This window comes from Argiope bruennichi, chromosome 2 (genome assembly GCF_947563725.1).
Source record: "Argiope bruennichi chromosome 2, qqArgBrue1.1, whole genome shotgun sequence".
Classification (NCBI taxonomy): domain Eukaryota; kingdom Metazoa; phylum Arthropoda; class Arachnida; order Araneae; family Araneidae; genus Argiope; species Argiope bruennichi.
In genome coordinates, this window is record NC_079152.1 from 81,021,015 (window position 1) to 81,165,193 (window position 144,179).

General features: G+C 27.9%; 1 protein-coding gene and 1 long non-coding RNA gene across 2 annotated transcripts; one reads left to right on the forward strand and one right to left on the reverse strand.

Moving 5' to 3' along the window:
- Nucleotides 1–17,421: 17,421 nt before the first annotated feature.
- On the reverse strand, nucleotides 17,422–116,864 carry LOC129962232 (galanin receptor type 1-like). Its single transcript, XM_056075972.1, has 6 exons — nucleotides 116,653–116,864; nucleotides 85,220–85,417; nucleotides 72,064–72,187; nucleotides 48,930–49,144; nucleotides 28,215–28,356; nucleotides 17,422–17,853 (listed from the first exon to the last, which is right to left on the reverse strand). Exons 1-6 carry the CDS (start codon nucleotides 116,862–116,864, stop codon nucleotides 17,422–17,424), a joined length of 1,323 nt encoding a protein of 440 aa, XP_055931947.1.
- Nucleotides 91,362–97,521, forward strand: LOC129961606 (uncharacterized). The gene is made up of 4 exons (XR_008783804.1): nucleotides 91,362–91,417; nucleotides 93,129–93,300; nucleotides 94,165–94,278; nucleotides 96,894–97,521. It is a non-coding gene; the product is annotated as an uncharacterized LOC129961606 (long non-coding RNA).
- Nucleotides 116,865–144,179: the final 27,315 nt, after the last annotated feature.

Here is a 144,179-nt window from a genome sequence, read left to right on the forward strand (position 1 = left end):
AAATATTTCTTTCCTGAAAAGCTTTTTCTGTTTCAAAAATATTAAATACTTAAATAATATGATTTTATTTAAAATACATATAATATTATTTGAAATTGTTCAAATTAGAATTTATTGAACATCCTTTATAGCTCAAATAAATGTTCATATATAGTTATTTATGAGGTAAACATTAAAAAAAAAATTTTTTTGTGACTCTGTTACTGTAGTTCGATATCTATCCTTCAATTCTTAAAATTATCAACATAAATTTTATTCTTTCTTTGCAGTTATTAAGTTAAAGGCCATAGAAACTCTCGTCTGATTTTAAATTTATTCCAATCATATATCATTCAAATATACTGATAACTATTTCAAAATCTATTCGCTTGGATATACAGTACTGTGCGAATTAATTGGGACAAACAGATTTTTTAAGAAAACTGTTCCTTTCTCGGGGATTTTCTGCCTCAAACCGTTTCCAACTGCATTTTGTTAAAACGCGCAACTGCCCTTGACTAGTCTAAACCGGTTTGACCACGTGATCATGACATGTCGAAAATTTTTCTATTCAGTTGCTATAAGAAGTGGTCGCTTGTGTGAATTGTCTTCTTCTGACGTGTATTAAAAAAAGGGATATCACTTCCAGGGAAAGGACTAGGATTGTTACCCTTAGTCAGCATACTTCTACGACTGTGAGGGATATTGTTGCAGCATTTGGAGTTGGAAAATCCAGCGTTTCTAGGATTATTAATCTGCAAAAGAATTTTGGGACAGTGTCTCGAAAATGAAAGAGTAAATGAGGACGCAAACGCAAGACCAAACTTCGAACTTACAAATTTCTTGTACGAAATAGTACAATGCATCCTTGAAAACAAGTAGAGATCTTCAGAGAGAATTATTAGCTACCGGTGTGGGCGTTGATTCATCAACAGTTCGACGAAGGATTATTGAAGCTGGGAGATTTGCAAGAAAACGAATCGAAAAACAGTTATTAACACCTGCAATGAAGAAAAAACATTTGCACTGGGCCAAGAAATATAAATCCTGGACTGCACAAGACTGGGAGAAGATTGTATTCAGCGACGAAATGCATTTTCTTGTGCAAGGGTTTCGACCAAGATTTGTCAGACGAAGTGGTGGAGAACTCATCAGGGAACAACATCTTATTCAAACAGTTAAGCACCCTCAAAAACATATGTTTTGGGGTTATTTTATTTCTGGAGAACCTGGCAGCTTAGTGCCAGTTGAAGGGATGATGAACTCTAAACAATACATTTCTATAATAGAAAGTAAAATTGTGCCTATGATGCAAACGTTCGCTGGTGGTGTTGGTATCTTTCAACACAATCTTGCTCCATGCCATACTTCTAAGCTACTACCGAATTTTTTCCAAAAACAGAAAATAACGGTTTTGAATTTGCCTGGTAATTCTTCTAATGTAAATCCCATCGAAAATTTGTAGACCATTGTAAAGAGACTTGTGAGTAAAATGGACTGCTCAACAAAGAAAACAATGATTGAGAATGCTATAAAAGTTTGGTTTCGTGATGACGAGATCAAAAATTTATGTTATAATTTAGTGAAATCCCTGCCAAACCGTGTACAAGATCTAATTCAAGCTAGAGGAGGACATATTTTGCATTAGATTGCTATACCGTGCATGTAAGTTAACCTATATTAATTAAACAACATTTGTGAAAATTTTTGTGTTTGTACCAATTAATTCGCACAGTACTGTATATACGCATTATCCAATTTCGGATTTAATTGCTTTCGATTTAAATTTATCATTTCATATTTAGATCCTTTGCTTCGGATTTGATTAGCTTCAGTTTCTATATTTTTTGGGAAGTCACAGGTGTATATCTAATGGTTTCGGCAGTGCAATGATGTATTAATAAAATAAAAATAAATTGATTTTATAGATTGATTTTTTAAATATAAATGTATCATAAACAAAAACTTGGAATTTTTTCATAAAAAAGAGAACATATTTCAAATCCTCTTATCTCTGAAATGACTAATAAAAGTAATTTTTATTATATTGCAATACATCATATAAGAAAATAACTCTTTTTAATATTTAGATTCTGAACAAAAATCGGCAATTTTATATTCTATTTTTGAAGAAGATTATTCATTTAAATCTTTTCTTTTTCCAAGAGTAACATTAAAGTTAGTTATAGTTTTTAAGCTCAACGGCAAGCCAATATATTTCAAAGAACAATTCCATTGACAAAAAGTTCTAATGTTCGGATAAAAGCTTACTCTAAAGATCACTGAAAATTTTAGGAAATATGCCTGTGTTCTCTCATATTTTTTAAAAAAAATATTAAATCCTTCAAGCGAAACAAAATTTTCAGAAAAGTAGAAAGAATAACTTTTGAAATTATTGATGTGAAAATACCAGGGAGAGGATATTTTGGTTATGTAATAAATATGAAAAGAAAAAAAAAATTGAAACTACGTATAAATCTCCTAATGATTTTTCAGTTAGTCTCTCGATCATGCTTCCTTCATGAATAATTTTTTTGGAAGCAAGCCGTAATAATAACTGGACAAGTATAAAGCAAAATAAGGTATTTTTATAATAATTCATGAAGTAAGATAATTAAAGTTATGTATGGTGTCTGTTTTTAATACGGATAGCTAGTAGCACTAAAAGATCTTTTGAAAACAACAATATGTTAGATACGCCAAAACATTAAAATAAATTTTTTGAATAAATAATTAAGATTGATGGAATTCATGGCGATTCTGGCTCTCTTCTTATATATAAGAAGGAATTTCCTTGTATAAATTTGTCTTACTAAAGGCCTCCTTTATAGTAATTGTTGAGATATGCTAGTCTCAGTCTTAATTAAGTCGTTTACCTAGAATTATCAAATCCACTTTATTACACTGCTTGGCAATTCAATTACTAAGGAACCAGTGACTTATGCAAAATTGCGTCTCAGACAGCTGACCAATAAAAGCAAATTCAAATTGAGAGGTCGTGGTAGACCAGTACTCGTTATCTGTATAAAAGACATTGTAAACAAGCTCATGATTCATACGAAAATTCATGCTGTTTGAGGTTTCACCTAAAATAGTGCAGGAAGTTATAAATTTTTTTCTCTGAAATTCTGTTTGGTTCTTGCAATAATTAAGAGCAAAATGTCAGAAAGACATCATTTAAGTGCCTACGATCGTGGACGAACAGTTGAACGACTGGAAGCAGGTCAAAGTGTCACCATTGTAGCTGCTGCAATGGATGTATTAAGGAGTGTCATCTCGCGATTAAAGAAGGCTGCTGAAGGTAGAAATGCTTTGCCAAACCATGCCGGGGGTCGTGGTAGGAACACCACAACTTTAGAGGATCGCTATGTAGCCCTCGTGTCAAAAATGAACAGAAATTTAACTCCTGGATAGATAGCTAAACCTTGCAACCGCTACCGGTACGCATGTTTCTACAAGAACTCACGGCGATTAAATCAAGTTGATTTGTATGCACTGAAACCTGTTCGTTGCATCCCGCTTCAACCATGCCATCGTCGTGAGAGATTACGCTGGTGTAAGGAACATGTTGGTTGGGATATACGAAATTGGTGTAGAGTGATGCTCTCAGACGAATCTCGTTTCAGTGTGACAAGCGATTCTGGCCACCAATTACTGTGGAGAGAGCGTGGAATACGTTTTGCACAACCTTTTGTTAGTGAACTTGCTAGGTACAGCATAGGCATGATTGTATGGGCAGGCATCATGCACAATAGCAGAAAACTGCTTAACATCTTTGAGTTAGGAAGTGTTACATCGCAACGGAATTGCACAGAGGTTATTCTGGATAATGTTCGTCTTTTTAGGGGTGCTGTAGGTCCAGACGTTTTGTTTATGGACGATAATGCGCTGCCACACAGAAGCGTTGAGGTATCGGACACACTGCAAAGTGAAAATATTGTCCGTATGCAATGGCCTGCTTACTCTCCTGACCTAAATCCCATTGAACATCTCTGGGATGCTCTTGGCAGTCGGGTTTCATAAAGAACCATCCCTCCCTGAACAGTGCAAGAACTCAAAATCGCCTTGAAAGAGGAGTGAGACAATATCCCCCAAGAACTTCTCGATAGTTTAGTGGAGAGCATGGAGAACAGATGCAAAATGTGCATTTGTGTCCGTGATGATCACATATCTTACTAAGGTACATCATTCTGAGCTGAAGATCAATTTTTGTGGGACTGTTTGGAAATCATCTAAGAAGCATCTTTTTTGTTTTTAAGTTTTTAATTCTTCGATGTGTCGATATCTGCAAAACGTTCTGAAAAACGTAACTGCTCCTTAGCAATTGTCAAGCAATGTATATTAATATAACAAAAGGAATCTCAAAAGGATTGTTTTAAATTTTTAATAAGATTTAAAAATTGGATCAAACTAGGTATATTTTGCGTCCAGCTGTTCGCTCACCATATTTTGTTATTTCAGCCAACATTAACTAGCTACATTGTACCAAAATAAAAAAAAAAGTATTGCCTTATAATTGCACAGTAAACAAATAATACTCTGAATGGGTTATCATAATTGCAAAATGAATGAAGAAATGAGTCTACTTTTTTCCCCCTCTTTATTTACTTGTTCAATCCTATGTTACTTTACTTTATTTTATTTATGTGCTATTGCTTTATTTATTTTCTTATTCACTTTATTCCTAAATTCATACTGATTGTCTTATTTCTTAAAATTTTAAATTTGCATGCTTGTGTGAACAACTTTCATTACCAGCCTCCCGGAGGAAAAGATTATCATCGGCGCTGATCTCAATGGACACACCACCCTTTGGGGGTACAGATCCAATGACAACAGAGGTAATGAAGTCTTGGATTTTATCTTAGCAAATAATTTATACATCTTAAATAAATCAGATGCCCCACCAACTTTCCAAAGAAATAACAGCATTGGCTGGCCAGATCTGACCTTATGTTCCCAATCAATTATAGACTCTTCCATTAACTGGGAGGCTCTGGAGGATATTTCCTTAAGTGACCACAGATATATACAAACAACAATAGCATCCACTATAGCTAACAAATTCTACAAAAGATACAAGACACGCCATGGGAATCAGCCTAGATTTCTCAATATACTTGGTAAAGATATTTATTATCTAGAAAATAAAATAGCAACAGCAAGAAATTCCAGAGAGCTAAATGACGCTATAATAGTTCTTCAAAACTCTATTATTAATGCCTGCAACAAAACCTTTAAGATCAAAAAACAGCTTTTGTTAACGAAACCAAACTGGTGGAGCGAAAAATTAGAAATTCATAAAAAAGAAAGTAAGAGCACTAAGAAAGAGAGCGCAGAGGGCACCAGAAATTGAAAAGCAGTGGAGATACCAGATCTTCAAGAAAGAGAAAACAGAGTACAAAAAATATGTTAAACAAGCAAACACTAAGGGCTGGAGAAATTTCTGCAGTTCAGCCTCCAACCCATATGGAAAGCATTACAAAGCCGCTTTCCAGAAATCTGTTTTCCCATCACAAATCCCATACGTGATGAATAGTGACCCAAAAGGAAGTCTGATAGAAGCAGCGCAAACCATCTTGGACCAGATTTTCCCATCTCCTGCTATTTCAACTAACTATAATTTAAACACTTCAACGCAGCCACTTGACCCTCCATTTTCCCTCCAAGAAATTTCAATGATTATAGACAACCTTCCGTCAGGTAAAGCTCCCGGTATTGATGGAATTGACAACCTCATTCTTAAAATTATACACAAGCGCTTTCATAATATCTTCCCAGCTCTCTTTAATAAGTGCCTAGAATTAAGTTGCTTCCCAGATTCCTTGAAAATAGGAAATATTATTTTATTCCAGAAACAAGGAAAAGATCAGAGACTAGCATCTTCATATCGACCCATTTCTCTCCTGCCAACAATCGAGAAGGTGCTAGAGAAACTGATGACTCAAAGGTTATGGTGAGAGGCCCCAGAGTCATATGGAATAGAGACATCATTAACAGAAAAAAATCTATTAAATATCAGGGAGTCCACATTGATGATCAATTAAACTGGCTAGAACACATAGAAAAACAAAGAGAAAAGGCCATTAAAATGCACAAAAACCTCAAAAGAATCGCTGGCAGCACATGGGGAGTCTCTCAGAAACACAAAAGAGTTCTTTACAAGACAGTAGTTGAGAGAATGCTCGTCCATGGTTCGTCAGCATGGTGTCTAAACCCAACATATAGAATGAAGAGGAAACTCTCTACCATTCAGAGACCATTTCTTCTCTATATTTCAGGTGCTTACCTCACAACTCCAACAGCAACGCTACAAAAAATTCAAACCATGAAATTACGGTTTGAAGCCAGACTAACGACAATATATCGACTAAGAATCAATCTTCTGCATAATATAACAGAGATACAACCAGAAGAGCTTGAGAAGAAAGCAACTGGTTGGTCTACTCACCCTTCACAGTATCTCAATCCCAACCAAATCTCACTAGAAGATGAAGGAAGTAATTTATCTCAAATAAACAATATCAATATCTTCATAGATGGCTGAAAAACAGAACATGGAGTTGGAGCTGCGTTTTTGTGTTCTGTTTAATGATTCCTGGTCCTACCACTGGTCTGCCAAATTGAATGACAACAATACGGTTTTCCAAGCTGGACTCACCTCACTTCATGAAGCAGTCAAATATACATCTCAGTTTTCAAACAACAATATTTTTAAAATACACGTTGACAATAGAGCTAGTATCAAGGCATCTTCAAATCCAAAGAGCACAAACCAAACAGCAAGAGAAATTTTTGGTGTCCTGGTTTCAAATCCAACAATAAAAATTTCATGGGTTAAAGCACATTCGGGCAATATAGGCAACGAAAAAGCAGATCAACTGGCAAAGGACGCAACGCAAAATGGGCAATTTTATATGCAAACAAAGCTTCCTAAACCACACATAAAAGCCCTCCTCCGGAAAGGCATGCTTGAGGAATGGCAAGGATATTGGAGCAATGGTGTCAGAGGCAGAATTTTTTTTAATATCCTGCCTTCAGTCAACCTTAATCCCATTAACTAGAACAGAGAGGATATTATTTTCTTCTCAGAACACGGCCCTTTTCCTGCCTACCTCAAAAGGTTCAATCTGCCTGAGAGTGACCAGTGCAGTTATGGTGGGATAGGCACCGCACTTCATTATGCTACGGAATGCATCCTTACAATCTCCTGGAATATGAAAAAACCATCACCAAGCCATGATCAGGAATGGCTGAAAAGAGTCACCAGCAACTTCCTTTCCAGGCAAAAAATCAACAGTATAATCAAATTTATAAATGAAAATAGAGACCTATTCCTGCCTCCATAGCTCTCAACATCAAGTATCATACCAAAAAAGACTAAGGGAAAAAACAAGCACAGCAGTCTCCTGTCACACATTTCAATCAATCAGAGATTGTCTTCATATCCATTTCTCAAATTATTTTCCATCTGATTTTTTTAACTGCATCCTGATCTACTATATCATAAAAAATAAGAGAACACAGATTATATGTATATTTTTACACATTTTATCTCTCAGCACTATATTTTTAAGTTTATTACTACAAATTATATTTCTAAGTTGAAAAATTATGTAAACGGTCTCATCATAATATAATTTCTTATATAATTGTAAATTCTGTATATAATAATTTTTGTTTCCTTTTCCTTCTGTAAATATTTTGATAATTAAATAAAATTCCGGTAACATGCCCACCAAACCATGCAGTGACCAGAATGGTCACGGATACGGAGGTATGAGACGGCGTTCTGTTCTGTTCTGTGTGAACAACTTTCAATTTAAGAAAATACCTGCAAAGTGGTGAAATTGGTGAAATCGGCCCAATTGTTGAGAATGAAGGCTATGACAAGGTTTTATTTTTCTATACATCTCGAGATAAGCAGTGGAGGACCCTCGATACGCATCTAAACGCCACAACCTTCCATTGGGGGGAAGACATACACACAAACAACAACAACAAAATCATAAACATCGCAATCGATAAGGCAGCTGTGGCTAGAGGTTTATGTCAAGATATTTCTTGAAAGTAAATGTGCTGTATTGTTTTTGATGTCTTTCTCAAAAATATGATGATAAGTGGAGAATAAATGATCCTTGGTGATTTTGAAAAACATCTTTGATCATAAATTTTTATATGAAGTAAAAAAACGGTGGACTTTTTACTGTACTTGTGATTGAATTAATATGTTAATAGAAATATTTAATAGAAAATATTTGGAATTGGTTTTGTAGTGCTTTTGAGATTTCTCTCGGAAATGAACGGTAATTGGAACAGGCAACCATAAATGACATATCAAGTCATCATAAACCTCCATATAAAATAAAAATCGATGAAATCTAACCATCGAATGTGGATGAGGGTTAGTTCTTAGCTCAGAAATGTCCAAATTACCAATAAAGCTCTTCATTGGCGCCATCTATTGGTAGCAAATTAATTCAAAACAAATCTTTGTATCCGATTTTTCTAAGGTTTTAATTATTACTTTTAAAATTATTCTGAAATGCAGTCATACACAGAAATTTTATTCTTAATGCAATTACTAATCATTTTACTATTTCCTGTTATAAATATTTCGAAAAAGCATTGAACTGACTTGTGATTAATTGCATATTAAGAATATCTCTAGACAAAAGAGGATTTGTAAATTAAGTTTAAAAAAAAAATAGGTTAGATATTCTTCGATATTGGCTTAGATGTATTCGACATTTTAAATATTATGCTATTTAAATTAAACATAACTTGTCTTAGATGTGAACAACTCTGTTATGTGAACAACTCTGTTTTGATTTTACATTATTTGTTTAAAGAATAAAATCATTGATGATCAAAAGTAAAAGTGGCAGGTTTTTTGTAAACAGGATTAGTTTTACTGAACTGTTTTTTTTTATCATTAAATGTAACAGCAGATGTTTTTCATTCATTCCAAAGAATGCATATTTTTTAATTTATAAATTAGTTTATAAAGTAATAAGTTGTTGGTTATTAATTTCTTTTGATGAAAATAAAAGTCCAGAGGAAACTTAGATTTATTTATTCATGCTTGAAATAAAAAAAATGAAATACACGTATTAATATTTTTCACAAAACAAGATATATAGCATGCTGTAAAAACACCAATTACAGAAAATGAAAACATTCATATTAATAAATCTTAATCCATTAGAAACATCATATCAGAAATGCATAACAGCAAAGGGTTTGTGTAATATTTAAAAAATAATGTGCTTATCACTACAATAACAAACACTTCTTAAGCAACTTATAAATATCAGCATTAATATGAAAGTGAATGAAGTAACTATAAAAATTTCTTAATTAACTCAGTTAAACAATTTGGTCTATATTATATTTTACTTATAAAATTATAATTCTCAAAAGGAGATAAACAATTTTTAATGCCATATGCATTTTTATATATCTTGAAACATAGGTAGTTCAAAAAGATTTATAACATTCTGAAAATAGTTCATATTGTGTAGTTAAACCAAAAGTTCAGAGTAATAGTAAGCTTTCCATTTGCTCTACAATGATACAGGAAATATAGCTGCTTAATTTAAAAAAGAAAACATCATTTATATTTGATTTGCATAGATATTTGATATGTATATAAATTGGACATTTTAAAAATAAAGAAATGCAGAGAAAATTTATTGCATTAAATAAACGTAACAATACAATCATTTTTAAATGAGTTAAAAATTTTTGACTACTGAATCTTTACTAAATGTTCTCACCCTTACAGCCCTTCATTTATCTTTTAAATTAAAAAAAAAGGGATGATATGGAATTCATTTTCAGAATTTTGAAGAAATGTTTTAAATTTAAGTAATGTCCTTACAAAAAGCAGTTATATAAACAAGTTAAAAATATAAATTTAAAAATAATAAAAAAATTCAATACTATTTCAATTGAGTTTGATAATGATATTTAATATAAAATTCCATTTTTTAAGCATTTTTATATTTAGAACTTTTTGAACTACCTTGTTTCTGAATATCTCACCAGTAATGACAATCTAGTAAATAACACTAACACAACGTGAGTGAAATTTCGTTCTTTTCAACATAAAACACTTCCGAAAAATGGTATAGAACATAGACGAATGACCAAAACTGTGATATTAATAATAAAATTAATTTTCCAAAAAAAAAAAAAAAAAAATCTGCTATCGAAAATTTCAAGATATCATGTGAGAACATTATTTTTTTAAGTCATGTGCTATCAATCCGATAGAAAAACATCCTGTTCTCCCATGATTTATATTTTGCAATAACCAAAATTTAGAAAAGCGACGGTTTTTGACCTTCTCAAAAACAATCGAGTTCTAAAATTTTTTTCACGTGACCAGAATTTTTTTTCGTGAAAAACAAATTTAAACCGGTTTTAAACAATCACGTGACTATCAAAAACGAAGGACTTTTTTTCATCTCAAAATCATTCGAGCTCCAAAACTTTTTTTTTTTTTTTTTTGCCAGCTAGAAAAATGGAAAATTAATATATATATATATATATATATATATATATATATATATATATATATATATATATATATATATATATATATATATATATATATATATATATATGTGTGTGTGTGTGTGTGTGTGTGTGTGTGTGTGTAATGATATTTTAAACTCTTAAATTAATTAAAATTAATTTTTAAAACTTTATCTTAATTTAGTATATAGTAAAACATTTTTTTATTTCCTGATCTTATTCCACTTAATAATTCAACTGAAGCTGTGTAAAAATTACTGCTCAATCAATCTACGTATCAAGAGAAAATGATCCCTTCGGTGCCCTTGCCAAGGTGTCAAAGAGCAAAACATGTATTCAATTGACACGTGGCCGGAAATCCCATGTTATATAAGACTAGTGATCATTTGTTTCGCTCTGCCCTTCCTTTTTACTTCTGCTTTTGTGGCGCACGTGCCTTGTCCGCGTCTCTGCTTTTATATAATTATGCTTTCCCGGAATGGATATTAAAGATAATTAAAAAAATCCAAAGCTTTGGCATGAAAGTGCCATTTTTACTGAATTTATCGTTTAATCATGTGATAGTAGATAGTGATCGTGATAGTACTACATGAAAAGTAAATCTGCCTTTTAGACGCCTTTTCCCATCCGGTTGAAACCAAAATTTGACACAGGATTACAATGATAGTTGCAAAAATAATAACGAATTTCATATATTTAAGTCATTGAATTTTTGAATTATAGCATTTACATTTCTGCGAAAGTCCACAGAAGAGCGTAATTCCATATAAATTGATGAAAAAAAAATTAAGAATTATTTCAATGATGATGTAAATTATTAATGACAAAATAAACAAGTGACAATTATTGATAATTATTAATGACGAAGAAATTAATCAATAACGAAATAAACAAGTATATTATACTTGTTTAACGACTCAATAATTCGCATTTTTTTCTCACAATTTTTTTTGTACCAAACTGATTAATTTTTATTTCATGCTGTACAGCTAAAATGATTATTATTTCTTATTGGAGACAGTCATATGCAAAATTTGCAAAGTTTTATTCTATTCAAACCTTTTTTCAATCTTAAAATTTGCATTTTCTTTCCTGGTGAATCCATATTTGAAATGTTAATTTCAGTTGTAGCTGTTAACTGGCACATCACGAAGAATTTTTTCGATTGTGACATTTTCTCTATATGAATCCGAGAACTTACTGATATTTTTATTTATTTATTAATGTAATTCGGAAAATTTACTTGTTTACTTAAATTTACTTTCGGAAAAGTTACTTGTTTTTTTCTTCTTAATCATAATTAAATCTTATATTTTTCCCATCGCTTTTATTTCTGAATATTTTATTCACATATTAAAATGGGAAATATTCGAAATGGGAGGGGAGAAAAATCAAGGATTATATGAATTCAAGCTTCAAAGAAAGAAAAAAAAAATAAATACGAAGTTTTCAGGAAGGATGAGATTAATATTTTAGATTTGTTTTATGACTTTTTATATTACAAAAAGAGTAGTTTTATTTTAAATTTTTGAGTTTTCATGCGTTAGATGTATGTTTGTCATTTTCCAGTGGTTAATGCTTGAAGGAACGAATTTTCTATCACTGTGTGTTCTACATTTGTTTCTATTCAATAAACTCAAAATGATTTAATTAATTCCTGAAAAAATAAAATAAATAATACAGCGATTGATAAAAACGAAATTCTTCTTTGTCACAAAAAAGCACATATTTCTGTACTACTGGAGGTGCTCAGTTTTCAGTCCAGGATCTGAAAACATTCTGTGGCACAGTACATAGAATGAATATGTATTATAAATATGTAAGTAGACATTTAGAGAATTATATAACTATAACTACATGTCACTGTTAAAGTAAAAAAAAAAAAAAATATGATGAGCACCTTTTCTTTCCAATAACATTAATGTAGATGTAGATACTTATGCGATAAGACATTAAAGCAAAATACAAAGCACAGATCTATATTTAAAGGAAAGGTCATTCACAATTTAAATGCATTCATTACTTTTATCTTCAATATGCCTTTCAATTTTATGTATCAGTTTTGCCAATAGACATATATTGCTTAGTCAAAAGAAAACAGTTGTCATATTAATTTTCAAATTAAAAGTATGGATTGACTTCCATACTATCAGTTGTGCAAAATATGAGCATGCAAACAATGGATAAATACCTGAGAATGCGCAGGTTTGTAAATGTAAGCAACAAATAAAAATCTGTGAAGATAAAAGATTGTGGGGAAAAATTTTATAATGATTCAAATAAAATATCTGAGAATGGCCCAAAACATTCAAGAACTGCTACGGTTAATTGTTGGTTAATTCTCTGATATTGAAGAAAGAATCAATTACTACATAAAGCGATAATCAAACAAAGTTAATCAGTAATTATTACAAACCAGTTCTAATTTCGGTTCTTTATTTAAAGCAAATACTTTAAAAATTTTGAAACAAATATTTCTCAGTTAATTATACTAACATTGCGTATGTTAGTGCACATTTTATGTATGAACTATTGTAACTAACATATCGTATGTTAATGTTTGTAAACTATATTTTAAGTCACAGCAATAAATGTCATTTGGTAAATGTTAAAATAAAACAAAAAAAAATTATGTTGAAAAACATAAAAAATTATAGGCACAATGTAGATATTTTGCATAAAAGTTGTCAGGCCAGTTTAATTTATCATGCTATAACTCACACGAAATTAAGGGAAATACATTATATTTACAAACACTTATATAAATAAATACATATACACATTCATGTTCACATCAAGATTCAGCATGAAAAGTTTTCATCATAACTGTAGAAGACATTAATTTATAATTAAACATGCGTGAAAGGTACCTTCTTTGAAAAAGTAATACATTTTCCTAAAATAAAATGGATGAAAATGAAGAAATGGAAATAATATTTATGGTCCTTGAAAAGTAACAATATGCCTTTTCAGGGCCATTTCATTAATTTTTTTTTGAAATATTAATCATGAATATATTTTAATTCAGCATTAAACTTCATCATACAACATTATTTTCCGCAAAATGAGAATGGGTCATTGAAGGAAATATTACCATATATTTAACCACAACGCAATTTACTCATAAAAATTATTATAACATTAAGGAGTCAACGCAGACATTACAAAGATGTCTACAAAGGGTCTAAAAATCCACGAGCCACAAAAAGTTGCTGCAAATGTTAAAAAAAATCACTACTCTTTGAGCACACAAAACTGCTACGAAGGACATTAAATTGTGCTATTAGCCAGAGAATATTTTACTTTACATATAATGCACATGCACAGAGAACATAGTGATTAATTCCTGCGGTAGGTTCATTCGTTCCCAAAAGCACTTTGTTAATTTTAAACTGCAAATTTTCAATAAGAATTCGTTAAAATTGATTTAAATAAAAATGTGATCCGGAAAACGCGGTATAGATATATTTGGAAGACTTACAAGTCTTCTCTATGATTTTTTTTTCAGAAAGAATAAAATAATTTGATTGATCGCGCGTGCTATACTGGACTAACTATGACAATTATTAAGTTTAATTTTGCTTTATCTTGGATTTTTTATACGAAAAATATAAATTTATGTTGAAAAAAAAACGTTAAAAGATTAAAATGGCATTGATGTTGTGTAAAATTATGTGAAATAAAATAAATATATAAATTATAAATCAACTCCTGTATATATAATTAAAACATTATTTAAATGAATATAAATAAATAAAAATTATATAAAATACACTGTATAATCTAATATCAGATTGTACCAATCGATATTAAAAATAATACAATGAAGACTAGAATTATCACAGATTATACTGTAAATGCAGTTTGTTCGGTAGAAATGAAACTTCAGCAGGTTTTAATTACTTTATGATAACAACAAAGCACCATATTGTGTTAGCACACAAAAAAAATGTATTTCTCATGCTTTATCAGGATTTTAACATCAAATATAGAGATGAGTGCTGTTATGTACACATGGTAGATGTGGCTTTTACTTATTCTTTATTATAAATCTGAGATTTTTTTTCAGATTTATAATAAATGAAAGCTCTTTACATATAACATTTAGTAGCAGAGGTATGGTGTGGTGTTATATACATATAACAGGATATTTGGCTGGAAAAGTTTGTGAAACTCCGCTACAGTTCATAAACTTGAAATCTCTTATTTTTATAGGATGCCTTAAAATTCAGGCATTTTTTAAGCAATTAATCATGAATTGTAGATTGAAAAATTTTTGTGACCAATAATTAAATCTCATTGTTAATTTAATGTAAATATTTGTTAAAGTAATGGTAATTGCATTGTTTTAAAATTGTTCCTAATATAATTTAGAAAGAATTTAAAAATAGCTTTGAAAATTTTATTTGTTGCTTGACGATAATCTTTAAAGCTAATTATAAGCGGAGTATTGCTGAGTTTAAAAAATATGAGACATATTTTATAATGCTTCATTTTTTTGCTTTGAAATCCTTTCTTCATTTTGAAATCATTTCTTCATTTTGAAATCATTTTAATTTGGCCTCAAATTCATTGGATTTATAAGATTTAAACTTCAGCATTTTCGGTAATTGGAGATGAGATGTTGGCATTAGAATACTGGAGAAGTTGCTGTTGAAACTTGTTCCAGTATAATTTTTAAGCAATGTTGCTATGTAAAATATTAAAATTTACTTCATTAGAAACATCTACTTCTCAAAAATGGTTTGATCTATTCTTTATAACTATTCATATTATTAAAAATTTGAAAATGTCTCTTTTATAAAAATAAAGATAATTTTTTTAAATCGATCGAATTTCAATTTGGATAAAATGGGTAAACTCTATGCATATATGCTGATACTCTATGCATCAAAAACTTAAATTATACAGTCTGGTCATTAATTATTGATCTTATTTTAAGATTGAATAAAAGAGCAGAGAGAGCATACTGAAATAAAATAATTTCAGTATGAGCTCACTTTCACTTAAAAATTGTCTGTATTAAATAGCAAGAAAATGATTTAACTGCTATTCTTGCAACGATCTTATCTTATTCTATTAACGGGTGTTTTGCATTTACGAGGGTGGGATCAAAACTTTCAGGCCTGACGTAGAGATGGCGTTTCCGTAATCACTTTGAATAAAGCACTTCAAAGTACTATATTTGTTTAATGTTTCTTGCGTATTTTAAAAGATTTGTATTTGGTTGTTTTTATACTTTGCTGTTTTAAAATGTTTTTCGTTTGCTTTTAGCCAAGTTTTGAGAAAACTGAAGTGCAAGCTGTGATAAAATATTTTTTTTTTAAAGCTTATCTGTAACGGATATTAAAACTGAGCTATATACCACACTGGGAGAATCTGTTTCTTCATTTACAATGGTGAAAACACGGGTTTCAGACTTTAAACTTGGTCGTACAAGCATTTTGGATAGAGAGCGTTCTGAAAGACCAAAATCAGCCACTTCAGATGAAATCGTTAGAAACGTTTACACAAATATTACGAATGATCGCTGACTGAAATTAACAGAGGTTGCTGAGTATGTCAGCATATCCAAGGAATGAGCACATCATATTTTAATTGATATTTTGGGTATGGGAAAGTTGTCAACAAGATGGGTGCCGTATTTGCTGATTTTGGATCAAAAACTGTAGCGTATGACGATATCAGAAGAATTTTAGGAGCTGTACAATTCAAACCCTACTGATTTCTCGCGGGGTTTCGTCACTGTGGATGAGACATGGATCCATCACTATATTCCAGAGACCAAACAGCTATCAAAACAGTGGGAAGTGAGCCTTTTTTTTTAACAAAGGTAATGACAACAGTTTTTCTTGGAATGCTAAGGAAATTTCATTGTTGCATTATCTAGAAAAAAGAAGGACCATAAATGCTGAACATTATGCTAATCTTTTGGATAAATTGCATTCCAAAATTAAAGAAAAAAAAGACCAGCTTCGATCATTTCATCAAGTACTGTTTCACAGGATAATGCTCCTATCCACAAGCCTGTCATTCTGATGGCAAAACTTCATGAACTGAAGTTTGAGATCTTCTTCATTCCTCCAATTCCCCAGATATGGCCCCGAAGGATTACAGCCTCCTTCCCAATCTGAAAAAAATCTATCTGGAAGGAAATTCTGTTGGGACACCGAAGTCATCTCAGCGACAAATACCTACTTTGAGGCAATAGACGAAAGAGCTTGTAAAGAGGGAATCCAAGCATTGCCGCACCGTTAGAGCAAGTGTATATCTTTGGAAGGAGACTACCTTAAAAAATAAAGCAATCATTAAACAAATTTATTTTATTTTTCTTGTTAATCTGCAAATATTTCTTCCCACCCTCGTATGTAAAAAAGTTTCTTAGTAATTACCGCCTCTTCTTTTACATAAGCACCTTTCTCCTCCTCCAAAAAAGAAAGAAATACTTATATACTTAATATCAAGAATTCTGCAGACGAAAGAACATGTCTACTTTGAAAATATCATTCTGAAAATGTTTTCACCTTGAAGCCTCAAACAACCACATGCCACATCAAAAATTGTTAAAACGGCTTTTTTCAAACAAAAAAAATATTGTTATATTAATATATTGTTAATTAATTAAGTTTTGAAATGAACACAATAATTTATGTCTATCATATTCCTTATTTAATTTTTTGAAAATAAATTTTAAATATTTAATTTTGTGAAAATAAATTTTAAATATTTAATTTTGTGAAAATAAATTTTAAATATTTAATTTTGTGAAAATAAATTTTAAATATTTAATTTTGTGAGTATCAAAATAATACAATTACATAAAGTTTAATCGTCATCAACATAATCAAATTTTTAAGAACATTATTGAATTTCAATGTTCATACTTTGAAAATAACTGATTTAGACGGCTGTCCACTGCTCCTCATTTCTTCTTAATCTGGCATCTTCCACATTAATGGAATTGACTTGTCGAGACCTTCTGGTGCTTGTGGTAAGGGTGCTGAATTCATACGAATCGGACATCGTACGGCGCTGAGGCTGCTCTTCTATGATGGTGTGATTCGTCTTGCCGCAGGTGGCGCAGGATTCTTTGCAGCACACGCTATCTTTGCAGCATTGTAGCATCATTTTTCTGAAGTTGGTAGACATGAATCCGTAGATGATGGGATTTATCGCCGAATGTGTAAAGGACAGCAAGTAGGCTGCCACACGCATGTTGTAAACGTGAACGGTGAAGTTGCTGAGGCCATGCTTGATCATAGCGTGCATGATTAGACGAGGGCCCCAGCATAGAAGGAAAAGGATAATTACCAGTATGAGCATCTTGATAACCTATGAAAAGAAATGTAAATTTATTTGATTATTGCTTATATGAATGCAAAATATATAATTAAATCAATACGAGTGGTCTCCCTGAAACTTTCGCGCACATTTCATAATAAATGTTAACTGCATTATTAACCTTATTCTATATGCTAACAATAGTTACAAAAAACTTGAGAGAATACAGCCTTTGATGATTTGTTTTGGCAATTAAGCACTGAATGCGGTTAATACACACTCACCAGAAAACTGATTTTTAATTTTTGACGCCATTTTTACAAACGATTAAAACTAAAATTCGACAGAATTAATATTGTAATAGACAGATTAACTACTAAATTTCATATATTTGAATCATTCGTGTTTTAATTATCATGTTTACGTCTTATGAAAATGAGACTAAACACCATAAGGGACATGGTTCCATATTTCACACTTATCTACAAATATTAAATCTTTGTACCAAATTTTATCCAACTAATTTTCTTCATTCTGTAGAGTGAATATGTCAATTTATATTTGGAAGGCCTGTATGGTTATTATTCAAAATTTGACAGAAATCTATAAATTTGCGGTGGAGATTATACATCAAAATTTATATGTCTTGCTCAAAACCTTTTTTTAGTTATCATATTGATATACAGACATAATTAAAAAATGTGTTTTTCTGATTGAGGGACGTTTGAAATGTGGAGATTCGTCAGAATTTCAAATTCGAATTTTATGACGATCATAATACTTTTTCTTTGCATGCTCGAATTCAACAAAGTAGAAATTTATTCTTCTATGAAATATTCTTATAACGACATAAACCATATGATGGTGCGAAATAAATGTATATTTCGTAGACATTTGCTAGCTCATATTTAGAGGATATTTGCTTTAATGTCATTTTTTATATTAATAGAAATCTGAAATATTTCTTACAAAGAGAATTGAATTTTAATGCGGTAAATGCTAAATTCTTTTTTCTCCTTTGAATTTTTTTCAAAAATTTAGTTGACTTTCATATTCTCATAAAGTTATTGCGAATAACACTATAAATGTACTTATATAAAGGCTAAAACCGTCAAAGGAAAACTTCGGTTTTGTTACTAGGTTTCATTTCTTCTGAACATTTCTGCGTTACTTATAAATTTAATGTATGAGTGTAATTTGTTAAATCCAGAAATGCATTTTGATGAATATCTGTGTTACAATTTTATCTGTCTGTATTGCAAATAAAATTGTAACATAATAAGATATCTATATACCATGTAGGTGAATACTTTATTGTTATTTTCCGATACTAAGTATATTTAAGCATAACGAATCAATGTTTCTAAAATTTATATGAAAATCATTACTGCGTACATAATAGTTTAATTGCGAACATAATAGTTAATAAAATTGTAACATGATACGATATATCTGAATACATTATTGTGATTTTCCGATACTATGTATATTTAGGCATAACGAATCAATGTTACTAAAATTTATATGGAAATCATTATTGCGAACTTAATAGTTTACAACATAATGGTGAAACCTAAACTACTGCCATCTTCTTATCGCTTCCATTCAGATCTTTTTTTATTCTCCCTTTGATTTTTATAAATAGAAAATAATTAATTTAACACTCTTTCTTAATGAAACATTTCATTATATTTTATTTCTCTCAAAATTTATATTTTTGTTAAACATTGATTTGACATCATTTGTGCTTAAAGAACGATGATAGAGATTTGAATAAGTCCATTCTTTAGAACGTGTTACCGGATCATATTATTCACGCTCCAAATTTGGGTTTGGGAGTTTTACTATGCAGGTATTTGTCATTAAATCTAAATTACGTAAAAATTGGTTCCATATCTTCTATAGCAATAACATTACGTCTACCCAAGTAATCCTTCCTCTTTAAACTTGTGCAAAATATTTATATTTGATGATATTCAAATTTTTGTCCTCCGATAATTTAAAACAAGATTTTAACACACGTATATTTATATCAATGACTCAAAGAACAATAAAGAAAATTAATTGTAAGAAAAAAAATGAAGAAAATTAGAAATCAAGAAAATTACCCTTTTTTGGAAACTATTGACTTCACTACAATTTAATAATATATTTCTAGAATTTTATTCACTACACATAACTTAGCAACACAAAAAGAAAATCTTTGCCCATAATTTTAAAACAAACTTAACCAAATTATCTATAGAATGAAATTCTTAATATAGGTAAAATTCTTAATATAATAAAAACATATATAGCCTTTGAATTGATTATGTGTTAGAAAACAATTTACTTTGATGCTAATGATGAGAAATAATGCTATAATAATCATTTCCAACTTTTTTTTCAATAAAATTTTTATTTAGAGTAAAGGGACTTGTTACAGTAGATAAAAATAAGCATAATCTGTTTTCAGAACTATTAATTCGAAGCCAAAAAATGCCAAATTATTGTTTTCAAATGAATGTTAGATAATAAGCAAATGCATTCTAAGGTATAAAAAGTTAAATGATAAAAACATTAATTAAAATTTCTGAACACGTTGTTAAAATTTATTAAATTAATTATAAATCATATTAAAATCTATAAAAGCATTTCTGAAAAAATAAAGGAATTTAATTCAAAAAGGGATGATAATATATAATCATAAGAGTATAAATGCTTAAAAGTATAAGTAAGAATATAAATGCTTAATGCTTTAAAAGCTTACACAATATATTTTGGGTGCCTCAAAAATTACATTTTGTTCTTTCTTCTATGTAAGTTTTAATTAAGATCAATAAAGCTTATCTAGTAAAGGACTTTTCTTTGATTATTTAAACCTTTCCTTTGATACATATTAAACATAAAAATTCTTTTACAAAAGGCCAATTGTCTGAGACTCCCTTCTTTTGAATAACTCGTAACCATGTGACAATTTTTTCCTCCATCCATTTGAAATACAATTAATTAGTGTTAATCTTGTCAACGTTAAAGTATTTACTAAAGGGTTTCAAAGGATAAAATGTAATTAAAATGCACTTAATTTCACAGATGCACGTTCCAGTTTGTGTCAATTTTTTATATTCTGGATAAAATAAAATCTTTTTAGATGATTTTCTTTAAGGAAGTGCTCTGAACTTAATTCTCTGAAAACATTTTGAAGCAAATAAATTATTTCGGAAACGTTCTAAAAAATAAGGACTTAGTTCATTAATTAGTAAAATGAGAATTAAATATGCAGAGTAATTTGAAATAACAATGTCAACCAAATTGATCTCCTTATTAGGAATATTTGCATCATACCGCTTTTAGTTTTTTATTATATCGTAAGCTGCATATTATTGTAAGTAACCTGTAAATTTATTGTGTGTTATTAAAAATTTAAATTAGCGAAGAGAAATTATGCTATAAGTAAAAATTATTGCTTAATTTTTATGAAATTATTATTTGATGTAAAGAAGATTGTACTAGAATAACAAAAAAAATAATAGGAAGAAATTTCCAAAATAATTAAATAAGAATTAAAGATAAATATTAGTATCCCAAGAAAATTTTTTTTTTTTTTGTATTTAGATCATCATCGAGATTGGTCCGTTATTGTAAATACAAGTTTATTAAATATTTGGGATGTAAAATAGACAACTTATGTTGCATCGTCGTAAATGTAGTTTGTGGAATCATTCTTTTTGAAGGATCACAAAGAAAAAAAAGTCCAGATAAAGTGGTATATGGTGTATTTAGAGAATAAATATGGAAAATTTGACAACATTTTATTTTAACAAATGACAAATAACACTTACGCTATTTTATTATAAATATAAAATATAATGTGCGATAAAAAGTTTATTTGCTATCATTTATTCAAATAATTTTATTTAAATAGTTTAAAATGTAGTTCGGTGAGACTTTCTGTTGTTGAAAAATTTTTTATACTTTATACTTTTTAGGCTGTCATAACCACAAATTTTCCCCTGAATCTGATTATTCAAATCAAGAAGGCTGTTATCTCGGAATAAGTGAAGGAATGTTAGGATGAATTACACAGAGAGAAGTTAAAATAACTACTAGTTGTCTTAAAATGGAAGTGGAATATAATAATAAAAGGCAAAAGTAAAAATAAATAAAGAAATAAATATTAAAGTATTGTCTCAAAAAAGTAAAAAAAACCAAGACTTTGTGATTTTGTATCATATGCATGGTACCTTTTGCTTTAATTGTATTTCAAGAAATTGGCTGTTCAGTTCCGAAAACTAAGGGCCCAGTTTGAGAAGACTGCTTGTCCAATTGTAATTATGACAAACTTTTAATAAAGTATTTTTATTCTAATTTAAAATGTTTCTAAGAATGCTAACAACATTTTTTGAAGATGATACATCACAATGGAATACTATTTTTTAAGTTAACTTCTCGACCACAGCACATTTTTTAAAATGATTAGGTGATCCAAATTAGACAATTTTTTCCTGATTTATAAAAGTGAAATAAAAATAATAAGCCAAGTTGCTGTACTTATCAAGGGGAAAGGTGATTTGACACGTTATTAGAAGGTATTCTGTGACTTTGTCACTTCAATGCATAACATTATATAAAAATACTTATTATTTCCCTTAGATGTAATTGCCATTATAAGTAATAGATAGTCCCAAAAATTCTGCATTTTGGAAAATTAATACTGAACTTTTGCTAATTTGCTGCTGAAATTCTTTAGAGACCTTTGTTTTTGGTGTGGGAATAATATTTTAAATTTTATCTAGGTAATTTCCTGAAATTTTTATCTATAGTGTTTCAACACAGATCGGCAGTAAGACATAATTAAAGAAACTTCATTCATGTAGAAATCAAACATCAAAATTACTACTTTTTTATGTTCTTAATATCCTCTCCATAAAAGTTTCGTTTACAAAACAGAAAAAAATATCAAATTTTCCCAAATTACTATTTTTAAAAAATATATTAGAAAATAAGAAAAAAGTTCTTAAAAAAAGTGAATACAAGTGATCATGAGAGTGGGATGTAATGAAGTGAAAAGCAACCAAAGCTCCAAATATTTCTCCAATACCATAGAAATGCATTCGCTTTAGAAACCTCCCAAATAATTAAAAACTTATGACAAAAGCGTAGCTAAATTTGTATGAGAAATAGTACTCTTGTATTTTATTTAATGGAGATAATACTGAATTAATTTGTGACATTTTCTAGAAAGTTTAAATTAGTTGTTTTTAAATTTTAATCCCTCAAGAATTTTTATTGATATGTTCCTTTAAAATAATTTCGTTGAAGTGGGTGTGATACCGACAAAATAGAAGATAAGTAAGAATGAATTTTCTATCAACTGCTTTTAATTTTAAAATTTTAAATAAAGGAATTTATAAATATCAACAATTTATTTCATTTAACTTTTTCAATTTCGTACAAATTTAATCAGATTTAATACATTAAATTCATATTAAACAAATGAACAATTATTACAGATTTACTTTAATAAAAATATTTTAATACAATAAAAAGCACATCGAAAAGAGGATGAAACGTGTAATTTAAGTCAAAATGTTTTTCGCTGTAATAATGTTATTACAAAATTAGAAATGAAATATAAAATTATAAGTTTTAAGAAATGCAAAGCATTGAATGAGTTATTAAAGAATATGGAAGATTAGTTTTAATTTATTTAATTGTACGATTCAGAATGCTTACATAATAAATGTTTCAATAATAAGCATGGATATTTTCCTTCACATTATAACGAAATATTATTGGTGCATGAGAAGATTTAGATTGTGGTTTACTTCAAAGCAAAACGGTATAAGCATACCAGAAAAGAAAGACGCTGCAATATCCTTATTTATAAAATACCAATTATCAGTGCTATAAAGACTCTGTTAAATTAGATATACATATAATTTAAATGAATTTACAGAAATTCATCTTAATACCTTGGAAATATTAAGCAAAATTTATTTATGATTTACAATTAAAGCGTTTATTTCATTTCAGCTGCAAATACTTATTTCAATATGTAGATAATATTGGTCCATTAAAGTGTATTTTAAATAATACACTTCAATGATTCAATTTATTCAGAGTGAAATATTGAGAATACATTATTAGGAAACATATGCTAATTCTTCAAACTTAATAGACATCAATGCTTGATTTGTTTTCATATTTAATGTCGAAAGAGCATAGACAGGATAAATTGCCTATTATTGAGAATGACTTTTTATATTTAACATTAATTTAAGTTGCTCTTTAAAAACTTTTTCAAAATTGTACAGCATTTGAAAACAGAAATCCAGTTTCATAGCAAAATATACAGCTGTATTTGAATTCATCCATAAAAAAATACATTTCTTCGGAGTACAAAAATTTAATAAAAAAAGTATTATTCTAATATGAATGGGAAACTTAATGGCAAGATATTCTTGATTAGTATTTCCAACACTGATACTTTAAATTATATACATACATCAGTAGTAATTAGGAAAAATAAAGATATCAGAAGTGTTACTGGAATGAAGAAAAGTACCCACAGAAAATAAATAATTCTATTCGCAGCGCATTATTCCCGTGGCCATATTTTTAGATAAAAAAGGAGTGATGATGAGAAACACTCTAGAAAATTACCCAATTACAGATAAGTTGGAATTATCGTCCTCTGGAGTATGACCGGAATTGTAAGCGGATGTTCTATAGAGGCAATCAATACTAATAACAGAATAGAAATAAAGCTGGATGAAGCATTTGGATGCTGAAACCTAGAATCTATTTTCATACTGTGCAGAATATATACACAATAGAAAAATCTTCTTTGGAATATTGAAACATGTTTAAACCAGATAAAAAACAACAGTAGAACTTTTGAAAAGTGTAAGGTAATAATTTGATGAGCAGAGAAAAAAATAAAATAATTAATTAACTTCAAAGTATTATATTAAATAAATAAGAATTTTTGTCCTTTCGAAATATTACAGAATCATTATATGTAAGAAAGCTTTATTTTTACTTTCTAAATAATAACTATTTAAGACATTGAATATGAAAACGAAATCCTGAAGCATTTAAGAGTTTCAGGACTTGACACGAGAAAAAAAATCTAAATCTAAGTGTTTCTCTTTATTTGGGCTTAGTGTGAATGTGCCCTCCAGTATTGTCCGAGAGTGAAAAAATAGTCCTAAGGTAGCTCATGTATGCCATTCAGAGGCGACTAAAATGGGTACATACTGTCTAGAGGTATTGTTGGAAACTCTCGGGATTAATTCTCTGGGTTGAGGCTTGGAGTAGTGTTAATAAACCATCTCATTATGAAATACAAAGAAAGAAATCCCCAGCTGACGAATGTAAAACGGTTAGGGAAAGGACTTGATGAATCTGCACTTCGGGACATGAAATGTGAGTGCATTGCATTTGAGTAGGGGGTTTACATTTCTTAAATTTGTAACAATGCATAGGTTTAAATGGGCAGGATATTTTATAATATTGAATAACAAAAGAACTATCAAAAAAGATATTTTTAACTAAACCATTTAGTACCCGAAAATGAGGAAAAGAGGGCCAAAACTTAAGCCTGTAAAGCCTGTAAAAAAGACTGGAAAATTATTAAGGTGAAAAATTGAAAAACTTTAGCCAAGATCAAGACTGCAGGAAATAGAACTATGAGAATGACTAGGCTTCATTCAGGGACATCGTGCCACAAATAACTTATAAAATGTTTCGCTGTTGCACGTGATTAAAATTGTGAATTTGTATCAAATCGTTTTAAATCAGCTAAAAAGAAATGTTTTATGTTAGCTCCTACTCCACATATAAATTGTGAATATACTTCTAATGCTATAGATGGAGAGTGAGATACATAAATATATTTCTCCTTTTTAATAAAAACAACTGTAAAAAATATTTAATATTTGTGCATTATTTCTTATACATTGTCTCTTTTATTTATTTAATATATGAAACTCATTTTTGAATAGTATTTTCTTTTAACGTGCGCTATTATTAATGTAATAATGTAGACAGATTTAGTTATTTTGTTTCAATGTTTCCTCTTAGTTATTGCATTTATTAAAAATATCCAAAGCAATTTTTTTGTGCGCGACTTTATACTATTATTAAAGATAAGAAGGCAAACAAACCTGTAAACCTCAGAGTTAAAAAATATTATTTTGAAATTTACTTAATTATGTAATAAATTTATTTACCTAATTATTACCTGTTTTTAGAAAAGGTAAGTTTGAGCGGTTTCGGAGAAATTTTTATTCACATAAATAAATAACATTTATTTTCATCAATCTTCAGATCTTCATTAATCTTAGTTTCATCAATATTAAATTAATCAATCTTTACAAATTTGACTCTTTTTTTGATCATATATTTTAAATAATACTCTTATTTTGTATTAAATATGATAGACGAAGATGAATCATGTAGCTAATTTGTTCAAATACTTTCTCTAAATTATAATACATTGAAATTAGTACAATGATTCAACTGAAAAATTTTGTATATAAAATGAAAGATTAAAAAATAATTAGAATTCAAGAATGTTGATCTGTAAACTCCACCGGGAAAGATTTATACAAATGTATTATCATATTACTAGATAATTAATTTATAGAAGTATTTCGGTAGTATTTAGATTATGCAAATTGACTGAAGGAAGAAACACTTCATTCTTATTTAACTAATTACTTTCAGGTAAAAAAAATACTGATAGAAATAAAAATGGTGGCATAAAGAATCATTTAAATTATTACTCAAACTCTTTTTTTTTCTTCTTATGAAGGAAAGCAGACTCTTCTGCTTAAAATAGTTATAATTAAGTTGATTTTATTCTTTCAGCATATGCATTTTATTTACTAACAAGTAGTAAACTATTATTTTGTAATTTTAAATATTTCCCTGACTTTTGTACTGTAGTTTAATGAGAATAAACGTTGAAAAGTTTGTATTGTCATATTTTCACAAAATCAAAACTCCTGACAGATTCATAGGTATATTATATTAATTATCTTTATTATTTTGTAGAAATTTAGTATTTCTGATATGTTTCATAGTATTTACTGGTTCAAATTTTCAACTTATTAATTATTTAATAACTTTTGGAATTAATAGACGATTTTTCAATTAGATCTGTTTAGTTGTTAAACATCTGTTCATTATTAAAAAAAATATCTTTGTCTCTTTCTCTCTCTCAATATATATATATAAAGAAATACTTTTGAATATTATACAGCTTCGATAAGTCATAATGTAGTGTTCGATAGCAGTATGCATGCAAATTAACTACCGGGCGGAAAAACTGAGGTTAGTTCATTCTTTCAATATTCATCTTGAATTATTAAAATATGGGGTATTAAATAAAAATTTCATTTGCCAAATATTAACATTAAATGATTTTTTTAAAATTAGCAAAATCTTTTGAAGTTTTGTTTTTAAAAGTTAAAAGTGATTGCATCTGATTTTTTTTCATTGGAATAATATGTATACTGTAATTTTGCGATCCAATTGTTTTAATATAAATTGATTTTATTTGGATATTTCATTTAGTTATTACGGTAGCATTTAACAACAAAGCAATTCAAGTAAAAAATGATTGAAATAAGTTTCGGAAATTTTTTGAATAAAAAATATTTTTTACTTCTCTAACATAAAATAAAAGTAAGAAACGAAACTATTTCATTTTTTTATATACCAGATTATTAAGAATAATTTGTGATGAAATTCCAAGACTGCAACATTTGCTATGGAACACTCAATTTAACTAAGATGATGCGCAGTTTATATGCTGTTTTCTGAAGCGAAAAGATGGAAAAGTGATGATGCACTATACAAGAAATCTGCATTAGAAACTTTTTTCATATATATTATTGAATTGAGCGGAGTTATTATAATGTTTAATAGGCTTTATGCTAGGACATTGAAAATTTTTGCCTAAAACTTTCTTCTAAAATCAATCAGCATATTTAATTTTTCATGGTTTTTTCTTATTTATATTGATGCGCAGTTTCGAATTAGCACAATATTGATTTGCTATGGTTCTTACCTCATGTGGCCTTTCGTTTCGAAAAAAAATATATAAAATTAATAGAATTCTTGTATAATTTTAGAAGTATCAAGATACCCTTATAAATTCAATAATGTCGTTTAGTATTTGCAATTTTCAGCAATAAGGTAGCAATATTTTAAATATCTTTCCTAGTTGGAAACTCGTTGTAATAAGGAAAGATATCTAATTTTTGAAAAGAAGCAATTGCATCATAAAATTAATCAATTTATACATGGTTTGGAAAAGTAAAATTTGCAACAATAATTGCTACGCAAAAAATACTTATTTTTTTTAACATATAAAAAAGAACTATTGGCAATGGAATGAAAGATATTTATTTGTTTGTCACCTGCTTCCGAGCATTTTGAATCTCTATTCCTTGGCGATGTATGCTCAAGACATGCTCTGGTGGTGCCCTCTGTTGTCGGGTGCAAGAAAATCGGATTAAGCAGTGACGAGAATTTCTCAATTCATCTCTATCGGAGTCACTCCTAGATGGCAGCAGGAACAGAACAAAAATAAGAATCATGAAATATGATCTGTTTTAAAGTGCGAGATAAAAAAATACAACAAATGTAATAATTTTGAAGTATTAAACTTTGGTTTGAATATTATCAAATCAAATCAATTTCTTTTTTGAAAAGTAGATTTTTTTTTTAATCTGAAGGAAATAGAAAATATACTGAAAAAGTAATAGTAAAGATCCTTCTGAGTTAGGATCTTTGAATTACCACAACTGAGAGTAGAATTTATAGAAGTAGTCTGATTTTCGTAAGAAACAAAGCTGTTATAATTATTTTATATACTGATTCTTTTTTCATTGCTACTTTCAAATGTTTAAGAATATGCATAAGATAACGGTGACGAAACAGGGCAATCATCTTCGAAATATAAATGTGAAATTGAAAGTATTTTCACAAAATAATCATCATCATCATAATAATTACAGAAAAGGTCAATTCTACAATTTTTTTGAAATTAAATTATTGCATTACAAATACTTTTTCTTTCATAGATTTGAGGTCAATTCAAATTTGCTTAGCGAGCTTAATGAAATCGAATTTAACTTTGTTTAACTGTTTTGTTTTTTAAGATGTGGAACACGAAATCCAAAAAGGGATATACAATCGTTGAATTAAAAATATTATGAAAAATTGACTCATATTCTCTCGTTGGCTAATGATGCATTTGTATTTTGTGATAAATTAAACACACACACATGCTAAATTCTTGAATTTATATATAATAAACATATGTATGAAAATTATGAATTTAATGTTATAAAAATATAAAAAAAATTATACAGCGAAAATTTTACTTATTAAGGTATTTATATTTATTTTATTTTTATTAATTTGATTCTAAAAATATTTTAGTGTAGTTATGATTGAAGAAGTACAAATTATTTTATTTTATAACATTTCCTTTAAATAAAAAATATTAAAAAATTGATATATTTTTTAATAAAATATCGAGCATTTCTGATAAAAGCATTTCTGATTATTTTATTTATTCCCTTTTACCTCCAAAAAGAAAAACTCTATCCTAAAAAGCAGAAGGAAAATAATCCTATTTTTTTTTAACCAAAAAGAAAGAAGATATAGAAACTTTATACGCCAATAAACTTTATTTTTAACAAATTTTTTTAATAAATCTTTTTAATCTTCTATTTAGGAATCATTTTTTTAAATTTTAATTTTTAAATAATTGGAAAGAATAATTGAAGTACATCAAATTTTTAATCACACGGTTTTTTTTTAACAAAAGATATTTTAATTTCATCTGAATATTTACTTAAATGCATTTACAACTTTTAATGCTTCGGCCTAATTTGAATTTCGGCTCAATAGATTATGGCCAATACTTTTCCATCATGTCATTTTTATATAATTTCGAGTTGAAATTAAACACATTTCGTCTATGTTAAAGGATTAATCTAGAATATCGTATTAATCTAAACGAAGTTTCTATAAGAAATCCTAATAACCCAAAATCCATCTTCTTATATGATTTTTATGACACAGTGTTCTGTTTAGATTAAAGTGCTAGAGTAGGTAGCTTAGATATAATATAAATGAAATAATTTATTCTAAGCTTGTGAAATAAAATTGATTTTCCTTTAGTTTTAAGAAAATTTTCTATCTCCTATTATGAAACCGCAGTATCAAAGTATTCCAATTTTGAAACTGGATTCTAAAGGCAAACTACACCGGTGTGATTCGAAGCGGAATGCTCCCCTCCTTACCCCTTCTTATTTGCCATAGAATAATGGAAGGGAATAGTGTTTACTGAGGTTCTGTTCTGGTTCAAAGTTAAGAGTACCATCCTAAAAGATCTAGTGCTGCTTCAGAATAGGTCGTTAATATAACTAAATAAAAGCCAAAAATGGAATAGAATTTTGCTTCACTTTATGTGGAAATTGGTGCAATGTCCAATGCTTGAATAACCGAGTACTGCCCAAATATCAGGAAAACTTCACAATCGTAGATTCTTTGTAATTGTCGAGTTTACTAAATAAAATTTCAATAAGTATGTAATTTAAAGATTCTTCAATTAGAATTTATCACAGTTTTCATTCCGCAAATACCAATATTTTGAGTATTTGTAACAAAAATATTTTTTAAAATCTGTTTGATTTTATTTCAATATAAGCATATAAAAATCAAACATAAACAATAATAGCTTCCTTTGATTGAAACTTGCATACATATTGAAAGTTTTATTAAAATTAATTTTTTTACAATCTGAAATAAATTATCATTTCGGCGATGTAGAACATCATTTCAACGAAAAATAAATGAAAAGTAACAAAAATATTTGATAAAAATGGCAATCTTTGCTACTTAGAGCTTTTTTTTGTATTGAATATATTAATAAAATTAACATTTGAATTATGATAATTGCTGATATCTAATGCATTCTTATTTCTCTATGATAAATAATTGAAGTATATCATGATAGAAATTATATTAATATTTGTGATTAAATGAATTGCCTTTATACTATAGACTGCTTTTCTAAATTTTTTTACTAGGAAATTTTGGCAAATGTTTTTGTATCCCAATGTCTTGAAATGCATTCCAGCAATCTGTGTCTTATTGTGGCCATGTCTTTTTATTTAAAAGTCTTTTGAACAAGGACGGTTAAATTATTTTTACTTTCTACTGACTTTTTATTGATCAAAGTCGACTTAACAGCTTCAGTTAGATATTGTCCTATACTATTCCTAAATACGAGAGGAAAGTAAGAAAAAGATTCGGTTGGAAGTGAGATTAGCATTTTAATCAATTTTGGGACATTTCTTGATTCGTTCATTTCCCAATGCTCTAAAAAATATTCCGGAGAGATTTCTTTTGTAGTTGACTACCAGTCGTTTTTTCATGCTCCTCTATACCAAACTAGTTCATTTCCACCAACCTAATACTTATTATTTTCCACCCCAACGAGATTGTCAGCTGCAGTCAGATATTATATATGTAGATTTATAGTTTCTCAGATTGTTTATCTTGGAGAAAAGAGCTTATTGAGGCAGAATTGCCAATTTAAGCAAATATGGAGGCATACATTTTAAAAGAAAATTAATTTTATCTGAATTTTGAACTTTATATATTTAATTAAAACGAAAACACAAGCTAAAAATTCTTAATCATTGTCTAATATACTGTTTCCTACCACGAGAGTGATACATGTAAGACCTCATGTACATGAATGCACTTATTGAAGGGAGAATCTTTGAAGTGGAAGAAGTGAGAAGTTGCGGAAAATTAAATGGATTCCAATAAATACGTTTGTATTGACTTCTTACTAACTTATTAAAATGCACTTTCTATAAATTAAATTTTTATGAATGTAGTTATATGAATCATAACTTTAAATATTTCAAATCATAATGTAGATTTCTAGTAATTATCATTCTTGTTAAAATAAATGAAATGAGAATTAGTTGTTGAATATTTCTTTTTTGGTCAGTAGATTCAAGTTATTTTATATAATCGGGAATAACGAAAATAGTTCTTATAAAACTATTTTATAGAACATAATAATAAACTGCAAATAGCATAATGTTTGGAACTAGAGTGACAGAAGCGTTAAAGAAAAGAGTGGAAAGGTATTTAGAATAAATTACAATTTCTGTAGAAATAAATTAGTAAATGAAATGAAGTTATAGATTAGTTATTTAGAAATTATTTATTTATTCTGAGACATAAAAAAATCGACATACCATCGAAAGCCGAAACTGCATTAAATGTATAGATATTGAAACCTAAAAACTGTCAGATTAGTCTAAATTGTAATGGAATGAAATTACAAAAATTACTTGGAATATCATTGAATCTTAAGAAACTAAGCTACTCTGAATAAATTAGTCAATAAATTTAGAAAACGCAGAAATATAGAAAAACAATCTCCAAACATTTAGTAGTAATTTAACTTTCATACGACAAATTCATTTATTAGTGTTTTTTAATTGTATTTTTGTTTCAATAGATAAGTTTAAACATCAGGAAAACGAGGGAAATATATTTTTAAATTAGTTAAAGCAATGTAATAAGTTCAATGACTAATTTTTTTTCTACATTCAGTTGCCATCATGTAACAGAATGTCACTCTTCGCGTCCTTTGTACCATTAAGGAAGTAGATCCTATTTTCTAAATGAAAGCATGATAAAAGCGGTTGAATTCAGGAACCATCTTAATATAGAAGGATTTGGAAGATCCTGCTATCCTGCAGGATGAAATCATAAGAAATCTTATGTTAATTAAAACGCTTGATCGACTTTGAAAAACATATGTCACGTTGAAAATACATATTTTGAATAAAAAAATACTCGAATATACTATTCATTAACGTTTAATCACTATTAATGAAAATAAGGATAACAAAGGAAAATATTAATCAAATTTAAGCAAAAATGTTTTAATCAATCTAATATTGAATCCAATTTCATATTTGAAAACGTGCTTAAGAAGTGAGTGGAGATATAATCACATACAAGAATTTTGATTTTTGAAAAGAATAATTTATGATATAGACCAAACGACTGATTGTTTGAGAGACAGTACATTAATTTTAGTTTATATAATTAATCTATTGCATCTATTAATCTATATTATATAATTATCTATACACTAAAATTGTTTAAAACAAGCAATATGGAATCGTCTGCTACCTTTAGAATTGCTTGCTTCATAAGTTTCTGTTCGATTGTTATTAACTAAATAAAAAAATGCTAGTAATTATTCATTAAACTGCTAATAAAATTATTTCATTGAATGATTCATATGATCACATAGAATATATGCTATATATATAAAAATTGCATAAAGTGAAACATTTGTGAATTTACTTACGTTATAACTAAATTACTTAAAAAAATAATATAAGAAAAAAATTAATGTGAAATTGTTAAGGAAGATGATTCTGATGATGATGTCGTGCCCGCGGTACCACGGAAAGAGGGTGTAATAGCTTCTGAGGGTAAACACCCTGAGCACCCGAGAGCAGAAGTCTGACTTCCACGTCATATAAAGACGAAACACGCACAATCGCTTGCACAACCCCTTTTTACAGGGGGGCACATTCACACACCTTACATATAGAACACAGATGAAGAACAACCATGCTCGAACCGGGACTCGAACCCAGGACGCCCAGGTTACAGGGAAGATGCTCTACCCCTATGCCAGTACGCCGGCAGAGAATTCTGATTATTCATTAGATTAATTTTGAAGAGCAAAAACAGCAGACGTTTTAGCAATTAACAATAGAAATCATTTTTCGCAAAGGAAACACTAAATATCATTGAACAATAATTTATAATCACACACACATACACACACACACTATACACAATTTACACTTGGAGATGGAATATAAGAAAAAATTAAATAGCGTTTCAAACATATAAAAATCAGTATCTTTCCGATGATTAGGAAAATTTCATAAATTAGAAATTATGTAGAAAGTATATGCTTGTTAGAAAATTTAATTGCTATAAATAGACAACCAAATTCCCTCCCCATTCAAAAATTTATAGTTCACATTTTTTAACTAAGCAATCTTTAATGTAAAAATGAATGAATCATTTGCCGAAGATCATTAAAATGCGAAGGTTGGCATATTTTTGATAAGCTTCATAGAGGCTTAAATATACTATATAATGCTTGGACGAATTACAAATTAGGCTACCAAGAATTATTAGAAGAAAATCACCCTTAATAATACTCATGTCCAAAAGTATTGTCTTACTGAGCTTCGAAACCCACTTTTATTAATTACGTCCCTTTGGATCTCTCTCACATCAGTATAAGTAGCAGTATAGACTCAGCGGCATCGAATTTGTGTTAAGAGTACGGAACACTTACACAAGGAGGAGAATCTCATTTCAATACTTGTATCTTTTGATTGTTTTCTTTTGTTTGATGATAAAAAAAATACACTTGTAGTTTTTAAAATTACTAGAAGTATAAAGGAAAAAAATGTATATGCATTTTCCTTTGGGAATGAATTTTTAAGAAGTAATGTGGATATAAAGTGATTTAGAGAAGAACAATTTATACACAGGTAAAAAGATTAATGGGAAACTAAATAAATGCTGTCTTTCTTAAGAAATTGCACGTTGATTAAGAATAACTTTTCTCTAATGAGAATCCTTTGGCATATTTGGCATGCAAAAAAAGTTCCCTCATCAGTTTGTGTATTAGAATAAAAATAATAAGTTGTCTGTATCATAGAATAGTTAATCTTAAGCCTTACTATTCTCTAAGCAACTGAATTAAATTTTTACATTCATTAAAATCAGAGTATTATTTGTTCTTCTTTATGTAATACTTTTAAGGGGTATGAATATTCATGCAATTGTATATCATTTTAAAAACTGCTTATAACTATATCATTAAATTCAGGGGTTGAAAGAAACTGAAAACACAGAATCTCGAAGTATCTACTTTCATTTTTTAAATTTTTTCTTATATGATGAAAATTTTCCTTTTAGTAAGAAGTATTTTCTACGAAAAGTTTGAAGATGTACTAGAAAAAGATATAAAAACTTTAAGGAATTTACACGCATGCCTGACTTTTCAGTAATATTTACTTTTTTTCGATTGTTATATGGAAACTATTTTCAGAAAAGTTAAGAGATTTCAACCGATTTCCCATACAGCTTTAAAAAAATAAATAAAGAGAAGACAATGTTTGTTCAGTTTTTCGATTTTTCCTTTCACAAGTTATAAAAAAGTAAATTTGTCGAATTTAATTCAAATATAATTTTTTTTCGTTTAACTTATTTATAATTTTATCGGTAAAGAGAAGTAATTCAAAATAAAAGTAATGAAATATCTGATAAGATGTGATTTTTAAAAATCTTTCAATTACATCAAACACTTACGAAGTTGTTTATATATATATATATATATTTATATATATATAATTTTGAATAAATTAGTGTCATATTTCACAGAAATGCTATTTTAGTTTCGCATAAGCAACTTTTCATTTAAGGACAACATAGATAAACAAGAGAAAAGAGAAAACATTTTCTTCATTGAAAAATTTAAAAAAAAGGGAAAAATTATTTATTATTGAACTATTTAGTTACTGGGTGTTTTATTGTTCAAGTAATAAGATTCTGTTTAAACACCTTTTCCCATAAGAAAAGCAGAATTCTTATTAGTAATCCCATGAAAAAAATAAATGAATCTTTTAGCGCTTAATTTCTTTTACCAATGTAATCGTCTTTCTCTTCTTGTCTGCAACATTAGTAACATCGTATGAATGTTTGGCAAATGTTTGTTATCGTATATGTACTTCAAGTTTATGAATGTTTCACGTTTATTTTTTCATTAATTTTAGTCTGTATTGCCAATATCTATTGTATCAACCTTATTTTTTGTGGGTTCTATTTTTAAGCATAATGTAACGTTTTAAAAATGCAATCCACAAAATAGTGCTGAGTGTACTATTGTTTTATGACAAAATAAAAATTTTATACTTTCGAACCAACTGTGACATTTCATGAAGAACTCACAGTCTATGAAACAGAATTGTTGGCCTTAAGATCTAGGAAACAATCTCTATCTATTGCAATCTGTGTTTAAAATCTTTTCTACTTGAATTTCATGAAAGAAACACAGTAATCGTTATAAAATTGCCAGAAATATTCAGCCAGTACTTTTCAACAACAAAATATTTCGGATGAGCTTGATATTTGATATTTATTGGAATTCAGAGAGTAAATAGACTCTCTGAAAAGACTCTCTGAAACCTGTTGGTAAGGCTTAGATTGAAAGAAATAGACCCAAGAAAAGATTCGCGCTTTTTATATAAGAATTCGATGATTTTTCACAAAAAAAATGGAATAGAATAATTTATAGATTAGCAAAGAAAGCGATTTAAAAAAATAAGTCGTCCGATGAACTATAGAATTAGTAGTAACAAAATGGATATCAGATCATACCATTCTGTAAAATAAAAAATGATACCTTATTTCATTATTACTTTAATTGATTTAATTAAATATGTTTCCACTGATCACATTTGATTGCATCAGAAATCCTTTTCAGCTCACAATTTCATGCTTATTCTCAACTTCGAGGCATTTAATTAAGAATTCATCCTCCAATGAAGACTTTCGTTATTCATTTTGTCATGAAAAAGAAGATTAATATATAGATATAGTGATAACTCTGTATGCATTTATGAAAACCGGCTTAAACATTCGGAATAGCGAGCAGAAGTTTATGCCAAAGATAATTGAAATCATTTCTATATGCACTTTGTTTCATTTATCTTTGAACGATATGCTTCTGTCTCATTTTGATAGATTTTTTTTTCTCTTTTCTATCTTCTTTCCAACAAAAATTTTAAAAATAAATATTAATATTCGCACTCAGATTAATATTTACAATTTATTCCAATTCTGTTAACTTCTAATCTAGAAGGTTTCAAGAAAATTAAGATACAAATTTCATAAAACAAATTGATGGTATAACTAATTCGCGGTATATATCTGAAATTAAAATCATTGTCCTTATAAGAAAGGATATTGATAGGCTGTAAGAAAAAAAGCCTTTGGAGGTATCTCTGTTTCAAGGTTGGTGCTGTGATTGTTTGTGACCAAATATCCATCATACATATGTCTCTTATATGCTTGAAATATGACATCTGGTAGCATCTGAATTTTTTTTTGATTCTATAGCTGACAAAATAATCAAGGATATTGATTATCAGTAACAGAACAAATAGCCTTTTGAAGGAATCCCTGTTTCAAGTCCACTGGTGTGGCGTGGAAGTTTGAAGAGGAGGCTCCAGCTCAAGTGTCATCCTCGTCATCTGACCGCGGTTCAGGTCCGTCCCAAAATATCTCTAGTGTGGCTTTAAAACGGGACACTAATATAAACTAAACTAAACTCTGTTTCAAGGTTGGTTTTCCGATTCTACCAAATATCCACCCCTGTATGTGCCTCCTTTACACTCGAAATCTGATATCTGAATTGAAACCCTCCGGCGTTGATATTTCTTGGAGATTGACATACCGGCTCTAGTGTCGCCCTTGTCATCTAATCATAGTTCACATTTTCGAGATCCATAAAATGTACCATTATAGGACTTTAAAATTCATTAGTATAAAATAGCCTGAGGCAAAATATTTCTGATAAAGCTTACAAATCAGAAATTATACTTGTGTTTTTGTATATGTTTACGCCTTATAGGGGAGACAATTTGATTTAAAACCCTGATTTGATGAAAAAAAATTGGAAGGCGAAAATTTGCGTCTTATATGTATAATATATATTATACTATAATTAGAACTTTGATCGAGTAAAAATTAAACTGCTTTTTAGCAAGTTTCCATCATATTATACAATAATATTTCTTCTCTAAAATAGTTTCTATACCATTTTAAAATTAAAAAAAAAGTCTTTATAATGACACCCATTTAGTTGTACAGTTTTCTCTCTGTTTTGGCATTTTAAAAAAAATATTTACAAATTTTTATCAATACTTGCTTTTTTGCAATAAAATTCAAGCCATTTTCATTATTACATCAAATATTTAACTATACGAATTCCTTTTATTCTTGAAAACTAAGGAAGAAATATTTCATTTAATAATTATGCATTTTATATGAGAGTTAAGAAAATAAATTCCATAGATAGCATGCAATTAGGAGAAAGATTATCCAAACAATTACGCTTTTAATGGCACTATGATATCATTGAACTTGACTCCATTAAGAAGATTCATTGCACAATAAACAGAGATTTAAGGATAGTAAAGTAGGGCAGCTTTAATGAGCATCACAATTTGAAGTTTCAAAATATTTTGTCGAGGTAATAAAATACATTAAGTCATAAAAGATTTAATTAAAATTAAACATAATGTAAATTTTCAGCGAACACGCTATTTAAGAAAGAAGGATTATACTATGCAAGAAAATTTCTAAAATTCTTCTCATTTCAGTTCTTATTAGAACGAGAATAATATATTACTGATGTAATTGAAGTCAACATAATTTGATGATTTTTAAATGCGAAATCTCTGAAAACAATACATGAAATAAATATTATTTAATCAAACAATTTAGCCTATATTTTTTTGATGTTATCCGTTATCGATAGATCAATCGATTGGAAGTGCTAAAAGGAATGTTCTATGAAACTAATTTTAACTTCTGTTTGTATTATTAGAGATGCAAATTAAAGTGTCTGCAAGATTAGATGAATTTAAATGTCTTAATTCATTAAAGAAATCCAAATAAACGCTTTGAAATTCTTCCAAAATTTCATGTTTTCTTAAAAAAGGTACATTAAAATCATTGCAATGCACTGATTTCAGGTGCTTCATTTCCTCTTTCTAAACCTTCACAATTCTGAATTTTCGAAAACAAATCTAAATGGTTTTAATGTTTAATATAAAATCATATAATTTCAAATGAAGGAATCTGCTGATTGTTTTACCGTCTTCTTCCGAAAACCTCCTGATATAATTTCAAAATTAAGGCGTTACTCCATATAGAATTTTATTATATAAATTAAGTTTTCATTACATTTTTCTTTCAAAATAATATACAATTGTAGAAGTTCTTAAAGAATGATTCACATCGAGTGAACTTGATTAGCTGTTAAAATTATTTAAAATATATTTAGATATTCATTTTCAGCTGTTTGAACATTGAAATAACTATTCAATTATTTAAATTTATAATGTAGTTAATTATTAATTTTTAGCTGTTGGAACATTGAAGTAAAAATTAACTAATTATTTGAATTTATATAAATTGTTTAGTAGTTAGTTAGTTTAGTTTTGTTATATTAAAGTCCCGTTTAAAGCAACACTATGGCTATTTTGGGACGAACATCGTAATTTTGACCCGAGATCAGATGACATGGACGACACCTGAGTTGGCACACCCTCCTCTCCACACCACACCACACCAGCGGGAGAACGTTTGGTCATGACGGATTTGGCGTGCATCAGTCCCGCTTACACGGCGTTCCTTCGGTAGAATCGGGTCTCGAATCTGAAACGCTCCGGTTCCGAAGCCGAGACCTTACCACCAGGCCACCGTGACCCATAAATTGCTTAGTAAGATGAATAATTAATTTATGACATTAGTTAGAATAAAGGGGGCCTCAAGGCAAAAAATATATCCATAAAGTCCTACTAAATAATGTTTATACACTTGCTTTTTAATTCAAAGCATTTGAGTTATACATTTAAGATAAGGACGCATCTGCAAATCCAAGACATTAGCAACATGTGACAAAAGTAAATAGTCTTTTAATGATAAGTAAATAGTCCATTACACATAGTCTCTATCTTACGTGTGGTAATAATGGAAATTCCTGTCCTTTAACTTACTTTTACATGCCCTTTGAACTAATAAATTAGATACAATAGAGTCGATAAAATTAAATCATATTACTAGATCATAAAGTAACATGAAGAACAGTTTAAAGGTATTTTTGCTGATTAATTCTCGTAAATTCTAATAATTGAAATATTTAAAACAAAAGAACTTTATTGATTTGCGATGCAGATAAATATCATAGACATTCATTCATGAATTTAAGTATATTCATATTGTTCTAAAAAAATATTATTAATTTTTTTAAAAATTCACTGTTATGATGCCATTTGATGCTCAACAAAAGCTCATTTTTTTGTTTCATCCACCTCCCTAGAAATGTGATAACAGTATTTGATTCAGAGTGCCTTAAGGTAACATTCCACAAATAAGAGGGATAAAAAAATGTACAAACGTGTTGTAAAACTCTACGCTTGAGGATTGAAAGAGTTGCACACAAGTTTTTTTCACGTTTTGATTTTGTACAAATAAAATGGCAAAGTATTTTCAAAATCCCTAAGGCAAGTTTTCTGTTATCAGGCGAAACCTTTGAGCGTAGCGAACTTCAGAGGAGAAAAATCCCTTGACAGTTCTTATAAATTTCTTTAAATAAATAAGATCCGAGATTCTCGCAGAAAGTAAATGGAAATGAACTTTTCTGTTTGAAAGATTTCTTTTAAATCATTTGATTCAAGATACCTAAAAAAAAAAAACTTCTTCAAAATTGCAAAATAAGAAACTGTATACTATTTATAAAAAAAGGACTGGTCAAAATGTGGATTTCTTTTTCGATGAATATGGTTTGTCAAGAAATTCATCATAAAAATTTTTAATTTGATTTTAACTGTATTATTTTATTTATTCCTAACAAAATATAGTTCGTGATGAATGTTTTTTTCCATGAAACCTTTTAGATATGATAAAAAAAATAAATTTCTTTCATTAAATATCAAGATTTCAATAAATATCTTACTTAGTTAATTTTTTCTATCTGTTGTTATATGTTGGAAACATCTTACAAACAATAAAGACAATTTTTTTTGTTATTAAATAAAGAAGATGCTAAAAACTGGTTGCTGAAGAATTTTGGAATCTTGTTATTCAGTTTCTCTGATAAGAAGTGTATTAGGAGCTTCGAGAAAAAAAAATAATTTTTTACTTAATACTTTTTGCTTAACCTTTCAAGAATTTCCCTAAAAAATTAATTAATTATTTTTTTATTTTAACATACATTCATAACTGCTTTTAATGTAATAATCATATATTGTGATATATTTGTATATTATTTGTAGTTTTACAAAACTTCAATTTAAAATATTTCAATAAAAAGAATTAACACCAAAGAGTAAGACCAAATGATTTCCCCCCCCCATCAAATATTTTTCAAGGAAGACTTCTAGCAAAAATAATGCCAATAAAATCATATGAAAATGTTACTTACAGCTTTAATTATTGCATTTATTTATAGGTATTTTGCCATTGACATATGAGGAAGGCATAATATTAATTTTTACTTTACTTTATCAAAGCAGTCTACGAAATTGACTGTCCATCGGTCTGAAGGTAATATTGATAATTTATATACGAAGTATTCAATGCGAAAATATCGTAGTTATCAAGAAATTAAAACTCAAAATTTTGACGAAAATCTATTTCAAAACTTACCGAGCCCGAAAAAAACATTTTTGGAATTATGTATATCGCTTCAAATGTCTATACATGAATTCAATAACAAAAATATGCTTTGAGTTAGATTCATGAAGTTTTACATATTGTTTTTAAGCAAGTTCGCAAATTTATACAAAATATTAAGAAATCAATTTAACTGATTTTGTTAGTTTGCTATTATGAAAATGAGCATTATAAACACTAAATATAACATAAGGAATTAGATTAAAAAAATTGGTACACAATTCTATCTTTCATATGGCAAATTTTAAACTAAATCCATCTATGATTTGACCGTCTGTCCATCTGTAAATTCAAATGCATAAAATTGAAATAATTCGAGGTCAAGTACTTAAATAAATGAATCTGATAGATGATCTTGTTATTAGCATTGTAGTTCTGTTTCAAATTTTGGTAAAAAAAGATTATACAAAAAAGCATCCAAAATGCAAATTTGATTTTCTGCTCTATATTACGATGCATTAAAGCTTTTGCGGTAATGCTTGAAAATAAATATTTATGCATTTGTGACATCCATGGCCTTGTTCAAAGTCTATAATTTCTCCTTGAATGGATGTATGATGACATCTTTATTTGGGAAGAACTTTAGAAGATATAACACCTCAGCTTGTTAAAAATATTTATATCTTTAATAACTATTCTATATATGGAAGATATTATATACAGTAATGCGTGAATGGATGTTAACTTTTTGAAACTTCTAAACCCAAAAATAACTTTAACAAATATCCAATTTTCAAAACACAATCAAACCTCTTTTTGTGATAAGGATAAGAACTGCATAAAAATATATGTCGGACTGATTATATTTTAGAGATGAAATGCTTTGTGAAACATGCTTGAATATTAAAATGTTACGTCGTTAAGGATTGCAAATAAAAGATCACGCATAAAATTTCAGTTGTGGTACCGAGATAGGGTTATAGGTTTGAAATTAGTTTCGACTAATGATTTGTGCATATACTATTGCAAACCTGGTTGTTCTATTACTGGAAAGACCGGTTTACGATCAGCCTTGTTGTTTGCTAATCGGATGCCGCACCAGTAATTTCAGAGCTTCATGACAAACTTGGCGACCATTTGGCGACAGAATAGATATTGCTAAAAACTTCGAGAATGTTAGCCAATCGGAATCGAGATACGCTTGATAGGTTACTGTGTGTTGTAGTGTGCTGTCCTGTGTTCGTCTCGACTGTAAATATTTGTCGTCTTTGTGTTAGTGTTTTCGTGCTTAATAAACGTCGTCGTTGTTTACTACTGAAGCCTGCTGACTGTGTTTACACATCATACACTCACTACAAGCGAACCTGTTAACTTTATGGACTTAGTAGTGGAACTGAAGAATCCGCAACAATATGAATACGGCAGCACATATGATGAGAAGAAGTTTAGATATTTCTGTGATATGGTGCAGAAGTTTGTCGAGAAAGGGTCATTCATGTAACATGCAGATTAGATTGAAAATTAAGATGTCGTCCGTGTTTCTTCATACAGCAATTTAAATTATCGCTAAAATAATAAATTCATGCAATTTAATTATCGCTAAAATGATAAATTTATGCAAACTATTTAATTAAAATTCAACAATAAAAGGATTTTGTAATATTTTAAGATTAGTTTGATTATATTGAAGTCTGGCTTTGAAGGAATAGGAAGGCTATTTTTGGAGACATTTCGTAATTTTAAGCAATACATCAATAGAGACTATCAGTTATCTTCATGAGCAGAAAATGGAGGCAATTTTTGGATATATCTTGTTATTTAAACCCTTATGTTCATTTTGTATAGTATACCATACATACAACTTTATAAAAATATACTACCACTATAAAATAATTTTTAACTTAGTTTTATATTATATCATATCACGATTTTTTTATTTCGTTTTTTATGTTTTTTATAGCGTAAAGAAGCTAGCTTTTTTCCTTTTTTTTTTTTTTGCTTTTCGTCAAAAGAGCAATTATGCCACGATAAGGGTTAAGCACTACACCAATGGAGATTATTGGGAGTCTTCATGAGAACAACATTTGTATCCGTTATAAAATGACTTTACACTGTAAAATAGTTAATTCAATCCAGTCGACTGATATTTAAAATTTTGATGAATAAATCACTATTAAATTATTATATTCGTATTTTTTAAAAGTATATGGTTTTAAATTCAATAATATTCCGTCCAATAGACAATGTCATTCAAAGCTGGAATAACTATAGTCTATTTATCATCTGCGATTTCTCTTATTTGTCCATTAATGAAAGGAGAAAAAGAGAAATATTCCTTAATTAATGAAAAAAACAATATAATGTCTGATATATTGTTTTTCTTATCCAAATTAGAAGTCTAAATTATAGAATTTCTAAGAATCTACAATTTTTTTTTATTTCAAAATGATAGAAATGTATAAACTAAACTCATTGGTCTCATATTTTATGTTCAATCTGATAATTAAATATAATCGTTGTACATTGTATTTTTGACATCCAGCATATATTACATAATGTTGAAGAGGGTTTAAAACTCTAAATTATTATTATTATTATTTCATATGGAACAAAAATTAGTGACACTTTGTTTACACTTGTTCTCAAACAATTGAAATTTGGCACCAGACAAATCAAATCAAACAAAACAGAAAATAAAATATAATATATAATTTGCAATTTTTTAATACAAAACGTGGCAGTTATATCTGTACTTAACAATAGTTGCAAATATACTGTGATTTGATAGACAAAGACAGACTTTGTCCTTTTTCATTTATTAGATAAAAGATGAATCAGACATCTATAATTAGGCGGATAGAGTTGTTAATTTTAATTTCATGAGGGAGATTAACTATCTTATATGTAGATAAATGAAAACAAAATTTGAAATCTATTTAAAATCAATTCCTTTTCCATTTAGATTATCATATTAAAGGATTTTTTTTTATATTTCAGCATAACTTTTTCATATAAACTGGATAGATATAGCTTTAGATTTGATTATATTAAAAAATGGACTTATTTAAAATTTTATTTCCCATGGGAAGAAATGCCGATCTATAAGTAAAAAAATTCTTTGATTTTCTCTTGGGTGACAGAATAAAAAATTTAGACACACAGAAATAATTGCAAAAAAAGTTTTATCATACTCTTGGAACTCTAAAATCTGATACTTAGACAAATTCTCTAAGGTAGAGTTTGAACCTCAGAAAAATGCAAAAAGCTATTTAAAATTTCTTCTAGATGAATAGACGTCTCTTAGTCTATGTATTTTAGAAGAAACGGAAATTCTATTATTCGGTAGAAAATTTGAGATGCTTGTTACAGTGAAAATGTTGTATGCTAAAAATTAAATCGAATTCTCTGGAAACTTCACTCAAAACCAGATCCAAAAGCATCTTTATCTTCATCAAAATAATGAAAAATCTTTCGACTGGAAATTTTATTACCTCAAATTTAAAAAGAGCAGACTTACAGAAAAAAAAAAAGAAAAAAGATTTCGAAAAGAAATCTTTTCCTTTTATTTCCTTTGACAGAAAAAATAGTCTAAGTAAGAATTGTAGTTAATAATTTAACTTTATTATAAGGTTTTTTGTATGACTATTTATATAATAATAGATAATTTTACTATCGAACGATTTGACAAACACCCGTTGTTTATTTGTAATTTTGCAATCACGAGTATGAATTTCATGTAAATATTTATTTCTTCCATCACCTGATTTTAGAGTTTAGCAATTCTTAAACTAAATACGCTTTGAATTAGAATTTCTGTCTTTAATTTTAGAAATGGAAACTAAGAATGAAAATTATAATTAAATCCTGCTACATCATCATGCTGTAATGCATCTCTGATAATCATTTCCTATTTTGCACTATTGTATAAAAACCATAATAAGGATAATATGAAGTTTAAATATTCTATTTGAAATTCAAAAGTCAGAGTCTGAATTAGAAATGAGAATCTAATCAACTTAGTGTAAAGAACAATCCGCATCTCCATAAAGCTTAATTCTCAGATTGAATGAAATAACAACCAAATTTTGAAAGCATATCAGCGTTCTGAATTTATATTGGAACAAAATATTTACCCAAAGTATAGTTGTTGCCATAACATGTTAAAAATATCCTTCATAATTATGCTTTCGCATTTGAAAAACACATTTCCATATGAATAGAGTCACATAACAAGTAAACATTTCGAAACAATGCAGAGCAGTAAGATTTCCGTTGAGACTTGCCACAGAAGCAAATTGTTTCTTTTGAAAATATGAATAAATCAAGCATTTTCCTCTTTGGGTATAAAAGGTTAGTTTTCTTATTCCTCCGGATATAAAAGGATTTTAAAATAATATACATTTTTTTAAATTAAGAAAGCATATTAAAGATTTACCCACTATCAGTATCATGTCAAAAAATATTCTGTAGTGGAAAACGTTTAGCAAATACACATTGTTTTATAGAGAAAAAAATTCAGAAAGGATTACGCAGTATTAAATGATTTTCTTATATTAATATATTACAAATTATTAACATATTCTATTGATAAATATATTCTTATAGGATATTAGATTTTTCTTACTTATTGCATAATTGTAGCGTCTATATTTTAAAAATTTAATGAATAATAAATTTTTGTTGTTGAGATTTTTGATCTGAAGGAAAGAAGAAGAAGAAGAAAAAGAAACTATGGGGGGAGGAAAAAGGGAGTAGGAAGGAAAAAAAAAGAATTTCAGTTTAAGTTAAGCTTTATTGTGACTGATAAAAAAAGTCGCATTTGAAACTAGGATTTACCATTACGCCACCGCTGCCCCTTCATCGTTTGAATTTCATAAAGCAGTGATGACAATTCAAGAGGAGCCATTAAAAGAGGGAAAATAAATAAAATTCAAAAATTTTACTCCCTTTGTATATGAAAATAAATCTTACATATAAAGACATAAATCGTTAATTCAAAAGGCAAAGAGGATTTTCGACAGTCGATGCTTCTACCCTCAAATCATGAAGATTGAGTACCTTTGTATTGAAATACAAAGGCCATTATAATTAAAAAAATATTTAAACTGTTTCCAAATTTTTCAAAATATCTTAAATAAAAAATTTCTGTATTTTGAATGGAAAAAACTATATGGACGATCATATCAAAGAGTACAACATGCAAGCGATCCTCATCAAAGTAGAAGTTGATTCTAGTTCATTACTTGAAAATTATGTTCGAAATTCTGCTACATTCTAAATAATATGAGTAGAGTAACTAGATCATTATTCCTCAGAGACAGTTAGAAAACGTGGTGTTACTCTATCTATACAATTTACCGAGCTGAACATCTAGAACTTATCACCAGTTTGTTTATTCAATGAAATATTTTCGATGAATTTTCGAAGGTATATCGCAAGACAGGGAAGATGCTCATCTATCTATTACGACAACGACATAAACAATAATTTTTCTTCAATTCACTTCATGGCTTTGATGGAATAAGATTATAAGACATGGTGCTGTCAACTCATCAATTGGAAATTTAATCCTCCAAAATTTTGTAATAGGGAGGTAGGCTAGGTAGACTATTCAAACGATGAAGAATATCTTAAAGAGGGTTGTAGGTCAAGAATAGTTACTTTATAAAGAAGCACTAACAATCCTGCGTGACTGTGATGTGTAAATGAATTTCTGATCCCTCATATATATGCCTAAAAGCAAACGTCTAGTGCCAATACCTTATTTCTGTAAAGTATCAAAGAAGGGAGTTTGTTTATGCAATAGACCATAAAAGTCTAAATTAATAAAATACCTACAAAATCTACATAAAGCCTTGTAGAACATATTTAGAAACGAATACCTGGAATTTCTGGTACATTGTAAAGGTGCTCGTAAATTTGCGGTTGGATATATTGTGTTAACTAGCGTAGACAAATGCAGAAGCATCGACTGTCCGCTGGGACGAAAACCGATATTATTCCTGGGAAAGACGAAATTATTCATTTTCTTTAAAATACAAATTTTTCTTATTTTTAAGACTAACTCCGTGTTTGCATCCTTTAGAATACTCATCTGCTAATGTCTCTCTATCAACAATGAAAGTAGATTATATCACTGGTATAGATTCAGATATCAAGGGTAGTTTTTCAGAATATAGAATAAAAATTTTAAAATCAGGAAGAGTGAGAAAAATTCACCAGAATTTGAATTTGTAAAAATTAGATTTGGAATTAATTATTTATTTTCCTTATATATCTCTTTATAATCTATATTTTTTTATATTGGTAGCACTTAATAGGATATATTGTAATTTTATTTTGAATTTATATTGACTGTTACGCGATTTTATTACGACATATAAACAACCGATGGGAATGTGTTGATACTCCACATTAAATATCATAGGTGAAAGCACGAATAGCAGGAAGTTGGGTACTCACATTAGATAAAACTTCCTACGTGGCTATATCTATAATTTTTTTAAGAGTTGTGAACATAAATTTTCTATTAAATTTTTAATTCCGATGTAAAATTCCTGAATTATGTGTTTTTTTTTTTTAAATAAACGTCTATCATTGATTTTATAAAATAATTATTTTTTATTTTATTTTATAAGAAATTATCGATTAATATTATTTTCTATTGAGTCACTCAGAATTATATTTGTTAAACATTTATGAATTACTACCTAGAATAGCTTTACCTTTTAAAAAGGAGAAACTTTGTTAAATTTAGTAGAGATTTCGTCAAAATTTTCGGATGCTCTAATAAATCTCGTTGCTTTTTAAATAGAATATTTAATGTAATTTCCATTCGATTTTTCTTAACGAGTTAAGCTATTATAAGAAGGAAGAAAATTTCATTCGTGTTTGTAGATGAGAAATCCAATTCAAAGGGTAAATGGTGTTCAGTTCGGTGGAATGTTGAAATTTTCATTTCCTTGTAAATATCTTACTATTGGAACATCCTCTTGCACACAGAAAGACAATTCGAATAAGGCGTATTATTTATTCATCTTAACGAATATCTTTTCCAATGAAGATTTTTCACATCTGCAATGCCTTAGAAGTTAAGGCTGAAAAATTATTCTTACACCCCTCCTCCCTTCCGCCTCTCCAATTTTGATTGCTAATTGGGATGCTATTGTTATTAACATCTTCTTTCCCCCTTTTTCATTAACAAAGCTCAAAACTGTATTCAAACTTCAAACATAAATGAAGGAATGGGTGAAACGTTTCCCTTCACTCTCTAGAAATCCGCCGTACCTTAGCCACTTGTGCATCATTTTTTATGCTTTAACTCATTTGGATAAATTTTGGTCCACTTTTTTGACTGCTGGATTCTGACTTACCTTTGCGATAAGTTTGGAATTTACATTATTTTTAATTCTAAAAAGATAAAAATTCTTAATTTAAAAATTTATTTTATATTCTCGATTATTATTATTTTTGAATGGTTTAAGGAAAGTAATAAAGTTTTCAACTTTATTCTTAAAACTGCTAGAGCACTTAAAAGTGTGTGGAGTTGTAGGGAGAAAAATACATTGCTTGTAAATACATACTCTGTGGGCCGTGTCATAGCTGCAACTGTCCTGGTGCTGCTCCAGAGTTCTCGGATCACGCAGATGTAGCAGAGAGTCATGAAGAATGCTGGGACGATGAACATGGCCACCAGTTGGTAGATGGCAACTACAAAAGCTACATTATCATTGGAATCCCAGCAATAGTATGCAGTGATACTGGTCTGGTTGTTGTAGTACGTTATTGGGTAAATTTGCTGAAAGTTAGAAAAAAGTTAAATGAGACTGTAGCATTTGCATTGAAGGGGACATTAAAATAAATAATTAAAAGTCTTTTTTATGGAAGTAAACATTTTGAAATGTTTGGAGTTTGTAAATTTGAGCTGTAGGCATTAAGATTTTTAATGGAAAACGAAGAGAGAGAGAGAGAGAAAGAAAACAGAAATAAAAAATCTTAAAAAGCTTAATTAATTATTAATTATTTCAATTAATGATTTGATAAAAGTTTTAATCATAATTCTTTGTATCAATAAAACATTTAATATTGTAAAAAGTTAGAACTCCAATAAAAAATTGAAAGTGCACGTTATTATAGAATTATAAAAACTACAAATATGTCTGATATTTTAAAAAAACACAATTAAAAGGCTTAAAATCTACGAAGCTATATTCATTAACTATTTATCCTAATTTAAAAAAAAACACAATTAATTTATCAATAATAATTTAGCAACAAATAATTTACCAATAATTATTTCATTGTATAAACAAAAATCTAAAACAAACAGATCAATTCCCTAATTTATTATTCAATAATGCTTTTCCACATTTAAGTTAGAAAGAAGGTATTTATGCCATAAAAGTATCATAAATTTTAAATGAAACATTATCTTTTAACACTGCAGAATAAATGTTATGCATTTTAATGCTAATGGACATACTGTGCATTCTGATGAACTACAAATGTTAGTTTGCCTCCTGTTTTCAGGTTTTCAACTCAATAATGAATGTACGGTGTCTAAGCATGCAATCTCTGCTGCATAGCATAAGAGGTTAAACTGAAGAAGAAAATTTTTATAATTGAACCAAGAAGTATCGGACTTAAACAAACTATTTAACTTGCTTATGTTTACGAAATGAATATCATTTTTAATAAAGGACGAGGAAAGTAATGGATAGTTTGCGTGCCTAGTAAAATTCCAAGATTTACCGAAACATTTTTCTCGTTGTAAAAATTGAAAGAAAATGCTAATTATTTTCATTCGCAAGTTTCCTTAATTAGTGAGTAAATCTTAAAAATAATATATAATTTTGAATTCAGTAATTGAAGAAAGTGTTGAAGAGTTTGAAGTCTAAGACATCAAGTGTAATTTAAATTTCAAATCTCGGAGAGAATGAATGTTTTCCATTTCAAACACAAAACTAATTACTTAAACTAATTTAGAAGCGTTTCTTTCTTATTCCCACATTGTAAAGAAATTTGTTTTCATTTTAAGACACATCTAATTCTTGATTTTTCTTACCTATTTCTCGAATAACAGTTACCACTGCATAATCTTTGATAAGCGTAATTAGATGTATATTACTTACATGTATAGGGTGAAAGAATTACTAAGATATTTGAAATGATTTTTAATTAAAATTTTCTTTGCCAATGATATTTACTTTAAAAGGAAGAAATCATTCCTGAAATTCTTATTGATAAAAATAAAGTACCAATTTAAAGGCAATGAATACCGAACTGAGAAATCAATTTGACGCCTTAATTGAATTTTTTCACTTTTGGTTGATCAATAAAAGTTGGTTTGTTATTTCAATGATAGAGGCATTATGACTTGTCTCAATAAATTCAGCTGTCATTTTAGTATAGGTATTAAGTTTCTAAGAAAATTTGATTGTTAACAATAGGCAACCAAATTCGCACCATATTTAAGAATTTATAGTTAACTTTTGAAAACTACGTACTCTTTAATAAAAAATATGAACAATCTTTTTGCCGCCGATCATTAAAATGCGAAGGACTGCCTATATTTGATAAGCTCCGTAGATTGCTTAATTTTGCTGGCTAAAGTTACTGTTCAATATTTTAAGCTCATATATTAATTTTTTATATTTTGTTTTTACACATCAGACATGTATATATAAATATTGCTTCCACTTTTAACACACACACACACACACACACACACACACACACACACACACACACACACACACACACACACACACACACACAAACACACACACACACACACACACATTAAAAAACATTTATTTTACATTCTAACCGTAATTTAGTTTGAAAATATAACAGGAATTTGGAGATAATTATTTTGAACGGAGTCAGATGATAAGGGCAGCTCTTTATCTCCTTCACTATCTTCAACATTCTAAACTGGGGGAGCTGACACTGATGGATTTGATGTACGTTTCATTCGGGTTTCGCAAATAACGCATCTTATGATAAAATTATTCCAGAATCGATAATAATTTTTTGTTGAATTTCCTTTTTGTCGAATCTAGGTTATATTGCAAAAGTTTTGAAAGCCTTTAAAGGCAGTTTAGACATACAAAAACATGTCATTTATATACTAAAACATGACACTAGAAAGACAACTAGTGATCGCTACAGTTATTGTTTCCTGGTGTATTAAGTAAAAGAAAATGATTCAGCTGATAAAGGATACAACAATAGTTTAAAGAATTTCAAAATACATTGCGTAGTTGAAAAAGTGGCCATCTACGTTTCTTACACATATATTATTTTTACAAAAAATTTAAGTCCTTTTGTTCTTTTTTTTTTCATCTGGCAACACAATAATTTTGACAACACGATAATATTAAACTTTATTCAAACTAAACACATTTAAAAATCAATATGTGCTGCAAAATTGACCTTTTAATTAATAGATGATGATTCAAATACACTAAATAAAGCAATGAAATCTTTCCAAAGACTTCAAATAGAATGGGATTCATGATAAATCCGAATATTGTCTTTTTGAGTTTTGAAGTTAAATAAAAATGTCGAAGAAATTATTCATCTTTATAAATTAGTTAAAAATGAAGAAAATAGCCTCATGGATGAAAGAGAGAGTTTAGAAAATAAATATGTTAATTTTATTAACATATTTATAATAATTTATTTAACATATGTTAATACATTATGCTAATAACAGCGTATTTCTTTATATATGATATTGAATGTGGAGGATGATCGTAAGTTCACGAAAATGCCATTTGTACCAGAAGTATTAAAAATAATCAGCATTTTATTAATGTAGCAATTTGACATTATTTTTATTTTAGCTTTTAATAATAATAAATAATGAAAATCATACAATTTTCAAAAATATATATAATTCACTCACCTTATATAAAAATAAATTATTATAATATAGAATATAATTATTCTTCGTGAAAAGAATATTAAGCTAAAAAGCATAATCATGCAATGAAAAAAAAATATAAACAACATTAAATAAACAAAAATAATAATATAAAATATAATGTAAACAAAAGTTTTAGCAGAAAGGCATAATAATTTAATTGTTAGATTAATATCAAATTAAAGATATATTTATCAATAGTTAATAACAAATTTTTATTTATCCATTTCTTCTTTGCATTACCTCAAAGAATAACACTACCATCATTTTTACATACTTCCATTTTTGATTCTTTCAATTTGCTTTTTTCAGCAGATTATTTATCTATTAAAAACTCCAAGAAACCAAAAAGTGAACATTCATCAAGAACAAACCACCGCTTTTCATAAATAATGAATGACAAAAAAAAGAGATTATACAAACATCGTGTCAAATAAAAGAAAATATATTTTCAGCCTGAAAGACAGTGAGGTGCCAACTTATCAGCGTCACCGAGGTAATGAAGGAAATTGCTCGCTAAAGATATTGAATGTGAAATAAGTTATTTAATGCATTCATCTATCAAGGCAATTGATATTTATGCTATAGATGAACATTTCTGGAAATATCTGGAATATCAATAGATAGATTTGAAAAAATATGTGCATGTTAAATTACGGTATCCAAGCAGAGCCAATTACAGTTAATTTGAGGTACTTCGAAATCCTATTCAGCATTGAATTCAAGATTTTTGTTTTGATTTGCCTAGAATAAATGTTTGTTTTAAATGTTTTAATTAATGATTGAGCGTATCGAAGCTAATGGGACTGGTGAAGAGAAGCAGAAATTATTGATTAAATTCACTCTTCATAAAATGAGAGCTGTGAATTTTTCTCTTTCAAGAGGAAAAGAGGGGGGATATATTTATCTTAATCTTTAAATACAAAAAACGAAAAATGCCCAAATCCTCTGAAAATGATGCATATTATAGCAGACTATGCCACTCGCATGCTAAATACATGGCTCGTGTTCATTAAAAGTTTCTCCTGACCAATAATGTATTTATTAATGCTTTGAAAAATATGAATACTCAAAGGATCCCAATGCATTTGCTTCAGCATTGTTTCACAGGCTTATGAGTACAGATTTTTCAATATTGTGGCCTTTAGTTTTATAATTGAGAGTGATGGCAAAAGTAGAAACACCACCGTACTTCAATAATATATACAAAGCATGTTTCCTACACATTACGAAGACAAAGAAGGCATTTGTTTCACGGAGAATTTAATCTCTTATGGCTAAGAATCTCTCCCAAGCTAAGAATTTGAACAAATTGAAAAAAAAAAAAAACCCGAAGAAAATTGAAACTTTTATTCAACCACATCAGCATGAGATGTCGGGAAATGAAATGTTTATGACCAAAAGAGATTATGTTGATTCTGATAATCACATTTAAATAAATCAGTAGCACTTTGAAAAAGTAAAATGCAAGCTAATTTTTCAACTTGCAATGACAAATAGAATGTTGTAATGACATAAAATAACCAAGTGTCGTGTAAGAATAATTTAGATGAGTATAGAAAAGTAAATCAGTAGTACAGAGAGCAAAATATGCCATGACCATAAAAGTTTTCAGCAGAGACTTCAAGTTAATCGTACATATTCTAAAAGTTTGTGATGTATGTTTTAAGCCGAATTCAGAGAGTACTGATTAATTTGTTTGTTTCGAAAATTGTTTATTGACAAGAAAGGTGGTGGAAATTTGCAGAAACAGCCAGAAAATGTTTTGTGTGAGCCTTGAGATGTTGCGAATTATGATTTTTTATTACTTTAAACCTGCGTTCTGCACTCTGTTTTGTTTATTCTTTATGCAACATACGTTAATAATTTTTATATATTACTTCGCCACTTTTGAATCTCTCTATATAAGATCAAAACAATATAACAGAGAACCGAATGGTAGAGGTATTCCTATATCTTTGTTTATATTTTATCTTAGACGTTTCGTTGTCAGGTACAATTTAATTTTTATATTAGAAGTGAAATTTGCTATATCTTATGATCGAAATTTGAATTCTACTTTATAAATTCTGCCTATTTAGTATAATTCTATATTTTATTTCTTCTTTAACTCAATACAATACATCCTTTAATGATTCGAATTTGCTTTAAAATGACAATCTTGTTTTGAAGAGTTTATACGAAAATAAAGAATTGTTTTTCAAAGGAAAAAAAAAAGTAAAAATGATAATTTAATCTCAAACGGATATTATTAGAAATGGAAAATAATGTTGCAAAAAATCATAATATTTTTCTTCGTAATATTAAAACACTGTAAGGAAATGTTTGATAAATTTAAGAAGAGGAAAGGAAGAAATCATAGAACTTTTTATTTGAGACAAATCTGTGACAATCAAATAAAATTATTCCAAAGTATTTAAAAAAAATGTAAAATTTTAGATTTGGGAAAATAATTGATGAGATGCATTTATTTCTTTGAATTTATGTATTGAATTCTTTTTTTTTAGTAGTATATTAGAGATTTATGCTCTGTATGTATATAATGTACATTAGAATTTCAATATGCATATGAGAATTTACGTAAAAACTCTGAAGATGAAACAGAAAGAAATATGAATAAAAATTTTGATGAAATGCTTATAGAGCGAGAAATTTCCTATTGGCAAAAAGCTACCTTTGAAACTGATAGTGAATTCTCTTTCTCTTCGTTCGCATATATATATATATATATATATATATATATATATATATATATATATATATATATATATATATATATATATATATATATATATATATATATATATATATATATATATATATATATATATATATATATATATATATATATATATGTATATATATATATATATAGAATTGACAGACTAAATTTGATCTAGATAATATTACATGTAGTATTTGACTAGAATAAAATAGATATCAAAACTATAGAAATGAAAGATTCATAGTATTTCATATATGTATGGGTATTTTTGGGTTCTGAGAAATTCGTTTTTATTGAAATGAAATACAAGAACCTATTTATTTTTGAATACTATCAGGGCCTATGTTCTCAAAATAGGTCGTGACAAAAATTGCATCTTCGAAGATTTCTTGTTTCAACATGACAATCTGGAAAATATATTTGTGAACATATTTATCTTCCTACTCGGAAAATTTCTGTTCCACTATCCTTGCCAGAATGAGAAAGTACAAGGAAAAAGACATTCAATAAATAAAATGCTTCAGCAGAAATGAGAAACTGGTATTTCTTTTAAAAAAATCAGAATTGAATGTTAAAATAGAAATAGAGATCTTTTTTAAACAAGATCAAAAGAAAATATTAATCTTAACCCGTATATCAGAAAAAAGTAATCATAATTTTATTTTTGAAAGTATTCAAACGTTTTGGATTCATACTTTCAAACATTTTATTTATTTATATTAAAATTTATAATTATATTATTAATATTTATAATTATATAATTAATATTTATAATTATATAATTAATATTTATAATTATATAATTAATATTTATAATTATATAATATTATAATAATTTATTTATATATAGTATTTCACACATTTGTTTTATTTTATTTTATTTTGTTTTGTTGTAATAGGAAATCGCTGAACAAATTTATACAATAGGGGAGCTGCTAATAAAGTTAAATAAATGATTCCAATTTTAAATAACAAAATCATATTTTGAATTATTATTCCTTTTAGACAATCCTCTTTATACATGAATGTCGCATTTCATTTTCAAATTTATGATAAAGAGGCTAGTTTGTAAGCTAATTGTGCATTGATTCTATAAGCTAATAGTTACTGATGAATTAAATTAGGATATAATGCTTTTGAGAGACAAAATGATTGATTTTATGTCCGGTAAGTCTTGAAGAAGTATTTGTCAGAAAATGGATGAATAAATGTGATAAATGTGTAAAAGCTACATATTTTAACAACATTATATCTCAAAATAAGCTTAATGGGAAAGCATTGGATCCTCTTCTGTAACAGTAAATTAGTTATATATAAACTGATTATTTCTAATCAATTAAATAGAGTTAAGTCCCCGTGACCCCTAGTAGCCACATGTTTTGAACTATATTGTATAACATAAAACAATATTTACAATATTTTATAATATTGTTGAATGTTAAATGATATGATAAAATATCTCACAATATTGTGTAGTATTGTGCCACAGGAAGTGTTTCCTGGGACATCACAGTCTCTTGGTAAGTTTCATCATAAAAATAATATGACAATTAACTGTTCTGAGAAGTTTTGTTCTTTTTGTTCTATCCAAGATGATAAAATCTCACAAAAGGTGAAGAAAACAGAATCTCAGAAACATTACAATCAGCTACTCAACGAAATAACAGCATGACAAATATAATTACTTAAATTGCAATTCCCATATTTTGTTATGGTAAACTGCGCTATCACAATCTTATTTCGGTATGTGTCATGGATTCCAATAAGGATTCAGCGCGATACAATTGATGCTTACAATTTTTTAGCAAATATGCATCGGTAAAATTACAATTTAATCATCGATTAAAATTTTTTATCTTTCATTAGGGATCATTGGTCACCTGATGATTTGTCATAAATGTTGATTGTGCTTAATTTCAGTTTAATCTATAAATCATAATTTGATGCTCATGAATCCTTCAATAAATTAATTTTGTGTGTTAAATTGTGATAAATATTGAAGTCTTCTTAATATGTATATGAACCTTTTTTTATTGAATAGAATATAATAATAACAAGTCTAGTAGAAGTTAATGATATCAAAGTAATATTAGAAACACAACTCCTTGGATTATTTATCTTCTGGTTTCGAAATATCTTTTGAGTTAGAATTTTGATTTTTATTGATTATGTATATTGTATAAGTATAAACAAAAATTTTCTTTCTATGTTTTCAGCAATGAAAGAAAACTGCAATTTTACACATTTGGTGAACCAATGAAATAGCTTGAATTTCCTTGTAACAATGAAATATATTTTTGAAAATTATTTAAAAAAATATTTTTTTGAACTGTCAACATTCAGTAAAAAAAAAAAAAAAATCATGATAATTCAGCTGTTATCTTTAAAGAATTTCTTTCTTTCATTGAATTTTAGAAGACATAAACATTATTAGAAGACAAAACAATAATATTTTTGAAAGTTATCAAGTTAAAGCGTGAAATTTTCAGTTAATTCTTTATTAATTAAAATTTTAGAGAAAACTTCAATTAATCATTTCGAAGTTACATATTCATGTCTACGGAAGCATATTAGTGCCAAATTTAATAGCGTTGGGTCAAGCAGTCTGGCTTATAGAATGAAAACATCTACAGTTTAGCAACAACAATAGTAATTTTATTTTATTTATTTAATTTTGAATGACATTTTTTAATCTGTTATTTTTTAAAGATGGTCAACTAGTTTTCTGCTTTAATTCTTGAAGTTGGATAAAAATGGTTTCATATATTTTTGGATCTTCGATGATTTCTAAGATGTGTACATAAAAGAAATTCTGGTTTTATTCACCATTGTAAAATTTCATTTTCTCATTTTTTTTTTATTTTTTCATATTTATGAATGAAAATTTATGAATTTAAAAAGTAAACAAATGATTGCAGTTTTTTTTCTACCATGTTTCTTTTTTTTCTGAAGCAAAAATTTATATATATCTTTCGTTTACAACAATGGATATCATATTTTTTTACTTTTTATAATGATTTATTTGGGGACACTCATAATAAAAGATAACTACATGATAATATTCGATATTCTTAGTATCATACGATACCTCAAAGTCGTCGCAAAAATATTATTAGGCCTTCTGAGCTAAAATAAAATATGTCTTCATCAAGTATAAGGGCATGGACTTAACTTAATTTTGCTTTTTCTTTAAATTTGCAGTCGAACAACGCAGATGTCGCAATCATAATAATGCAAACTGAATTTTAAATCTGAGAGCAATGAATGATTGAATTTTTTTTAACAAATTATAAAATATATAAAAAATAGTAAATTTTCTATGCATTATGAATATTTGAATATATTTTGCGTATTTTCTATGCATTATGAATATTTGAATATATTTTGCGTATTTTCTATGCATTATGAATATTTGAATATATTTTGCGTATGTGAATTATATAATGGAATTTTTCTATTTATCGTATATTTAGTTTATATTTGTCTTGGCTTAATATAGCTTCTTAATTTTACGAGATAATGTTTTCTATATTTGAAATATCATGCGTAATTCCATATTTCATTCATTTTGCAAGAAAAATTCCTTGGAATACATTATGACAGAATTTGGATTAAATATTTGATCATCTCTTGTTAAATTGTCTTCATTTCATCATTCATCATAAATTTTTATTAAGCTTCGTTTGTTTCAGGCTTATAAAAATGGAATTTTATAATAGGCTTTAAATCTGTTTTCTATATTCTAGGTTTTTCTAAATCTGTTCATTACTTTTGAGAACTTAAATATTCAATTAATCCCTCTATTGAATTTGTATTTTATATGTAAAGGGAACCTGGAAATAAATTTCAAAAATTGATTTCAATAACATTTATAATATTTATAATAATGAAATGTAAATTAAATATAAAAATGCAGAAAATAATATAAAAATTTTTCTACATTTTATTTCACTATTAAAAGTATGCTTTTTAAACTATGTTATTAAATTTACTATGAATACTTTAAAAGAGGCAAATTCTTTCTTTCTGAAATGTGATAAATTAAAAATAGTAAAGAGCTTGCAAAACATATGCATTTTTTGAACGATAATTCTGATTTGTGTGATAATATATTCGAAAACATTCTGAGTGTTGATTTGAATTTACTTCTGGGGAATGGCGATCAAAGATTGGAAATTTTGAATAATCAGCAGAAGAAAATTACGTATGCACCAATTTCGTAATGTTTGAAATAGTAAGAAAACAAAAGTATTCACAGAAAGCAGATTTCTCTTGAATTATTGAATCCATTTCCCAAAGCAATTTCGAGTCCACATTTTTGAGATATTTATCGTCAAAATGTTTGAGCATTCTTGTGGATATAAAAATGAAATATATGTGTTATAGGGCTTTAAGAATTGTGTTCACAACCATAAATTTTCAGTAAAAAAAGTTTGCTGTATTGCTGCTAATATTTGCTTAGCGTGTACTGATAAGTTATGTTATTTTTATCCTTTTAGTATTTAATAAATGAAGTAGGAAAAAATTTATCATTTTTCAGAAAATATTATGCAATTGAAATATATGAAATTGAATCTTTTTATGAATTGAATATTTTTAATATTCATACGTTATTATTTTAGGGAATTAATTAACATAACGCCAATTATGAATCTCGCTTTAAATTTTTTAGATTTGAATTTATAAAAGTCTTGTGATCGGAAGAATTTATTTTAATCCTTATTAACAATGCTAAAACCTCAGCTGCAAATAAATTTCTATAATAGCTTTGACAATGGCATTGCTCCGAATAGTTTATATTCTTTGAAAGATTTGTTAAATTAAAAAATTGTTGGAATTCCTAGGTTTTCTTATGGAATGAAATTCATTAATTTTCATTGTGTGGTTTCTTATAATATTATATTTAGAGAATTTATGCAAAAAAGTAATATCCTTATTTAATACAGTTCTTTAGAACTTATAGAAGACGTAAAGTGAAACAGAAAATCACACCTAGGAATAATTAAATATTTTAAATGGATTTGCATTATTGTAAGATCTAAGTGAAAGCAGTTAAAAATTAATCTAAATCTTTAAATTTAGTTGCGCTGAATTTTTAATTCAAGGCCATAGAACAGAACATTTTTAATTTCGTTCTTACTGAATTTGCAGAACTTTGCGATAACCCTTTGCAGATGATCCTCGAGCAGTTTGAAAGAAAATGTTAATGCAATTATTAATCACAAGCTAAAAGTAATAAGAAAAATGAAGAGAAAGATAATTACGTATAATTATATATTAAACGTATCATTTCTAAAATATTAATTATGCGTCAGTATTGAATTTAAATCCGATCTCTTGATATTTGAAGGAATAGCTTTTGAATAATTTTGCTAATGATTTTAATTATAAATTTATGAAGATCTTATCTGGTAATTTGTAAAACAGAATTTAAAAGCAATTGACGATGAATTTAAAACATTAAATATAATTTAAATATGAAATATTAGTCAGAAATGCTTTTACAAATTTATGCAAATACAACCAGTTCAAAGCATTTTTATTCTTAAACTTTCGCTTTCTGAAGGATTTGCGGAAATATAAAGTCCATTTATTCTTATTTTCTTTATATTGCTAAGGAAATAATCTTAATGTCTCGAAAATGAAAGAAATTAACAAAGTTGATGCTTGAATTGTTCTTTGTATGACAATTGAGTATTATCATTTTCGATTAATTGCAACTTTTGAAATTAAAGGAAGGCTGAAAGATTTATGTGAATTGAGCAAACTTTATTTTATTTGAATTTTCCTGCAATTTTGTATTGTTTAATTTAATGCCAATGAGAAAGAAATTTTCTTAACAATATCAGTGATGGGATTATTATTTTAAGCATATAAATTATTTAAAGTTGAATAAAAATGCGAGATTCTTGTATTGACAAATTTACTGAAAATTTCTCTTGTATGTATATCACCAATTATCAATTTCATATTAATAATTAAGTGATAATTGTATATTTTAAAATCCCATTTAATCGTTTTTATATTTATTTTTGAAATATAACTATAACTTGGAATAACGAAGGCTACAAAGCATATAAAGTTTTCTCTTGCGCGATTATTTTATGCCAGAATAAAAAAAAGCAAAGAGATGGACAAAAAAAATAATCATTTTATGGGTTGATATAAAGCCGTTAACCAAGAAATGAGAATTCCGAAATGTATTAGACCATTTATAACAAATATCCTTCCTCAAGGTTCATATAATAGTTAATTTTAACGATTTTGTCAGGAAGGTTTATTGCTTCTTACTTCCATAATTCGATTGGATGCAAGTGCTTTAATGGCGTGCCGTAGGTTTGTTCCTCGTTAGAACTTTAATGCTTCTTTAGTATATTGTTCATAATACAATGGGCTGAATTATGATTACAGTTTATAGTTAATTAACTAATAATGGTAAGTGCAATGTAATGACTTTGCGTATAAGTCCACTTTGTTTATAACATATTTCTTTCCCTTTTTCATAGTATAGATAAAAAAAAATCGTAATTTCCTTTATGATCGGAGCTTTCGGTGGAAGTAGGCACAATAACAAAAAGAAATGCTATTCGTTTTTCAGAACAATGTTACTGTAAATTATTTTCCTGAATATTTTCAAAATTCACAGGATATTCATCTTAGAACCTCTAATAGTTGATGCTTTCTTTAGTTTACCTGAAGTTGTATAAATACTTAATTCGAAACATTTTCAATTGTTCCCTTTTTAAATCTACGCTGAATTAATTGTTTATCATATGAATTTAATTATTACTTGAAAATGTATCAATTGTTAGAAATATTAGCATTTTTCAAAAAAGGGAAGCTCCATTTTGATATTTTTGGGGGGTATTTACGATATTTAGACCCTTTCAGATGTTCAAATTGCCAAAAATAAATATTAAATTAAATAAAAATTCTGATTAATAAAATTTATTATCAAAAATATGCATAATTATAAATCGAATGAAATTTCTGATCTGCATTGTTTAAAATTTTTGAAATTATATGATTATTCTTAAAAAATAATCCTTGAAGTTACTTAGGATAAAAGATGAAATTTTGATTAATTTCTAATTAACATTCAATTAATTTTTGAACTTTGAAAAAATGGCAGTATTCTTCCTCAAGTATTAAATAATAATCATGCAAAAGTAGGGTGGGGGCGATCCAATCGTTTAGATACAATTTGGGACATGCATACTTAACCACAATAACATTTTTTTAAGGTAGTGGGAATTTCTATTTCTGAATCGCCCCAGATTTCAAGATCATAAGGATAATGAGGGCATCTTATAACCAAAAAAATGAAAAAAAAATGACTCTCAGAGATTATGACTATTTAATTATTCAGTTTTTGAGCATTGTAAAGTTGACAGTATTCTGCCTTTTATCTTAAATGACAAATGAGCGAAAGTTGGTTGAAAACAATTCAGTCGTTTAGGATACAGTAAATGCTTTCTTAATAACAATGATATTTATTTATTTTTTAAGAGGCGGGAATTCTGTTTCTAAATTGTTCCCGGATTTCGAGATCATAAGGAAGCTTCTTATTGAAAGGAAAAAAAAAATGACTCATAAAGATACTATGTAAGCGAGTTATCTCAATTATTTCATCGTAGCCAAAGTATCTTATAGGCTTAGAATAAATGTGAGTAAATAGTTAACTATTTTTGAGATCATTGAATATCTAAGCATTAGCAAAAGTTGTTTTCACATAACTGATAATCTGCAGATGTATATCGTTTCAGCAAAATTGTGCATTGTCTCTTTATTAAGGAGTGAAAAAAGTTTAACTATATTAATGTCCTGTTTTAAAGCAACAATAGGGTATTTTGGGACGGCAATTATACAACAGTATATAATGGTAGTTACTACAAAAGATTTTTTCAAAATTAATACTGAGCCAGAGATTATTTTGGATAATAAATGTTTTACAGCAAGACATTACATTCTCATATTTATATACTTAGTTGCCTCTACCATTTAACCTCCCATCAATGTTAGATTAATATCTAAAATGCAGCAAAAGTTTCATTAATGGTAAGAGAATTATTTTTTTTTATTAAAGCTCAAAGATTTCTGGAACACAGACAAAAATAACCCCAAGAATTCAAGGCAAAAGTAATTGCATCGCACTGACGACTTAATGTTTTTTATATCTTTCCTTAATTAATGGTTGAAAAAAAATCCGACATTAAAAAAATGCTATTCAGTAGAGACTCATGATTTTTCTCTTCACTCCAATTAAGCTGAAGGAACTTCTTAATATGAAGAAAACCGTTTGCTTTCAGTTTCTGTGAAAAGCATTAAAATCTGAAGGCAGAGATGCAATGAAAAAAAAAGAATGGAATAAGATTAATATAATTTTTTTAGCAATTAAAATCTTTGTATTCTTAAAAAAATGTTATGTAGATGAAATATCGTCTATTATAATTAATTCTCAAGCATACATTATAATTTTGACAAAAAAAATGATTTTTTAAAATATTTCACAGAACTAAACGAATTCAACGATATGAAATTTAATTTTTCTTTTAAAAATATCAATGCTGATTAAATTCTTTTAACTTTAGGATCTGCAGTTATTTCGAATTTCTTTTAAGTGTTGAAAAATTATTACAAAAGAAAGGCGAGTTATTGATGGGGAGAATATTTCTAAAAAATAAATGAACATTTGAAAAATATTTCTTCTTTAAGGTGTTATTTATCTAGCCAGAAATTTCACGCAAACATTATCAATCCTGCTGATATTTCAACATGAAATTAGGACTTAAACAGAGAATAGGAATATTTGAAGGATTTCAATTTATGCCTTTTTACGACGTTTTATTATTGTGAGCAATTGTATATATTTATTTAATACGAATAAATATTTGTTTAATAAATTTTTATTAGACTGATAAACTGGTACTTTATCATTGAAAAATATCTTTAACAGAATATGAATCATATTAGAGAAAAAAAAGGTATATACTAAGAAAAGGAAGTGAACTCTGATATAAATAGTTATGAACATAGGAATGTAGATATTCATATTTATTCATTCATAAAAACATTTAATGAAATAAAAGCGTAGAATAAACAGATTTTTTTTCTTTAAAATAAATAGATAATAGGTAAGCAATCAAGTATATTGGTGTATAAAAAGAAACCGATGCTTATCTTATACATCCAAGAAAAGTAAGCAATTACCTTGGTGAAATTAAAAAAATACAGCTATTTATAAATACAACGCCGATAAACACTACATTAAAAATATTCAAAACCATGGAAAAATAATAATAAAATAAAATCCTATAAATGGTTTTAAAGTCTTAATGCTTTTGGATGCAATGCCTACATCTATTTCCTGAACTTTTAAAATTTTCGGTGGTGTATTTGTAATGCTGGCAAACACTTCTGCGTTATCTTTAAAATAAATTTCTTTAATATTCTGTCTATCAAATGAGGGCACTGTTAACATAGCAGCGATATAACGTATTCAAATATATGTATAAAAAATATTTTAATGGTATTTCAAGTACCGGGCTCGGGATGTTATTTATTCCTATACTTCTTTATTTTAATCTGATTTGAGAAAAGAACCGGTGGAATGCTGATTTGTCTTTTTTTATATAACTGCTTTTTAAAATGCCGATGCGTTATATGGTTAATTATAAATAAAACTTGTATAATTTCAAAATGTTATGTAATATAAGATAATGGTTAATTAATCTGAATAAGAAAATAAGTGAGTTTTAATAAGGAAATTGATTAAACGAGACTTCGCTACAGTACTTTCTCACATTGGAAATTAAAAGATAATATTAAGTCATTCTACTAACAATATGTAATGCAATAATTGCAATTCTTCATATTTTACATTGTGAAATTCGATCGAGCATTATTAATTCTTAGACATCTTACATTCTATTTTCCGGATGTGTGCATTACTAATGCAGCATTTCACAGGAGGAGAGGTAGTACGTGTACTACCTCTGATTACGTAGATCAGAAGAAGCGTATTTTACATATAAGTAAGTAGACTCGCTCTTCCTTATGAATAAAACCCGAGATATTTAGAATAGGCTTGAAGTAATCTTTCCAAAATAACGAGACGCGCTCTCTGCAGAGGGATTGGGGCATTGGAGTGAAAATGGTTCTTACAATCGAGTCCATTAGGACTCCAACCGTACTTCCCGCCTTCTGTTGTTATGGCGACGGTGACACTCCGTCTTTAAAAGCATGAAATAAACTAAGCTAAAAGAATCCTGTAGAAAAGAAAAAGGTTAACAGATTTATAACATTTAGTAGTGGTCTCTCTGAAAGGTTCTGGCATATTCTTTAATAAAGGTATTATGTCCCTCTCGCATACTATTACGAACAATAGTTGCAAAAGTTTGTTATTGACGAGCAATTTTAACGATTCATTGCTGTCATGTAGTAAAGTTGTGTATGACAACTAAATATGTATTTTAGAAGTTTTTTCAGCCGATGTAAAAAAAAAAAAAAATTGGTATAGAACTGCAACTTATAGTCACAAGATGGCATTACAAATTTCATTTATTAAATAATTAGATTCTGAATTATAGATTTTACTTGCATTGTGAAGGTAATACTCAGAAACAATTAACATTCCGATTGATTTGACTCAAATCTTGATGCAGATCTATATTTTAGATGTTGAATCAGTGTGTCAAATTTGATCAATTTTTTTTTAATATTTTGTAATTATCGTATTTCCTCTCCAGACAGGCAAGTCCACTAAATAGATTTTGTTCAAATTTGATAGGAATTTACAAATTTGGTATAAAAACCATGTACCAAATTTATATCTCCTGGCTTAAGACCTTTTTGAACTTTTGGATTAACAGACAACTTAACAAAATTCAGAAAAAAAAAGTTCTTAAAAAGATTCTTTAAAATTTTGAGTATTAATTTTTTGATGATCACATTATTTTCTATTTATATTTTTCGCATGCAAGAAAATAAAAAAAAAGTTTATTAATAATGTATTTATGTTTCCTTTACTATTCATTGTTTATGCATTTTTTGTTGCTTTTTTTTGACTAAAAAACTTAATTCGAAATTCTTAAAGTACTTATTTCTACAATTGATTCCGCTTTCATATAAACATACATATATGATGTATTAACATTATTCGAGAATAGGTTTTCTTGCTTTAAATGATTACTAAGTATATATAAAATATGATTTCTTAACATATATAGTATAACATAGCCATAACTTCACAAATTTAATACATGTATCAAAACTGCAGACGAAATCATACATAATTTAATCTAGCAGAACGGACAGAAAATTGAAATGATCATGCTCCAATTCTTTGACGTTACAATCTTCACAGTTACAGATATATCAGATAAAAATAGTTTCATTAGAAGTAACTCCCTTTCCTGATCATTTGTTAATCTCATTATTATTTTCCACTCGATTGAATTATTAATTATATTATTAGTATTAATATCGGATCTTAACGTTCATTTCATTTAGTGCGTTTTGATGCATATAATTTCCCTCAATTACATAATACTTTTATTTCTAATAATTAGATGATAACTTCACACTCTGCTGTCTCAAAAGGTTCCAAATCTTGAGATCTCAAAGAAAGAACAAGATTATTTTCACAAAACTTGAAGAAGTTTCTAAATAAAAATTCTGTATTTAATTCGTAATCTCTGAATTTTACAAGAAATTTAATTGGGTGTGTTACAGAAGAACATATTTTTTTTTCATTTAGAAGTTAATACAAATATTTGCCCTGTTGAAAACTGGAAAATTGAAAGGTATTTTTTATTTGTCGTGCGACTATTTTAAGCCAAATTATTGCGCAGTAGCTTCTGAAGACCCTTGAGCACTCGAAGGCAGAAGTCTGACTTCTAGCTCAAATGAAGATAGCACACACACACTTGCACAATCCCTCTTTACATGGGGGCTCATTCACGCACCTCATAGAGAGAACACAAGGAAGAGAACAACCATGCCCAAACCAGGACTCGAGCCCGGAACGCCTAGATAACGAGGAAGACTCGCTACCCCTAGGCTAGGACGCCGGCAAAAGGCATTTATTTAATCAATTAATGTGTTTTGCATGTAATTGTCAATGATAACTAAATGAAATAATATCAAATGCAAATTTAATTCTAAATTTAAATTTGTATTTATCTTGACATTTTTTCATGAAATCATATTATTGTTTAAATAATTCTGGTACCTACATACGAATAAAGCGAAGATTTATTTAATTTCGTTAGTTTATACAAATAACTTTGTTATTTTTAAATACGAATTCGAGATTATTTGGGAAATTCATAAATAAGACAATTAGATTGGTTAATTAGATTAGATATCTGTATCAAATTTCAGACTTATAAGAATGAATATATGTCACTCACATTATTGAGAAAAGTTCCGTGTTATGTGTCGAATGTGATATATCTTATATTGTAACTGATGGAAAGCACCGATTTGATGCATTATGCGCAGCTCTAACATTTCTTACTGGAGGAAAGATAATGACATTATTATTTTTGTCAATTATGAAAATTGAACATAACTTCATAACCAAGTAAAACGAGGCAAACATTAACCTTTTGGTTGACTGTTCCCCTTTTCTATATATTTAATTGTATAATTATACATTTATTTGGTTTATATGGCGTGTAAAGGTTAAATTGTCTCACAATATCAATTACCGTACTCAGTTCCCATTTTCAGAAGAACATTTTCAGCTTATTGAGAACGAAGCCTATTCTAATTAATATGTCTGCTCCATATTACCTTTTTTTATTTCTGAAAACGCCAGATATTTCAGCGACTTTTTTAAACAGCACAAATTATCTATTCTACCTGATTCATTTTATTTTTTCTCTCAAGAATCTCCTTGTTTTCATAATGCTCAGCACTTTTTTTTTATTTAATTATTAGCCGTGGCTTTGTCTGCGTTTATTTTCTCTGTATATAAATAAGTAAAGACAAAAAACACAAAGATTGTGAAACTGAAAAATTATATGATTCGAAACTGCAATTAATTACCTATCTAGATTACGGATAAGCGATATTTTTATTTTCAAATTTTATGCATTTATATCAAGACTGTTTGGAGATAATAATATAAAATTGGCTAATGTAGAAATATTGGATTTCTAGGTTGTTTAGATTCTGACTTTAAAAGTTTAAAAAAAATCATTCTATGATTAAGAGATTTTTAAAGTCTAAAACCTTGTAAAAATAACTTTTACGTGATGATATGATCTGAAGGCAATGCAGAAAAACGAAAACTATTTTAAACCCTATTTCATAATCTTAAGAGAGGAGAGAAAAATTTCAGTACCGCAGTTTCAGATGCTAAAAAATATGTGGTCCAAATTTCGCTTAAATCCATCAAATGGTATGAAATAATATAATGTTCAAACACTCAATAAAACACAATTGGCTTTATTATTTCTTGTCTTGATGTCTTGTTTTTCGAATTGATTTTTATATATATATTTGCATTAATATCCTCTATATGTTTGTACAAACTCCTTCTGCATAGATAATATAATACATTTTTCTGGGTTATAAAATGAATGCTTTCTTCTCAATATGACAGCGTTATTGTGGAATCTATTGATATTATTTTATCCAAGAATAATGCTTAAAGAAGCTTGATATCGTTGAACTACTAAATATACCACAATTTCTTAAGTCGTTCGAGACTGAACTTCTCACTCTTCACTAGATCTTTTCTTACTTTGACACATGACATGCACATTTTCATTATGTTATAATATCGGACAAGATAAAAAAAATGATATGTAAGCTAAAAATTGTTTTTGTATGACCTATCAATCATATCTATAGGAATTTACTGTTTTTTTAATGCATTTTCATATTCAACTTCAAGTAGAAAAAACAACAAAACGAGAAATCTAACAGGTTTCTCTAGATAATATAATATTAAAATTGATACCTTATGAATGCTTTTTCATGAAATAATATTGTTAATTGCTCGTTTTTTTCACTTTCATTGAATCAGTATACTAATGTTTTCCATTAAAAAAATATATAGCACGAAATATATATTTCCTCTTTTTAAATATTTATTATTTCGAGTACGCTGATCATATTTACATCTGATGTAGCTTTATATTAATTTTACTGATTTCTCTATATTTAGTGAATTTCATTTAAAATAATAATATACAATGGCGGAAAAAAATCCATCACGAAGGAATACTTGTGTTAGATAAACAAAATTTGATAGGCACGTACGTACATCTGAAAGATGACATCGATTCAAATTTCGTGCTTCGTGCATAAGTCTGGTGCTAGTAGCGCCACTAAGAATTTGCATATCAGGTTTGCTTTAAATGCGTGCTGTAAAGTTCGGGAGCGTTATTTATCGTTGGAATTTGACATATTGAGTTGATGTTATGCAAGAATGCCTTTAAGAAGACGAAGAAACCATTATCAATAGCTCACCGAGATTGAACGAGGTCTTGCAATAGGACTACGAGAAAGTGGATTTTTTTCCGCGATATTGCTGAAAGACTTGGTCAGAAATTATGCACTATGCATGATTGTTGGGAGCAGTGGTCAAGGGATGGCACTGCCTCAAAAACACCGGGTTCTGGGGGGCCACGTGGCACTACTGAGAGGGAAGACCGCCGTATTTGGCGTACGGCTGTGGCGCATCGTACTGCGTCTGCGGCAGAAATTCGAGCTGCAGTTGGTATCACAATGGCACAACGAACTATTAGATCGGTTACTTCAAGGACAGCTCCGAGCCAGGCACCCTGTAGCGTGCATTCCACTGACTCCAAGCCATTGTCCTTTTCTACGCCAGTGATGTCAAGCCGGAGCTCATTGGGGGACTGAGTAGAGATCTGCTATGCTTTCTGAAGAAAGCAGGTTCTACCTTGGTGCCGGTGATGGCAGTGTGTTGGTCTGAAGGAGACCAGAAGAGCGCCTGCAAAGAAACTGTCTGCAGTCTAGACAACTGGACCTACACCTGGAGATATGGTCTGGGTAGCAATTTCTTTTGACAGCAAGAGCACTCCTGTGGTTATCCCAAACACACTTACTGCAAATTTGTGCGTCAGTCTGGTAATGTCATTCATGAGCAGCATTCAAGGGGCAGTTTTCCAGCAGGATAACGCTCGCCCTCGTACTGTTATTGTAACGCAACCTGCTATACAGAGTGTCGACATGTTACCTTGGCCTGCTAGATCACCAGATCTGTCTCCAATTGAGAACGTATGGGATATCATTGGACGACAACTCTCGCATTATCCACAGCCAGCACTGACAGTCCCAGTATTGACAGTACACAATCAGTCCCAGTACAACAATCATGGAACCCCATACCACAAAGTAACAGTCGGCACCTGTATGATACAATGCATGCACGTTTGTAGACTAGCATTTGAAATTCTGGTGGATACACCGGCTATTAATTCAAACAGAATTTCACATTTTAAATGCATTTTCTTGAGCTTAAGTTAACCTGTCACCATGAAAATTTAATAAATTAAACATGTTAACTAAACAAATGTATTGTCCAAATTTCATTACTCTACAAAAATTTTTTCTTGGTATTGAGATTTTTTTCCGTCAGTGTAACATCAGACAATTGTGAATGGAAACAGGAAAAATAATTTGAAAAAAAATCATTGCTATATTTAATTGAAATTATAATGTAGGAAATCCGAGAAAGGTTAAAAAAATGAAAAAGGGAAATACGTGAATTTCCAATATATGATGTGGAAACTTTTAACATGTTTTCTAAATCAGAGAGTCTGGAGAAGAATAACTGGCTATGTACATTGATTGTTCAGAAAATTTTGTAATCTAATGTCAAAATACACTGTTATAATTGTCGACTAATATTTGACAATTATTTATGCTTTAAAGAAAATTCTGTAACCTCACGTGCAAGTTTTTGAACAGCTAATTACATTTTCATTTAAATTTTTACCATTATTTTTTTTTTTAATTTCTATCTCGACATCACGTTTTTTTTATTAATCTTATAATTTAGCTAAGAAACCTTTGAAATAATACCCAGTGATTTAAGAATGTTGAGTTTTAATTCTTATTATATTTAAGAAATATTTATTTTTTTGTGAATGAAATATAGAATCTAATCAATTCACATTCAGGTTATATTTCATTCACATTTTATAATATAACTTTCAAAAGTAACTAAAAAGTTTTAAATGCAAACACTAAGAAAGGTAAGCTTTGATTTATTAAATGAAGATGTATTTACATATTTTATTTAATTTTTTAACATGCCGCTTGATATAATAAAAATATCTTAAATTGGAAATAAAAATTTAATTCGAAAAGAGCTTTTTTTTTAATAAATTAAAAGTTTTTCTCAATAAAATGTTTGACTAATATTTTTTAGTAAAAATGTTTCTATTTGCAAGAAATTCTTTTTCAATATTTTTCTAGAAACCGAGAATTGTGAAAAAAGGAAATTACTAGCGCCAAGTGCTTGAAAATTTTTTCAAGGACTAAAAAATTAAATAATGAATGAGGGATCTATTTTATGGATTCAAAAAAATTAAAAACTCTATTTCGCACTTTCCAAAGCACATTAAAAGTGTTTAATTTAAAGTTTTCACTTCAGTAACAGCGTTTGAACTTTGTTAGAAATATTATATTAATTTTTTCTGAAAATAATTATAAAATGAAAAAGTATTTATGAGGAATAACACGCAATCATTTTAGAACTATTCATCGTATCAAATATTCGTATTTAAAAAATTGTATTTCTGATACTATCAATTAAAGAACAATGGAATTAGATGAACTTAATTTACAAAAATATATTGTTAGGTAATTCATGCGAGATGTTTATACACGTTTCTCTGTTAAAATCCGTATTAAAAGAAGTTTAATTAAAATGATGCCAAACAATTTAAATTTCTTCATAAACAATTAATTTAACAAATCTCAAATAAATTAATTTGATACAAAATAAGTAAAAATAATTATAAAGATTATTATGTTTGCAAATATAAAATTATATTAAATATTCTTGAGAACTCACTTTGGTGAAACAAACTGGAAGTGCTAATAACAGAGCCAGTCCCCAAACAATGCATAGACCTCTTCTGCAAGTACTTACTGTACAGTACCGTCTAGCCATAATGGGATGAGCAATCACCAAGAATCTGGAAAAAAAGAAAAGAAAAGGATTGTGAAATAATTGCTTATAAAATTTCTAGAATCTAGGCAGCATTATTTAATACAACAGTACTTGAAGCTCGAAATTTCAGACCTAAATTTTATTTGAATTATTTTTTTCATTTAATAAATATTGATGGGGTTTTCTAATCATGCTGTATATAGTATATGAAAAAGGGTCTATATGTAAAAGATTCCTTACAGAGCGGAAATGCTTTGTTGTAAATGGGATGCCTTTTTTTGTCAAAGGAATCATGAAGTACTCTAAGTTGTAGCCTGACTAAGTAATGATACAAGAGATTAAGCTCTTAGCAGATTAGGCTCTGTAGGAGTTTCACAAAAAATTAACCATCGTTTGGCACTTTGGTTGGTTACTTAGGAAGAATTAACTGGTAGCCCAACTGTACCAAGAAATTTGTTGTTTCAGCGCACATCGACTTGGCAATTCTTGAATAATGCTTATTAATAGCACAATCAGTGGTTTGAATATTTTTTTTTGAATAATTGAGTATTTATGGAAGATGTGTGATTTCATTCTTGTGGGATGTAGCTGTTTAAATGAAGATTAATTTATGAATATTTAGAATTCGCATACTTTCCGATATGATACAAATTAATATATAAACGATTGTTTAACTTCTATTAACGATATAGAATGTACTTTTAAGTTACATATATTATATAAAAGGTTTTTGAACTGATTTTCCAAACTTTTTTGTAGTATATTAAATCAAAATTACACAGACATTTCATTTAAAGATTTTTTTCTGAAGGAATTTATAACTTTTAATAAAATTGAGCATTTAAATTGTGTTAACATGAAAATGAATAATTTGTTTATGGAATTCTTTAAGTAAAAAGCCTAATTTTTGATTATTATGAAAGGGAAATAAGTAGTTTTGTACATTCCATTAAAATTCATGTATAATTTTTGAATCACAAAGCAATAAAAACGGTTCATTTTTTGCACGAGAAAGAAAATGAATTTCTCCTATAATGAGATTTCCTATAAAACAATATCATTTATATCGTAACGTATCAACTACTTTATATGAGAATTTTCTATATTAATTCATATGTGAAATAATAATTAATAGATTTATTTTAAAAATAATTATGAGTGAAAGATAGGGCATTATTCCTCATACATTATCAAGTGAAATTGTTGTTTCATCCCCAGCACGCTCTCACTTTATACATATTGCCATATATCTATAAATAATATCCATAAAAAATCTGTAATATCAGTATAAAGTCTTTTGAAAATCTTTGTCATCGAATATAAAATATGAACGTTCTGTAAGATTATCTAACCTATTAATATAATAAAGAAAAAATATTGATCCATGTAATTATTTTCTTTATTTGTCATAGCTGCGAATGACACCCCATATTAGTTAAGACACATGCACAGCTAAATGAACTGCACAGAATAACAATAACAAATATTGCCCGTGTTATAGCTACTTCCTCATTGGCATTCGAAGAACAATGATGAATATATCGTGGTGAAAGTAATAAAGCCTTTTGTAAATGTGCAATTTTCGAATTTTTTGATAGAAGAAATTCAAATTTTGGCTTTTCCATCACTTAGGTGTTAATCCATTATTTTTGCAATAAAATATGAAAAAATTGAGTTCGTCACAGGCATATTAAAAGTGTATAATAAATTCTTATTCTTCAATAGTTCTTATTCAAGACGTAGTTCTTATTTAAAAATAAGAACTACGTATCTTATTCTTTTCTTTCTAAAGCATGTTGAAGTTGCATGTTATGATGAGGAAAAACTCCACCAAATTTGGAAAACTTTGATAGTAATAGTTCAGGTTTCTTTTTCTTAGTATATTTGATCATTTTAAAAGAAATGAAACAACCTTTAAATTTTTATTCTTGAGAAAAATTTTATTTTGAATTATTTCAAACAAATTTGTCTAAAATTCTATTCTATATCTCGAGGATTCTTATAATCAGAATAATTTATGAGATTAAAACTTCTAAAGGAATTGCAGCTGGAAAATTCAGATTATGCTAATATAAAAATGGGGATTGATCTTGATATAATTCAAATTTTTATATTTTTAAAGAATACATACTTCGAATTTCAATGATATTTTTTTTGAATACATATCTAAATTAGATTTTATTTATAGATTACTAATAACAGAAAATATCAGGGATTCCCAACATTTTATTGTTTAAGAACTATAAAAAGCGTAATTATATTATTTTGACCGAATGTAACAGCATTTTCTTTTTATATTTCATTAATCATTACTTACCAAAATTGATTGTATTCTGTGGCGCAGAGAATTTACTTAAGTTGTACTCACAAATTTTAATCAATAATTATACATAATTGAAAAACCTAAGTGGTAAAATTAAGTGCTTTATTTTATAACGGGGAATCAGAAAGGTTTTTTTTTTGTTTGTACTTTCTCATTTAAAAACATATTCAATTATGTTTCAGGATTTAAAAATAGATTTTGAATTGACGAAGAAAGCACCGTTCTCAAAAAGTTTCAGGTATGTTTAAACTTTAAAGAAGTGTGCTTCCTTTTTTATAAGTGATAAAATTAAATAATATTATAACTTTTTATAGAAATTTCGCATTTAATTACGCAGTATTTTATGTGAGACGAATTACAGTACGTATGACATATGTTTTCTAATTCAAAAATTTGTTTTGCGTAAGGCATAAACAGTTATGAAATGTTTCTTTAACATTTCTGGTATTAATTGCATGCATATGCATGAATCTCCAACAAAATTGTGAAATTAAGAAAAACTATAGAAAATCATTTGACTATATTTAATGTCTTTATAATGTATAAAATATTTTAAATTTTGTATAATTAAAATACAGAAAACATTTTGAAAATAAATTATTGTGTTAATTATTACCAAATTACTGATAAAAAATTGTTTTTGATCTAGACATTTAAATTTTTATGAGGGTTTATTTATTTTGATGTTTTATATGTATGTAGTTAAAAATAATTAAAATTATGAATACTCAACAATTAATTAATGAGTTTCTTAGGAAAAACAAGTAATTAATGTGTTTTGCTTTCATTTTTTTTTGTCAAAAAAAGCTAAAGAAAAAATACATAGTTTCATAGGTCTAATTAATAACCACAGCAAATATATTTTAGAATTCCATTTGGAAATTAATTAATTCAAATTCTCTTCTTCTAGACAAAAAATTTAAAAATAGTTCTCATAATACATTATTTTATCATCCTAATAAAGAAAAAACAACAAGAAAAATCGTTTGTTTGTTGAAGAAAATTTTATCAAATAATATTTTTGGAAAAAAGAGAAAGAATTATAATTAGTTCAACCATTATCGAGCACGTCAACCTGTCATACCAAAGAGAGCGTTTAGGATTTTTCTTTCCTTCTCAAAATTTATGATATGGTAATATTAAAAAGAAAAATTAGATTGAAAGAGGAACTTATGTTTAATGATTTAATTAATTAATAAATACATATATTTAAACAATTTGCTGAAATATTTTCGCTTACATGATAACGTTAAATTAAGTAATCACATTTTAAGACAGTTTCCTGAATTCTTAGTGAAAATTTTTATTAAAAAAGTAATTATTGAGATCATTTATAATGTAAAATGTGACTTTCTTGATTTAACAAACAAAATCTTTGTTTCATGAATATATTTTATAAAAATTACCGATTAAAATAAAACTTTCTGTGAATAATCATGATTAGCGTTATTCATTATTTTATTTTGGGACTTGTTACTAAAAAGTAAATGTTGACTTGAAATCAGAGAAAATTTACATTTATAATTAAAATAAAGAATATAAAAACAGAATTTATGAAGTTGCAAAAAAAAAGCTTTTATCCTGTTTGGTTTTAAAAAAGAAAAATATAAAGTGCATAAGAAAATTTAAATAAAAATTTTATTACCAATTTTTTTACTAATATGCCGTAATTTTCTCAATGCTTAATTCTGATAACCATTTCTAAAACAATTTAGAAGAATAACCGTGATATATTTTCACAAGAATAAATGTAATAGAGAAGAAAAAAAATTTGAAAAGTAACTTCAAAAAATAATTTAACAAGATTAGATATTTCCATTAATTTAACTTTCTCCAAAAAAAATCTAGACACATTTGTTTCGTCAAATTACTTAATAACAATAATTCTTTCATTCCAAAAATATAATGGCGAGAATTTATTCTGGAATTATTGCCATTAGTAAGTAATTAGAAGTAGAAAGTAAGTAGAAAAGTATGTAATCACAGGAGGTTTCGCGACTTTAAGATGTAAAATATTCTAAATTACCCAGTATGCAAACCAGAGTGAAACAAAAATGTTATTTTATGTACTTTGGACATAAACAAATTCAGTTTTATTTTAAAAATGGGGAAATTCATAGATTCTAACCCGAAGAAAAGAATTGGCTTTTCTGATTCTGATTGATTCAAATGGAGCATTTTCAGTAGATATTTTATAACTGTTCGCAATTACCATTAAACATGAAAATCTTTTATTTTCATTAAAATAAATATGTGTTACAATCAATAACGATTCGTTGAAAAAGAATATGCTTATGGATATAAATAAAATGGTACAAAGAAATTATAATATATATTTAAGTAAAATATAATATATACCTAAATAGAATGTTTCAAATATCAAATACAGTTACACTTCACTATTTTATTTTATATAATATTATTTATATTTTGTTTTTACGCATCACACACACACACACACACACACACACACACACACACACACACACACACACACACACACACACACACACACACACACACAGTTACTGGGAATATCTAGAGGATTGCATTCTAATTCATTTCCAAAATATCAATTTACGACATTTCCCTTAATCCATATGAGAATTATAAGGAGAATAATAAATTTTTATTGTGAACGAGTTTTTCCATATGCATATCAAGAAACTTACGTGGATCCTATTTGTGTTGTAAACAAGAAATTAAAGTGCATTGTAGCTGATTAATTGTTTACGCTTAAGATGAATACAGTTTAGAGTTAGGATACAACTAGACAGAGTGCATTGTCATCCAAGGAACTTACTAATTGAATCTATTTATTTCAAATGCTAAGTAATAGACTTTAATAAGATATCTTTCGTGAACAAATTGTTCCAAATGAGACCGTTTGAATTTGCGATAGGATTTGTTTTAAGATGTTTAGTACTCAGTTTGCGCAAACAATTGGTGTTATGTGTGTGCCAGACAATACGTAAAATCTTGGGAAATTCTTTGTGGAAAGTTTCCCAGAGTTTCTAAGATGCTTAACAAGTCAATACTTTCAGGTTTACTTCTGCTGTTTTCTATAATTTTACAGTGGTTATAATTGCCATACTTATTTAAAAACAGTTTTATTGCTGCAGAATTATAATACCAAATTTCAGTTTTATAACAGTTTATTTTAAATATGAATAAATAATATTCAACCCCAGTTTGGGCATCAGATTAAATTTCTCTCAAAGTAAAAGTTATTTTATATTCAACTTCAGATAGCTTGGAAAATACCATTAGAAGTTATACAGTTTCCTTTGATTAAAAATTAGAAGGGCATTGAACAAATTTTGTCTAGCTGTGTTGCTTTTACTTGGCACTTAGGATTAATTGATTAATCTTAATACAAGAATGATCGGATATTTCTTTTAAACTATGAACTGATTCTTAGGATGCCATGTGATTTCTATCAGTTTCTGGGTAGATTACATAATTTTCGGATTACTTTTATTCAATGCTTGGAAAAATCCCAGGCTACATATATACATTTGGTGCAATTTTCCCTTTTAAGCTATAGTTTACATAAAAACGTTTCAGGCTTTATATGTTTTTTTTCCAGAGAAGTATCTCGAATACGGACAAAAATATATTATTTTCTTAAAAATTTCATAAGTTTAAAATTAATTAGTGATTTTATTACTTATTATGCGCCTATATGAAACCCATCAGTAATATTAATCATCTTAAGAATATGTGTGTTAGGTCATGTTTTCCACAGTTCCACTATTGATAGATACCGAAATTTCTTCATGTTTTATAGAAAACAACAAAAATTAACATATAATTGAGTAAAGAATGTAAACATATAAATATAAGCGTTAATTCTTATTAAAGTTTTAGACATTATAAGTTATTATTTTGTTACATGTTGTACAATGCACTTGTACATATAACACTAGGCATTGGCAACGAATAACAATAAAGCAATGTCTGCGTCACTACTTCATCTAGCAGTAGGAATTTCGAATTTCTTAACTAAAGGCAAATTTTTATGCATAGGCAACAAGCAACAGATTTAAATTTACGAATTGCGATTGAATCCAAAACACATTGCCCTTCTAAACCATAATTATAATGAAAGAAAGTAAAAATTTTACTTTTACTTTGGTAAGAAAATAAAATAAATTTAAATAATGCTCTAAGGATATTTCCTCGCATGAAGAGTTTCGGAATATTTAGTTATTTAAGACTCAATAAAAGTGAGGAAATTGTAAGAACTTGGTTAAGAGGGAAAATAGAAACTGAATTAATTAAAAAAGGTAAAGTTCCAATCCTTAATGTTAAAAAGAATTTTTAAGGAATAAAATGGAGGAAAAAGTTAAATAGCTCTGGAATTTATGCAAATGATCCTGACTTGCAGAAAGCAGCGCGCTTTACTAAACCAATGAAGAATTAACAGAAATGTAAATGTAATTCAAATGTGGAAAAAAGGTTAAGAATCAATACGGCTTCACTAATAAGAAATCATCAAATGCAAGATGCAAGACAGCTCGTGGCTGTCTGGGGCATTTGAAAATACAGATTATGGACGGAAGATCTCTTAGAAGTTTGGAATGAATTTGAGAAATGTTTTCGGAAAATTGTCCGAAATGTTTTTAATATAAAAAAATGAGCGATTTTTTTGCGACTATGCAATATGATTTGTGCGTGTGAGATACCATGAAATTGGATATTGATTTTAGAATTCCTGGTGTATTATTCTAATGATAACTATTGGTAACCAAATGGCGAAGCTATGGTGTGTATATATATATATATATATATATTATTATTATTATTATTATTATTATTATTTTATTCTTTATGGAACAAATAACTTTACAAAAAATATTTCATCAATTCAAGCAGCATGATTTATTGAATTACACAGAAACGATCATCAGCTACACTCATGTCCAAATTAAGGTCACAAAAATGTTTTTCAAAGTAATTCTAAATGGCTACCAGTAAAATTATTTAAACAAATTATATTTTACATATTGTGAAGGACCGCTAACACGATATTAACCTTTATTGTAGGAAAAAATGTTGTTTAGCATTAGTTTTTGGGGAACTACTGAAATTAGACCGTTTAGGAATCTGGGAATTTTGCCTGCAATTTTGTGAATATTGCATTAAAACAAAACATTTAACCTGTTTCCAGTGAGAATGAGTTCTCGTAATCATTTAGACGATGCCTTGAGATAGAGAACCGTTGGCAGGCTTGAAGCTGGGCAGTCTCGAGCGGAGATGGCACGATGGTTACAAGTGGTACTGAGAGTGGTATCCAGGTTGTGGAATCAATTCCAAACAAGTGGTACTGTAAACAGGAAGGTCGGCCAAGGCCGTCACAGAGCAATGACGCCTGCATAGGATCGCTATTTGGCATTAAGCGCACGACGGCACAGGTTGACAACGGCTCCTCAACTTGCTCGTGACCTTGCTGCTGCGTCTGGAATAAGAATTTCCAGACAAAAAGTATACAGACATGTAGCAGAGAGGGCTATTTATGCCCGGCGACCAGTTGAGGGCGTTCCTTTGACTGCATCCAACAGAAAAGCCCGGCTGTTGTGGTGCCTAACATATCAGTCTTGGGCACAGCAAGAATGGGGGCGTGTTATTTTCAGTGATGAGCCGAGATTTACCACACATAGTGACACTCGTCGAATCTTTATCTGGTGAGAGCGAGGAGCTCACTATCATCCCTCCTAAGTAAAAGAAATTGACAGATTTGGTGGCAGAGAAATCCTTATCTGGGGTGGCATAATGTTGGGCAGTCGTACACCACTGTACGTCTCCGATACGGGTACTGTCAATGCACATCGCTATAGGGATGAGATCCTTGAAGCTTATGTGAGGTTGTTCCGGGGTGCTTTTGGCCCAGACTTCATGTTTATGAATGAAAACGCGCTTCCACACAGAGCCTAGATCATTGATGATTTTCTTGAGGAAGAGGATATTCGACGTATGGACTAGCCCTCGAGGATTCCGGATCACAATCCTATTGAACATGTTTGGGATGGTCTCGGAAGAACCATTGCACAGTGTAACCCCACTCCTAATTCCCTCCAAGAGTCAAAAGCCGCGCTTTTGGAAGAACGGGCTTTGTTGTTTCAAGCATTTATTGACACCCTCATAAACAATATGAAAGCTCGTTCTGAAGCCAGTATAGCAGTGCATGGTGGTCACATTCCATATTAGACAGGATTTTCCCGAGATAAATGCTTTATCTCTGATTCATAATGTAACACTTTTTTATATATCCTGCTTCTTAATTCCCAATTAAAATCTTTTTCATGTTGTTATGTGTCTATGTTCTTTCTTCCATTGTATTGTACCTCTGTGTCAAATTTCGTGACAACACTGTGAATAGTTTTTTTTATTTTTCGCAGATTTTATGTTTGTGACCTTAATTTTGGACATGAGTGTAATTGAATTTTATTATGATTAAGATTTTATTTTTTCAATGTATTATGCAGTCCATTCATGTTCAGGTTCAGGCTGCATGGCAGAAGTTTTAACCAAATTTGTTTCGACCAGGCAATATTTTAATTATGGAATTGAGAAGTTTATCCAATTACATGGTAAAGCTTTCTGAATTGAATTTATAAAGCTTTTTTTATAGGATTCATTAGATTTTAAAATATAAACACATAATAAAAAAATTAGTTATTACAGAATATATAAATTAATTATTTAAATATTCCTTTTATATTCATTTTAAATATTTAAGGAAAACAAGGCATTCGAAAGCACCAACTTATAATGTCGTGCTTCATCTTTCTAAAATAGTGGTCTGCAAGAAATATTTCAAACATAATGATTGAGTGTAAATATTCAATTTTAAAGAATTTATTTATGTTTTGTTATGATATGAATTCGTATACCGAAACATAATTATTGAATATAAAGTCAGTAAAATAATTATCTAGGCAGTTAATTTTATCTGGAAGTCATTTTTATAAGAAATATTACACATTATTTAAAATAAAGAACTGACAGTGATTTGAATTTGTCCTTTATACTTGAGAAACAAAGATTTCCAAACTTGCAAATCTGAAATGAAGAAACAGCGCATTTATTTGCTCTCTTCAAGTCAATTTTAAATCCGATTTTTTTGTGTCTAATGCGGATTACAGAGTGAATCTTCTTATCAAGAAATCCGATGCATTGCCTTCCAATCTTCTTTTTTATAAGGTTGGAGTTCCATTTGTATACATTAGTCTTACGTCAACCAAAGGATTTACTATTATAATCTTTCATTTAATTATTAATAAATGATACTTACGTGATAGCTTTAAATTAAATGCTTATAAAAACATTTGTCTTAGCTCCTTAGAAAATTACGTTGTCTTTATCAGGTGCCAGTTTCGTCATCTTGTGAGTAATTTCTATTCGAAACTAGCTGACTTTCCTAAAACTAACTTAGTTTTCCAATACTTTTGGAACAGAAGTGAACTCAATTGGTTTAAATTCTATAGAGAAATAATCAATAAAATCTAAATGATTAAATGCAGGAAAGTTTCTCAATACTGTATAAACATTCTATTAAAGTACCTACTCTATAAGTTTTCTGAGGTATTCTATAGACCGTCTTTATATATTCTATAATCAGTTATTCTTAAAAATTTCAAAATTGTAAGGAACTTCTATCTCTCTCTCTCTATATATATATATAAATGATACGACAAAAATTAATAATCGGTCATTATTACTAATTTCTAATAATGCCTACTACTAATTAATATGATAAAGAGACAAATCTCTTTTAAAGTTCATTATCAATAATAACATATTAATGACATTACCCGTGGCATGTATGTGTAGATACATTCAGTAAAAATTTCATCCATTAAATGCAATAATCTTTCAGTTTTTAAATAAAGAAATCATTCAGTTTTGCAATCCTTTTATACCTGTGACTGACATTGCATAAAGTTCTTTTCTTAAAATGTGGTTTTCTGTTAAAATTAAACTTTTTTTTTAAAATTTGGTTCAGATTGTTCGAAACCTTTTAGTGATTTTTAATGAAACATCTTTTCTGAAAGAAAAATGACAATGAATTTTTAAAGATTGGAAGAGCGGAGATTCTAAGGAGGCTTTATCAAACATGAAAATTTCTAAGAAAAGGATTTTTCATTGAAAACTCTTTTAAAAAATCAAAACTGCACATTATTAATTACGAAGTATAAAATAATCAGTTGTTCATACATCTTAAAGTAAAAAGAAGAGGAGTTCAATATAATGCAACTTCATTGATAGAGTTGAATTATAATATATTAATATGTAAATATTGTTAAAAAATAACGATACCGTCAGAAGTTTCGTACAGTTATTTTTATAATAAATATTCTACAAATTTGGATTATTAATTCTTAAATTATAGAAAATAATATATAAATCTTAAAAAATTGTTGAAATGCGCATAACTGATATTGCAACGATTATTATACAGCAATATCATATTATCATAATAATATTATCGTTAATAATATATTAAAAATAGGCTGCATACAGTTTTCCTTCCGAGCTGCTTAGGCCAGGTCGAATGACTAAATATTAATCACGGAAGCTATGAATTCGACATAGAAAAATTATTAGCAGTGAATGGCATAAATGAAACTAATCACTATATTAATTTAGTTTTAGTGACTAGTTTAAAAATTCTATTTTTCAGTTATATTGTTTCTTCATCTTATTTCGAAAAAAAAAATGATTGTGTGAAAAAAAAGCTTGTTCGATTTTTAAATTGTTTTAAAACTAATGAAAATATTGGTGAATAACTAAGCACAGGTTATAGAAATTCTGAAAAATCCTTAGTTTACTATCCTCACAAAAATATAGTAAATAATATTCAATATTTTAATAGTCATTATATGTTATTAATATTGTTACGATATTTTAATATTTATTATATTTTATTAATATTATTACGATATTTTATTATTTATTATATTTAATTTTAGTATTTATTTATTAATATTGATTATTTAATATTTATTACTGATTAGTAGGAAGAAATAAATGTTATCTTTCATTTTAAAATTATTTTTAGTGTAGTTAATAGAAAACGTAAACAAACTCGGGAAATGAAGGACTCACTATTACATCCAACAAATTTTATTTATCATTTATTTTTACATGGATATTATATTTTATAAATTCTAATGGTTATTACTTAATTTTAAAATATAGACAATTTTATCAAAATTTATTTCAAATTGTATTGTTTTCTAATCAAATAACAATTAATAGCATTCTAATACAAAACAATAATCGTTAGAATCATGAAATATTTGCATTTAGAAATTTACATCAAATTAGTATGTGATTTATGAAACATAGTTAATTCTAAATAAAGAAACTCTTTTGTGTGTTTTCATGAGAAAGCTAGCTTTTAACAATGCTTTGATGCTGTCTAACTCGGTATAGTTTAGCTTGGGAAGTTTGAATGGTCACACAATCATTCACGATTTGGTTATGACACATTTTCACAATCCTCATAGTTACGTTCATTAAATGATCCTCATTTTCATTATTGAAGAATGTTTATACCAAAGAATTTGATTGAAGCATTCTCCACGAAAATTTTTCCTGTTTTTATTTCATTTTATTTTATTATTATACAATTTTATAATTTTTAATGATGAGTGTATTAAAGATATGAAAATATTGAATAGTGCATTATATTTTACATGAGAAAAATATTTATTTTTATTTAAAGAAATAAATTTTATTAAATTTTTATGGTTTAAACTTCGAAATATTTAAAAAATCTGAAATTCTATAATATTTTCAGTTATTTAACCTATATCAGAAGCAGTTTAAGCATGCGTATTAACTAGTATTTTGCAAATGAAATCTTTAAAATGTCTATTAGATTAATTTAGATGTAGTTACTATTAACATTCACAACAACAATCCACAAATAACATAGAATACTACTTTCTGTACATTTAATTTAAAGAACAGAATAGCGACATCGGAGTAATTTCTTTGATTTAATTGCATTATAGTCATTGGACAGTAGGAAATGTAAAACGGACATTCAAGTACTTAAACATTATCACCGACAACGGCCCAGCCTCTCTTGTTGAAAGGATGAATTAAATTAATAATAATTCTTTTAAATGGAGTTAACTCGAATCCACCATAATAATACGTTTACTAGCAAAATAAGATACACGACAATGAAGCAATGCTTCTCACCCACATACATATGAGGTTCTCTAGTGGGACTAAAGAAAAAAGTAAGGGTATCTTGAACTCTAGAGATGGGACATTCAGATGAAGAGATTTACAATAAGAGACGTGACTCGTAAATATAAACAAAATAAAAAGCAGGAAATTTAAATGCTTTTTTATAAAATAAAAATAAAAATAAACGTTTAGTAACAGAAAAATAAAATGTCACCCTAAATTATTAATATCCACAAGTTTCCTAAAAAATATTTGCCGTATAAGTGATAAATAAATCGTTGCAAAAGAAATCAGTTTGAAACAGGTATAGAAAATTTGTTTTCAAATACTGAAAAGTAATTTTCTATGCCTGTTTATAATATAATTGAATAAGATAGAATAATGTGTACTTTATAAATAAAAGTTGCAAGTAATCATTGCACGTACAACATAGGACGGAATGTTGTACTTCTTTTAACATGCATATTTGTAAAATATATATACATAATAAAAAAAGAAGTATTTTTAAATAAAAGAAGAAAATACCTTTCAATGCTGACAGCAGTAAGATTTAGCACTGATGCCATTCCAGAGAGCATTTCAACGTAGGAGCTCAACTTGCACACTGTTCCTCCTGCATCCCAGGTTATGACGAAGTATCCTAGGGTTTCCAAGGGCACATATATAACCAATAGTAGAAGATCTGCCACCGCCAAGCTTACCAGAAATGTGCATGTCGGAGATCTAAATACAAATAGGAATTTTATCGCATAGATATATTTTAAAAGTCAATATCAGATGAAAATATTATGAAAAACAAACACATCAGTTGATGAAAATATCATATTTTACGAAAAGATAATACATAACATTATGCTATTCAAAATATATCTGTGTTTCTTCAAATTATATTTTTATTTTTTGTACTTCAATTAAATATTTTTGTATGTGTATGAAATGATATTATTAGTTTATTCCATTTAAATGCTGAAACGTATCCTTTTGAACATTTGCAAGAGATTTGATCGATATAAATAGGTTAATAACATTTGTTTAAATTATTCTATAAGTAGATTAATCATGTCAAAAAATAGAGCATACTAAAACCAAAAATATCTGAAAAATCAAGAAAATCGTTAAAATATTCAAATAATGTAATAATAATAATAATTGCATTAAATAATAATTATTATAATTATTAAAATATTCAAATAATGTAATAATAATAATAATTGCATTAAATAATAATAATTATAATTATTAAAATATTCAAATAATGTAATAATAATAATAATTGCATTAAATAATAATAATTATAATTATTAAAATATTAAAATAATGTAATAATAATAATTGCATTGAATAATAATTATTATAATTATTAAAATATTCAAATAATGTAATAATAATAATAATTGCATTAAATAATAATTATTATAATTATTAAAATATTTAAATAATGTAAAAATTATATTAATAATGTAAAATATTAAAATAATGTAATGTTAAAATATTAAAATAATATAATGTTGAAATATTAAAATAATGTTGAATCTGTTCGTATAATAAAAACAAGTCATTAAAACTACCATTAACGTAGGAAAATTACAATTAGGATCAAAATGCATTTTATTTCTGCTATAATGAAAAAATATGGAATCAATTTCATTAAAAAATTTCTTAAAAAATAAAATAGAATGATTTTCAAAAAATCTTAAATTATGTTTGGAAAATAAACACATCATTATACTAAGAACAGAAACTATTTATGACATCCATGGACAAAATATTTTTCTTCAGTGGTTTAGTAAACATTTTTCGTTAGATTTTAATCAAATGTTTAGTTTATTAAATACTAAAAATAACAAATGTTTAGTTCAATGAACACTAAAAATAATATTAAAAACAATGATTAGAATAGGGTAGCAGAAAAACGCTGCAAATTTAAATTAATTTAACAAAATAATAACGTACACTTAATACATATTTCAAATTACAGAGCAAAGGAAACAAATTAATACATTTTTTTGATTCATAGTAACTTTTAGAAATAATTAAAAAGCCCAAGACAATTTTATATCCAGTTCTGTTGCACAAAAAACAATTTATTTATATTATTAAAATAGGATTTAAAATAATGACGTAAAACTCAATTCATTAAAAAATTTTTTAGAAATTCCAATTTTATACAAAAAAAAAATTAATTAAATATTAGAATTTAAACTATATCCTATGACAGCACCTTTCAGTATCAGATTCCATAAATAAACTATTTTGTACGTCAAAAATGTGCATTTAAAATCTTATGTTAAAATCTATCAAATAAAAAAGACGTGGAAAAATAAATTAACTACATTTTTTATATCTTGAGACAATAAAATTTTACAAAATTGGATGTTTCTAAATAGCCGGAATTTTGAGACTTAACATGGGAAATTAAAATTTAAATGAAATTGCAGAAATAAGCATTGCCATTTTAAAGAAATGGTAGAGTTGAAAGAAGAAAGAAAATGCTTTTCTTGTTCAAAAAACTTTTATACTAGAATAAATGGTTACACTTAATATTTTTAAATATTTTTTTTCTTTCGATTTCCTCACAAAGTATTTTTTAAGCTTCTAGTAACCTTTTGATTCGTCACTCTGTTCCTTTCACTTTTCCTGAGTCAGGACGAGCGTATATTAATCAGATGCAATTCTATAAATCTTAAAACGACTATTCTTTTTATTTAGTAGTGAGGTAATAGTTGCTATTCAGTCATGTCTGATTATCAAATTTTCTGATGGGAGTACAAATTGCTCAATCAACAGCAGAGGTGAATAACAAAGTATAATGCTTGTTAACCCCTCACATGTTTATTATTTGAATTTAAAAGACCTTTCTGAAAGCAATTATTATATCAAATTTACTATAGAAATATCTTTTATATTTGGAGACCATTCTCTAAAATTTTTAATTAAATACTTTATATAACTTGGTCTTGATGACTTCCTCAGTATAATTAGTATTTTATTTAAATAGAATTTTATTTAATTAAAAATAAACCGAAATTTCGACGGTTTTTTTTTTATTGTAACAATATATTATCAAACAAAAATAAACTTTTCATTGCTACGAAATTTAGAAAATTATATTTTAATGATGCGAATTTTAAAACAAGCATTTTCTGAATTTAAGTAGTTAAATTTCTTTTTCTCCTGATTTCAAAAAATTGATTGCATTTTTTTTTTCTTAAACTTCAAATCGTTTTTATTGTTTCTTCAACTATGTGATAGCGTAATTTTCTTCTAATGGTTAAAGTTTAGGAAAATGATTCTGTTTAATATCTTTGTAGTTTACAAGACGTATAAAAAGTGTAGTTACAATATAGTGAAATTTAGAAAACAAATGAATCGGAAATTTCCATTTTTTACACTGTTATGATATTATAGGATTGAATTTTATTAGAAAAGTTTATGTACACAATAAACAAAGAAGTGAGTATGTTGGCACTCTATAGGCTAGACCGTTGGGTATATCTCTACCAAATTTGCACCTGTAAGTAAATTTTAAAAAATTTAATAAATTAAAAATTTATCTAAAGTTTGTTATTTTTCCTAGATAATTTTCGAAATTATAATCGCACAAAAATAAATTTTACACCATTTCAAAATTTAAACTCTTATCTTTTTTTAATAATGTCAATTCAATGATTGCGACTAAAACTTACTGAATTAGGAAAATTTGAATATTTTTTTTTTATAAAATTGCATAATTCTAAACCATAACCGTCTCAAAGAAGATACGTTAGTCATCGCTCAGAATTTCCCCAAAGCCGATTGGTCTAAGTCAATGGAAATGCTGAGTGTTCTAAAACTGCATTATTCAAAGCTGCATAATTCGGCCAGATCCCATAAGATAGAAACATTTTTATTTATTTAGTTATTTAAAAGTTGGAATATCAAGTATATTTTGTAGAATATGATTTCTTATAGTCAAATGAATGTATAAAATTTTGATTTCATAATTCTTAAAGCATATTTATTGAACGAAAAAAAATAAAATAGTATAATGTATTTCATTTAAATCCTTTTTTAAATATAACTGAAAACTAAATTTTATGATTAATTAGAGAAGTTTTTATTGCATAATACTTTTAAATATTGCATAAATTACGAAAATATTTTTGTCGGGCACATAAGACTTCTACGCTAAAGGATTTTGTTTTCTGTACTCATATTTTGAAAATTAATGGACATGATTTCAATAAAGCAGGTTTTTCTGTTAATTGAAGTATAAGCTCTTCAACTTTAATTTAAAGTTCAAGTTGTATGGAAGCTGACAGAAAGGTAGAGAGATGCATGATATAATGATGACGAATGTTTAAATATTTTATAATAGTATAAATTATATGGCTATCAAAATTTGTAACAAAAATATTTCATTGAAGACTACTAAGAGATGAAAGCTCCTTAAAATATTTAATGAAAAATTAGAGTGAACTTTAATTCTGACGAACCAACCAGTCGCCAAAGACTGCCAGTTGTTCCATGTAATGCTTAATCATGTGATAATATTCCATTATTGCAATCTAAATAAAAGTAATTCTATTCCTTATTTGCGTCGTGAAGAGAGAACAAAGAAAAATCAAATACTGAACTCCGACCAACAGCGTTCAGTTAGAGGGTTTGTTTACTCAGACAATTAAATTTAAATGGTTTTAGGATATCAGAAAACACAATTCTGCTAGGAATGCACATTTATAGAACAATCAATAGAGCCATAAGGCTATTAAAATAATAAAGATTAATTAACCATTTCATGTTCAGTTTTAAAAATGCGTTTAAAGAGAATAATGGACATTAAGTGTTAATTTTGATATTAAAAGTTAAGAGTTTCCCCTGCGAATGTGTTGCTCAATAAAGGTAACTAGTTGTAAAGAAAAAATATACATTTTTTTTCGCTCTAGTTTATTTATTTAGTTTCACGTGATAATGAAAGAAATGTGATGAATTTTTGGCCTGTATGCTCAGTAGCCGATTTTTATATTTGGACGAAGCAAACGTCTCTGTTATTTTATGTTTTATTATTTTTATAAAAGTTTAATGAAGAATCCAATTTACTGGACACAAATTTCAGTGATTTGACAGGAATAAAATGTATATGGCAACTCTTTTTCTGTTTCACCGTCTTAAATGTGTGATCTTAAGAGTAAATATCAATCAAACTGCAAATTACTCATAGTTAATTTAAAAAAGGAAAAAAATAAATAAATCAAAAGTGGTAATTGCATATGGCAATGGATTTTTTGAATCTATAAAATCCTAATTAGTATTTTTTAAAAGTTTTTCTTCTATTTTTTTTTTAAATTTACACCTAAAAATCCACTGAGATGCACATTCTCGCCATATAAATTATATGTGTGTCATGTTTAATAGCATGATGTATGATCGAATAATACGAGATCAGTTGTCTCAAAACATCTCAAAATTGAATCCATGAATTTCAGCACATTGATTTTAGTCAGGATTATTCATCTTCGGTCACGTCTCTAAAAGTTATAAAATTCTTTCAACATTGCGAATTTTACGTTTAAATATCCATAATTTTTAAACTTTGGATGAAAAAGTTTTTTATTCATTTGTTTTCTATTAAAACAGTAAAAACAAAAAAAAAAACAAAAAAAAAATTAAATGACCAAATAATAGACACAATAGATCACTTTTAATTATTTCAAATATTCTCATTCTTAAATATGAAAAAATGTTGTAGCGAAAGATTAAGTATTTTATGTCGTTATATCATCCCTATATTAAATGCCTTTATACGACGAAATTCACGGAATGATTACAATGAAGTCCTTCGCTATCTTTAAGAAGTTGAGGATTTGCTGCTTAAAATGCATTTTCCTCTTATTTCACCTAAGAGAAAGCGGATAATAACAAGTTCTTGTTTCGATGGGACAAATGCTTGTCCCGTACTGTATAGTTTTTGCGCATGCTTAATCTTGCTTATTAGGTGTAGTTGGCTGAATGTAAACCCTACTTTAGTCAGAAAGGGTGAATATGGCTTGATATTTCAAAGTTTACTTCGCTTCCTTAACAGTTAAATAAAACTATCAAAATAAGACTAACATTTGACAGACTAGTTGAAATCTTAGAAACTTTGATAAACAACGAGATCCATCATTAGATTTAAGCCCTATTTTAAAGATACTTGAAATGTCTTGGGGTTTTATTTCATTCAATAACATTGATGTTTCATCATAAACCGCATTATCCTCCATATTTAATTTAAAAGAAATATATTCATAATCTATATATATCTAGTATTCGAACTGGTATTTAGGGATAATTTTGTACAAACTTCGATAATTTAAGCCACAGCAAGCATTTGAACTCACCACTTCGTAGAGACCATTTGATCGAACATGGCATGATTAAATGTCTTCACTTATTGATGTTCCATTTTTGCACTCAATACATATCATCTTTGAAATGGTATCTCATCAGCGATCTTCTATGAGTAATGCATAATCCACCATGCCATCAAGGTGTCGACACGATTATAAAGCAATTAGTCTTATGTAAAAGACTCCAAATGTTCAAATAGAAAAAATATCGATTGAGTCTATTTTGATTGGTCTGGAGATATTCAAGATATTTTAAAACGACTTACTTTTGGCTGGTTTTTGCATCTTTAAGATTTTTCTATTTTACATGTATACGAGGGTTTCTGTGAATTGCTTCTTGTATGCTTGTTTATTGGTAAGCCATTTTTAAATTTATTATTAAAATAAGTTTCTGAACTTGTTATTTGTGATATATGCGGTATGAACGTCTGTCTATATAACTAACAGCTGTCTTTTGAAATTATCTGCCATCGTTTTGATGTTATATATCAGAATTGGTAATGAGCCTGCTATCCCTTTTATCTGAACTACTACAGTGTTCTCTTTACACTTAATGAGTGCAGTAATGTTTCATAAATATAGGAGTAAATCAAATAGTTTCAGAGAAAATTCTAAAAAGTTAACCATCTGCACTCGTCGAAGTAACTGGATACAAAATTATTCAACTAACACAAGGACTCTCTTATTGTTATGAAAAAACATCTATTATAGCTTTAAGCTTCGATTTACCGAAAAATAAATCTACATCTGTTTAACATTCTTTAGATATTTTTGAAAATCAAAATTAAATAAAAGGACCGTGCACCGTCTTGAATGGTGACTGAGCGGCACCATCCGAGTGCAAAAAGTGAAAAGTTGGTATAGAGAAGACACTCGCCATATTAAAATGTTTGAAGGGATTTTCTGAACATAATTGTATTTATTTAGTAAATTGTAAATATGCTAAAGAATATTTGGAAGGGTGTTATGATTTTGTAAAATGACCGATTTGGGTACTTTAGAAGATATTCACACTTAGAATCTTTTAATAAGCTGGATAAATCAATGGTATATTGTCATACTTTGAATCCAGCATCCTGCTGATTTATTTCGGGCAAATTTTCAATTACTTCTTGAAGGTTACGAGGAACGATTTGTCGTAAATCGTTTTCTGTGCAAAGTTTATGACTATACAGAGTACTTAAGTTGTAGTCATCGACTCTATGTTTGTTAAAATTTAATGGATGTGTAGGAAAGTATCTACGTCTAGTGAAGATTCTAATTTTGTATTTTAGAATCGTATTGCTTGTTAAATACGTCTTCTTAATCGATTTTGTTTTGATTTCAAATATCTGGCTTGATTTTCTAGTCTACTATGCTAAAATCCACAATTTATTAGCCTTAATGGCTTGAGTAGTTTAATGTATGAAGATGTTTACTCTAAAATTTTAAATTACAAATTGAATTTAAAGAATTCAAGTACAAGATACAAGTGCAAGATACAGTACAGTATCTTGCAACAGAATACTGTACTGTACGAGGGACATGGATTTTGTATATGTCGTATTCAAATTAAAAATAGCTTCAGGTTTTCCAATAGTCGCCTAATTTTTTCAGTAAAAGTTATTTATTTTAGAATAAAAGAAATGACTAAAGGGACAGTGCTTCATGTGTTGTAGATGCGACTAGTAACGCATGCTATAGTAATATTTAAAGATGTATTTTTGATTGAAGTTCTAGACATGAATGGAGAAAAAAGATGCAAAGCGAATGAGGTGTAGTGAAATAACTAAGACTTATCAATCTTAGTACTCTGTATATTGGAAAGTCCTGAAGTATCAAAGATGTGAATTAGCATAATCGCCGTTTACATTTTTCATTTTGAACATTTAAAAAAATCAAATTTGAAAGGTTTATTTTAAGGCTTTGACACATTAAGTCAATGCTACGATTTTTTCCCGATAAATTAACTTTAAGAATATGTCGGTCGTTAGTGTCTTTGAAGTGTTTAGACTTTTTTAAGTTTGGAACCAAATTGCGCACTTAAAGTGAAAAAAAAATTCTTACACGAGCTTCTCTTCTTTCAGAAACTCTCCAAGTCCTGAATCTGCATTTCTGTACGATTTAAAATGGACTATCAAATGGCTCTTCCATCAAAATTCTAATTGGGTGTTATCTGCACAGCCTAATTATGGAGACAAACTGAAACATCGTATCTCCTGCAATGTCCAAATGCATGAAGGAACTTGAAGTTTCAAGGTGAGAAACTAAGATGTTTCTATTTGGTTACTTTAAGGTGGATTTATTCTCCCAATTCAAGAAAATATATATTTAAATCCGAAAGATGTCTAGAATATTTGCAATGAATTTCTTGAGCACTAGAAAAGTAGAAACCATTCATTTACCTTCTATTTGCAAACACTTCTGAATATTCGGTTACGATACGTATCCGATTTTAACTATCTCTATCCAGGAAATATCACTAAATGTTCATTGTTAATTCAATAGTCTTCTGAAAACGAATGGTTTTCTACAGTGTAATAACGTCGACTGTAATTTATTATGAAATTTGATCGTCTGAACAATCGTAATGATCAATATTCCCGTCGTGTTTCAAGCAATTGACTTGGTGTAAACTCGAAAAAATGCTAATACAATCTCGCAATAGCTTATGTAGTTTGAGCTACGCTTTTGCTTTTCGATTCATTTGGTTTTCTCTTGTGGCGTAATGTGAAATTCTCTGGCGGCATACTTAATACAATTAAATCAAGTTATCGTGGAGTACAATACTGAAGTCTGTAAACATTTTGTTACAAGAAAATTCAGTCACTTCACACAAAACAATTTTTTAAATGATGGCAACTCTTTTAAATAGATAAAAAAATAGTAAATAGAAACTAAATGGTTGTAAAATACGAGATTTGATGTTGAGAAGTGCATTTTACGAACTTTCATTTGGAATTTTTAAAATCCAAATTTTACTACTCGTATTCCACTCACTTTTGCTTCGGATGAGTCTTCCAGCAAGATATGGTATTAAATTTGTTTGAAATCATGATTGACATAATTCTATTTCATGTATAGTATCCTATTAAGCTCTTAATCCCAAACTTTTCTCTTTAGGTTGAATACTTCTGGTTTAAAATGCGAAGAATCTCAAACTACAAATGGATTGGAGACTTCATTCTTGGAGCTTTGAAATGTTCTGTCCACAAACGGGAGAGCAACCAATTAATGGTGAGTTTAGAAAAACTGCGTACTATTAATCTTTGCAAATATTCTTACGACTTCAGATATGCAAATTCCTTTTAACATGGTCTAGATTGATAGAAAGTTCTAGTGGTAAAAAGGTGCGAATATTAAGGTCAGGTGGTCTCCTAAATAAGTGAAATATAACCTGCTTGCATGCATTTTGAATGAAATGACTTTGAGATGTTTAATGTATTTTCGTCTTGAATATACCAGTAGAAAAGAAAGTGACGTATTAGCCTTTAATTACTTTTAAGGAATAGATATAAATGCTTTTTCTATAACACTTTCTTGTTACTGAGAATCCGTCGTCTCGGGAAGGTTTCTATTATCGATTTTGTGTTCTCTTAAGATTCATGAAATGTGTTCCAATATTAACCCGGAAGGAAAATAGAATTTTTAGGCTAAATTCGGATTTCTCTTAATACGTGTACACAATTTACCGAGTTACTGCTAGACTTCAAATGCGAATGTAGCTAGTAATTTGAAATTAAGGATTGCTACGCAATTTACGAGCGGTACGAGATTATGCGTGGACTGTGACTGATAACAGGTGTTAAATAGTGAAATATCGCGTGAGACCATCAAATGTTAGGCTAGGTTTAGTCGCCATACTTCCGAAGAAACAAGGCGTATTTTCAGAACTTAGGCAATTCAAAATACGAGGATCTTCCTCTAATAAATCGGCAAATTTCTGATCATATTACAAATTTAGTTAGACCCGTTATTTCTAAATCGTGTACATAATCTGTTAATATTCATTCTGATTGCTTTTGGCTATCTGCTCTCATGTCGGTAATATTGATAGTTTGGTTTTAATCAAATGTCTTGAATATAGTTTTAATAATTTTCCTTCGAAAATATTATCGTCGCATTCAGATACATCACTCTCTATTTTAATACTATTTTATTAATTCTATTCACTGTATATAAGCAATCTAAATAGTCTCGTGACATAACTTTACACAATCTGCTTTTGAGCATTCGCGGGAGTATGCCATCCCTCTTCATTCCTCGATCAAACTATATATACGTTGATCAACTTTCTTCCTTGGCATTCAATAATGGAAGAATTTCCAGCTATGAAATATTTGATAGGAAAGGTGTTTTGGATTTCATAACATCAACATTCTAAATCGTTTTTACTTTCTACAATTAATTGAAGGTACCATGGAAAACAAAATTTTACCTAGTATTTTAATGAAAATTCTGAAATTATGAAGTACATCCTTACAGAGTACATTTGTTCTCATTTCGGGAGCTCTAGGTCGCTTAATCCTCTTCGGTATATAAAAGCATGGAAATCCCTGTATTGGTATCTTGATGGCTCATTAATGTTTTAAAATGTTTGAAAGCTAGTCTTCATGAATACAATAATATAACTTAATAAAAGGAAGAAACCTGCAAAATAACTAAATGAAATGTTAGTATTTTTGTCAAATATGGTTTGGTTTGCTCTGGCCACTAGGTTGGTTAGGCTTCCCACCCAACCGAGCTGCCTACGTTTGGGGTTATTTTGGAATTCTGGTACAAACATTGAACATTTTAGTGTAAAGCAAAGCTAATGCAGTGTAATGTTAATAGTCAAATCTATTTTTATATTGAAAACGCTACCATTATAATCGATAAAAACTGAAAGCGTTATGACAAAAAATCCTTTTACTAAGTTAGTATATTAATCCTAGCACGTTCAACGCGTTTGTCCCTTATGTATACAGAATGCTCACTAATGTTATTGAGTTACTTGTTACTTAATCTAGCAAATTTCAACTCAAGAATGCAAATTTACGAATAGCAATATTTAGTTTCAGGCATATGTTGTTGTTGTTGTCTTATGTTGGAATGTTTTGGTGTCCATGAATCGGAATTGAATTATAAGCAAATACACTTCACCCTTCATATATTTGAAATACACTAACCGGTTTAGGATTAGAAGTCAGTATTGTCCTGCTGATCATTTTACATTGTCATATAAAAGAATTGAAATGGTTTTTCTCGTGTATATCTATCACACTCGTTGATATATTGTAACTATTCTTTGACATCAACGTAAACTTCCAACCTTTCAGCATAGACAACAACAATTGAGAATTTAGAAATCAAGTGGACATAGACCACATGAACTGCAAATTTCTGAAATTTCAATTAAATTCAACAATTTTGACTTCTCGCTCTTAAGTAGGAAAAAGGCATCGTGATATTTAAATAGATCGAAGTCGGCATTCCCGTTAAAATTGATCTTTTACTAAATTAGAATTAAAAATACGAATATCGTAATTTGGGTGCACGATTCTGGTTCTTTCTGAAAGAAAATAAAGTGCTATTGGCTTCATGCAGAAAAAAATTCGAATAATCAACTCAAATGGTGAAGTAATCCTTCGGCAGTTTATCTTGTATCGGGTTCTCTAGATACTCATACTTCTGCAGGTGGGTTTATTCCTCTTGCATATATTAGATATTTAACAAATGGCTTACTATTCAATAATGCTATGTTATAAATACTACATAATATGTATACTTTTATTATACATATCGTATTGTTAATGTATAATAAAAGCTCACTATGGCTTAGTTTCTTATTCCTCAAATGAATTTCTTTCCAGGACTTTATGCACTTCAGTCGACATGGAGAACACTGATCGAATTTTGCCTTGAAGTGCTCCTTGTTAAAGATGTGCATCCTGGCAATTCATCAATATTTCGGAACTCAAATCTTGTCAATTCGAGAGGTGAAAACTAAATATTGAAGCATCATATGCTTGGATGATTTTGGAAGTCGTGTAACAGAATCGTATTTCAATCGATATAACAAAGGAGCCATGAATCAGTTGAGCTATATAAATTGGTCTTTAATGGTCAGTTCTTTTCAAGCTTGTACACTTCCAATTAAAATTAAATATGTAATGAATAGTAAATGTTCCTACTCCAATATGAAGGGAACTTCAATGCACTTAGTCGAAATGTTTTAAATTCTCCTTAAAAAATAAGCATAATTATAGGCGTACTTCAAATTTTAGTCATTTCAAGTGAAACGGACATTCATTGGGAATTCCCACTCCTTACATAGGTTGGAAGTTAACGATAGCTTTTACCCATGCCGCTTTCCATTTAAGGATCAAATCGGTATCGGAATATCAATTATCAGCGCTGATCTCCTGCGATCTTGCAGTAAATTCCTAAAGACGTTCTTTGAATATCTATTGCTATAATATCTGAAATCGAGATGGCAATATCTACAGAATTCTTCGTATGGTTCTCGCTGCATGCATCTAAATTTCCTTTTTAGCTCATTTGACTCGCACGTATGGTGCTCGGTATTGAATTGATTAATGAATTAACCTTTAATATTTCGGAGTTGTGTTCTATACGAAATGCTGTCTTTCAAATAGACTTTACGAATAGAATTTTTTTAGTATACGATTAAAATCTCGAATGAGTAAAATGTTAAATGCATCTGAAGTATTTTCGAACATAACCACTATAAAAAAAAAAATTGTGGCCTTTATCAGAAACAATTCAATTATTTTTAACGAATTTTCCATTATTTCCAGATTTTATTCTTTATTCTGAAATTAAATTGATTATAGGTTTTTATGAATTCTGATCCCTAAAAATGCTCCTTCCTAAAATTTCAAATGGAGGAAAATGCTGGTCAAGAAAGATTGCTTTCGAGAATTTTAATATAGAACGTCAAAAATCAGTAACATGCTAAATATAAAGTCGCTGTACCTTAACAACACGACTTTCAGCGCGAGGTCTTGTACTGTTAATTATTTGTCATCTCAGTCGTTTATCTGAAACCGGAAAATAGATTCATAATTAAATAGTTGAATACGAGATTAGAATCAAACTAAAGTCTTAAAATATATAACAGTTAGAAGCGTAGCAATAAATTTTGGTTTTCGGTAGGTACCAATATTAATATCTTCACCTCGAAAGGCAACTCTCACTTACCTCGTGGTTTAATGACGCTTCTTGAGAGGCGACTCTCGCACACCACTTTGCTTGGTGCAGAAATTCTATGCGCGGCGATACTATTCTTTAAAAACACTCGGCATCTGAAATTTTAAGTATAAGTTTGGAGATTAATTAAGTGTGTGAATATAAATTTCATACGCTAAATTGTGTCGAATCATTTTACGCTGGAGGAAAGAACCTAACAAAGACCGCTACAAAACGCCTCGCGTTGCCGATTGTTTCACGAGAAATGGCCTCTAGGACAAAGGGTTAAAAGCAGAAATTGCACTGAACTGGTTTATTGTAGGTGGTTTCAGTGGTCAAATTAGGTTTGGGGAATAGTGAGGTTGGGATGGAGGTGGACACGTTAAGTAATATGCTGGTCCCTGTATACTTTCCGTCTAGGCTGTTCGGGACCGGCGGTCTAAGCGGAAGGTATTGGTCCCCAGGGATTCGGTACTTAACGTGTTAGCTATTTGGCTTGATATTAATGTACAAAATTGGGTATGCATAGTCTTATAATTTAATGACAGCTTGAGTGGATTACTAGTACCTGAAAACAGATCAGTATGAAGGAGGGAGGGTGGATTGAACCAGTTAAGCGTAATTTATACTTTAACCCTTTGCCCTAAAGGCTATCTTCGCGCGGACGAACCAGCAACTCGAGACGTTCTGTAGAGCTCTTGGTGAATTTCTTGCCTCTAACTTGAGACGATTATAAACAAAATTTAGCGCATGAAACTTCTATATTCACACACTTCATTAATCTTTAAACATGCACGCGATATTTCAGATGTATGCCGAGTATTTAAAAGAAGCGATAGCTTTCGCCGAGCATTAAATTTTCGCACCAAACTGGTAAGCGCGAGTCGTCTTTCGAGTGTTGGCATGAAATCATGTGTGGAATGAGTAGAATACATTAATATGCAAAAATCACAAATGTGTCTACAGGAGCTTTTCTATATGTTGGATAGGAAGTGACGAGTTTAGTTTTTCGCAAGTAATTTATATACATACTTCGTTTTTACATTTAAGGATTTGTTTGATATAAATGCGTAGTATCCATTTAGAAAACGCCTTTCAAAACTTTCGCTAGAATTGATGCTCGAGATATTATATTGAAAACGGAATGCTTATATATTATACTTTTTTATATTTTACAATAAGTTGCGTTTAAATGTCTTGACTGCAAATGCCCAATTCCTTCGTTAAAACTAATCAGAGTACGAGTTGAAGCTTAAATTCTAACGCTTCCGATATTTACTTCAAAACATACTATAGCTTAAATATTGAGACAATTCCTCTAAATATATCTTCTACGCTTACTAAGTTCAGAATTTAATTTGGAAAGAAGTATAAAAAATGACTAACAAGGCAGATTTCTCTAACCGCGCCATTTTTGTACGAAATTGTATCGTAATTACTTTTCAAGCAATCAATTTAAATTTTAGTAGGAATAATAATGGTCAATAAAATACATAAGTAAATTAAATTCCTTCTTTATACTTATTTTATTCTTCTGATATTCCAAGGAACAATTGAATTCCAAATATTTCTGTAAAATTTTTAATTGCCGCTGATTATAATTTTGTAAACCTACCGGTTAACTTTGATATCAATTTTATTTCAAGACGATTTACTGAATTCTTGCACCATTCGATTGCTGCTCGTTCATTTTGAGTAGTTAAAATTTTTCGGAAATGTCCGTTTCATTTGAATAAAGTTGCGATTTGAAAATCCATTCAACTTGTTCTGGTATATTTCGTCTCCATATAGTTGCAATTAAATTACCAATTTTCGGCACTTAAAGAGAATGCATCGTTTAATCAAATTAACTTTTTGCACATGAAAAGACTCCCATTATTTCAGGGTGTCTCATAACTTAGAACACACGATTAGAAGTTTCAATGAAAATTCAATATTGAAGTTCCCTTATTTTAAACTTTCGTAACTACTGAACTTCCAGTAATCTTAAAATTAGTTGTTAACTTATGAAACGTTAATATTCTGCAAACTTGTCAATCGTGTTTTAAAGGATAACTTAATTTCTATAAACAAGTGTACAAGAGTAATCTTCAATTTTATTATTGAAGTATTAATATTGAGTGGAAGCACGAGCACAATTAAGCTTTTCTTGTAATTGTAGCATTTTTATATCGCAATTGAATATTAAAATTTTAGTAGCGTAGATTTCAAGCTGGATGGTGTATGGTTTCATCTTTCCTGGATAAATAGTAGGGGTTATTTAGTTTCTAAAAGCCTTCTAATGGATGTCCAAATAAATGATCTGATATGAATTCTGAATTTGAGTTCGTTTTTCTTGACGTTTCTCAAAATCGAGTTTAAACTGTTTCATGCTTAAGTCGCCTGTTTCTGAATGTAACCTTCCCGTCATGGTACATCTGAATTTCTGAATATAGTAACTAGCTTCGTGAACAAAACTGAAATACTAAAATTTCTGCAATAACAATGTCTCTTGTTTCCAAAGAAAATTAATTCTGGATCAACTGTAAGAATACGAGTATAGATTAAAAGAACTTTTTCTCGAACCTCTAGATCCCCCCACCCACCCCTTAATTTCCTGCTAACGGAAAATACTGCAGACCAGGGGTTATTTTTAATTTGGAACAAACGGTGAAATTTCAGTTCAGGGCACTTATTTCTGAAATTCAAAATCGTTAGATTAACTTATAATGATATGCATCCCAACGTCTTCAAACATTATGTACAGCATTTATCAGGACTAATATCGTACTAAAATGCAGTTTTAAGAATTGCATTTGATTTTCTTAACCTGAATGCAACTTGCAAGAAAATATAAAATGAAACGTCGTTTAACTGTTGAGAAAATAAAACTGCACGTTTTAAATACCTCCCAATAAACTTGTATGGCCACCTAGCCAAGCGCATATTTCAGATGTATAAATTTGATAAAATATATAAAACCGCAGTTGCTGCGAAGCAATTGAAATCCTAATATTGTAAAATCTCCTGAAAAATCAAACTAGTTTCTATTTAAAATGTTTCCTCCAGACAAGTGCCGTCATATCCGATTGACACATATACGAATTTCGGGAGTCTTTCCGATCCGTACTAAGTTTTTACGTTCTGTAATATGGCTTAAATCTGATGCAGACAAGCAGGAACCGAAAGAATTTCTTAATCTCGGTCATCTCCCTCTCCTGTACTGGAACTTGTTCATAGCTTGCCGGCAAAGCTAATGGATCAGCTTCCGCTTTTAAGAAATCTGAAACATTTTGATCGGATGTCTGGCCAACATCGGATCAAAATGTTTTAAAAGCTATTGTCAAAATCGATTATTTCTTAAGACGTAACAAATCAGATTTCAAAGTATTTAAAATTTTAAGTCAAAACGTAAACCTAAGAAAAGCTGAAATATCTTAAGCGATGCAATTTCGAATTAGTCTCTTTAATTTTAAATTTAAATAATTAAAGGTTTTAGGTATTTACAGTGACTTTAGAATCTACGTAAGTATTTATTGAATTTGTAGCAAATGTAGGTTCACAGTGACGGAACTTGTCTGGTTTATATTTGCAAGATGGAGCCTTTAATACATTTCGATGTCACTCAATCGCGTAATAAAATAAACGCACAAGTTCTATAGCAATTTTCATTCTCTAAGGAAGTCTTAGAATGGTCCTCAACCAGTTATACCCGCCCTATACCGTTTATATTACTTAGTTACGTTCCGAATTGGCAGGTTTAGCTTACTTGTATAGTCCTAAATTATTGGTAGATAACATAATTAGTAACTTTAGTATCTTAAATGATATACCTCTATTTCTATTTGGGAACCTAATATGCTTGAATATGGTCAAAAATAGTAGATTCAGACCCTTGGCTTATCTAGCATCGAAGCATGACATTTTTAAATTTCTTCAAAGAAATTGTTTGAATTCGCGTTATCAGTAATATTTGGTAGATGAGCAAATTTAATTCCGTGTTGAATTTTCAATCTAGTTGGGAACTGAAATTCTAAACATTGGATTTTAGTCTCTTCAATATCTGGCACATCCTGCAAAACTATAATATTAATGAATCGGATTTAATTTTGAATGTTTGCAATCCCTCATTTCAATTCTAAACATTTATTTTTTGACAATAGGTTTTCAATTTCTGTTATCGACTAGGAATTTCGGATTTCATTGAATAATTCATCTGGCTTTAATTTTGCTAAATAACTTTGGAATAATTTATAAATTTGATTTAGTATTTTAATTATTTCGAGAGTTGTCGATTTATGAACTTCAGCTCGGAAAGAACGGTCAATGGCTGTGCTAGCCAGCCAATTGGCGGTTCTCTGAATTCCTTGAGGCATTTTTGAATTCGATGCTTGATCACCATCGAAATCAACATGTCTGGGAATTGGAACCCTACAGCGCATAGGTAGCTCCAACGTACAGGACGACTGAGAGGCCATATTCAACAAAAGTATTCAATAAATGTATAGTGCAATAGTTGCATTTCGGAAATTTAATGGCAGCTATTGAGTGCTCTCTAATTATACTCTAAGCGTTAATTGTCTAGCTAAAAATTCCTTTAGTCTTAATGGTGTATCTTGTAAAATTCAAAATCGTTTTATTTTTGAAATAAAAATCGGAACTGTCGGTCGTAACTTACCCTAAATATTTGGCTAATTTCCCGCTTTCATACAGAGACTTAAAAATTTCTTATTCTTTAAAAGTACTCGAAGCCTGCCCCATGTTAATTTACGGATAAATTTGACTAATGCAGGGCGTCAAATCTCTTGCATCCATTAGTGAGTCTTCATGGAATTGAATCTAAAAACTATGGTATATCTGGATCGAGATAAGATTTTTCGGCTAGCTCTCTGTATCCACGTACGCTTCCCTCATCCGTATTATATTTCATTCCGCCTCAATCATGTTCCCTGTTACTTTCGATTATTGCCCACAGCAAGTTTCCCTAAATGTTTAGCCTAGGCTTAAGGAATGTAGGGTTTAATGCCGCGGATATGTAAACTTTTTACTTTTCTTCGGGAAATGTATTTTTTTTTTTTATTCATTGAGTTCCAACAACTGTCGCGTAAAATGCAGGATCCTTCTATATCTATGAAAGTTCTAAATTGTGAAGTTAAAGAAGTTCAAGTATTAATTCTGCAGGAATTTGTTAGTAAAAGTATGTAATATGCTTGAGAAATCGTTCTCAGTTCTAGGAATGTTCGGGCGACTTCATAATTAATAAGGAGCTAATGAATTGCTTTCGTTTGCAAAATACAGCATCCAGCTTTATTTAGGTAGATAAAAGTATTGAAGAAATAAGTTTCTAAACCTTTAAAAATCGTGTTATTTAATTTTATTTAAATTGATTTTTAAATAAATTTATAAATTTTAATCTTAGTCTTCCAATGATTAAACTGAAGTGTACGAGCATTTTGTTGTATTGGAAATGATCTAGAATCGTAACTGTTTTCTTGAATGTTTATCATAATTCTGTAAAATTGCTTTCTGTTTGTACGAGTAAGCAAATGCAATCGCTTAAAAACCATGCATATTTACAAAGTATACATTCTAATCGTAAAAGCCTAGTTTTCAGTTCTTAAAATCTGCGACATACATAGCTTCTCGACGTAATGCATTTCTAATGGTTTTATCCTTTGACTATATTCTGCGAACGATAAATGCAGAGAATATGACATTGATGCATTAATTTTAAATAACTGAATTTCTGCAATTCAAAGCTAGAATTTTAATCGCTATGCAATGGAGAGTTTAAAATGTGCCATTTTTGTTCACTTCATTAGTAAACGATATCTTATGGCTAAATCTGTCGTAAAGATTCACTTCATTCTTGCTCAATTACATTACATTCAAAGATGCTGTCTTGTAAGGTTTTCAATATTTAATGTGAGACTTGATAAATTCCACAACTTGCGTTCTGTTGTGAATTGTGATAGAACATAGGCAATTGTTTCAGCCAGAAAGTTACTCTATGCTTTCAAATCTAAAATTTAAACTGCAATCTTGTGCAAATGCGAGTTGCTAATTGATCCTAATAAACTTGAAATGTAAATGTCTCTTTTTTATATCTGTCTGCTAAAAGTTTGTACTGCAGAGTGTGCTATTAATTTTTATTTAATTTCTTCTTAAAGTTGGTATACATCCAATCATATTGGTAGAAGGGGAAGGTAAATGCTATAGAAATAGTCTTTAGGATTGCCATGTTGTCTTCGATAGCATTATGTATTAAATATGTCCCTCTGTTTTAAATTTTCAAAGGAATATTAATGACGAAATATTATATTCAAACTGAATATTTCTTGTATGTAAAGCCTATACCATGTTTAGATCACATAATTTATGTAATGATCCTTAATAATGGAATCTTGTTTCCGATGAATGTTTGTTTAAATGTAGCTCATGTGGATATTTTGTATAATGTATACTATCTGTAATTTTTGTGCTTTATTCCGTTCTGTGATATCTGTTTTCTACTTGCACTTTTACCAGCACATAAAATAAAAGGTTAGTTTGCAATTATTGCGATTAGAAATCCGACTTGCCAAATACTCTATTCATTTTTATGTACTTATTGATGTGAACATCACATTTAAAATAACTGTGAAATTGCACTTTGAAATGTGATAAAAGTTTGAAATGTGTTTACTAATAAACTCGATGCCTTCTTAATCTGTTTGTTTTTGTTTCCTGTCGTTTAACTGAAATTTTGTTTTTCAGTGAATTGAGTAAATTCTTAGAGAATAGTTCTAATGCAATGACTTAAACATTGCAGAATTATTTAATACTTGAAGTGACTGTATCATCTGAACTTGTAATTGCTGTTGATTGCCGATAAGTAATCTTGGTGGCAAAAATTTTAGTTCGGTGCGATCTTCGATTTACAATTGTCTAAAGGCTAGGTCTCAGTGTCCTTATTGCTAGAATTATTCTAGCTCTCCGAAATATTTCAAATTTGCTACTTAATGGTTAACCAAATAATGTTATCTTGTCTTTTAATGATTTGGAACTTCCCGAACGGCTTTTTCTCGTATATTTTTATATCGTTATAAATCGTAGACCTTTAATTTATCCGATTTTCTTTTAATCCTTTTCTTCCCAGCGAATGTAAGGTAATATACGAATTTGGTTTCAATGCTTATTCAGATTCGACATTGAATGAATTTTCTTCAACAGGAAAGTGTAAAAGGAATTATATCATCTTAAAGAATTTTACCAATATTTATCCTCTTGGTAGCGGATACATTTTTCCTCCAAGCTAATCCACATGGATATCTAGAAAAGCTTTTAGTCATTTCTGCAAGTTTCAAGGAGTATTTTATAAATTGTGCAAGTTTTAACTATTGGTACTTTTCTATTGCTTCCGAGTCTGTAAACTTTGTCATTTACTGACAAAGGTGGTTAACAAATTTTCACCGAGGGAAAAATCCTGTAAGCCATTGAAGGACAATTTTCTGTTGCTTTCAGAAGTCTCGTGCGCACCTTTACGATTTCATTCATTGCCCAATTGTCTCTCATAAGCAAGGCAAAATAGAGAAGTTTTAAGGATTTATCTCTCATTTGAACTCGTCCTTGATACTGTTTATCAGTATTTCAGCCGTAGCTAATCAAGTTCATATAAAACGCTAATATTCACATAATAGTTTTTCATTAATTGGACATATTTCGAGCATTTCACTATAAAGTTTTGGAGCTGTAAATTTTGCACTTTTTAACTATAAATTACTTTCTTCAAAGGCATAAAAAATTATCTTTGGTATCAAGAATACATGGGGAAAAAAATTTCCCGATTTACTTTAATGAGCATTTGAAAATGATTTAATTTTTCTCTTAACAAAAGATTTCTTAAACATCAACGTGCATTAAATATTAGTTATTTCGATAGTTTTAAAATTGTTTTGTTTAATGCGCAAATTTTCCTTTCTAATGGACTCGCGTCTATGACACTCGTTTCTATGACATCATAGTATCATTAACTGTCCGAATAATCTATTAACTGAGCTTCGCCTTTCGCAGTGTGTTTTAGACTTAGTTGGCCATAAGAGTTTAAACAAACTTTTAATTTGAGCATTTGTTAATATGATAAACACATTAATCAAAGCTAATCCCTCCCCCTCCCGTGAATATAATATTGAACAATAATATTTAATCATGCTTTCTGGGAAAAATACAAGAGAAAACCTCGCTTTGCATTTTTAAAGTTTCTGTATTAATTCAATCATTGAGTATTATTTTAAGCAAATAAGGTTTAATGTATATCGGATATCTACTTTAAGTTACTACTTATTTATTTGCTACTACCTACTTACTACTTATCTACTTTACTACTCTATATCTACTTAAGACACGGACATTTGGAATAAAAAAAGTCTTTCACTTCTGAGACTTAATCTGAGTGAGTGATGAAAATCCCAATATTACTGACTTATGCGAAACCTTATTTGATACTACTTCATTGACCGTCTCAAAGATGATACTCCAATAAGCGGCTGGAGTTTCCCCAAATTTGATTTGCCCAGAGCTAGTGGTATTCAAATATCTATTACTAGGTCATATTTATTCATAGAATGTTTTGTCCGTTTTTTAAAATTTGAAGTGTCGAGAATACTTTTCTAAATGTTATTCCTTAGGATCAAAAGACTATAAAATTTAGACTTCATATAATTTCTCCAGAACTTTTTTCAATTGAAACAAAATGGAAATTATTTTGTTATTAAATTTAGTTCCTTTTGAAAGTAAATTTTATGGTGAATCATAGTAACTGTTTTTGAATGAGTCTTTCAGATATTGCATAATTTATGAAAAAATATTTTGTAATCCACATAAGGCTTCTTTACAGAACGATTCTATGTTCTGTACTCATGATTTTAAAAACATGCAAAATATGTTTTTTGTTTTAACTGAATTTAATCCCTTCCGTTTCAAGTTAAAATTTTAAGGACTGTAACGGAAAATTAGATATATAGGACAATGGACATAATGGCGTAAGGCTTCTATTCTAATACGAGTTATATGACTATCAGAATTGAAAGCATAAAAATATATTGTTGAATAAGAAATTATTAAGAGACAAAGTTGCACAAATTATCGAATTTAAAATTTTATCTAAAGTTATTCCCAACGATTCAGCTGGTTACCAAAATCGACAAATAATTTTTATGCGTCCACATTCATCTTAACCTTGACACTTGGCAATGCAAAATATCATATGATATTCAGTAATGTGGTGCAATTATTACGGATCTACAATCTACAATTATTGCGGATGGATTTTTTTTTCAGTATTTCAACTTCTAATATAAAGCCGAAAATAAATTAGCTAGCCTAAAATTAACAATTAATTCCTGTTTATTGTCTTCTAAAACTTAAATAGAATATTCATAATTATATATTCCTAAAATAATTTTATCGTGCCGTAAGGAGATGGAAATTTGTTTATTTTACATAAAATAGTCTATTCTGATCCATAAATATATATGCATATATTTTGTCTCTGTGGATGAATGAAATTTAATTTAAGCATTTAAATGTCTTCAATATAGGTTTGCTTAAGGAAAAAAACCATGTTTTTATTGTGTATTATTCACGTTAATTTAAACATTCTTGGATTATATGTTTTGGAAAGCATGAAGTAAGCATTTTTCAAAAATTTATTCAACGAGTGCAGCTATAAATTTTCATTGATTTACATTCTTGTTTAATGAAGCTCTATACATAAAGAGCATTACTAAACGAAAAATGCATGTGTTTATTTAGAAAAGGCTGTTTATAATTCAGGAAAAATAAAAGTAACTGACGTGAAAATATTAAATTATTGTATTTACATTGTTCAAACAAAACAACATGAGAACACTGAAGAAAAAATATTAAAATTTCAATATGCCTTTATGCCTTATTGAGAATCGGGAGTTTCTGTATAATTCAATTGGGTGTAATAGAATTTCAACTGCTCTCTATTTCATTTAGACCTTCATAGTTTAGTATTTGTGTTTCACACTTTGTGATGTCGCAAAAAAGGATTTTTTCAAATATTATTATTTTGCTTTTTTCTATGCTCATAAAAGTGTATGTGTCTAGAATGTCTAGACAGATTTATCGCAAATGCAGCCATGAGATTTGGCACATGTTTGGGTATAATCATGACTCACGAAGCGTGAATTTTTAAAATTTAATGCAGAATATTTTGATAATAATCTAATAGAATATTTTGATAATACGTTGACAATTTACATTCGTTACAAGATTTAATAATATTTTTCTATTATGATTCCATCTAAGAAATCATCTCCTAAATCATGAAACACAAAATTCTACCATGAGGTTTATGGATAAAATTGTAAAAATTTCTTTCAAATAATACTCTTCTTTCTCACTGTCGGCACAATGCTTGCAGTTTGATATAATGATTCGCAAGTTTTGATCTTTCACATGTTAAAAAAATTCTGCTAACAAGTGAAAAATAACATTGCAAGCTGTTACGCACTGTCACTGAACTTATCTGAATGATCTGCTAATAGCTATGAATAAATCTACACAATTACCATGGTTGCTTTTAGAAAATTATTTTGGAATTTTATCAGAATGCCACATTTACAGCTTATTCTATCTAATCATATATAATTACTGTATAAAATTGTTTTAAAAAACAATTCTTTAACATTGAAATGTGTTTAATAGTCAATTAAATTTTAGAAAATGGGCTTTATTTTTTTCTTTCTATTTTTCTTCTACAAATATGAGATCAATTCCAAATAATATGAAAATTAAGGTGATTGATATCAAGTTTGATGCTTTGATTAGTTTGAATTTGATTTAATCAAATTATAACCATAACCAAAATAATATGCAGTTGAAACCGAACTATTACTAGTTGCATAACTATTTTCACTTTGGAAAATGTTATCCATATAGAAAAATGAAAGTGAACAATAAAAAGAATGAAATTTGTCCCAAATGAAAGCAAATTGACATATTCACTATCTAGTTAGATTTTAATTTGAGCTTAATATGTATCTTTTATGCTCTATGAGCAGAAGATATTATTTTATATCATTACGATGTTGTTCGGCCGGCGTCCTGGCATAGGGTTAGCGCGTCTTCCCCGTGATCTGGGAGTTCCGTATTCGAATCCCGGTTGGGACAAGGTTGTTCTTCTGTGTTTTATTTGTGAAGTGTGTGAATGTGTCCCCCTGTAAAAAGGGTTTGTGCAAGCGAATGTGACGCATGGTGTAGCTAAGTCGTACTCTTGGCTCTAGTTGGCGCTACTGAAGAAACAAGGGAAGCTCACGCTGCTTAAATCGCTGATAAATAACTGTCAGAGGGCTTGTAAAATACCATAAGTCACAACGATACAACAACGATGTTGTTTGACATTCTGAATAATGGACAATGTAATGAAGAAAATGTAAGAATGTTTTTCGTCCTTTTATATTGATATAGAACTATTATCAGAGAAAATTATACACAGTAAAGGTACGTATACTCCCGCGAATATTCACTTAACACTTGTGAAGAAGCTGTCTATGAGTTGGAGTGAATGAATTCCGTTCGCTGTTTTGCTTAGTTACAATATGAAAAAAGTACCAATATTCGGAATGGAATGTCTCAATTTGGCAAAATCTACCCGATACTTCTAATTATAGTGCATTTATTAAATAATTAATCACGAGCAATACAGTTACTTGTACTTTAAAAATATTTAATTACGTCATAACACATGTTAAATGCATAAATTTTTATATCATAGAGAACACGTTTAGATAAAATGCTACAATTGCATTGCTGGTGTACGTACACGTTAGAATATTTTTTTTTTAAATTTGGACTTTAAAAATCCAGTTTTTTCACAGTAGGTCATCAATATATGTTTAAACTCATTTCAGTGAGAAAAGACCACATTACACTTATTTTTTAATTAAATAATATTTAATGAGCTAAATAGCATATTTTTTTAAACATCATATCTTAAATTCTAATTTGTACATACACACAATTCTAGTTGGAAATTATGCCTAATATTAGTCTTCATGTTGTGTGACTCAATAAAGTTATAAAAATATATAGTTTTTTTAACAATTTCTTCATCAACGATGAATAGAAAAAGCAAGAATTTTTCTGTAATTTTAACATTTAAATAACTACAAAAAGTTATTTATATAAATATAATTTTGATTTAGGCACAAAACATCTGCTATTTCCTACAGATTATTTTGATATATAAATAATTGTATTTGGTTAATTTCTTGTTGAGTTATGATTGTTTGAATGAGGCAACATAGTGGGAAAATATCCTTCTTCATAAAATGAGTTTAAAAAAAACCGTAACTAGTTTTTAATGAGAGCACCTCAAGAAAAATAATTATAACTCGAGAAATATTTCTAATATTGACAACATCTTGATATCGTTTTAAAGCTAAAGGATCAGAGAACATTATTAAGCAATAAAAAATATACTCGGTATTTTGAACGATTTTCGAAGTTTCAAGTGTGTACATACACCGTAATTGATTAATGATAAGAGCAAATCAGTTACTTCAGTTATTTTTCCTACATTTCCTACGTGGAACATAATTACACCATCAGAGGGCTACATTTCATTATGATGTTCACTTATCACCAGTAATATAATATTCTACTTCAATATTTTTCAATGTTTCATCGACATATTACCGCTCTATGAGTGTACAAAATTTTGATATTTAAATTTTACTGTATTATTTATAAAGATCTTATGACTATTTTTCTTTATTTACTGTAAACAGTTTACAACACTTCCCTTTGCCTCGTGACTACACAGAATTTGTAAGTAAAAACCAATAATAAAGAGACTGAACGAACTAATGGATTCAAGCCGATTGTAAATTAAATATCTCAGATGAATTAAAAATCCTAGTAGCGGATTCATTGTTCTTATTCAAATGAGGGAAATAATATTTTTGTAGAAAATACATTTTTATTCTTGGTAGATGAAAATATTTTATACTTCGGAGATCAGAAACCATTGTTAAAATTAAAATTAATATCAAATTAAAAATATAATAAATATCAAATTAATAATTAAATTTGATATGCGACCTTTACAACAGAATTTTGAATCTATATAAAATTTCCGAGGAAATCCATTAATGAGAAGTTTGATTATTTTTGATTAACTGAATGAATGCTACGCGCAAATATGCAATTAGCGGAGTAGATTGGTATCAGATTTTCAATCAAACAAAATGACTATATTTCAACATGTCTATTTGTGTTCGTATGTACGAAGTAAAATGTTCAAAAATCCGAATGCGATTCTTTTAATTAAATGCTAATTTGATTTAATTTAACTTAATTAAATGTTGACACAAAAGTGCAACTTATTTGGTTTTAATCTGAAATTACATATATTGTAAAAATGTAATAACTTTAAATTTGCATCACATTCACTTCATATTCAACGCCAGATACAAATTTCTTGCCAGCGTTTCTTCTGATGCATGATAAGAAGCATATTTTATAATAATAAACATAGTCTTGTCGGTCTATGACGATATCGAATATTCAGCTGATGGAAATATTTCTTTTTTTTTCCCTTTGGGAAAAGTTTAAATTCTCTTTCTAAAGCAGAACATATTTTATTGAACAGTAGGTCGTAATGAAAAACTTGCTCATTTCTTCAGAATGAACGTACATCGCATTCGCGATTCAGATTTCTTCTGGGTGTATTAGCATTTGAGCAATTTCAATTTTTTCTCGAAGGATTATTTGAATTTTTTCCCTGATTGCTTGAAATTAATAATAGTATTGGTATCTATAATTCAAACTGTTTTTGAGTAATGCTATGTAAAAAAAAATGAAAAAAATTATCATTGTTCATATACTAATATACTTAGCGTTGTTTGATATGAAATTTATAATATATATATATATATATATATATATATATATAGGCATCGATAGAAACGTCTAAAAAGGACAACACATTTCTTTAGATTGCCAAACTGATTAAGATAGTTAACTAACGTCTTTATTGATTAGTATTTCGAAATTTTTCCTTTAACGAAATCAAGAATTTTCAATAATTAGATCCAGCAGGGTTTTCTTAGTGTGTGTCATAGTTCGTTTCTAAATTTTCAGTAACTCTCGAAATATAATTAATTTTTTTGAATTTATAATTGTTTATATATTAATTTTCAATATTTATAAAATTAGCAACTATTTAATGAAGTATTCTGTAATTATGTTGTTCAGTGCTGAGAAATACGTTTTGCAATACTGAAACTCAATATTGAACAATATAAGAAAATTTGAACTAAGCATTGTATAATATGACAAATATTTCATATTTTACTCTGTTTAAATATTGTAAAATAATATTATATAAGATTGTTTAAAATTTTTTTAGTATTATATAAAATATCATGCTCTTCTGAGGCATGGGTAATCAGACTAACATTTTGGAAAATATTCGCTGCTATTAGAAATTATAATTTATTCATTTCTGTTTTTATTTTTTGTAAGAATGTCTCCAGTACAAAATATTTTTAAACGCTTCCCAAACTTCTTCGCATCAGTCTGCGCTCTCTTAACTCAATTCCTTTCCAGAAAAAAGAGGAACACAATAATAATTTTTTGCCAGAAATACTAAAACGAAATTGTTGAGACAGCACTTGGCACTTATTTTGTTGAGATAAACTCAATGAAATCATTGCATGAAAAAAATATAAACTGTATGTCTGTAAATACATTTAATGTCAGTTTGAGATTATTTGATGTATGAAATTAAAGAAAACTAAAGATATTTCGAAGGACTACTTTCGATTTTCGAATCAAAATTCGACACAGACCTGTAACTGTACTCACAAAATCACAATCAATTATTAGATAAATAATTTTTGTGTAAATTCGAAACCTTTTAGTTGTATAAAATAGAAAAATGTTTGTGATAGTATTTCATACAAATTTGCTGTCAGTTTGTTAAAATACTCAGAATGCTATTTCTACAGAACTGACTATATTACTGACAATGTTAATGTCAACAACTAATAATGTTAGGAACAGTCTGATTGTATTGTTACAAATTGTATTTTAAATTAATCTTAACTGAATGTTTAGGAATTATTTTATGAAAGAAAGATGATTAATATTTCTGTAGAGCATTTTAGCCCTTCATGTTAAATTTTTCATCTCTAATATTACCATTTTGAATGTATATAAATATTGCCTGAAATTCATTTTTAATCTTGTAAGACCTGTTTTATTTTGTGTATCAGATATATAACTGAAATCTTCTTATACTTCATTTTCTACCATGCATTAAGTTTTAAAATTATTAATTTAATGATATTTAAAAATTTGTAAACTTCAATTAACAAAATTGAAATTCTCGAATTTCAATGTAATAATACTTATCACAAATGTTTAGACTTAAAAATATTTTGCAGATTTTGAATTATATTTTTTAAGCCATAACTTGCAAAATATTGTATTCAAAGATTTTGAAACTTTGTTGAGATTTGTAAAAAACGAAACTAAACTTTCAATCAATGTTTTCATTCCATTTATTGCTTAAATCAATGTTAGGAACTGTCTGATTGTCAAATTCGTTGAACTAATTTTAACATTTTACTAATGTTATGAATCAGGGTGAAATGATGTATATGAATATTAAATATGTAATTACATAGAATAAACATCTGGATATCCCATTCAAAATTTATAACCCTTTTAACATCAAAAGATAATGGAATTATAACAAATGTAATTAAATCATTCACCTTGAATTAATTTTAGTATTGAATAAATAATTTGATGCAATCTATCCTTAAATCCTTCGTTAATTTAAGCAATTTAATTTATTCAATGTTTCGAACTGAATGGAACTGATTTACTGATTTTAAGCATTTTCACGTGAATAATTTTATTTATTATTTTTAATTTCATCGTGTCAAAAAGAATGATTTTCAATTTCATTTTGTGATAACTAATCTTACAAAAATTATTTTAAAGCAATTTGTTACAAAAACTTTAAAAAAATGCATCCTTTTATAGCTCAGAAGCAACTTTTTCTGTTAGGATAACTATTTTAAATTTTTTTAAAATTTCTATTGTGTCAAAAATGATACAATGTGTTAAATTTTTAGAGTCACTGTGTTACTCTTCAGATTTTCCAATCCAAGAACTATTCCTCAATAGGATTATTTTTTTCTTGGAAGAACAATTACTTTTATTTTAAAAACTCATTGGTAATAGGAGAAAAAAATATTGATAATTAGAAAAATGTTATAAAATATTTCTAATCAAATTAAAATTATTAAGAATAAATCTTTAAAAAGAAAAATGTTTAGGGGAAAGAAAAAAGGAAATAAACCAAGAACTGATTAAAAAGAGATCTAATTAATGGCTTTTCAAAACGTTAGGAACAAGTTTTACGTTCTTCATTCACAATAGAAACAAATAGGTAGTTCACTCTGTTTATAAATAACATCATATGGTTCAATGATCTTGACTCAAAAGTAACTTTTATGAATTACAGAAAAGAACGGCCCAAAGAATGTTTTCGATTTGGCAATACTTGATTCAATATTTGGCTTTGCAGTAATTGAATTGCTCTGGATAATTACATTACAATCATCAAGTTTGGTTTTTATTTAAAAGCATATTACGGATACGAAAATAAATGTATCAAAAGCCGAAACGTTTCATTTTCTCCCCAATAGTTACAAAAGTTCTTTTGTCATACAACTCGTACTAGATTGTACGTACAGGATTGTTATAGTTAAAATTCGCCTATTCAGAAGGCTTGGAAGTCCGTTCTGTTTCTCTTAAAGAAACAAAATTTCATTAGCATAATGTGTGAGTCGCGTTCTGAAAAAAAGTTGCATTTTTCGTTAATAGATGGCGTTGCTCCAAAATGCAAGATTTGTTTTCCAACTTGTTTTTATTCCTGAAGAAAAATTGAAGAATTAATTTAAAATTTTAATTATACAAGAAACGCTGAAGATTCAAATGTTTGAGGAACTGTGTAGTGGTAGTCATATCTCAACTTCAAAACCGATATGTACGCTTCACATTAACGTATCTTCGTTTGATACTGAGCAAATATTTGTTTCTGAAAAGCATTAAAACATTATGTTTCGTGAGAAATGTCAAATTCCTGAAAAAAAAAAAAAAAAGATGGCTATTCGTTGTTATTTCCTCAAAATAACAATAAAGCAGTTGAAAGCTCTTGTTCAGGTTTCCTTAAAACAACATTTCATATCAGATCATTTCAGAATTCGTCCTTTTTCAACATTATAACCACCAAAAAACTAGATTTAAGTTATACGATTTTTCATGAACTCTTAAAGGCATATATCAGATTACGTTTGATCTGAAGTGCCGTACTGCATATAATTCACATCCGTTTAATCATTCAGGACAACGCTTGAAGTAGAGAACCAATTTTTAGAATGGAATATCTGATTGGATATGATGGAGATATCATTGATCAAGCATAAATCTGCTTTTCTTTATTTATTACTGTAGAGTGACATGCCTTAATGATATGACTGACATGACATGTAGATAGCATTATTCGGCAATATCCTTCTTTATGTATTGCTTAGTGTCATAGAACCAGTTCTAAAGCTTTATGGAATTGCAAATCTCTTTTGATAATGACGCATCGCCATCTATCGGCAAAAAATGAACATGTTTTTTCGGTTTTTCACAGAGTGCATCACTATCTTTACGGGCTATTGGAATTATGTTTTGTTGGAGACTATAGAAATGACTCTAAATTATTCTGAGTAAGTGAACTTTAATCATATAAATTCTGTATACGGAAATTCGACACTCCACAGAAGTTTGGAACATGCAATTGTTCATGTTCATAGGAAACACATGCAATATATTTCTGGCACTCATTTAACGTAGCTAGTAATATGGATGCACAAGCGTAATGATTTAATATTATATCAATGAAAGATATCGCAACATTTGGAGGCCTTGGAAGAACTAAACAGTCAATATTACGTTAAACCAATTCAACATCTCTTGATGCATTAAAACGATTTTTTTAGCTGTTTAACATACATTAATTTTGGTTGCTGGAGCGGAAAAAAAAAAGAGAAGATAAATAAAAATTTAACCTCTCTATGCCCTACTTCCTGGTCAGTATTGAAAAATAAAATTATTAATTATATCATCTCAAAATCCGATGACTATATTGTAATTACTATGAATTAATATCATAGAAAATCATCAAAATGCTCGTTGGAAGAAGCTGGAAAAATTTAAAAAAAATATATAAAATAAAAACAAGTTGAAAAATATATTTAGTTGCCCATTCTTCAATATATGAACTACAATTTTGAATAACATACGTATCTTTTATTTGCTGGAAGAGATTATGTAGAGTACACACACTTCTTTTTTATAACTTACCGTGTAGGCTTGGAGCCTGCCCAAGTGACAATGACAACAGAGTTTCCAATAATGCCAACCAAAAAGATAATGGCATGGGTGATGACAATTGGCAGGAAAGATGGGTTGATAGACAAAGGATTGAGCATGTCTTCTGGCGTCTCAAAAAAGATTCGAGTTGGTTCTTCATCACAGACCATACCAGAATCGCACGTTTGGTTTGAATTCACCATGTCGGAATCTGAAATAGAAATATTTTATTTATTTTTTTAATTAATTTTCATTATATGTTATACATATTTATTTCACTTTCAAATAAAATAGCCTATATAGAAAAATAACAAATTATGTTTATAATACGTTGAGATACCAATGATTTTCAGACTGCTTGATGATGAAATATAATATAATACGATATTTTCATGATGTTGTACGATATTCTGAAAGACGTGCAGTATCATAGAGATATCAGAAAAGTTTTGATCGAAATTTTGTGCTGATAGGGCTCTCCATTTTTATAGAAGCATAGAATTATAGAAGTGAGTATCAGCAAAGAATCTAACAAAACTATAAAAAGTACTCTTCTTAGAATTTCCCTTATGCAAAAAAATTGCTTCTATTTACTATTAATGAATGCATATATTATATAGCAGACGAAAAATAATAGATCTATGAAAAATTTAATATTTTTCAGAAATAAGAAAATCTCAGTAAAATAACATTTTTAAATACTAAAAATAAAATTAAAGTTTTATGATAAACGGAATTTTTTTCGCTATTCTTTTCTGCTGATAAAATTGAATTCAATGCGCATAAGGAAAACTAAATCTGATAAGGGGGATTAAGATCTTTAATAATTGGCATTCTTAGATTTTCATAATTTTAAAAGTACTTTTGGTACCTGTACATGTGTAATGTACCTGTTCAAATACTCCAATATCTTATCTTTATTTTAGGAACAAATTCTTCCTCATCTTTTGATTACAAATCAATCGTGTGGTTGCATTTATACCACTGGCTACTTCTCTTGTGCAACTCGATGCCACAATATTAGTCACTTATTGTTGCCCTATTTATTTAGACGAATTTGACGGTAAACTGGTAAAATTAAATCTCTAACTTTACTAATAAGAAATATGAAAGTATGTTCAACGATTTTGTATTTATTTTTGTTGCAGCAAATTTATTCAATAATGTACTACAACAATCAGAACACTATCACTTCTTATTATTGCTGGAATTCTAATGGTAATGTAGTTTTCGTAGTTGCCATTCACCAGATAATGGTTATATTCATTGTTCCAGCATTCTTCGTGACACTAATTTATTTAATTACGTTACTAATGAATTTAATTATATTATTAACAAAAATAAATATTTGTTAAAGTAATGATTATCTATCTAAAGCACAACACAATAAGCGTGATAAATAAAAATAAGAATTAAAAATATGATTTAGTATTTATTGCACAAAATAAACCAACTTCCTATAGCCAAAATATAATGTTTACCTGGTCATCATTGATATCGTGACAAAATTTTGATCGATGGATTCCATTATGCCCTATTTTGTTGAGCATCGGAGCAGAAGTGAAGCAAATGATGTTTTCAAACTTGTTTTGAAGATCAGATATTGAATCTGGATTATTTTTTTTTTGAGACATTCGAGTATTTTCGAATAAACCCAATTTTAATCTTTTAGATAGATTTTTTTTCCGAATCTAAACTCCTAGAAAAATAAATGACGCAGGTTAAATACCATGTTTGAATGTAATTTTTTTTGTCTCATGTTATAAGTAGATTGTTGTTTTACATCATACGATGCATACAATATTCAGGTTGTATATTCTTTGGTCTAAGTTTCACGTTGCTAGATAACAATTCTTTGACGGTAAACATTGTTTTATGATACGCTTTATTTGTTGAAATGGTTAGTATCAATAAATGCTACATTTTTTAAATATGAAATGCCTTGAAAGAAATAAGCATTTGATCTTTTATTGTTTTACTAAAAATAAAAACTGACTATTGATTAAATACATTTAAATATGAAATTTTCAAACATGAAGCTTCTGATTTAAAATACTCAGAAAAATGTCTATCCACAAATACAGAAATATGAATATTCTGAAGCAATGAGAATTCTTCTAAGATTTCTAGATTATTTACAGTCTGCATTTTACTTTTATCATTATTAAATTTCTTAAATTCCTGCATAAAAAGGATAACATTTTTTTTTCGCTCTCAAAGCAGAGTTTTATTTCTAGGAAATTGACACAAGAATTTCTCATGATTTTAGATGTCACTGATTGAATAGAAATTCTATTCTGAAGCTAAAAAACATAGCGAATTGAAATTCTGATCTATCTTGTTCTCATACATAGAAAGTTAAAGGAAAAAAAATATAAAATAAACTGTTAGTAATTTAGAAATATAAAAATGGTTTTTTAAAGGTATTTTGTGTTTGAGATCTTTTCGACATGAGGAATCTGTTAATTATTGTGAAAATTCTCATCCGAAGATTTAATATTCATAGTGTCAGAGGAATTTATATCGGTTTTGCTAAGTTTATATTCTCATCACATGATATAGTTCCCAATTTGCAGTACGATTTTCCTGGGAAACAAATTATTATTGAATATATAATATCACTCTCAAACGCAGAATTAATTTAAATTTTATGATGTTTTCACCATAAAATATTCAAGCAATTTTTATTCAATTCTCAGGTAACTAAGAAATTCTGAATTCGTTCATGTAATGCTGCATTTTAGTATAGTATCTAAATTAAATGTTTAAAAATATGGTTAATTTTGTGCATTATATAAAAAAAACTAAGGTTAAAGTTTCTTAAAAAATTGCTTTCTTACATCTAATATTTATTTTGATCCATCACATTTTGAGAAAAACATTCAATTTTAAAAAGAATGAAAATGATGGGAATGTTAAAATATAATTTTATTTGTTGATTGGAAACAGCAGATTTCTGAAAAAGTGAGTAATGCAAAGCAAACTTTCTTAAATATTCTTAAAAACTTCTAAAAACCCAAATCATATAAAACATCATTTTAATTCATTATCCATTTCACAGAAAAAAATCGATAAAAATTCACTTCCATTAAAAAAGTATACATAGATAAAAAATGCACGAAATTGAATTCACTCAATAATATTTGAATAAGAATTGTAAGAAATGATGACTATTTATTGTGATTCATATAAATATATTCTCATGATTTGCGACAGATATTTTTCAAGCTGGAAGGAAGGATAATTCATCATTATATTTTGTTTTCTCAAAGTGATGAAGAGAGCAAATGTTTCATAAATTTGCAACCATAATTAGATTCTTGGTTAAAAAAATATTATATAGCTCAATCAATACTGTTAGGCTCTACATATGCATGTTTCTATAAAATTACTTCAGTTTCCCAAGAGACTGGACATATATCTGAAATTTTCATCCTCTTTCTTTAAATATAATTGACTGAATACCCGCAGCGCTTACTTTGTTCGTATGAGCCGCTCGCCTAAATGGGTTTGTGGGAACAAGGATTTTTTCTGAGATCTCTCAAATGGTGTTTGCTCATATAGTTTTACAGCCATGTTTAATACATAACTCTTTTCTAAAACAACCCTTAAGGACACAGACGTCAATGAGGTTTTTGAGGTGGATAGGGAATTTATCTTAGTTTTGGAAGAGAAGCATCGTTCCAATATCTGAGATATCTAAATTGGAATGATCTTAGAAATGAGAGGGTTAAATGAATTTATTAATTACCATCTCTTTTTGCTTTCCTATTTTAATTATGTTAATGAGAAAATGTGTTTCAATTTCAGTAATTTCTACAACCCCCTTTTATCCTTTTTTTTTAAATTGTCATGATAAGATTACATTTTTTTTTATCATGCAAGAAAAAAGTACTTTTACATATTTTTTTTCACTAAAACAATTATTTTGTTCATGGATATATATGAGATATGACTCTGCATTATTTTTGTAATTATTTAGGGATTTGTTACCAACATTAGAATATACATTTAAAAGTTTGGAATTCGTCGTAATTAAGTTTTGGAATTTTCTACGGTCATCCTTAATTATGTTGGATCAATTAATGAGATAAATCAATTGTCGGAGTTGTAAATTCAATTGTCAAACTACATTTGTGCTGTGAATTATGAGTAACTCGTTTTTCTTTAAAACTAGAACTTTGAAGGCTTAATTGAAAAGCTTCAAAAGAAGGAACTGAGTTCATCATAAATATTGAAGTTTTATTCCGTTATTTCTATTATTTTCCTTATTCCGTTGTTTTATATTATATTTGTTACATTTAAATTCAAATTCCAGATAAAAGAATAAACAAAATATGAGCTACAATTCAAAATAAACCTAGTGGCAATTGTTTTGTTTATAATTTTGTTTTGTTTATAATTATTATTACTGCAATGCTTAGTTGTCGTTACTATTCGATCAATAGAGAATTTTAACTTAATTAAATATTACCAAGAGAATAAAATATCAGTTCTGTTACAATTTACTATTGAGCAAAAAATATTCATCATTTATTTTACTTCATATATTTATTACAAAAGGGAAAGGTAAACAATTTGTTAACTTTTTCTTCATTCCTGCTTCAACTGTGGAGCATTTCCACTAATGAATTCGTTTGAATAAATGATTTAGAACTAAGTTTTTTTCCTATGATACAAGTTTCGAATTTAATTCTTCGCTAAATGGAAGTAGAAATGATCAGGTAAAAGTTTTGAAGAAAAGTCTTTGTTACTAGTTCGCTATTTGACAGAAATATATTTTCGAATAAGAAAAATTATTGATTCTACCTCATTTATGTTTCTAAAAAACTTTATTTTAGTTAAAAAATAATTTTCTTCAATAATAAGGATTGTTAAAAAAATCTTTTTCACGTTTCCTCAATGAAGGCATTGGAATTTACACCTCTTCTGAATGGAGTTCTATTAAAACAATTTCTCATTTTTTCGATGTCGGTTAATGCCTTTTTTGAAATAAAATTTAGCTGTTTGTTAGTACACCTGTATTAATGGGAAGAAAAATATGGGTTCTTAAATACTTATGTTCAGTTTTTTAAACTTTTAGAGAATAAATATAATTAATAAAATGATGAATAAACTGTGATTATGAACAAAAAAATTATTTATTCTAACTGTATTTCAATGTTCGAAAATTAGATTTTTAATTTATTTTTATACTCAAGAAGTACATTTTAATAAGTGTACAAATAACTAATTTTTTTAGAAATAAATTATTTTCTGAAATTTTATCTAATTTTATCTTTTTTTATTAAATTTAAATATGTAAAGTTTTTTTCTAAACCTCAAATATATAGTTTTAAACTAGTATAATCTATGAAGAAATGGACAGAAAACAGAAAATTAAAGTAATATATATACTCTGAATATGCTGATGAGGAACTCTGAATATGCTGAATCATCATTAACAACAATAATAATAGATTATGTGAAAAAAATAAAGCAGAGATATAATGTACTCCTGATTGAAATAAAAGTAAAATATAAGGAGTTAGCGAAATTCTACACGGGAAACGTTACCCTAAGAAAAGAAAATACGTTTAATAGAAAATATATCATGTAATCTTTGACAGACATAATATGTCCAAAGTAAACAGCGAAATAACTATGCATGAACAGTAGCACAATTGTAAATGATAAGCTATGATGTCAGTTGAGTTCAGTTATATTAACGTGGCGTTTTAAGGCAACACTAAAGCTATTTTGGAACGGACCTCTCAATTTTGAACCACAATCAGATGAATATGACGACACCTGAGCTGGACACCCCATCTCCTAAATTTCATACCATGCCAGCAAAAAAAGAAGTATGTCACGGACTTGATAAGGAAGATTTCATGCAAAAAAAACCCAACATTTCATAACTATTAGAAGAAAATAAAAGAAAATTTACTGTAATTTTTAAATGATGATAAAATTCTGATTGTAAATATAAAATATTAAATGTAAAAAAAAAAATGTTAAGATACTATGGTTTGGGTTATGTTGCTAACAGAAACTTCCTGGGGTGATCTTTCTATTGGAAACTGGAAAAGTTTAGTAATTACTTATTCAGAAGAAAGAAAATGATATCAGCGTATAAATTTCTTGTTTCACGAAACTTTTTTACTTTATGAAGTGATTAAAAGAAAAGCATTTTAACCGTCAGAAAATCGGAATTTAGATTCTCCACTTTTTTCAGATCTCTCCAAGACCGAAATGCACAATTTCAGAATTATATCTATTAATCTGCAAATACGATAAGTGAAAATTGCCTTAAACTCAACATATGAAATTTGGTACTTGACCTTTAAACCAAATTTGTAGATTTCCATCAAACTTTGAATAAAATGCACTCACAAGTGTTTGCCTGAGAATAAATGAACATTTTTGTTACAAAAATTAAAAATAAAAAAAGATAAAATGTAGCATACAATTAAATATGATCTAAATGTAGAGATGTATTGTATATGTATTGTAGAAATGTAGATATGTATCAAATTTTGAGCCAAATCTGTCAAAGGACTGTGTGTCTGTCCGTCTGTCCATTTGTATGCAGGTAATCGTGATAATTCAAATCGAAATTATGTAGATAAATGAAATCGAATATGTATTGCTTATAAAATTTGTAATTCTTTGTTAAATTTTGGTTTTAATCATTTGATAGGAAGGCGAACAAAATATATATTTGGTTTTCATCACGACATTATAAAACACAAAACGCTTATGTGCGGATCTCTGAAAACAAAAATCATTTCACGTGTGGTAATCAGGGCCTTCCTTAAGGTCCACAATGTTTATGCTGGAGAGTAGAAATAACATCTTTATTTTGGGATATTGCAGAAAGTACAATGTAGACCATTCCAGCTAATTTAAAATAATTAGTGAACAAATATTGTTCCGCTTACAAAAAAAAAATCCTTTTTTTATCCAATGCGAAAATAAAATTCTAAACAAAGTGCTGCAATTGTACGAAAATTATTCTAAAAATAAGTATAAGTAAAACTAAATCGATATTTTTAAAAAGATCGTTTTTCCAGGAAACTAATTAAAAATATAACTACTTACTAATCAAATAAATGATTTTAAATTACACAGGAAGTTATCGATTCTGAATATTTACTTTCTAATTACTAATTAGAAAGGTATTTTGATTTTCCATCATCTTAAATAACTGTTATTCAGTGAGAAAATTATGATCTCAATGTTTAAGGATAAATAAGTAAAAAAATAAAATAAAAATAATTTTTCATTTCAGTTTATAGTGTATTTTTTAAATATCGACAGAAAGAAAAAAATAATTTTAGAAATGTAAAGGTCAATTTATTTTAATATTATTTCGACTCTAATTTATTTTTTTCTCATAAATGATTTTTAAATCAGCAGGTGCTATATTTAATACGATATATTTTTAATTATATTTTTATAATATATTCCTATATTAAAGCAGGAATGATATTTTTGTTTTAAAAAAATGTAAAAGAAGGTTTTGATTGCATTTATGAAAAGAAATTGTAGGAATTATCGTGTAAATATTGTTTCAAAGTTTTTTTTTATATATATACATTTCAAATAATAACTAAATAATTAGATAGAGAATAATCAATAAAATCTTATGTATAGGAAGCAGAGTTTTTCTCTTACAGCTGCAGCAAGCTGCTTCAAAATATAGGTTTTCTAGTCACTTCTTAATTTCCCCTATATCCTTTATTTGCAATTTAAGTCTCAATTGCATTTTCATTTTGCAAATTTTGTACGTAGGGAATTCATGTTGTTTATGTTTAGAAACAAAATATGATAATTAGTCATATGTATTAATTACTCAGTTAAAAATATTTTTGACAGACTATTCTGGATTTATGTTATAAATAATTGAAATATAGTTTGGAGCTTAGATATAAAATATAAATGAAAACTTCCCTTTAGTAATAATGCATGACATAGAAAATGCAATATTCCAGTAAATGAAAATGACCTATAGCTTCCAGTTTTACTAATAAATTCTACAGGAAATACCTCTCTTTACTAATTTTTTTCATTTTGTAAGAAAACAAAGTAGCATATTTCTATTTAACAAAATCTACAGATAAAATCCGAGATAAATTTCTAACGAAACAATTAAATATAAAGAATAATATATAATAAACTCGGCGTCTTGATTAATTGCTTGTTAGTTTCTTTCTATGGTATGGAATTTAAGCTACAGGGAAATAAAAAAAATCAGACGAGGAAATATGATCTAGTTAGAATGGAATTTATTGTTTCCAATTTTAGATTATGAATATTTTGTTCGATTTATATCTACATTATTGGTTTTATTTTAAGAGTGATCGAATACATATTAAGTTAAAGAAGCTGCGTTAAGAGAACGCAATAGTAGAATCCTCATATCCCAGTTTGCTAACCATTCATTATTGTGTTTTACTTGAATTTTTTCGTTTTATTGTTGAATAAAATTTCTAAACAAACAGATACTATTTATTTTTATTTCATATAAAATCTGATTAAAGGCTCGTGCTGCCTATTTTCATTAGGACATATTTTGATATTATTTGTGTAAAAACATACCTTACAAAAATTAAAAGACATGACGATGAATTTATAGCAGGAAAACAACATGAATATCTCAGAAAATTAGAGAATATTATGATACGAAATGTTTCGTAAAAAAAGAATGTTAAAAATTCTAATAAATAAAAAATATTCCTGAATTGTATGGCAACTATCAAAATATAGAAATATGTCATTCAAATTCTTGAAATTTTTAAGCATTCAACAATGTGTAGAAACAAAAGAAGAAACATATATTGTTTTGAATTGTGCATACAAATCTTAAAATATCTTTTTTTCTGGGTTTAAAGTGCCACAGACTCTGAAATGGCGAAGCCTTATTTTAAATAAGATTTCGATCGATAAATAATAACAAAATAATCTAACTCTACCAATTCTAGTGTTAATCTAATTCTAGTAATTATGGTGCTATAAATTAATATTTGTTTAAACAACTGAGGACTATCTCTAAATCAAGAAGTTATTTCATGACATATTCGTGACATTTAATATTCTTAAGTTATTAAACTAGGAAGTTTAGGTTTCTAGAAATCTGGCAGTTCAAATGCTCCAAAATATCAATATTGAGAAAGTTATTTCCCGTTTTTAAAGCGTATCAGAATTTCTAGAAATTCGACTTTTTTTAACTTGCCATTTTCTTTCTCTCAAAACGCCATCATTCTTACTTTTGCAGAAAGATAAAAAAAAATTTCTTCGCCAAAGTAGAATTTCATCTCTTGAATGTTGACGCAGGGATTTCACATCACCTCAGATATCACTTATTCAAGAAAAATTCTTTTTTTTTTTCAGTTGAAAAACATAGCTAAATCTGTGAACAAATTCACATCTTGATACCTAAGAAACCTAATTAGATATTGCTTATTCATACAGAAATATATAATTAACTGTTTAAAGGAAACATAACTCAGTTTTTGGCGAGATAAATTATATTGTTTTGAAATTAAAGAATTTTTATTGATTTGAACTATTTTAAAAAGAATAAATCAAATTTAATCTTTCAGTTGATCATTAAAATATTGTTAATAAATAAATTTTAAATTTCATCTTTGAAAAGGATAGCCTTAGTTACTTAGATATTAAACAGTTTTTTTCAAAGATATTTTGGAATAGTTTTAAGAATTTTAATAAATTTAAGGGATATGTAATCAATGGTCGGAATATGATAGCATTGGTCGAAAATTTAATTCGAAAGTGTTTAATGCTGTCATAATTATTGGACCAGAAAAGTTTCATGCTCTTAATTATGGGATCTTTAATGGAATTAAAGATAGGTAAGTAGCATATTTTAAAATGAAATAAACTACCTTGCATTTCAGTAATGATAAATCGATCACTAGTGAATGAATGGACAAAAGGTAACATTAAATTATAATGCCTTAAAAAAGTTATGTTGCATTTAAAAAATATTTCTTCGAAGGAAGAATTAGAACATTTTATTTAATTGCGCATGAATAACTCGAAGAGCGAAAAATTGTATGCATCTAATGAGCAAAAAAATTTAAGAAAGATTATTCATATTTTAGGCCAGAATTAAAGCGTAATTTTTAAAAATGCTTCTTTATAAGTGCATATCCGTATGAAGTCAATATTTTGTTTCAAAAAATTAAAAATAGTTAATGAGATTTCCATTGGAGTTCAATGTTTTTTTGTATAGATTATTTTACGTAGTCCAAAAGCTTATATAAAAGTATTTACGATTCAGTTGAATATAAGTTTTTATAGATCATGTAATTTTGTTTATAAATAGCATATATATTAAAAAAATATCAATATTATTGTCATTATTATATTTCTAATTCAAAATGAAAATAATTAATTAAGTACCAAAATAATTTTTCATAACAAAAAATTCAAAGTGGCATATAATATTTATATTATTTGGAAGAATTAAATTTGCCTTTTTCTCTATCTCTTTCATTTGACCAGCTGCTATGCAGTTTCAAAATGTTTTCAATCATCATTTGCGTCTGACTCTATTTTTAATTTTATAATTATGTATCAAATTATATTCTACATTTAAAAATAAATTCTTTTTTTTCTCTTTATACATATTGTGTATTTCTAGCAAAATACGTTGTCTCTTATACTTATCTTTATTATTAAATACATAATATTTTTAATATTTTATACTTTTCTTTATTATCATCTCCTATTCTTACCTTTTCAGTTATAAGTTACTAACTCTACAGTTAAGACATTAAAAATGATAAGGAAGAAATAAGGAAAAAAAAACTATTAATCTTTTGCCTCTAAAAAATAAATTTATAATAACAATTCTATTTCATTCTTACTTCTATATTCTTAAAATTTACAAAGCCTTCATGGAATAAGTAAACATGAAATTATATGCCATAATTTCTGGTTCTATATTTGTTTTGGTGAAACCTCACTACATTTCATTCGTTTTCAAATATTTAGGATATAGGAATGAGATAATTTCTTTGATATCTATACAAAAAGCACAGGTGACAGAAGACAATTTTACTTAATTGAATATTAAATGAACAAATGTTCATTGTTCCGTAAATAGATTTGTTATTTTATAAAAATATTTTAAAAGAAATATTATAGCCATCTGTTTACTAAACTTTCTTAAGTTTACTAAAGGTATCTGTTACTTTAATTCTTAAAAGGTATCAGTTTACTTTACTAATGTTTACTAAATATTTTTATGGAAGGAAAACTTTATCTGATTTCCCACAGACTTTTTACCATGGTGAACATGCTAATACTTTTTAAAAATATTTAATAAATATGAAATAATGGATTTTGGCCATACCTATCCTATTAAAAATTCTTTTGCAATTCATTTTGATTCTTCACTAAGTAAAATGATGAGAGGTATTGACACAAAGCACTCTAAATAGTTAATAACTTTGTTGGCCGCCTTCGAATTATTAATGAGAAAGAGAAATTATTAAGGAAAATGCAAGACGTCATTAGTAACTCTTAAAAGCAAGATAGTGGTCTTCTTAAATTATTTTCTGAAAAAAGCTCGTTTACTTCTTACAGATTTGTTTTGTTTTCCATTTAGCAATCATTTTATTGAAATTGCATTTAAAAAATGAAGCATGATCTTTGAAAACAAATCTTCTTTAAAGAAATCATACAAAATAATCATTTCAAAGGCTGCTTTCAATTAAATTAATGTCTCAATTTTAAAACGTAAGGCATTCAACTTCAAAGAATAACTTAATAATAATTTAAAGTACGGTATATTTACATTAACCGAAAACTTAATAACTGATTTTAGAGTGTATGAAGATTATCTATAACAACTTTTTTCATATCTATTACATCGGGAAAATTTCTGAAAAGTTTCTTCGGTTATATTTCCTAGAATCTAAACCTCACTGATATAGTAAAAGCATGGATGTCGGTCTAGGTCAAGTTCTCCGATGATCAATTCTGCGCATAGTGGATTGGATAGAAATGGCGGATGAACAAAATTTTTGGTTCTTCGGTGGAATCGGGTCTCGAACCTGAAACCCTACGGCTCACAACTCGAGACGTTATCACCAGGCCACCGCGGCCTTTACAATTTATTTCAAACGTTTCACAACGTGTTACAAAACGTTCCCACCAAGAAGTAACTGAAATATAGAAATGGAAAGTTTCCAGTATAGTGGTTGGTTCTCGATTCCCTGGAGATAACATCATTATTATAGTGTCAAGTTTTGTCCAATCCAATGAAGGAATGAACCTCTTACAGGAGGGATAGTACCGTGATCGGTAATTGCCCTTAGTTCAAGCCTCAGTGCTGTCGTGGAAATGCTAATTTCGATTAATCTCGCTTCACAACCTTTGTTATTTTCAAATCTCCAAAGTTCATGAAATTAAAGTTGAAATAACTTTTCTTTTGCTCCCCTATTTGATAATCGGAGGTTTACATTCATGTACATCATTCATAAATGATGAAGAAACTTTTTTAAATTTAAATTGAAAAATATAACTTAAAAATGAAACTCATTAAGAACAAAATGTATTGATTAATCATAGCTTGCTTAGAAATCGTATTTTTTTTATACATAATCTCTTCTAGAATATACAATATCCTAAATCCTTATGTGAATAATTGAAATGAATTCACTATTTTTTAAATAGAAATTAAATTATTTAGAAATGCAAAATTAAATTTTATTATTTACTTTCAAATATTGATAAAATCGCTTGTTTAAGAGTTGAATTTGCAAAATGTTTCCATGAAAAATTGGTTTAATAGCTCTTTTGTTTCAACCAAAAAATAATAAACAATATCAAAAGGATCTTCTTGGTGCTATTCATATTGTGGCAAATATTGGGAACTATGATTAAATCATATGTAATGAAAACAGGACTCTTATTCATTCTTATTTCCTATATTTGACTAATTAATAATCTTTCGAAAATTTTGGAGATTTTTTTTGTAGAAGGTAGAAAAATATGCTTTAAAATTATACTTGTTTTCTTGTAGAATCAGAATTAATGCATATGTTAAATGCCTAAGTTTAATAGGAGTTTTTGCAAATTATTTACACTCAAGTTTCACAAATCTATGCGATTAAACAGATGATAAAAGTATGAATGTGATTATACTGAATAAATGACATCACTGTACTTACCTAGCAAGAAAATGAAAATATACGAACATGACAGTGGAAAAGCATATCTTCATAGAAGTTCCACAACTATTAAATCTACCCATCCGATCAAATAAAAATGATTTTTTAGTTGACATAATGCAATCTTAATATGGAGTTATTGATGCTTGCACTAAAAAAAATCAATTGTTTGCGCCAGTTTAGAAATTTTCCTTTTGCATAAAATTCTTGAATTAAAATATATCAGTCAGATGAATCGCTTTATTTATAATATTCTGAATATTTGTGTTAAGACTTGATGATAAAATATTTCCTTAATATTTTTTTGATTTCTCTAACATTCCTTTCACTTTATACATAGTGGTACCTGATTTAAATTGTCAGTTATGCTATTTGGGATTCTATTATCGACAAAGAAAAAAAGGATTTCACTTAAAGAACTTTAAAAAAGATTCTTTATACTGGTTACCTGAATTTCATGACATCTGGAGCAAAATTTTTGGAATGTTAGTAGTTTAACCCTTTAAAGGGCCATTTTTTTCTAGTCATATTATGTTAAAATATTTTTAGGCTTGAAATTAGAATAAGAAAAGGGATTCATTTAGTTTATTAGATAAATTTAATTTGATTAATTAATTAATTTGGTTAATTTATAATAAGTAACCTTCCAAGACACATCATTTTGTGTGAGATAAAGAACTAAAGCATCTAAGTTTCTGTCTTTCTAAAAAGAATTGTCAGAACTTATGCCAACCCACATAATTTCATACAAAGATTGATAAATTTGGTGGGAAGCATACTTTCCACGGCCCTAGAAAGGGTTAAAATGTTAGAAATGTCCCCAAATTAATATATCTAATTTTTTGAAACCATAAAATTATAAGAAAATAATTTTTCCATTACAATAATTGATACTTCATTTAATTGCAAAATCAGTTGTCAGTTAATTTAATTAATTTTAATAAATTTAATGAATTGTGAAAATATCTCTTTGTAATTCTATCTTTTCATAATATTTAAATCATTACTCTACAAAATAATGGCAAGATTTTTCCACTTTTCGTATTCCGGCAGCCTTGGTGACATTTATCTAATTGGAAAAATGAAGAAGATAATTTTCATTATTTTTTGCTTTTCATAAATGTTTAAGAGAAAAAATATTTTTGCACTAATCAGTACCTCTTGGAATCAATATCCTTTAATTAACATGATTTAAAATATATAATTTTAGTAAGAAATTAATACCTTAGTATAATTTTTTAAGAACGGAGATCAGATTCTACTTGAAGTTACTTTGAAATATAAAAATAAATTTGCTATGTTTCCAGTATTCTTCATTTGAAACCTCTTCACTTAAAATATTTCTTTCTCTTACGCTATTAGAGTAATATTATTCACAAATAAAATAATGTTATCCACAATTTATGAAAAAAAAAGACTTTCAATATAGCTAATTATTTTGTCCTTTAATTAATTATTGAAATAATACACCGTTAAAGAAAAGAAATGTGTTTATTAAGATCATAGCATTGCGAGTTTCAGGAAATACCGAAGAATTAAAAAAATAATAATAATATTTAGAAATAACATAAAATATCTTTTGAATTGATGGGTGTAGATGTTATGATCTACTTAGAAGTTTCAATTATACTCTTATGGATTCTATATATTTTATATTTTGCTTTTTTCTTATAATTTGTCTTATTTTTTTTTATCTTAAAATATATATGATTAAATTTATTTTCAATTTAGTAATTCGTATCTAGTTCGTTCAAATTCAAACTTACTTCTTTCAGGTTATTCACTTAAGAAATTCTTCATTATTTCGTTTCTTTCCAATCAGATTTAAAATTAGGTTTTATTTGATTTTAACTCGCAATATCCGAAAATCGAATGTTTATTTTGCATGCATTTCAGAAGGGTTTGATCCAACGTGTGACATAGAGCAACAATTTTAATCATAAAAAACACTCACCAAATTTTATTTATTTAAGTTATTGTATTTATCTGCGTGTGAAATTACTGATAGATAGAAGTCAGTTCTTTAACTAATTTGACACAAAATTTGATTCCAATATATATTTTAGATGCTAAACATGTGTAACAAATTCTGTTTGCCTAGCTCTTTACATTGTGTAATTATAATGTTCATTTGTACTCGAATTCCCGGACAGACTTTTCTGAATGGATTTAATCCAAAATTTAATAGAAATCAAGTTTGTATGCTCAACATAATTCAAAAAATAAGTTTTTCGGCTTCAGGAAAGTCTGAAAGTGTAAATATGTATCAAAATTTCGAATAAGATTTTTTTTTTTTTGCAATTAAAATTCTTTCTCTTTACACACTTCGTTTACTAGAAAACAAGAAAATTAGCTGTGTTTCTAATAGTAAAGATTTTCTCCGAGTGGCGCTTCAGAAGCGACTATGTCAATAAAATATGGCACTTTAAATATAACATTTAGTGTAAAAAGTTTCGTGGAACTTTTAATTTTGAAGCAACTTGGCTTTTATACGAAATAAATCGATGCACCATTAGAATAAAGAAAGATATCACAGGCGGTTATTTATCATCCATTTTGCTTAATATATAATTACAATGCTTCATGCTGGACCATTTTTAACGATTTATTAGAATCTTATACAACGAGTACTTGTTTGCTGAAATTATCTCGGAGTGGGTTTTAATAAGAAAAAAATGCGAACAATATTTTCCCTTATTTCTAAGCAATTATTGATGCATATGATGCTTGACATTGTTCATATGATATATTTATGTTTTCTTCCTCATGGATTTTTTCCCCCGAAAATGGAAATCAATAGTTTAAAAACATTTTTAAAAAAGTAATTTGAGCTAAAAAAAAAATTCATAACATAACTTTATTTTTTGATATTGTTTCTTTATTGGCAATCGGTATATTTTAAGCATGCTTAATTGCATCTTTTCATAATTTAAAATCTTCTAAAACGATTTACTTAACTCATAAAATGAAGAATTTATAAAATTTTGAGTGCATGGATAGTTTAAGAATTTTTTTCTATAAGTTTCTAATACTAACATAAATTTTTCCTTCTTTAATCATTTTCAATATAAGAAATATATAGACAGTACAAATTAGTTCTTTCCAACCTCGTATAGGTCTTCTATTATAATGATTACACCGTCACTGCCAAAAAAATCATAAAAAGATAGGTAGGCAAAGACAAAGAAGATGTCTTCGCCATTTTCAACAACAAAATTTAAAATAGGTAAAAAAAAGCAGTACCCTTCCTCAACCAAAGATTGAAACATCAGACATGTTTGCGCATTTGGAAGAGGATTTGATTTGAGGAAAAATACGTCTTTACCGCTAGAAGGTTATAGTCTTTACACGTGGTTAACCAGGGATGTTTAAGATTTAATAATAAAATAAGAATTCATAATAGAATCTATTTAATAAAATATTCACATCGAATCTAAAATTTCGAAAAAATGGATATGGATATAACTTTAAAAAAACATATCTAATGCTTTAATCTATTTGCAGTACAGCAAAATAATTCATAAGATTACAATAAGTTTGCCATCGATATTCCTGAGCATAAATGATTTGAAAATGCATTTTTAATAAAATTTATTTAAGTCAATTTTAAAATCTATAATCTGTTATACATTCATGCATACTTCATGAAATTATTGCTTTTTTATTGTTATAATAACGGTATTAAATTTTACTCATTTAATTACAGCTTAGATATTTTAAGTTAAAATCTAATGTTTATGTTGCTGGTTACGGTGCGTTAGTGCTTTATGCAATGAGATGTATCTAATATCTAATAAATGACTAACATAATGACAAAAATAACAAAAAGATATTTTTGAAAGCAATGAACTAGATTTAGAAAATAATCTTAAATAAAAGCTTGTATATTTAATTAATTTATGCCTTATTATAGCCTTAATCTTATGCCGAATTACTGACATTAAAGTAACAAATAAAGATCTTAATGCTTATTAAAGTGAAGTTAGAATTTCCGAAGGCGCTCTCATTTATTTGGCTTACAAATTATTTTGTGATATAAAATAATATCAAAATTTCGTAATTCTAGAATTTGCTGTTTATTTTTAGCCTCAAAATTAATTAAATTACTTTTGTTTACTCTTGTAACAATAAAATACATTTAAGAATAAATAATACATTTTTGGAGATAAAGAGAAATTTTTGATACATTGCATTGAAACCAGAGACATTAAGAATATTTTGTGGACAAACATCACAAACATGTGTTTAAAGCTGAGTATTTGTCATAATCTCCGATGTATCAAATACTAAAAATATTTTCTAAAAGTATGTTCAGCAAGAAAGAAACTTACATTACATTTTCATCATAAATATATTTAAACGAAAATTTTTAAAATGTGTGAGCTTGAAATATGAAATCCTTGCGCGATTCTCAATTATGCTAGAAATAAGAAAAATGGTATATTAGGTAATATAATTATTGCATAGTAATTTACACACAATTCATTTGTTAATAATATCACGCATGCCATTGTCATGTAATGCTACACATATGCTGTTAAATAGTTAAAATGCACAAATAGTTATTATATAATACCCGACATGTTATATGTTAAAATATAACAGTGAACTTCTGCAAAGTTAAACAATTTGATATGCCTCAAAGTGATTTTTAATGTCTCATAATTGCTACATTTAAAGTAATCGGTGATAATGGGTATGCTTCTCAATAACATTCGTAATTTTAATAGAAATTGATATTTATTAAATATTTGAGTAAATACATGTTGTTGTCTATACTTTCCATTACATTACATTCCTGTTATCAATATAGAAAAAAAAAGATAATAAGTGTATTACAGAAATCGTTTTTATTAATTGTTGTGAAATAATACAGCGAAATGTAAACGAACGCCGTATGAACGTCACAGACGGCTTCAATAATACTTTTACAGCAGCATTTTGCTCATCTAATTAATAGAGCTGAAAATATTAATAAAAGTGTTTGGAGGAGAGCTCGCCGAAATCTCCATTCAGTCATGCATAAGAATATGTAAATGAAAGCAGAATGATAACAGTAAGCATCGCACAAAGATTTAAAACTCCTCGAAAATATGTTTAATGTATTGACTTCCGCTTGACTCAACAGTAGTTTATACGGGTTCACTAATTCTATTATCGATCGAATTAGATGATTCATCCACTATCTTAGTTATGAGGCAGGAAAAAAAGGCCAGCTAATTCGGTAGATGGTCCAAATATGAAGCGTGAGTCGTGGCATTGAAATTGTTAACCGTTGTTCACATGGAAATTGCTATGACTTGCATATTGATGCTCGTAATTATTATCTCAAAAATGATTTTGCATTATCCTAAACTCAGAAAATTACACTTTTAATGATAGTTTCATTTATTTTTTCCATTTTAAATAATTTTTTAAATATAATTTCATACACTATTTGTAACAATGTTTTTGAAATTGGGATGAAATGCAAACTAAAAGATAGAAAAATAATTGCTTTCTTCGAGCATTAAAGCAACACAAATAGGGCTTTTCATTCCCGCTTTTATCTTGTATTAAAAACATTTTTTTTGTTATTTGTATGCACAGATTAATTCAATTACATTCATGCTCTTCAATCTTATTAAATAACAAAGTGAAATATGTAGAAAAATCCATTTATCTTTAACAATTTAACCACCTAAAAAACAATAAACTGGGTGAATAAAAGGGTGGTTAAAAGTGGCTAATTATTTATATTATTTTTAAATTAATTTTAAGTTCTGATATTCTGTAGCAAAATGAATGTAAATTTTATCTAGATATTAAATTAATGAGCGTTATTGAGAACTTCGAGCATTTAAGATATAAATTTTGAGTTAAAGGTGTAATTACTGATTTTAAAAAGTATCTCTTAAAAAAAGTATTTCTTTAAAACAAGATAAGTATCTTTTTACTATTTTACATATAATATACAAATTATATAGATTGACTCTTTTATTATTGTGAATTTTCATGTTTATTGAAATCAAAATAAGGGACAAAAAGAGGGTACCAACCTTTATGGTGGTAGAAAAATAAATCTATAAAGAGGTCTCATTTTGAAAAGTACATAAATTGATATATATGTAATTTTCATAAAACAAAAATACTACCTATCATAACTTGTTTTTATTGTAAAACCTATTTAAAAAAGGAACATTGACTGTGTGTACTATAATCTCTGAATGTTATTATACAAAATCTAGAGAATGAAAGAAAACCCTCACAGTTTTTTTGTAATTATCAAAAGTATAATCTGTACTAATAATAAAGATGAAAGTGTGTGTGTGCAAGTGCATGTGTGTTATGTAATCATTTAAAAATTGAGTGCAATTTATGAAATTTATTACGAAATTTCTGAAACCCGCGATATTTTACAAAGCTATTATTGCACATAAATTTATATTACCAATTAAAAATTTTAAAAATTGTCTTTTTAATACTAACAATTGAACGATAATTAAAAAATATTTTTATTAATTCCCAACAATAAATAAAATTATTTCCCTGAAATTCAAACCGTTTTCAGTGTTTCTTCAAATATTAAGTCGCCTGATTTTCTTCCATTTGAAAACTATAGAATTTTTTTTTCTATTTAATATCTCTGCAATTTTGAACCCAAATAAAAAAAAGAAACTATAATATCGTGAAATTAAGCAGATGGATGAACCAGATATTTATGTTTTGATAGTTATGGGATTGCTCTCATAAAAAAAATGGATGTATGCAACAACAAAAAAAAAGGTTATGTAATATCATTCAAATAGCATGATGTTAATATGGAATCGTTAATGATATATATTAGTGAAATCATGGGAATGAAGTTAAATCTAAATGTATTATCTGATATTAAATATAACTTATATTCCTGGTGACCCAGGTGGGCTAGTTTCAAATAAATTCAATTAAAGTTATAATTCACCTTAATTACGCATTATTATATGCGTTAGATATAGGACATTATTTCTGTTGGTTAATTCTGTTTCTTTATTACATTTATATGTTAATTCGGTAGAAAAATTCATGGTTCGAGTTTCAGTTTTTTAAAAGAAAAAATATGGTCTAAGTTTCAATTTGTAGGTTAGCAATATTATACTTAAATTTTCCTTTATTTTTATCATGAATGTGTAAAAACAAGTTGAACATTTTGGTATCTACAGTCTTTCAATGATGAAGATATTTTGAATTACAAAATAAATCAGAGAAATAGTACCTTATAAAGTTTCTTGCCTTGAATATCGTAAGATTTAATGTTGCATGTAAGCGTAACACGATTTCAAGAAGAGAGAGAGTTTTCAAGAAATAATTCATGATTAGTGTTGAATAATTATTGATTCTAGTTAGTTTAATTTTCTTATAAAACCTATTGTTCTAAAAAAAATGAAACTGTTTTTATGAACTGTGTGGAGGAAAGTGTGAACTGTGTGAAAAAGGAAATAAAAATTTGAGCCGATGTGCATTATTATATTGTAACTTTGTGTATGTGAACTGATTTAGCATTACGTATAACATCTTCCTTCCTTGAAAAATATTTTAATGAGTAACAAAAGAATAATATCAGAAATAAAATAATCAAGTCTTTCTGCAATGAAGTATAACAGTGTTATCGCTTCAAAGGATTCAACATTTCTTATATTTACTGAGCAGTACGCCATATTTATACGTACTTCTCAATAAATGCTTCTAAAATAATATAGAATAGTTCATAATAGATAATAGTTCATAATATAGAATAGTAATATATAATAGAATAGTTAATAAATAGTTAATATAGAATAGTTCATAATAGATAATAGTTCATAATATAGAATAGTAATATATAATAGAATAGTTCATAAATAGTTAATATAGAATAGTTCATAATAGATAATAGTTCATAATATAGAATAGTTCATAATAAAGAATAGTAATATATAATAGAGTAGTTCATAAATAGTTAATATAGAATAGTTCATAATATAGAATAGTTCATAAATAGTTAATATAGAATAGTAATATATAATAGAATAGTTCATAAATAGTTAATATAGAATAGTACATAAAAAGTTAATATAGAATAGTTCATAAATAGTTAATATAGAATAGTACATAAAAAGTTAATATAGAATAGTTCATAAATAGTTAATATAGAATAGTACATAAAAAGTTAATATAGAATAGTTCATAAATAGTTAATATAGAATAGTACATAAAAAGTTAATATAGAATAGTTCATAAATAGTTAATATAGAATAGTACATAAAAAGTTAATATAGAATAGTTCATAAATAGTTAAAATAGAATAGTACATAAAAAGTTAATATAGAATAGTTCATAAATAGTTTTTATAAAAGCTAATACTCTCCAAAAATTGTCTTAAGCAATGATTGTAAGTTCTACTATAAATATTTATTCTTATTTGGATAAAAGTAATTTCTTTTAGTAAAGACTATTCTAGGTACATGAAGTGTGTGAAAATGAATTCAGAAGTCAAATTGAGTTTCAAAAATGTTTTGTTCTTTTTTCTTGATAGTATAAAAATATTAAATGATATTTATGTGAGGAGTAACTGTTTCCAAGTTAAAATGAAATAAATAAATGAAGAAAAATGTATAATAATTGTTAAATAGCTAAGTGCCATTGTTGCTCCTGCTATATTTGTTATTTTATTAACTCATATTTAAATGAAAAGCGTTATACTTAGCTTCCATTGTTTCTTTAGTAAAAAAAAAAAAAAAAAAAAAAAAATCTTCGCATTTCTTAATACCACAACATATGTAAAATATAAAAAGAGAAAAATATTTGCTAAATCTTCATTTTCTTCAGCTCTTTTTCAGTTGTGAAGCAGTACTTTTCGAGTAATGAATTCCTTCAAATAAATGCTCCAATTTTTTTTCTCTCTGTAGTCATATGATTCGAATTTATTTCTTTGTAGAAACTGAGCGCAAAAGAGAAACGGTTTGCCAGGATTAACCTTTCTTTTTTTTTTCGACAGTTTATTTGACACAAGTATGCCTACAAAGAAAGAAAATAATGGATTTCATTCCATTTATTCGTTTGGAAAACTTTGTTGCTACTAGAGAAAAAAATGTTTCTTTTTTTAATGTTCTGAATTGATGTAGTTGGAATTTTCATTTCATTGCAGTTTTACCGCTCTCATAGCTGATGAAAGATTTTTTTTTAATGACTTGAAATATTTTTTTTTCATTTGTTGTAATATTGTTGAAGTTATTGTCATATTGATTTATTCGGCATTGCATACATTGTTTGTTATTGGGTTATTACATGCACTGGTTTATTTGAAGAAATATTGACCATTAATAAATAATAGGTGTATTTGTACATTGTAATGAATAGAAATGAATATTAAAAGGATATTTAAATAATGTACTTAAAATTAAAAATATACTGACTTTATTGATATTTAATGAAGAAATTATATTTAAAAGGCTGACAATAATAGCTTTAATCAAATAGATTTTTTTAATTTTAATAAAATGCTTAAGTGCGAAATTTTGCTCTAAATATTGACACTATTACTGTTAAAAATATTAGTATATCTTATAGATTGGAGACTGACACATTTAGGCTTCTGATTAGATTATATTTTATTTTAATCACTACGTTTTTCACATATCGAGATGTTTTAGCAAATACAAATTTGAAAATCTTAATTTGGTACGTTTGCATACGATAACGGTAAAATTTGAATAGAAACCAATTGCATACTTAAAGAAAATTTTATTCCTAAGGAATATGTGTAATAATATGTGTGTAAAGGAATCCGCTCAAAATTGTAATTAATTAAAACAGTAGATCTCTCAAAATTATGTCCACAATGAAAATATTTTGAAATTTCCGAGAGAAACACCAACTTTATTCCTTTAATAGTTCGAGATTCACCTCAGATGATTTTTGAGATCGTGAAATCATCACGATCTCGAACGCATACTTCGTATAGCAATATCTTAAATTTCCTTCGTTAAAAGGATAGACAGTTAGGGATTTATATAGGTAGGGGAAGATTATATATGACCATCCTTTATATCCATTACTTTTATCTGCTAAAAATTATTAGGAGGAAATAAATGAATTATTATGCAATAATAAAGCTGAGATTCATTTACAATAATAGAGAAGATTTTATTTTCTTAGGAACTTCTCTTCTCTTAAAAAATTTCGACAAGCATTCTTTTGAATAGGCTTCGTGAGGAATAAAATTCATATTATTAAGATATTATAAATATTTTAAATACATCTTTCTAGCTCAGCGTTTACAGTTTTTACTTATCTAAAAATTACATATAAGATTATTTTGGTTTAGTTATATTAACATCCCGTTTCTTAAAGCAGCACTAGGATTATCATGGGCGGACCTCGTAATTTTGAGCCGCGGTCAGATGACGAGGACGACATCTGAGCAGACACCCTTCTCTCCACACGACACCATACCAGCGGAGGACGTTTGGCCCGGATGGATTTGGCGTGCATCAGAACCGCTTACACGACGGTTCTTCGATAGAATCGGATCTCGAACCTGAAACCATCCGGTTCCGAAGCTGGGACCTTACCATCAGGCCACCTCTGTCCCACATTTAAGATGAAGAAAGTCTTTTTATACAAAACACAAAGTCTTCTGTAATATTTCTCTTTTTATTCTGTTACCTCAAAACTATTTCATCACCATTTTGAAAGGAATATATACTTATAGATAAAAATCCAGGGTATTAATAATGTGTTCTAGACCGTCCCCCCATATGGGCAACCAAAAAATGAGAATGGGAAGCTTCCGATATGGTGATTGGTTCTCACTTCTCTTGCGGTTAAAAGAAATGGCCCGGATTGAAATTATTTCCAACCCAATGATTGGACATATCTTTTAAAGGTGGGGCCATATCATATCCAGTGTTGACATCATAGCTGGTGTTGACCATTAGGATTCCACCGTAGTTACCGCCAATGGGCTGTCACGCAATGATAATCATGAAGTTTCTGTTGGATGCTCTGGTAAGTTGGGTGGAACTATTTAATGATTATAAAAATAGAATCTTATATAAATATACGAGTGGTTATATTATTATTCATGTACTTGAGTTGTTCAATCATTAATTTATATTTTTCTACTATATTCTATCATTCACCTATATTATATACTAATAAATACATATTTCCCCTTCTATTTACTGATGCAGAATTATCTGTTGCGATCGCTAAATTGTTGTCTATTTCATACTCCTTGCTTGTAAAAACCACATATTTTCCTATGCCCCAATTAATTAAAATATGTAAACAAACTTTCTGCATATTTTCAGCCTCAATTAATAAAATTTCTAATTAATATTACCTTTTTGTGGTTTAATTACAGAATTCTGCATTTCGCAGAATAAACAAGAAACAAGTTTCTTTACAAAAATAAATTTTAGAAATATTCCAAATGAACTCAAGCAGTTGCACAAGCGATAAAATAAATTCAGAAAATAGATTTTAAAACAGAAATTGTTTCCCATTGGAATTTTAATTAATATGTAAATGAATTTGGAATTCTGTATCTCGATTTCTTGTGTTTCCATAGGCACCTACTTTCTAAAATTATATTTGAGTAATTATGTCAAAATAAAATATTATATAAAATTGCTATTTTAGAAGTAAATTTCTTGACTCAGTAAATTAAATAAAAGCTATATATTTATGAGCAGTATATTGCAAAATGAAAATATGAATCTTTCGTTTTGTAACCGTGGTTTTGGGTTTTTCTATAAAGTTTGAAATTCTTAAACTTTTAACATTTTTTCTTTAGTTTAGAGTATTTTAATTATTTGTTAATAAATGCACGATATATTTTGTTCCCCTAGAAAATCAATTGCATTTTTGAATAAAACTTATTAATCAAGGAAGTGGTTAATTATTTTGAATGCATTTATTTCCATTTCGTTTTCATAAGAGTGTTTTTATGATTTTACTGAAAGTAATTCCAATTAAATGAATTCAACAAAATTAAGTCCCGAATAATTCCATTTTCAATTTATATAGGTTTAATAAAAGAATGAAGTTTTCCTTGAAAATGTATAAAATGTATAACGTCTAACTTAATTCACAGTACCATTAGAATTTGTACTGTAATTTTATAGCTCCGCTCAAACAATTAATATTTTTATCTGCATTAATGATATAATGTTTATATGTTTTTCCCATCGTAGCATATAAATAGTGTATTGTACCATTGGTTACTATCTGTGAATTTTTTTAATCCGTACTCACATATAACTGAATATTCTGACTGTCATACCCTCTATTTCCGTCTCTACCAATAATAAAGATGAAGATGTGGGCATCTGTGTGTGTTGACGTTCTACAGTTCAGACAATTTTTGACAGTTTGGAGATCATGTTTAAAAATTTTTAATTAGAATTTTTATCTAATTAAGAAATATGGGTGCATTTTGTCTTTTTTCTGTGATAATTAAGATGATATTAGAGAGCAAAACTGAATTTAGAATTTTACTGAATTAAAAATTTAGAAACATCGTCTTTATAATGAAATACATAAATAGTTTTAATGTAAAATGTTACATATCAAGAATTTAAAAAATGCAAAAAATTTTAACACTAAGTTTGATTTTTCGTCGGAATTCAAACCATTTCCACAGTTTTATTAATTCTGTGTTTTACTTTTTACTTTAAATAGGGAAGAAGAATGATTCTGTTCAATATCTGATAGAGTAAATTATAAAATTTAACATTTTTAATATTTTGGATAATTACATGATTTCTAGAATGTATTGTGTTTCCAAAATAAATTCAATTTCTGTATACAAAAGACAAAAAAGAAAAAAAAAATAATAATAATGGAGTCTTTTCGACTCCATGTCTCTGGCCGCGTGAAAAAATTCCTGTCTTCTCCAGTTTTACATAAAAAATTCGTTTAAAAGTTAAAGATTGGCTAGAAAATTACGAATTTAAAAGTACTTGGATCTTTCGGGTCCAGACTCAGTTAAAAATACACAACTGGTTGCGTATGCAATGAACAGAACAAATTTGGAACCAAATAACACAGCTTTCATACTAGTGCATTTTAAAGAGTAAAAATAATTTGTTAATGACATCATACTTAAGGAAATTATGCTTAAGGGATTTTATAATTAAGTATATCTAATGTCTTGAGGCAACGAGTTGATTGCCAAAAATTCTACTATTTAGGTTTAAACAGTGGATATTGAACAAAATTGCAAGAATGAATATTTGGACAATTGCAATACTTTCAAGTTATACTTCAGATATGGAATAAAAAATAGCCAAAACGACATCGTGATAGAAATATAAAGTTAACTTTATAATGTTATTACAGAAATGATTTTGGTTGATTATGAAACTAGTAATAAATTAGTATAAAACAAAAGAATCTTTCAATATGACTTTCAGTACTTGATTAAATCACAATTTTTATTTTCAAATTTTGAAACTATAACTAAAAGAATAAATAATTTGTTATTAGTTTTGCAGATATGTATACTTTTAATCAATCATTTGATGTGTATCACCGACTGTATTTCTTTTTGTGGCACTTGAACAAAACATTTATCATTTACTAATTAATATCGGCTTATTGTTACTGAGAACATTATTATAGATAACAAATAATAAATGTCATCTATAATAATGTTTCATTTACTAATAAAGATTAATTATCAGTCAACAAATATGTTACTCTCCCAATGATAATTAATCCTTATTAGACAATTATTAATATTTTCTATTGGCAGTGATTCTATTTTCATCCAGTTCAAATTCATTCCTGGTAACAGATAAGCATAATTTGAAGCATGTATATTTTAAAAAATAAAGCATTGGAAATGCGTTTTAGATGCCATAAACATCTGCTTGAGATGATGCAAAAGAATAAAGTGATAATTGTGGTTTCATTCAATCGTACGATATTAAAAATAACCCCTCTAATTACGCAAATGATTAACTGTTTGTAATACAATTATATTTAATGTAAAAAAGCCGATATTGCAATCTCTTGTAATTAGCATAATATTTGATTTTTCATTTACTGACATTTACCTAGCATGCTAATTATTTTATTTAATTTAAAAATTAGAATGTTAATGTTGAAGAATTGCCAAGATTTTCTAAAATAAGTTTAAGAAATCATTTTTCTAACAATTATTAATTTATTAGTTTTTTTTCCTTAAATATCAAAAACTATCATCGTCAATTTCAGGCAAATTATCTGGTACAATGTCAAATATAATGTTGATGTTGAAAAGAAGTTAGATCACATTACATCTTGTCAGTCCCGAACTATGGAGGACTATGGGTATAATCAAGC

Excerpts from the sequence above, each read along its gene's own strand:
- LOC129962232 (XM_056075972.1), bottom strand. The coding sequence starts at position 116,864 with ATGGTGAATTCAAACCAAACGTGCGATTCTGGTATGGTCTGTGATGAA. Across the intron at positions 85,418-116,652 it reads GCAGGCTCCAAGCCTACACG|ATCTCCGACATGCACATTTC; the intron begins GTAAGTTATAAA and ends ATTTGTATTTAG. Across the intron at positions 28,357-48,929 it reads GCTATGACACGGCCCACAGA|GAGTGACTCCGATAGAGATG; the intron begins GTATGTATTTAC and ends GCTGCCATCTAG.